Source organism: Candoia aspera, chromosome 1 (genome assembly GCF_035149785.1).
Source record: "Candoia aspera isolate rCanAsp1 chromosome 1, rCanAsp1.hap2, whole genome shotgun sequence".
NCBI lineage: Eukaryota > Metazoa > Chordata > Lepidosauria > Squamata > Boidae > Candoia > Candoia aspera.
This window is the reverse complement of record NC_086153.1, coordinates 140,666,267-140,810,445: the sequence shown is the minus strand read 5'-3', so window position 1 is coordinate 140,810,445 and position 144,179 is coordinate 140,666,267. Positions and strand designations below refer to the sequence as shown.

General features: G+C 41.0%; 1 protein-coding gene across 1 annotated transcript; it reads right to left on the bottom strand.

The window, feature by feature from the left end:
* Positions 1 to 39,459: 39,459 nt before the first annotated feature.
* On the bottom strand, positions 39,460 to 106,286 carry GREB1 (growth regulating estrogen receptor binding 1). Its single transcript, XM_063314607.1, is given in 32 exon segments — positions 39,460 to 40,599; positions 41,647 to 41,785; positions 43,419 to 43,619; positions 46,225 to 46,360; positions 47,860 to 48,078; positions 48,159 to 48,333; positions 49,243 to 49,447; positions 51,384 to 51,545; positions 52,578 to 52,720; positions 53,503 to 53,661; positions 56,987 to 57,089; positions 60,965 to 61,518; positions 64,198 to 64,287; positions 65,822 to 66,024; positions 69,157 to 69,272; positions 71,106 to 71,445; positions 72,519 to 72,655; positions 73,989 to 74,181; positions 74,743 to 74,923; positions 75,005 to 75,202; positions 75,380 to 75,505; positions 76,413 to 76,541; positions 78,446 to 78,796; positions 81,361 to 81,546; positions 81,674 to 81,814; positions 82,604 to 82,759; positions 85,488 to 85,601; positions 88,381 to 88,524; positions 89,053 to 89,235; positions 98,412 to 98,588; positions 102,014 to 102,142; positions 106,130 to 106,286. Coding segments are annotated over 32 exon segments (5,811 nt in total). The 3' UTR covers positions 39,460 to 40,435.
* Positions 106,287 to 144,179: the final 37,893 nt, after the last annotated feature.

Here is a 144,179-nt window from a genome sequence, read left to right as displayed (position 1 = left end):
CTGTTGAACATTTGTCCAAGATTTCCTGGAAATAGTCCTAAGTGGGGAGGGATATGAAAATCCACTGTAGGAAAAAGAGGAACACCTTGGGACAAATCTACCCAATGCAGATGTCTATTATGGAAAGCTGAAGAAGACAAGAGTGGAATGAGCTTGTTCAGCTGGCTAGCTAGCAAAGGAGAGTGAGAACCTGCCTGCCAGGGCACTAATTTGTAAAGGAAAGAGGGAGAGGATATAGAATTGGCAATTCTCATATGTAGTCAACACTCTAAAATGCAAACATAACAAGTAGACATTACCAAGAGTGGGGAGCTTTGTTGTACTAAAAAGTGCTTGACAAACACTGTAAAATAGTTTACTCTCTGTTGATTTTATTTTGATTTATAGGTGTATTGCCACTTCTGGGCAGGAAAGCAGGAAGAAAGGAATTTGTCTTGCCTGGCTAAGGCTGCTGTAGGGAACCATAGACTGAAACTGAAACTGAGATTGAAACTTGCTCTGTTAATTTTTTTAAAAAAGAGAGAGAAAAGTATCTCAAGAGGAAAGTTGTGCTGTGCTGATCCTCCGTCCTGTGCCTTGGATCAAATCCTGTGAACCCCCCAAGTTATCATAACAGTTGCCAAGATGCCCAAAAGGGAACCAGGCAGCTGACTGGATGATCATATTTGACAATTGTTTTCTTACTTTGTCCTTTACTGAATTTTGTTAAACTGCATGCATACCTGTTCACAAGGAGGATAAAGGGGGGCATATGGTGAAATGTGCTCCATGAATCATATTGCCACCCATAATTTACATACTTGCATTGGAAGGTAAGTGAAAAAGACTGGGGTTTGTGTTGTGATGTTGCCACACATGTCATTTCCTCATCATGGTTTGTAATAGATGCATATGACTACGTACATCTGAATAAAGCAAGTAAAACCAACAAAGCCAATGTGGCTTAGTATTTTTTTAAAAAAATAGGGTGGATGTTGTATAGAAGACTATTGAAGACCCAGGGGTGGGGGTGTGGAGTTAAAGCCTTAAACTTTAGACTTAAAAAAAGAAAGAAAGTTGTTCCTCAGTTTGAAGTTACAACACATCTGACTGAAGATGTTATTCCTTTAGGGTATTGTCCTGTTTTTGTTTTACTTTAGTACCTGAAGATTCATAAGTTTCGGAGCATATAAACACAATCATAAATATATTGATCAGTGAATGCCCTGAGAATCTTCTGCTTAGTCTTGATTAAAAGTTTGGTCTAGTGGTTAAGGTGCTGGGCTAGAAACCGGGAGACTGAGAGTTCTAGTCCCGCCTTAGGCAGGAAAGCAGCTGGGTGACCTTGGGCCAGTCCCTCTCTCTCAGCCCAACTCACCTCACAGGGTTGTTGTTGTGGGGAAAATAGGAGGAGGAAGGAGTAGTAGGTATGTTTGCGGCCTTGAGTTATTTATAAAAATAAAAAAGGCGGGATAGAAAATAAATTAAATAAATAAATAAAAAATACATAAAAGTAATGTGGATTATTGATTTATGGGAACTACAGCCTCTAGCCCAGCATTACATGCTTATACACAGATGCAGACACTATGCTGCACTGTGCAGTTTTCTTCTCCATATGGTACCCTTCTTTTGCTGCTATTAATACCATGAATTTATTTATATGGAGCAATGCTTAGTGTAAATCTGTTCTTACACCATGTAAGATTGTGCACTGAATAAGATATATATCATCTAGCTTAGGCACATACATGCCAGGAAGCCAAGCCCAACAGCTGAGCTCATCCCAGGCCAGTTTTCATGTTTACAAGCTTTGAAGAATGGATTTTGGATGTGAAACTAGACATACAAGTGCTCCAGGCATCAAGCAAAGGCTCAAAACAAATGCGTGTATCATGGCAGTGTCAATGCTCAACATGTCCTGTTCTAGGAACATACACAGTAAGCTGTTTCTGTCCATATATGCTTGGCAATAAATTTGGCACTAAGCAAAGTAATAAAACCTTGCAGAAGCTTATGGCAGGGAAAAGTACTTATCTGGGCCTTTCTGGTTTCCTCTTAAAGTCATAGTTAATGGCTTTGCAATTATGTCTGCCAGAGAATGTGTAGTGGTGATGACAAACATAATTATTGTTTACATTTTTAATTTGTCTAATCATCAAATTTCTCTGGATAACTTGCGCTGTTATTTAAAAAGCAGTGTTTCTAAAAACATTTTAAAAGAACAAGTAAAATAGTAAAAGAAATTAAAACAGTGAAATACAGCTGGTAAACAGCACAGGTAAAAATTCATCTTTCCAATATCAGATGGGCACTGGAAAAAACACACACACACACAAAGCTACAGCAGGGCCTGGGAGAAGAAGAACGTCCTTGTCTGATGCCAAGAAAACCTGAGCAGAGCTTAATGCCCCTAGAGAAGGTGTTGGATAACTACCTCACTTCACTTGACAGGGGTGCCACTGAAGGGGCTGGGAATGGCCATGAAGGAAGAGGGGCTGATTGAAATAGCCAACACAGACTCCAAGCCATTCAACCCCAATTAGGCAACAAGTAGACAAGGAAGTAAGGAAAGGAAAAATAAAGAGGAAAAGCACTTTGAGACTTCAGATTCAGAGCTGAAACCCACATACTCTATAGTCTTCAACCTCTTGGCAAGGCTATTGGTAGAATTTTCATTTCATGACCTCTTGCTTAACTGCATAGTTGTAAGCATCATAGAGATAATAATGTCCCATCCATCCACTAATTTCTGAACATCTGAAATCATCCTTGTTCTACACACAACGTAGCTTCGTGAGATCTGACAGCATCCCTCAGAGTCTCTGGAAAGGACTCCAGAATGAGTTGAGCACTTAGTCCAGCAAAAGCCTAAAGTTTTATTGATGACAAATTTAGATAGTTAATCCAGAATAGCTCCTAGCAAGATGAGCGTAATGTGGGACAGCATCTCTTCAAATCTCCTTTTTTTGACTACACATCTGTGTTGCCACAACTCAATTAACCAGGCCCTAATTCTCCCTCAAAAATTAGACAAATCACACTGTAGCTTAGTGCAATGTAATAATAATAATGACAATTGATTAAACCTGTATGCCACCCAATTCTCAACAGCTCTGGGCAGCTTACAATAAATCAAAAAAAGAAATTACAATAAAATCAATAAAAAATAAAAAAATAAAGATACTATAAAAGATAGCAAGCACGATGAAGTAAGGGGTTTCACTCTCCCCCGCTGAAGGCCTGGGTGAAGAGCCAGGTGTTCATGGCTTTTCTAAACAACAGCAGAGTTCGGGACATCCAGATCTCAGGGGGAACCTTGTTCCAGAAAGTAGGATGAACCTAGTCTTATAAATATAGGAAATTTTAAATGCTTTACTATTTCTAAATAATCAGGTTATAATGGTCCAAAGTTTTAGAAGATCCTGTGCCACTTAAAATTGAACTGATATATGGCAAAAATATGACTAGCTTATTTACAGTTGCACATCTTTCACCAGCTGGCATCCAAAAGCAGAACCTACTTTGGGAGGAGTTTCCAGGAATGTTGAGAAATGAATTGAATGCCTTAAGGATCTACAAGCTTAAGGTATACCTTTTGCTCCTTAAACTCCACTCAGACATCAAAAACTACACAAAGCCACACGCTGGCTCAACCCCATCTGAAGAAGGTCTCAGAAGGGGTGCTTGGAACACATCTGGCTCCAGGCCATACTTTTTGAAGCCCTGCCCTCAATAATTAAGAGTCCATTTAGCCATGAAGGTCATTATGGAGATTGCTTCCCCAATAGCCTGGAACTGTTGATCTTGATTCTGTACTTTTTTATTGTCTCTTTTTGTCTTCTGCCCTCCCTTCTTTTTTGTGGTAATTTTCCTTCCTCTTAAAACCCAATTACAGCTCCAAGTAAATAGGCGAAATGAAGTTTAGAGTTTTTCTGGGCTAATATAGCTTTAATATGCTGTTTTTCCTTACAGCTTCTGACTCTGCCTGTTTTCTGTTCAGAAGTGGTTGGTTCCAAAATGACCAACTGACCATTCCTAGGGTCATGCTCTAAAGGAACAGAGTTCAAAGTAAGGATTGATTTTTTTTAAACGTGTGATTACCTGCTCTGAACCTGGAGTTTCTCTTACAGTCCTAAACCAGTTCTGTGGACATTTTCTTGCAAAATCTCTGGCAACCTTTGCTCTATCAATGGCAATTGAAGCCGGTTTTCTTACAGTCTGCCAATAGCTATCTTTCCTGGTCCTTTTGAGGTTTTAAATATGACTCACTTTTTTTTTACCCTGGCACCTGAGGTGCCATTACCAGAATGCAATAGCAATTGAGCCTGAAGTTCCATAAATGGTAATTTTAACATGGGCTGATGGTGTCCAAAATGATGCCAAATTCTGAATAGCTTTATTTTATTCTAATTCTAGAATTGCTTTATTTAATATATATTTTGAGAGGTATTTATATACATGCATGTATGTATGTATTTTGGTGCTGAGTCAGTTTTTGACTCCTGGAAACTCTAGTGCCTAAGGTGAGACTAGAACTCACAGGCTCCTGGTTTCTAGCCTGGGGCCTTAACCACTACACCATCCTGGCTCTCTTCTTTCCATATTGCTCATAGCAAAATAATATAAAAGAACAGGAACAAAGTGATTCCTACCATGGGAAACCTAGTGATCTCACCCATTTTTCACATAGGAAAGCATTCCTTATGTAAGCAATCTTCCATAGTTCGAAACCTGAATACAGTTTTACAGCCACAGTGAGAAAGTAATCACGGTAGTTTAGGTAGAGCCCCTTCCTGTTTTTCTGAATAAAATTGTCATGAGTAAGGATGGCGAGCAGCATTTCTTGGTTTTCTGAAGACATTTCCAAATGTCTCTCCTTAATTTCTTGTTCCTCCCTCTTTCGATGGGAGTAGGAGTTTGTTAGGATTGATGTCCTAACTGCCAGGAAACATGCTGAGACAAGGAACTGGTCTCTAATGTTTTATTGCTTGTACATAACAGGAATCCTAACAAACTGAAGAAGTGTGGGAAAAACCCAGCCATATAAACCCCAAAGGTTAAGGCGGTCCCGATCTGTGTCTCTTTGAATGGCTACCTAATTCCTCAGTGCTACGCATGCACTTAACAGTCTGGATGGGAGCCCCCTGCTCGCCATCCTTACTCATGACAAAAATGTTATAGGGAACAACTGAAAGCAGAAGAAACAAGATATTTTCTACCAGATCTATCCTAAGGATTAAGCTATGATGTGGTTTGTTTAATATTAGTGTATGAAATGATTCACCACTGTGACTTGTCACAGTTGTAAGTTTTAGAGTTCCCCCAAATGTGTGAAAATCACTCTTATATGTCTCATGAATATAGACATCCCAAATGATAATTAGAAAAGGACTTATGTTCGGTATATAAAACAGCATCATTGCCAGTTGTTCGCCTCAATTACCTTTATTTCAGTCACTGATCAAAATTATATATACCATAATTTCATAAGAAATATTGACAATGCTCAGCAAGAAATAAAAGAGGAATTTCTATGATGAAAGAAACTAAAATACATTACACATTAAAATGCCAGGGTACTGTATGTTTAAAATACTTGGGACTAAATTATTAGGTTACTAAGATAGTAAAGATAGTAAGCTACTAAGATGGTAAAATGCTAATTTATTAAACTACTTTGGAAGGCTGAATAAAGGTATTGGGCTGTGAGAGGACTGTACAGCCGGCTCCCTGCTCCCACACTTCCAGAGATTCTGCCCTAAGCTTCCTGTACACTCCTAGCTGTGTATCTGTACTTCGGCATGTTTCTCACCCACATTGCAGCAATATTCACCCTAACTTCTGTTTCCAAGGAGAATGGAAAAAGTCCACCAGTGTCTTTAATCAGGACTTACTCTTAAACTTTCTTACACCCATCTCTAACTGCATTGTTAGAGGGGTGCTGCACTGAACTCTAACATGCCACCTGGAATACTCTCCTTAGAAATTTGGACTGAGTGGGGACAATTAGAGCTATTTGATTTCCTAATTCTACTCCGTAAAGGAATTGGGTCGGGGCTTAGCCGGAGAAAGCTTAAGGCTCAACGCTGCTTGTGTAGGGGACAATAATTCATGCTTCAACAATAGGCTGTGCTATTGTAAGATAGATCTCAAACCATGTCACTTGATTAAAACAAACTCTAACCTCAGTGACCTTATTGCAACTTTACTTTCCTCCAAGCCACCGATGAGCAGACATACCATACCCACTTATAGATGAGTGATACAAAGGAAATGTAACTTGTAAGCCTATACTGGTTTGCAAAAATTTTGCAAATATTGCAAAATCGTATGAAGCCATGAGAAGCTGAAAGAAGAAAAAATGCAATTGCTCAGTTTTGAAGCTAACCAAGGTGCCAAGAATCATGTGGTATTTGTCAAATCACCAGCAATGAAAACAGTATCATTGCTGGCTTTACATCTGATAGAAGTGATGGCATTTGGGAACTACAACAGTGCTATAGAGCTATCAGTGCAATAAATCCCAGATAGAAGACCTTAAATGACTTATCATTTACTGGTTCATTCTTTAAGAATTAGTCATATTCAGATGCAGATGTTCTGTGCTTGTAATATTTTGCATTAATATTAATCAGCTGAATAGTAATAGGCTTCTCAGAGCCTTGGCAAGAGGATGATGCTATGCAAAATATTACAAGCGCAGAACATCTGCATGTTCAAAATGGGTAATAATCACCTCCCTGGTACATCACAAGAGAACCAAGAAACTTCTACCTAAACAATGTAAAGATAATTTGGCTGCCAAAGGAAGCACACCATTTGCCAATATTTCTGTAACCTGATCCCTTTCTCCTTTCAATAAATCTGGTTAAAGAAGATTCTGTGAAAATCTTGCTTTGGTGAAATGAAATAAGATGAAATTACTTTACTTTGGTCATTGACCAGCCTTAAGTAGCATAACATCAGTTAGAAATAAAATAGAAAGAAATAAAACAAAACAAACACAACCAGCATTATAAATTGTAGCATGAAACAGGTAAATGGGGAGTTTAACAATGATTATTAGAGCCTCGTGTGGCGCAGAGTGGTAGGCGGCAGTATTGCAGCCGAAACTCTCCCCACGACCTGAGTCGATCGCAGCGGAAGCTGGATTCTCTCTCGGGTAGCCGGCTCAGGTCAACTCAGCCTTCCATCCTTTCGAGGTCAGTAAAATGAGTACCCAGCTTGCTGGGGAAGGTGACGACCGGGGAAGGCAATGGCAAACCACCCCACTATAGTCTGCCAAGAAAACATCACAAAAGCGGCGTCCCCCCGAAGGATCAGACAAGACTCGGTGCTTGCACAGGGGACCTTTCACCACAACAATTATTATTACTCAACTTTGAGCCATTTTGATCAGACTGTTCCCCTTGAGGTCCTGCCAAGCCTTCCTAGCTATTAAACAGAACTTGGTGACATTATAGGAGAGCACATCACCCTGATTGGCTAAAAAGATAGTTAAGATAAAGAGTGAGTATGGCCTTGATATTAAGGTGGTAAAGAAGATTTCAATTTTAAGTACTCCAGCTTCCATTTAAGTAACAGCACTAGGAACACCTCAAGGCATTTGAAGAATATTTCTCAGAAATTTCAGCTGGACAGACTCATCTTTTAAGAAGCTGGAGTAAATACCAAGTTCCATTCCATAAAGGACCTATACACAAGCCTTTGCTGAAAAGAGTTTTATTGCAGCAGGCATAAACAGGGCATCCTAGATGCAGATTTAGATGCATTTGTGTCACATAATTTCTATGCGCGTGCCTTCTCCCTGAAGCATGGAAGATTATTCCATCATATTTAAAATAGTTTACTTGTTCTAAACTGTGCCCATTTGGTGACCAGTTTTTAAAAAAAACAAGCAAGAAGATCATATTCTCATTCCCCCAAAGTACCCTCAGGTTCAAGGCTCAGTGACTTTATTGCAACTTCATTTTCCTCCAAGCCACCTATGATCAGATATACTCAATCACCTTAAGTTCCATGTCTTTGGCCTTTGTAAATCCCTTTTTTGTTGTTGTTTGTATTGTAATTTATCTCTAAAGATTTATTGTCCCAATAGGAAACAAGACAACATGGCTTTCTTCTTAAATTGTTGGGGTTTTGATAGAGAATTACAGTATCATTCCCATAAAAGAATATGACAGGATGCATGTTTGCCAGTTTGGGTGGATAATAGTGTACATTGTCTAGGTGAGTGACAAGTGAGTTAATATAAAAACTGAAGGAGAGCAGACCCAGAATGCAAACCTGCCTAATTTGGAATTTCTTTGGTGGGATGCCCCTGGGCATTGCAGCAGACTTTTTGATTTAATTTTTCATATAATTTAGATATTAAGTCAAGGAAACAGCAATCAGTTCTACTGATAATAATTTGCATCATAGTTTCGCTCTTGACATTAAATTGAATGTGGAACTGAAATCCACAAATATTAAAGAAAAATATACATCTAGATTGGCTTTAAAAGTATATTTTTCTTCCAGATGGCATAATATAAAGGCTGAATGTGTAACAATGAGGCCTGGGCAGGAACCAAATGGTTGGTCCACCAGAATGGTTTTAGAATCCATCCCTTCTACTTATCATCCATACAGGTGTTGGGTATTTAATCTACTAATTGTACTTAACAGACTGACAGGTCTGTACTTTGGGGTCAGCTTTCTTTCACCCTTTTTAGATATTGGTAGTATTATTGCCACACCCGCAGAGAATTGGGGCCAACTGTTTCAGATTCTTCCAGATTACCTCTGATGCAAATGATATCCAGGAAGTTTGCCAAGTTTAAGTTGGTTCATCAGGGAGTCTCTGCAGATGTTGGATTATAACACCCATCATCTCTGATTATTACTTTAGTTGCTTGGGCAGTTAGGAGTTGGAGCCTAACAACATTCAAAGGGCCGTAAGTTGTACTCTCCTATTGCACATCCTTAGAGATAGTTTGGTGTAGTGACTAAGGTTTGTTTGTTTTTTTCTGCCATTCAGTCATGTCTGATTCTTGGTGACTGCTTGGACTCATCTCTGCAGTTTTCTTGGCAAGGTTTTAGAAGTGGCTTGCCATTGCCTGCTTCCTACGGCTGAGAGAGAGTGACTGGCCCAAGGTCACCCAGCTGGCTTTGTGCCTAAGGTGGGACTAGAACTCCCGGTCTTGCGGTTTCTAGCCTGGCGCCTTAACCACCAGCCTGGCTCTAGTGGTTAAGACGCCAGGCTAGAAACTGCAAGACCGGGAGTTCTAGTCCCACCTTAGGCACAAAGCCAGCTGGGTGACCTTGGGCCAGTCATTCTCTCTCAGCCCCAGGACGGAGGCAAGTGCAGGGGTGCAAGTGGGGGGGGGCAAGCGGGGCATGTGCCCTGGGCGCCACATGGGGGGGTGCCAAAATAAGCACTGGGAGGTGCCAAAATGGGCGTGGAATCCATGTTTGCCCCGGGTGACAGAGACCCTAGTTGCGGCCCTGGGCAAGTGCAAACCAAGTCTGAAAAGCCTTGCCAAAAAAACTGCAGAGACTTTTCTAGGTAGTCACCAGAATCACGACTGACTCGAAGACACCAAACAAAAAACAAAAAAACAACAACAACCCAGCACTTTCTTAAAGCTGGAAGAAAGGAGGCCATAGGCGAGAGGGGCTCAGCAATGAGCCACTTTTGAATAACGGCATTTTTTCTCCCTACCTTCCCTTTGTACCCCAAACATCCTCCCTGCAAGAGTGCCAGTGTAGTGCCCTCAGTGTGGGGGCATTGCTCTCTTCCTTCAGATCTCATTTCAGAATCTTCCAAGTTCCAGGTTTTCATCCTCCCTGAAACAAAGCCACGCTTTCACTTTTCACATTCAGTGGGGACTGTCCTTCTCTGCTCTCCATATATTCCTTCTCTGCAGATTTGCTATTCTGTTACTCTTGCTTCCCCAATTCCCTTCCATTTCCGCTGCCAGGTCCAAGTGTAGACTGAAGGTGATGAGTGATAGGGTGGACCTTTCTGCATAAATAGGGTGGTGTTGAGGATAATCCCATGAACGGGCCCCCATTCCGATCTGCCAGATCTCCTTGAGGAATCTATTGCTTATGTCACTCTGCAGGGGACAAATACACTGCTTCCCCAATCATTATTTTTGTAATACTGAAGTGTTATCAGCCTAAATTGTCCCTTTAGCATTCCATTCACTGTCCATCTTTATATATATATATATATATGCCATTTGTTAAGATACGTCCCAGAAATACCATGAGAGCTAAAACACACACACACTTCATTCACCCTCCAGTTAGGCAAAATGAGGTGGCTGCCTTTGGCAATTCATTCTGAGTGGCATGATGGGACAACCAATTGGGGCGGGGGGGTATTTATTTATTTAAAGTACAAATGGAGAAGTCTTTGCAGGATTTCCTGCTTCAAATGCCAAAATAATTTGGCTGCTCTTGGGCATGCCGAACCTTGGAGCATGATTTGTTGCTGCATCTTGGGCTATCCCTGACTGTCATAAAGACGCTTTTCATAACCTTGGTGGTTGCAGTTCTGTTCTTGATGAAGTCATGTTTTAAAAAGTTAGATTTTAACAGAGCAAGAAAGAGAACAGAGAATCTTGGCTGCTTTCAAATAATCTGTAAATAACAAGGGCATGGTTCTGAAAGAGTGCTGTTTTTCCTGCCACTTAAATAGATAGATGTTTTTATGAGCTCCAAAGATGCAGTTATTGTCTGTTGGCACCCTCTCCTTTCACACCCAGTTCCTGATGAAAACAAAGGCTCTCCCCTTGACACCCTCCAAGCACATTTTGCATTTCTTTTCCACGTATCTGCAAACTGTTCAGATCAGCTTCTGAGAAGTGGGAGGTGGCCCACGTGAACCAATGAAAACACATCACAGCTTTGCTAAGCCATTTAAAATAGAATAACAAAGCAGTGCAGTCCCTCTGCACTATATATTTTCTGCACTGTCCGCTTACACACACACGCTGACGCTGCCTGTTTTCAAAACACTTGGGAAGAAAGCATGCACACACACACACACACACACACACAGACAGACATGCAGAAGGTTGGATATACAGTACCTGGGACAAAATCCACTGACCTGGGGCGCAGGGGGGGGGGGGGAGCTGAAGTAAACATGGCTGAGACTGCATCCAACGTCATTCAATTTGTAGTTGTTCCCTAGCAAATATTTTCAGGTTTCTGATTTGATGATGATGTCCTGAAATTATTCCAGTAGAGCTTAGTTTTGGATAGAGTATCTTTGAGATGCAGGAACATTCACACAGCTAGCTTGTATGGTTCTTTTTCTGTACTTTGGTTCCTGGGGTCTAATGGACTTTCCCCACTGCTGAGTTGAAGAACCCTCTGTGAATCTTTCAGCTGGTAGAAAGCTATACCAGGATAAAATTGATTTACTGATAGACCATTGCTCTTCCCTCTCGTCCTTCCCTCTCTTTCCTCTGTTCCCAGTCCCTGCAGTCACCTCCAAAGGAATGGTGACAAAACCTAACAAATTACTGTAAACATTCTGAAGTTCCCCTTGGATGGTGATGGAATAAGGAGGAAAATGCTACTTTAATGCTACTTTAACAGTGGTACAGATGAGGATAACTTAAGGATGATTCACTTAGGAGATGAGATGAAGGGAGCTTCATGGGGACACAGCAGTAAAAAGAGGTTGCCAGGATATGTTTGTGCCATGATTAGATGCAGACGGGAAAACACGGTGAGAGAAAATGCTTGAGGCTCAGACACTGAGGATACATAAGCAAGTTGAACTGGAAAGAGCAATACTAAGTTTTTACCGGCTTTTATAAAGCAAACACTTGAAGAACAGCACCCAGCACTGAGCTATAAAATTTACAAGCACAACATTGACTCGGTGAGATGCCAGACAACCATTCAGCGACTTGCTTTTTTCATTACAAGGAATCTTAGGGCATCTTAAAAGCTGACAAACTGGGCTGTGATCTGCAAAAGCTTATTATTAGTCAATGTATTAGTTCTTATGTGCCACCGAGGTGCTGTTTTTACTGCAGAAATAAACACAGATCCCCTCTGAACACCTGGAATTAACCTCTGGCTGGGCTAATGCAAAGACAGTCAGGTTTCTCCTACTCCTGCTTCCCACAAGGCCAAGAGTCGCAACATCAAAGGCAGCCTGCTCTTGTGTTTCAGAATGGGGAAGGGCCTTCAGGGATGCTATTTCGTATATTACTCAGAATGCTAGGAGGAATCTGAAGCCTGGGATATATTTTAGTGACTAACATATTCAGTCTGCGATTAACTGCAGCTATCGTGGCTGCAACGGTTGGCCAATTTTTTCACTGTTTTGCTTCTTTTCCGTCATCATGCAGGGTGCTGGAGAACTTGTAAGTGCCTACAGTACATATGCATTTGTGATGTTTGGGTTTATTCAACTAAAGGTACTGCCCAACTCCAGATTTCGATTTTGTAATCCTAAAGCTAAGGCCAAAGTCCTAGCTTAAGAATAGATTGCTCTGAATTCAGCAAGACTTAGTCCCTAGGAATACATTAAGGCCAAAATCCTAAATGTATTTCCTAGGGACTAAGTCTTGCTGAATTCAGAGCAATCTATTTCTACATAAATCTACTTATGGACTTCCGGTGGGGACAGTGGCGGCTTGAGCTGGTTTTTTCCGCTGTCTGCGGACTGACCTGTCAGAGTGGCTTTTTCTGGGGCTCAGGCAGGCTTCCTTGGAGCCCAGAAGCATTCTCCGGATTAAGGAGAACCCCAGGAATCACTCCATGTGTTCTCCAGACAGCTGGTGACATGAAAGGAAAATTCTAGAGGAATGGAGGAACTCTTAAATGTTGACACTTTTAAAAAAAAAATTACACAGTCTTACTCAAGTTTATTCAGGAGCTAGCCACAGAGACTTCAGCAAAGGATCATTACCTTGTTGTGGTGCTGGAGCTTGAGCACCTCAATGATGCCATGAGCTAAACCGTGAAGGGCCACCCAAGACGGGAAGGTCATGACAGAGAGGTCAGACTAAATGCAATCCCTGGGGAAGGTAATGGCAACCCACCCCAGTATTTTTGCCATGAAAACTAAATGGATCAGTACAACCAGAGATATGTCGGTATACCATCGGAAGATGAGACCCCCAGGTCGGAAGGTGGTCAAAATGCTACTGGGGAGGAACAGAGGATGAGTTCAACTAGCCCCAGACGTGATGACGCAGCTAGCTCGAAGCCAGAAGGACGGCTAGCGGCCGACGGTGCTGGTGGTGAATGGCGAATCCGATGTTCTAAGGATCAACACACCATTGGAACCTGGAATGTAAGATCTATGAGCCAGGGCAAATTGGATGTGGTTCTTGGTGAGATGTCAAGATTAAAGATAGACATTTTGGGCATCAGTGAACTGAAATGGACTGGAATGGGCCACTTCACATCAGATGACCACCAGATCTACTACTGTGGACAAGAGGACCACAGAAGAAATGGAGTAGCCTTCATAATTAATAGTCAAGTGGCTAAAGCAGTGCTTGGATACAATACAAAAAATGATAGAATGATCTCAATTCGAATTCAGGGCAAGCCATCTAACATCACAGTGATCCAAATATACGCCCCAACCACAGATGCTGAAGAAGCTGAAGTAGAGCAGTTCTATGAGGATCTGCAGCACCTACTGGATAACACGCCTAAAAGAGATGTTATTTTCATCACGGGAGACTGGAATGCTAAGGTGGGCAGTCAGTTGACACCTGGAATTACAGGTAAGCATGGTCTGGGAGAACAAAACGAAGCAGGACATAGGCTGATAGAATTTTGCCAAGACAACTCACTCTGCATAACAAACACTCTCTTCCAACAACCTAAGAGACGGCTTTATATATGGACTTCCCCAGATGGACAACACCGAAATCAGATTGACTACATCCTTTGCAGCCAAAGGTGGCGGACATCTATACAGTCAGAAAAAACAAGACCTGGAGCTGACTGTAGTTCAGATCACGAACTTCTTCTTGCACAATTTAGGATCAGACTAAAGAGATTAGGGAAGACCCACAGATCAGCTAGATATGAGCTCACTAATATTCCTAAGGAATATGCAGTGGAGGTGAAGAATCGTTTTAAGGGACTGGACTTAGTAGATAGGGTCCCAGAAGAACTATGGACAGAAGTTCGCAACATTGTTCAGGAGGCGGCAACAAAATACATCCCAAAGAAAGAGAAAACCAAGAAGGCAAAATGGCTGTCTGCTGAGACACTAGAAGTAGCCCAAGAAAGAAGGAAAGCAAAAGGCAACAGTGATAGGGGGAGATATGCCCAATTAAATGCAAAATTCCAGAGGTTAGCCAGAAGAGATAAGGAATTATGTTTAAACAAGCAATGCGCGGAAGTGGAAGAAGACAATAGAATAAGAAGGACAAGAGACCTCTTCCAGAAAATTAGAAACATTGGAGGTAAATTCCAGGCAAAAATGGGTATGATCAAAAACAAAGATGGCAAGGACCTAACAGAAGAAGAAGAGATCAAGAAAAGGTGGCAAGAATATACAGAAGACCTGTATAGGAAGGATAACAATATCGGGGATAGCTTTGACGGTGTGGTCAGTGAGCTAGAGCCAGACATCCTGAAGAGTGAGGTTGAATGGGCCTTAAGAAGCATTGCTAATAACAAGGCAGCAGGAGACAACGGCATCCCAGCTGAACTGTTCAAAATCTTGCAAGATGATGCTGTCAAGGTAATGCATGCTATATGCCAGCAAATTTGGAAAACACAAGAATGGCCATCAGACTGGAAAAAATCAACTTATATCCCCATACCAAAAAAGGAAAACACTAAAGAATGTTCAAACTATCGAACAGTGGCACTCATTTCACATGCCAGTAAGGTAATGCTCAAGATCCTGGAAGGTAGACTTCAGCAATTCATGGAGCGAGAATTGCCAGATGTGCAAGCTGGGTTTAGAAAAGGCAGAGGAACTAGGGCCCAAATTGCCAATATCCGATGGATAATGGAAAAAGCCAGGGAGTTTCAGAAAAACATCTATTTCTGTTTTATTGACTATTCTAAAGCCTTTGACTGTGTGGACCATAACAAATTGTGGCAAGTTCTTAGTGGTATGGGGATACCAAGTCATCTTGTATGCCTCCTGAAGAATCTGTATAACAACCAAGTAGCAACAGTAAGAACAGACCACGGAACAACAGACTGGTTTAAGATTGGGAAAGGAGTACAGCAGGGCTGTATACTCTCACCCTACCTATTCAACTTGTACGCAGAACACATCATGCAACATGCTGGGCTTGAGGAATCCAAGGCTGGAGTTAGAATCACTGGAAGAAACATTAACAATCTCAGATATGCAGATGATACCACTTTGATGGCTGAAAGTGAAGAGGAACTGAGGAGCCTTATGATGAAGGTGAAAGAAGAAAGTGCAAAGCTGGCTTGCAGCTAAACCTCAAAAAAACCAAGATTATGGCAACCAGCTTGATTGATAACTGGCAGATAGAGAGAGAAAATGTAGAAGCAATGAAAGACTTTGTATTTCTAGGTGCAAAGATTACTGCAGATGCTGACTGCAGTCAGGAAATCAGAAGACGCTTAATCCTTGGGAGAAGAGCAATGACAAATCTCGATAAAATAGTTAAGAGCAGAGACATCACACTGACAACAAAGGTCTGCATAGTTAAAGCAATGGTGTTCCCCGTAGTAACATATGGCTGCGAGAGCTGGACCATAAGGAAGGCTGAGAGAAGGAAGATCGATGCTTTTGAACTGTGGTGTTGGAGGAAAATTCTGAGAGTGCCTTGGACTGCACGAAGATCAAACCAGTCCATCCTCCAGGAAATAAAGCCAGACTGCTCACTAGAGGGAATGATATTAAAGGCCAAACTGAGGCCACATAATGAGAAGACAGGACACCCTGGAGAAGATGCTGATGCTAGGGAGAGTAGAGGGCAAAAGGAAGAGGGGCCGACCAAGGGCAAGATGGATGGATGATATTCTAGAGGTGACGGACTCGTCCCTGGGGGAGCTGGGGGTGTTGATGACTGACAGGAAGCTCTGGCGTGGGCTGGTCCATGAAGTCACGAAGAGTCGGAAGCGACTAAATGAATAAACAACAAAGCCACAGAGAGGAGCTGAGGGTGGGAAAAATTCATGCTATCTCATTTACTAGTTCATGTTAACAGCACTGCAGAGCACTAGATGGCAGATGCCATGTAACACATCAAACTCCCCTGTGTATATTCAATGGTTCTCCTGGGTTTGTGTAATGCTGTATATGCTTCTGCTCTTTCATTGCAATGCCAGCTGTGGAGTAAGTAAGTAAGTGCTGGTAAAATGGCAAGATGCCTCTTTCAGGAGGAATGAACCATTGCAACCCCCAATTCTGCCCTACTAACGAGGCCAGTGACTAGTGCTGCTCCTCCTGTTCTGAGGTGTATTAAGTTAAGGAAAGCAATTGGCAGATTCAAAAAGCATCAAAATTATTATAGCCCGACCTATAATATATTGATGGTACAAAGTAAAAATGAAGTGAGTTCCTCTGAGTCAGGATATATATATACACATACATACACACACACACACATATATACACACACATACACATAAACACACACAGTAAGTATATATACTGTATATGAATATTATTGTCATGAGTAAGGATGGCGAGCAGGGGGCTCCCACCCAGATTGTCAAGCGCATGCGTAGCACTGAGGAATTAGGTAGCCATTCAAAGAGACACAGATCGGAACCGCCTTAACCTTTGGGGTTTATATGGCTGGGTTTTCCCACGCCTTCTCAGTTTGTTAGGATTCTTGTTAAGTACTACTAATAAATATTAGAGACCAAGTCCTCGTCTCAGTGTGTTTCCTGGTAATCAGGACATCAATCCTAACAAACTCCTACTCCCATCGAAAGAGGGAGGAACAAGCAATTAAACAGATACGTTTAGAAATGTCTTCAGAAAACCAAGAAATGCGGCTCGCCATCCAGCAATTGGCAGCAGCCTTACAGCAACACCAGCAACAAGTAGATCTCCAGATCAACACATTACAAGCTGCCATGCTACAGCAGTTGCAACAACCAGCTCCGATTAACCCACAACCGGCACCACCAGCAGCAGCAGCAGCAGCCCCACCGGTAATGTTGAGATCACAGGGCAGTCTACCAGAGAAATTTGGAGGAGAAGCAGGACAGCTGAGAATCTTTCTCACACAGTGTACTATGTTCTTCGACAGCAGACCCGCAGAGTTTCCCACAGACAGAACCAGAGTCACCTTCATCCTAGGCCTGCTGAAGGGACCAGCGGCCAAATGGGCTATTCCCATGGTGGAGAACAACGATCCAATTCTCAACGACTACCAGAACTTTTTGGCAGGCTTCCGAGCACATTTTGACGACCCCATCAGAGAGGCCACGGCCAGCCGGGAGATTCGGAGGCTCAAGCAAGGTAACAAGAGGGTGGGACTCTACATTGCTGATTTCAAGTTGTTAGCAGGAGATCTGGACTGGAATGAGAGTGCATTAAAAGACCAATTCAAACAGGGGCTGGATGAGGAGATTAAGAATGAACTGGTGCGCCAGGGAACACCAGCCACGTTAGAAGCCCTATATCAGCTATCGGTGGTCATAGATGCCAGGCTAGAGGAGCTTAGGCAGATGCAGCCGGGGAGAAGCAAGACCCTCCGAGCGTTTTCAGGATTCCCAACTCCCCTTGTAGCAGCCTCTCACTCAGCACGAGAGGAGCCAATGCAGATTGGGGCAAGCAGGAGACTGATTTCCGAGACTGAGAGGCAGAGAAGGAGAGAGAGAGCCCTGTGTTTCTACTGCGGAGCCCAGGGGCACATGGTGAGAACTTGCCCCGCGAGAGGCCAAACTGCTCCAGTAAGACCCCCAGGGCAAGCAGCTGAAACAGGACCCATCCCCGCCTCTGTTTCCAATCAGGGAAACTCCGTTGGTCTCCCTCCCAAGAGCTCAGCAGGAAGACCGTAAATCAATTAAGGAGAGCTCATTCCGAAGATTCCAGGCAAGACTTTTACTACTTACCCGTAAAAGTCCAAGTCAACCCAGAGCACCAGGTCAAGCTAGAGGCCCTCGTGGATTCTGGAGCTTCAACTAATTTTGTTGATGCACAGACCGTACAAGACTGCAACATACCGACCAGGGAATTGCCATGCCCCATAGAAGTAGAGACCATTGACGGCCAGCCCCTCAAGGCAGGGCCGATTAGAAGGCTCACAGAACCGGTGCAGCTCACAGTGGGAGACCACACTGAATGGATCCAGCTTTATGTTACTGCAGCGCTAAATGTGCCGGTAATCCTAGGCACGCCTTGGCTGAGGATCCACAACCCGTTGATGAACTGGACTACAGGAGCAATCTCCTTCCCAGCTAAGGAATGCCAGCACCACAAGAGTCAAGCCGCTCCACACTCTCCAGCAACCAACGCAGTCACAGTAGCAGGGGGGGTCCACTTGCCAGCCAAGTATGCAGATTTTGCAGATGTTTTCAGCGAGCAAGAGGCCACAGCACTACCCCCCCATAGGGACTGTGACTGCACCATTGAGTTGTTACCAGGAGCCAAGATCCCAGCAAGGAAACAATATCCCATGTCCCCCAAGGAGTTAGCCACCTTAAAGGATTACTTGGACTCCAATCTCCAGAAGGGCTTCATCCGACCATCTACGTCCCCAGCGTCTGCTCCTACCTTCTTCTTACCAAAGAAGCCCGACCCGTTGGCACCTGCAACCCAGGAGACACCCTTGAGAGTGGTCCACGACTTCAGTTTCTTAAATAAACAAGCAAAGAGAGAATCCTATCCTCTGCCCTTAATCTCGGAGCTGCTAGATCGCTTGCAGAAGGCACGCATGTTTACCAGGTTGGATCTCAGGAGTGCATACAATCTGATCCGGGTGAAAGAGGGGCACGAATACCTGACTGCCTTCGACACCAGGTTTGGCAAATTTGAGTACCTTGTTATGCCCTTTGGCTTGTCTAATGCAGGAGCCATATTTTCCAGATTTATGAATCACGTTTTTGCTGATTTACTAGACAAATACATGGTCGTTTATCTAGATGACATATTAATTTTCTCTGAGGATGCCACAACTCACGTAACCCATGTACGTAATGTTTTGCAAAGACTGAGAGAGAACAGGCTGTTCGCCAAGCTAGAGAAGTGTGCCTTTGATTTAACTGAAGTACATTTCCTGGGCTATATAGTATCCACAGAAGGCATATCCATGGATCCTGCTAAGGTCCAGGCAATTCTCTCTTGGCCACCTCCCCGAAATGTTAAAGATGTACAAAAATGGTTAGGATTCTGTAATTTTTATCGCCGTTTTGCCCCGGCCTATAGCCATCGGACCAGACCATTCACACAGCTCTTGAAGAAAGGCTCAAGATTCGTATGGGGGGAGAGGGAGCAAGCAGCGTTCCAGGAGTTGAAGCAGCTTTTTGCTTCCCAACCGCTCTTAAGGCACCCTGACCCCACGAAGCCATTCATAATGTACTCAGATGCTTCAGACGTTGCCATTGGGGCAGTGTTATTGCAATATACAAACAGGGCAGAGAATACATTGCTTCCTTGTGCCTTTTTCTCACGCCTACTCTCACCAGCAGAGAGAAACTATGATGTGTTTAACAGAGAGTTGCTGGCAATTAAAGCAGCATTCCAAGAGTGGAGGCACTGGCTAGAAGGGGCAACCTTTCCGGTGAAAGTTTGCACCGATCACAAGAATTTACAGCTTCTACAAGACACCAGATCCCTCACCCCACGCCAGATCAGATGGAGCCAGTTTTTCTCCCGTTTCAATTTTGTCATTTCTTATGTGCCCGGGGCGCAAAACTGCTTGGCAGACGCCCTGTCTCGATCCTTTCGGGCAGACCCCCCCACTCACCAGGAAGTACAGGCTGCTATATTACAACCTCACAACTTTGATCAGCCGATGAGGGGGAGCCAAACGGAGAGTTTAGCAGCAGGCAGCCAAGTAGAGGACCTATTTGCAAGAGCCAGAGCTCAGCAGCAACAGGACCCGTATGCCAGGGCCAGGATGGATGACCTCCAGAGGGCCCCGCAAGACACTGCCTCCCCTTTCAATGTGGAGGCAGGAATCCTCTGGCATAGTGGGCGATTGTATATTCCCCCTTCATTGAGGGAAGAAGTACTGAGACTGTGTCATGACCACCAAACAGCAGGCCACGGAGGCGTTTTCAAAACTCTCCATAGAGCTCTGAGAGACTACTGGTGGCCTAAGATGGTTGCAGACATTAAGGGCTACGTTGCTTCTTGTCACACCTGCAGACGAGCCAAGCCTCTCCCAGGGAAGCCCACAGGACTCTTGCAGCCCCTACCCACCCCCAGTAGGCCTTGGGATACGATCTCCATGGATTTCATCACTGATTTACCCCCGGTCCAGGGCCTGACTTCCATACTGGTGGTGGTGGACCTTTTCACAAAGATGGCACATTTTATTCCTTGCAAGGGCCTCCCATCTGCACCAGCCACCGCGCAGTTGTTCATAGACCACGTTTTTAGGTATAGAGGCATGGTGAATCACTTGGTGAGTGACAGAGGCCCTCAGTTCACTTCCAGGTTCTGGAGGGCCCTTTTCCAGTCATTAGGGGTCCAGATCCACCTGTCATCAGCGCATCACCCTGCCAGTAATGGGCAGGCCGAAAAAATTAACCAGTGGTTACAGCAGTATCTCAGGTGTTACACCACGTATCGGCAAGACAATTGGCCAGCCCTGTTGCCCATGGCAGAATTCACTTATAACAACTCTGTGCAGTCATCTACCCAGATGTCTCCGTTCCAAGCGCTCTACGGGGTTAACCCTCAGGTGTTGCCCACCTCCTCCCAGCAGGGAACTGTTCCAGCCGCAGCTGATTTTCTTAAAGAGCAACAAGCCGCACAGGAGTTGTTAAAGGAGCAGCTGAACAGGGCAAAGAGTGCTTACAAAAGGGCGGCAGACGCTCACAGGCAGGAGGGGCCAGCGATCGCAGTAGGAGACAAAGTGTGGCTCTCTACCAAGTTCTTGATCTCTACCAGACCCTCCAAGAAATTGGACTCTAAGTTCGTCGGCCCTTTCACTGTGGTGCAGCAGATAAATCCAGTAGCTTATCGTTTACAGCTCCCACCATCCATGAAGATCCATCCAGTGTTTCACAGAGCCTTGCTAGCCAAAGACCCTCCCCCAAGTAACTTGCGATCGCACCTACCCCCACCACCTCCAGTAATTGTGGAGGGAGAGGAGGAGTACGAAGTGGAAGAGATTCTGGACTCTAGGAGGAGGGGAAGGGGCATCCAATATTTCATACACTGGAAAGGGTACCCTGAGGAGGAGCGCACGTGGGAGAATGCCAGAGATGTACATGCTCCAGCACTGGTTCATCGATTCCATCAGCTTTTCCCTCACAAACCCAAGCCTCGCATTTTACCCGAGATTCCTCTTTCGCCTGAGCAGGCCGAAGAAGGCCAAGCTGAGGAGTTCGTGAGTGTGTATTTCCCCCCGCCCCTGCCTGAAGCCTCGACTCCAGTTACAGAGGAGGTGGGGGAACCACAGCCCTCAACCTCGGGCTTGCATTTCCCAGGGGGGAGGGGGGCTGACCCTGCTAACTCTCTAGATGTTTTTCAGCAGCAGCCACCTGGCTCGGAGGCGTTATCGGATTGGGAGGGCAGCACCGCTTCGTCCGTGGAGGAGTTGTCCTTTGAAGAATTGCCTTCTTTGCCAAGTTCTCATGGGACCTTACAAGCAGACAACATATCTTATCAAGACTCTGGAGGGGAGGGGGCTGAAATGGAATATCAATCTGGAGGGGAGGGTGATGTCATGAGTAAGGATGGCGAGCAGGGGGCTCCCACCCAGATTGTCAAGCGCATGCGTAGCACTGAGGAACTGTTCAGCCATTCAAAGAGACACAGATCGGGACCGCCTTAACCTTTGGGGTTTATATGGCTGGGTTTTCCCACGCCTTCTCAGTTTGTTAGGATTCTTGTTAAGTACTACTAATAAATATTAGAGACCAAGTCCTCGTCTCAGTGTGTTTCCTGGTAATCAGGACAATTATAATATAATAATATAATATAATATATAATGGTTTGCCATTGCCTTCTTCCCAGCCTAGCTTGTAACCCTGGGATTTCCTGATCACCTCCCATCCAAATGATCTCCTTAAAAAAGGAAACCCAGAAATAAATCATTCGTTCCTGCTTCAACTCTAGAAAATGGAGGATGCTGGAACCAGGCTAATACCTTTGCTCCATTTTTTACTTTTGTGCATAAGGTTTCTTGATGTTCACAAGTTGATAAAAGCATTTGGTGCCTGACTAATAGGCAAAAATATTTGTCTTATGAAGATGGCTTAGAGACAGGATGAGCTAAATGATATCTGTAAGGCTAGTTTAAATTGGTACAGCTAAAAGTCTCAACAGCTGTCAAATACTGCATGCCAGGAATGGAATAATATCACATATCAAATACCAGGATCTGTCAACCATCCAAATACTGTCATATTGAGTTGTGAAATAAAATACCCCAAATCAAATACTCAAGAGAATGATTTGGGGCAAATTAATTAGATATTAGCTGTCAAGTTTCATTGATCCATTTAAGAAACTCGTGATAACACTAAATTTTCTATTTTATAACCTAAGTGGCAACAGAATTTTAACCTTAGAAGATCTTTGTCTCCCTCCCTCCTTTCTTAATCATTCTCCCAATTCCTTCCTTCTTTCCTTCCTTCTTCCTTCCTCTTACATGTCACTTCAATCACAACTGACTCTCAAGCAATGGACACTTATGCTAGGAAAAGTATATAATTAATTAAATATGAATACCCAATGTTTCTTTACAGAAACTCCTGTCCTATAAAAGTTCCAAGCGGAGAATTTTCTTCAGGAAGACTTTGGGGAAGGCACACAGTATTTGAATGTTCAACCCAGATTATGTGGATCATCTCACTGCAACCATCACAACATCCCTGTAAGGTGGGTACATATTGTTATTTCCTGTTGCAGCTGAGCACTGATAGAAGCAGAAGAATTAGAAATAATAAATCAAATGAGGTAGAGAGTGATTTGTTAAGCTAACCTCTTGGTTTGGGGATAGAGATAATATTTGAACCAAAAGTTGTTTGGTCTTGAACTCACTGTCTCATGCTGCTGAACTAGCCTGTCTTGGTCTGGTGCCCTCCAGATGTCTTAGACTATAACTCTCAGAATTTCCAGCCTTGATGGGAAAGCTGCATATCACCACTTACCACCTCTCAAACACAGTGGCATTCTCACACCTCTAGAAGGTTTTCAGCATACTCAACTGCTGGGCTGCTTTTGGACCAGTTGAGTTGTCAACATTATAGTCAGGCCTATCCTAAGATTGCAGTCTGCCAGCCAGCTCTTTGGAACAGGGACGGCCCCGCTCCACAGTGCCCAGTAGGAAATTGGACTGAAATTGAATAGTTTAGTCAGCAGGCTTGATCCTCAGGGATTATGTGCAGTATAGCTAGTCTTCTTGCAGAGCATCAAAGAAGCATGAACTAAGCATGCTTATACTAGAACCTCATGGAGAACATCTATCGATGTGGTCGCTAGGAGCTGACAACAACTTGATAGTGCATAAGTAAGCAGTGCTAGAACCAGGCAGACACGGTTTAGAGCTCCCATATCTGGGCTGAGAAGCCTGAGAGGACCATTTGATTGCAGCAGAGAAAGACCCGTTGCTCTTCCCTGGCACAGAGTAGTTGTTTGGAGTTGTGCAACCCAGATCTGGCACCTTAATATAGTTACAACCTGATATTGTTTGTTTTCTTTTCAGAAGGATTTTTTTAAATGTAAGCCCCTGCAGAGTTAATAAGATTTTATTGTTGTATTTTTCACTGTACTCAGTCCAGTAGCTGTAAAGTGCTATGTATTGTATTGTAGCATTGTATCTAGCAATGCTTCCAAATGTCTTAGGACAGGCTCATTTTTCAAGAAATAGTCCCAGAGCAGAATCCTGCCAAGGGAAAATCACTAAAGGATAAAAATCACTGCAATGATATACTTTTGTATTTAACAGACATACTTGAACAACAGACACTGCCTCCCCCAAATGGTCCGTTAAATCAAGGTTTCTTTGCATTCTACAAAAACAAAATAGCTTCCATAAATGATTTTATATTAGCCAAGGAGAAAAAAAGGAAGGGGTTAGAAGGAATTGCTGTGGGGGTGAGTTTACTGTTAAAGTCTCTGTACAGAAGATGCACTTTTATAAAGGCTTTCCTGGCAATAAGCCACAAGAAGTTGAGTGAGTTTCACTTTTGAGTAGGCATAAGAAGAACTTCAGCTGAGGCCCTTGCTTACCTGTGAGTAGGCACACAGAGGAAAGATGCATGTGCAGTGGCCTCTGCAAGGGAAGCAAGGAGGGCAGATGATGAAAGCTGATTTCTCAGACCCATGATAGATTCTCAAAAACAGCTGCCTTTGACTGGGTCAGTCATGAGTTATATGAAAATCTCTCTCGGGTGAGTTTCAGAACAGTAGTCTTTACATAGTAGTCTCTTATCTGAACTGGGAAGATAAAATTAGTTTTCCCAGTAGTAAATATTGGGATCCTACAAACTCAGTTTTGGCAGGAAGATGAGCAATGTGCACTCAGGTAAATCCTGACCTCCAGCTTTGACCAATCAAACAATGAGAATTTAAGGTAAGAGTAAAAGGCATTATAGTTTTAATGCTGCAGAGGCAGTATCAGAAGTAAATGTCCAATGTATTACAGGGAAGAGCATAACCCAAGCACTGATTTAGTGAGGGGGAAGATGGACAGCACAGCTGTTCTTTGCATTGCCTTAGGTACTCTTTGTATTATCACAGCTTCCTGCCTTAAAATATCATTTGCTTTAGGTAGATCTAATTAAATGCGATTAGGCAGTATTTTTGCAAGATGCCTATGCTGTTCCTATGGGAATCCTTCTTCTGGGTTTTGCTTTGGTGCAAAAACTATAAACAAAGCACATTAAATATTAAGGAGGTGGTCTTGTGTACCCTTCCTTAGGAATAAAGCCACTGAACCCAGTGCAGTTTATTTCTGAGTAGAAACACAGGGATGCATTGAAGGTTACAGTCTCAAACAGTTGAAATGAAAGGATTTCTGCTTTAAATATTCGAGTCTGAAATTCAGATTTGTCAATAAACTTCATTTCGTGCCTATCACTGATTGCCTCCTATTTGACCTTTCTACTTAGTTGGGATTAAGGCTTGGAACTGTGCTCTAGGATTATTCCCTTGCAAAGAGTGACAGTGTTGACTATGTAGGACAAATTGTTCCCTCCTGCCCCTTCTGACCTATTACCCCTTGAGCATGTGTCACTGGAACTCAGTTAGAAACTTGATCTGGCATTGCTTCTGAGCCTCATGAAATATTGGTACAGCAAAATCTGCCTTCTATTATTAAACAACCCTTTGCGTTCTTCCACAGTTCAATGCTACAATTGCTCCCAGTTCCATCCAGGCCCTTGTCACTCCTCCTTTCAATCCACTGCACACCATTATGGGTCTTAAACTAGGATCAGTCAGCCACCTAGTGACTAAGGAGGGGTATAGCAATCAGGCAGCAATGTTTCAGGTCTTGGCCTGATTCTCATTGGCTTTGCCCTGCATGGTCATGGAACTCATCAAGTTTTCATCAGCTGCAGCAGTCCCTTAGCATGCCAAAGCTGAAGTCTATGGTTTTAAATACATACTAGGTCTTCATCAACCATACAGTTGTGCTTTTTTAGTGCTATTGAGAACTTAAGGCCTTCAAACATACAGGTAGTCCTTCTTTAGTGACTGCCTCGTTTAGCGACCATTCACAGTTACAACATTGATGAAAAAGTAAGTTTGCAACCAGTCTGCATTTACAACCTTTGCAAGTCTGTAAAGCAAAGGAAAGCTCAAGTAAGATCATAAGCACATTGTGGTTTCACTTAGTGACCGCTTTGCTTAATGACTGAGTTGCTGGTTCTAATTGTGGTTGCTAAATGAGGACTACTGTACATAGTGGGAATTATGCTCCCTACATATGCTTAAAGCTCATCAGGTTTGGTATAATAAGTGTTATTCTGAAGCCCCTCTTAATTTCAATTAAATATGTTAGTATTGAAGCAGATGGAACCATATCTTAGTGATACTATTATAAGACCTGATCTTCTGTCACTTTATTTGCCAAGTTACAGCACAGGTCTTTAAATGCTAATTATCAGTGTTATGTACAGTATATTACTATGATTCTCTGTATACTGATAGATATTTGATTCATTAATTTGGCTGAGTAAATTACAAACAACCTTGCACAGATGTTCATTCTAACTGACTTATTCAAAATTCTATCTTCTTTAATACTCAGCAATCCTCCTCTCTAAATCACATGATATTCAGAATTACCTTGATAAATGTTGGGCTCAGTATTTTTTTGGCATCGTTTATCTTCTTTCCTTATTATTTTTCTAACTCTCTAAAATGCCGTATCTTTCTGATAAAAGGGCAGGAAATGTGACTACCCAGCTTAAAGCTGCATTTGCTTGCCATGGCATCCTAAGGTTTCAAAGGTTTGCTCGTTGCTGGGAAATTGAATATTTTAGTAGCAAAGGGTATCCACAAGCAAGCGGAATGGCTGAAAAAAACAGGTTCTGAAAAGGCTGAGGACACTGGAATGGCTGATTCATCGTGTACTTCAGAGAAATCGGGATATATAAAGAAGGATTTGATGGTAGAAGGGCTAGGCCACATGACCCCTTGAAAGAAAGAGCATATATGGATGTATTCATGCTGTATGATCTGATCTGCTTAATAATAATACAAGAAGGCTGGCATCCTGTTCTTGTGATGACAAATGTGAGCAGCCTCATTCATAGCAAATAATGAATGCTGACGGTAGTTGGTATCAATGTAATAGCTGCCACTGAAGACAACTTGGGCCAAGAAAGTAAACATACGTCCTTTGAGCAAGATGACTCTTACTATTCTAGGACAGAACACACAGCAAGCTGATCATATTTATCTATCTATCTATCTATCTATCTATCTATCTATCTATCTATCTATCTATCATCTATTTATTTAACAAATTTATATGGCCACCGAACTCACATACGGTGACTCCGGGCAGGTTACAGAATACAAACACCCATCCACCCCCCACCCCCCATGGCGGCTACAAACACAATCAAATCAGCCACTTGATCAGCTCCGTATCAACCTGGGGTCCCCTGGCCCACTGACAGAACCACATCTTCAGGGCCTTCTGGGAAAGTATCAAGGTGGGGGCCAATCTTATCTCCAGGGGAATTATATTCCATAGGGAGGGAGCCACCATGGAGAAGGCCCTTTTCATGGTCCCATTAGATGTACTTCCCTCATAGATAGGACCTGCAATATACCCTGCCTCCCTGCTCTGGTGGGCTGGGTACTTGCAACTGGGGAAAGGTGGTCCTTCAAATAACCAGGCCCCAAGCCATGTAGGGCTTTAAAGGTGATAACCAGCACCTTGAATTGGACCTGGAAGCAAATCAGCAACCAATGCAGCTTCTGCAAAAGAAGTGACACATGTGCAAATCTAGACTTGTGCAAAACCATGTGGGCCACTGCATTTTGAACCAACTGAAGCTTCTGGATACTCTTCAAGGGCAGTCCCTTGTAGAGCACATTACAATAGTCCATACAGGAGGTGACTAGGGCATGGGTGTCTGTGAGAAGGGCACGCTGGTCCAGGAATGGGCGCAACTGGTGCACAACCTGCAGTTGTGCAAAGGCCCTCCTGGCCACGACTGCTACCTGCTCCTCGAGCAGGAGTCACAAGTCCAGGAGAACCCACGGATTATGCACTGGGTCCTGGTGGTGATACTAATGAGAACGAGGCTGCAATTTTAATGTTTTAATCGATTATTGTAAACTGCCCAGAGTCCCCCAATGGGAGGAGATGGGTGGGGACAAATTAAATAAATAAATAAATTTTGGAAAAGAAAAATTTACTTCTTACAGCAGATATTTCCATTTTGGGACATCCTGTGGGAGATTTACTGTACTTCTTTGCCAGCACAATTCAGGGGTGAATGGAAGGAGGTAACGTCCATCCACAAATTAAATTCTGGTGACCTCTGGCTCCTTTCTGGTGGTAATTTCTATGTTTTCTTTTATTGTAAACTTTATTAACTGTATGTGATATATTTATTACAATTTATGTATTTATGTGATTATGCAGAAGGGAAATATAGTGTATTGTCTCTTTGGGAGAATTGTGAGAGTAATCTTGACTCAGCAAAGTATCAATTAACTACTTGGCTAGCTGTCAAGCACTGAGTCCTTTTGTTTGCTTGCATCTTCCTAATAATAAATCTTTCCTCTTTAAAAGATTTGAATGCTTCCGAACTAGATAATGAATGTTACATGTCTAACTGCAAGACTACTGAGATGGTATCATTTCACATCCATGATTCACAGAGCTTTTAAATGCAACAGAAAAAGGGCTACAAGATGACTAAGAAACCTTTGGAGGATTTCAGTACTTTTGTTTACATATTTTTACAAGGGACCTTTTCATTATAGCCACTGCTCCAGTTTTGGAGTTCTTCTGGTTTTTTTCATAACCACTACACAAATGCATGCAGGTAGTCCTTGCAATTACAACCATTGAGGCAACCCCATGGTCACATGATCACAATTTGGGCACTTGGCAACCGGTTTGCATTTATGACCGTTACAGTGTCCTGTGGTCATGTGATCGCCATTTTTGACCTTCCCAGCTGGCTTCTGGCAAGCAAAATCAATGTGGAACCCCATGATTCGCTTAATGACCACGTGGCTCGCTTAATGTCCATGGTGATTCACTTAATGACCACCACAAAAAAGGTCATAAAATCAGGTCGGATTCACTTAGCAACCAAAATTCTGGTCCCAATTGTGGTTGTTAAGCGAGGATTACCTGTAATTGAAAAACATGGCAGAGTGGAGCAGTCAGATTTTATTTTACTGTGAAGTGGGTGGGAGGGAAGTTTCGTTACTCTACGGTTGATAGCAGCTCAGGTAGCAGACCACTGATTGGATTATTGATAAGGGGGAAGAAAAGATATTCTCTGCCTTTTGCAGTTGGCAGAAAGGAAGAGGAGTTTCAAATTGCTTTGTGAAGGACTGTAGATGCAAACATTTGCTCTGTATAAAACTAGCATATACAAGGGAACAGCAAATTTGGCTTAATTTCGTATTATTCACTTTCACATATATGAACAAAGGCGCAATAGTCCCATACCTAAAAACTGCCAAACATGGCAATAATAAAGCGTCTGCTTATAGGAGAGTCTCAGAATGTGAGCTGAGGACGTCTTGTGTCCTGACTGAAAATCTAGATGAGCAAGTCCTAGTATGAACTATGGTGAACAGATTGGGGCCATTCAGAAAGGATTGCAGACCTCCCCTGCTTCGGTTACCTAGAGAGCTGCTTATTGATGCTGCTGCATCTGCACTTCCAGTAACAGCTGGAACACCCTTTATCCCATACCTCTTGCTTAAGTGGTCTTCTTTGGTGGGAGGTATGGTGGGTGAAGTGATTAAATGTAAAGTTATTTTTTGTTAAGCATTAATTACCATGGGTGGCTGTGGCAGCCAAGATGACAGAAGAGCAGGCCAGTCTCTGAAGCCATCACCCTCAGGGTGCCTTTTGCTGAATTGTGACATGGCCCCAGGAACCATTACAACAGAGCACCAACAGACAAAATAAAAGATGAGGCATAAGAAGAGGAGGGTCTGCCCCTTCTCTTGACCAAGGGTGGGCAATCTGGGCCACATATGATCCTCAAGGGCCTTTGATGTGGCCATCCATGACAGTCCAAAACTTTCTTCCTCCTCTGCCCTGTTTACTGATGTTTTGACTGGTTTCAAGTTTTCGTCCCCAGTAAATTTAGCTGCAGTGAGAAAAAATTGTGTGTGTGTGAGAGAGCGAGCGAGCATTTGTTCCTTGAGCCATCATTTAGTACTACATGCATTGCTTGGTGATCAAAACGTTGTTCCTCACTGTTTGAAACCAAGAAACCCAAGGTTTCATAGTATATTTTAAAAGTGTTTTATTAGAAAAACACAACATAGTCAGCTATGCATCCATACCCTTGAGTCCTAGTGGGTGGCTTTCAAAATCTAATCGCTGGGAATATGTTGGTTTACCTAGGGTTAAACTCTAAAAATACTGGCTTTTTTAAACACAGTGATAAATCACAGCAGATAAAATGAATTTGGAAGGACATCTGTAAACCCACCTGTTTGGCCTTTATAGCCTTAGGATCATATTCAACATGGCACATTACTTAAGCAGTTACTGTAGATAGAAAAGCAATGTGGGGAATGGATATAGAGATGCAAGATGTGTAATTATACCTTTATTTGTTGTAGTTTATGGTAGTAAATGTTATAATATATAAATATGAGAATGACTGATAGTATGTGTGTGTGTGTATATATATATAGACATATGAATCACTATTGCTAGGTGGGTAAACAGAGTTTTGTCTTTTAGCAAGAACTATGTATGGAAAATTATCAGTTCAAGCTAATCCCACTGAATTATTGTCATAAGAAACAAACTTGAGTAAATAGTATTGGTACTTTTTAAATAATAATTACAACTAGTACAACTATGTAATGAATTATTGATTGATTCATAACAAATTAACAAATTGCTTTTTACTTTGAAGACATCTAGCAGCAGAATCTTGAGTGTTGCTGTGATGGAGACCCCAACCCAAACCACTTTTTCTTAGACCTGCTAAGCTGTGAAATGACACCTGTTTGTCATTGTCCCATCCAGCGACTCCATCCCACTTCAACTGAGATTTCATTCATGTGCGTGCACAGATGCAGAAAGAATTAGACGTTGTTTCACCTTGTCTCTTACCAGTATTGCTCTGCCTTTAGTTGTCCTGTCCTAACAGGGTTATTGATGGAGTAGAGGAAAATCTGCTTCTACAAATTCTTCCAGGGGATTTACTGATCTGTATAAAGGTTGCAAAGTCAAGGCAGCAGAAATCCAACACTCCATCATGTGCCACTGAGTCAACTGATAAGGGACAAGCCTGAAGGAACAATTTAATTCCCCTATCGCACTAATTCAAGACTAGCAGATTTCTGAAGGATGTTACTTGAGCTTTTCAGCGGAAGGATTTACTGTCCTTCCCAAGGAAAATAAAAGTTTTCCTTACTCATATTTTTTAAAAAAATGTTTTGCAAACTGCATTTTAGTGTGCTAATATTGTACATTGTCTGTAATTTTTCTATTTTGAAATTGTTCTAGGCTTTGTTTTTCAAAAAGGTGGAAAGGTAAAGGAAAACTCAAAGCAAACATGTGATGACCATATCTAACAATATGGCACTCACATTCTTAACTATCACTAAACGTAGGGCAACAGATGCTACCATGATCACCACTGCTGACTTTGGGGATAAAACACAAAGGGGAGATGGTAGGTCAAATCCAGGCTTTCAGTGAAAAGCAAGTGAATGGGTTAATACACAGCTCAGTTTGAGACACCAAAGACAGCAAGTTACTTAGGTTATGATTATAAAGTTTAATGTCATGAGAGCATCATTTGAATTTTCTTTCTGTTTGCCATTCTGGCAAATACACTAAAATGACTAAGACCATCTAAGGTGGAAAATCTTGTCATGGTTACCTATTCCCTATGATTATTGAAAATATCAACTGCCTGCCATAAGATAGGATTCAGCTGACTCGTCAACGCCATGTTGGCAAAATTTTCAAACCCCAAGCATTATTTGCATTACTGTTTTATATTTACCTTTATAGTGCCAAATCCAAAGAACATCTGAAGCACTGTGCTTCAAGTACTTGTATGTGGAGTCCTTGGTGCTCTCTGGGCTTGTTGTTTGCTTGCAGACATTTCATTACCCAACTAGATAACATCATCAGTGCTGCTGAGTGTGGGGTTTGCTCCCTACCCTTATCAAAAAGTGCTCAAGCACTTATCAAAAAGCGCCTGACCACTCAACTCACTGCAGTACAATCAACACAAGCTATGAAAAGGATAACACTATCATACATCAGAAACATCTCAGAAACAACCAACAGACTGTTACAACCACTTGGCATCACCATAGCACACAAACCAACTAAAGCCCCCAAAACATCTTAAGTAACCCAAAAGACCCAGTAGCCAAGAAAAAAATAGGAGTCATCTACAACATACAGTGTTAAGGACTGTAACAGCTACTATGTGGGACAGACAGGCAAAAGACTAGCAGAGTGTATCCATGAACAACAACTAACAATCAGAAGACAAGATGAAAACTCTTCAATCTCACAACACATGGACTGACTCAATCATAGTTTCAACCAGAAAACAGCATCCTAGACCAAGCCAAATCCAAAAATGCTAGGGAGTTCCTGGAAGCTTGGCATTCAGACAAATCAGCCATCAATAGACACATAGAAATAAACTACATTTACACACCAAAAGAGACAATAAAAAAGCTAAGAAGGAAACAAAAAGACAAGAGCACATCCTTTCCAGCAGCCAACACCCAGATAAAATGGGATTAACACCAGACAGACAATCAGGCAGAAAACTATACCCTAATCAAAGACCTGCCAAGGAGAAAACTACACCCCCACCAACACTGGTGGGCAAACTACTGTATATAAACAGGGAGCAAACCCCACACGCACCAGCACTGATGATGTTACCTAGTCGGGTAATGAAACGTCTGCAAGCAGCCAACCAAGTTCAGAGAGCACCAAGGACTCCACAGTTCAACCCTGAGCTACAGATATTCTCTTCTATCGGAAGTACTTATATCTTCTTCCTGTGTACTTGGAAGGTGTCTCCTTCTTTTTCCTGCATTTCATTCCTATCAATCATGTTCCTATGATATATCTTTATCTAGACAGACAGACAGAGAGACTTGTATCACTGTTTTACCTACCACACCAGAAAAATGAAAAATGTTAATCTTATATCCACAGCATATCCTTATTGCTCTTCTTTACATGTAAGTCCATCCAACATTAAGCAAGATTAACTCCAGCAGAAAACTCAGATGATTTTTGTTCTGAATCACTTATCTACCCACTGAAAATGAGGATTACAGAACTTGGCCATCCTTATTCATATTCCACACATATTGTGTCAAATTCACATCACTATGTACAGAACAAGCTTCAGTGTCTATCACATATTGTACTGGTCAAGTCAGACACATGAAGGAACACTGAAAAAGCATTTCCCAAAGAGGAGAAATATTCCTACATGCATCTACTTCCCCTTTCTAAATCACAGCAGAAGCATAGAACTGGGAAACACTTTCGGTTTGCAAAACCTACTTCATTTATCAGAGGCTTAATCAACCAGAGTTGGTGGAAAACTGTGGCTCAGACAGGTAAAAGTACAGGAGGAATTAAGGATCAGGGTGCTTTTGAACAGGGAGATTTTGCTTGGCTATTGTAAGCCTTATTTCTGCATCACTCCTATAAACCTTTATATTAGGGGGTGGTAGAAGGTTGGACATTTGAAAGGTTTGCAAAACCTTGCAATTAGCAAGGTTTTCTGTCTCCTGGTGGTCTAATAATAGCAACTACTAAAAAAGACTTGCCTCACTCCTATATACAATTGCTGGGGGGGGGGGGGAGTTGTGATGAGTCCAGAAATTTGTGATGAGTCCAAAAAGCAAACTTGCAAGTCTTCTCATACAAAAATCCAATCCTACTAGTCTGTCCCACCCCAGCCCCCCACAATTGTATATAGGAGTGAGGCAACAGCAGTGCACATTTATCAGAAAGCAAGGTCCACATCAGGGCAGTGTTTAAGGAATTGCTGTGTTTTAGATATACAGTAAAACAACTGCAAAACAGAGTATGAAATTAGACTTTAGCTAGCCATACACACACACACAGCTATGTCCTTCCACAGTCTAACCCATGTTAAAATGGGGAAAATGTCTTTTTAAGAGACAGGCTTGTCCAGTAAAACAGCACCCTATAACAATTTGAAAGAAAAAAAAATAGATTTTTAAACTGCATGCAGCATCGAAGATGCACCTTTTCCCCATTCTCTGCTGCATTTCCATTCTCTTCCCAGGCTGAAAACTAAAGGAACCAAAGAAACTTCTTTGCCCATTTGCTTGGAAACATGCACCAACTCAAGAGAGCTTTGCCCTGAATCCATATTATCAGGATTGTGCTCTGAGTATATAACCTGCATATGAAAAGCCAAGCTGAAAAGAAAATCAAACTGTCCTCTTAACTCCAACATCTAGACCAGGAGGTCTTACCCAAGACCAAGGGGACTCAGTATCTTCAGATGGCATCTTGAGAAGATTCCTTTCCTCCATTGCCAGAGAGTTATGCTGCCAAGGACGTTAACGCTGATTTAAATTTCAGCCAGAAACAAAAATCCTGCCTTAAATAATGTGTCATTGACAACAAAGATGCAGAGAAAATAATTTCCCAGCGATTCTGTTTGCCTGCTAATTTAGCCGGGTCATGTTCTTGGAACATTAGCCTGAACAAGAAACATGAGCTCCGTAATCTGGTACCCCCCCTTGCTTGGCAGCTGACTCCTTGAGTAGCCCTGTTAAGTCATAAGCCTCCCAGAAAAGGTGTTTACATGCCCAGAGAAAAATAGCTACCAGCATTTTGCATTGGGACGAACAATTCAGTTACTCTTCCATTAAGGACGAGGAAGGGGATGTGGTGAAAGGCAGAGGTTTATAACTGTGGTGTTGTTCTAAAACCACTGGAGTTCTACTAGAGTATGATAGATCTTCTGATTGTTTTAAAAAAAATATTATTATTCATCCAAGATGCACATTATAGACTAGCAGGCAGCAGAAGCCATTTGGGAGTAATGTGAATCTGGTTGTAGAAATTGGCAAAAATACCCTGTTCAGCATGGCATATCCAGATGTATTTTCGATAGCACAGAGCCACCAAAGGATGAAGTAGGCTGGGTTTACACATCACAGTAAGTCATGGATTGTTTACATGAGTAACTGCATTCACACATTTTAATAATTATAAACCATAATGGCCAAGTTCATACAATGCATTCAGTTGAAACCAAACCAACCAAACATTATGGTTGTGCAATGTGTAGGTCCAATCCTAGGTTTGATCTATCAGATCAAAGGTTGGGTTGCCACTAAAAGCAGTAACAACAGAAGCAAAACAAGCTTTCTTGTTTAACAAGTTGTTGTTTCAGACATGATACTATCACCTCAGTTTTATGGTTGTACAATTGTAGCTCTCTGCAACAGGTTTATTCTTTAACACTGTACAAAACTCTCATGGTTTTGTTACTGAAAGAAATAATTTGATTCTCCAAATTATCAAAGATAAGAGTTGCAGCTGGATTATTTTATTTCACTGGGGGGGGAAAACTACCCATTTCTGCTGAGCAAGATTTCCTAAGTACATCTTGAAGTCATGGGGCATAATCGGTGTGGGCCTATAATAAAACACTGATGACCAGATTCCTTAATTTCAGTATTGCAGGCATAGTCATAGAACACAGCCAGTATAGATGGCATGCTTAATACTTTTTGCACTGAAAAATCTGAATTTCAAGCAATGTCATGTTTCTTTACAGGAATGTTCCAGAAAATTAGACTGTTTAATTTTAATTAAAGAAACAAAGAACTGGATGCCCATCAAGGAGCTAGATAGGACCATCAGTTTGCCCTCCTCTAGTTGTGATTCATCCCCAAGTCCCTTGATGGATGAGGTTTTCCAGCATTTTAACCATCTGACCATGTTTTATCCCCATTCCAGTGCTGATATTGTAAACATTCTTACAAGCAGAAAAAGAATTGTTCATCAAATGGGGTTGCTGAAGGAGGCCTCTGGTCCTGGGATACAATTCCCCACTGCTGGTTTAACCCAGTGAAAACATCCCCATTTGCAATATAAAAGGATGCTACTTGATTCAAACAGGGCTAAGAGAAAACTTGATTAGCATGTCCAGCTTCAACCTGAATCCTTTAAATTGGAAAAGGTCAGGTCTCCTTTGAGTCCTGACTTAATTATATTCATGAATGTAATGTGTTTTTGGGATGGTTCATTTCATCCCTAACCCAAGAGAGTGAAAACCATAAGTTGTCCTTGGCTGTGCAGTGTTTAAATAGTATTTTGCCCTTTACAAGTAGTTCTTGGTTAACAACTGCCCTGTTTAGTGACTGCTCGAACTTACAATGGCACTGAAAAAGTAGTTTTATGACTGATCCTTGAACTTATGATGGTTGGAGTGTCCCATGGTCACATGATCACCATTTGTGACCTTCGCAGCCGGCTTCCAACAAGCAGAGTCAACGGAGAAGCTGGCAGTCACATGATGTTGCACTTAACAACAAGCACAGGTGATTTGCTTAATGACCACAGCGGAACTGACATCATAAGTCTGGCACAGTCACATGTTTCACTTAACAACTGTGTCGCTTAGCAACAAAGTTGCCACCCAGCCCCAATTGCAATTGTTAAATGTAGATTACCTGTATTCCAACACCAATGAAGAGCAGCTTCCAAGTTTGTAAAATCTATTAAGTCTTTGTTACCATTACCTTGGAGGGAAGTCAGATGACTGCAGTAACTGGGAATAAAGGCAGGGAAGGAGTTGGCAAATGGGGACTATTTCATGCTGATACAGGATAACTAAAGAACTTGGCAATGGGAAAGGCCTGTTTTTTTTTTTTTCAAATTCTGATTAAATCTGCTATTTTCTTCTGGTTCACATCTCTCTAGTTCTTTATAACTCAGGGAAATAAAATCTAGATCGGTGCACTAATCCTTTTGGATATATGTGGTTCCATGTGTAAAGGATGCAAAATCATTCCACTGAGTTATATAACTACGCTTACTATTTATAGCAACCTGTAGAAGCTGAGTGTTAAATCAATGTGTGAGCAGGCACAGAGCAGGTCTTCCTGCCAGGGCAAAGAACTCCATTGTTGAAGCCTTCAAGACTTCCAAAGCCGTGTTGGGGTCCTAGAGATAAGATGACAATAGAAGAGAAAAGGTGTTTGTTCATCAGAGAGGGAAGCAAGATGGATTATTCTCCACATAATATTCAGTAAAATTTACCCTACACATTCATTAAACCTTAAAAGGATAAAGCAGTACAGGTCAGCTTTGAATTTCTGCTACAAATGAAATAAATCTGCAGGGTTAGAGAAACCCTCCCTCCTCTGGTGGGAGGAGATGGGCGGTGACAAATTTGATAGATAAATAGTTTAATCTCATACTTGCTTCCAAAATTATGTTGTCCTAATTTGGCAAGTAAATGGGACGCGGTGGCGCTGCGGGTTAAATTGCTGAGCTGTCGATCGGAAGGTCAGCGGTTCGAAACCGCGCGGTGGGGTGAGCTCCCGTTGCTAGTCCCAGCTCCTGCTCACCTAGCAGTTCGAAAACATGCAAATGTGAGTAGATCAATAGGTACTGCTTTGGCGGGAAGGTAACGGCGTTCCGTTCAGTCATGCTGGCCACGACCCGGAAGTGTCTACGGACAACGCCGGCTCTAAGGCTTAGAAACGGAGATGAGCACCGCCCCCTAGAGTCGGACACGACTGGACCTTACGTCAAGGGAAACCTTTACCTTTTTAATTTGGCAAGTACCTAATTATTGGAGTTACAATTAGATCTAAAGATTCAGGATAGGAGAAGTACATTGTTAAGCCATGTAAATCAATAATCCCATGTAGTTATGGCCACCAATTTCATTATCCAATAATATAATATACACCTATTATTCCTTCCTTATTTTCTGTATCAGAGACCATGTGCTGCCTCAAGTAGAAGGGTCCTGTCGTACTCATGTCCTTTTTCTGAGCTTTATTTATTTATTTGTTTGTTTTTCAAATTTCTATCACCGCCCATCTCTCCCGAAAAGGGGACTCTGGGTCTTATAATTAAGTCTTAATTTTAAGACCAATTAAGACCCACTGGTCTTAAAATTCAAGAACATTTTAGACTAAGAGAATGAGAAAGTTATGTTAAAAACATTCTGTGTTTTGTTTCAAAAGCAAAAATCCCAAAGTGTTCCAAATTCAGATAGCCAAACTTGTCAGGCACATCCAGACAAACTATATCCCAGTGACAGCTGTACAAGGCAAGCACGTGTGTGTGTGTGTATAAAGCAGCTCGTATTTCAAACCTCTTTCTCTGAACAGAATGGCCTACTTCTCCTTCAGCTGTGACAGAGTGCCAGGTCTGGTTTAAGACTCAGGTGGAAGCATCCCATTGGACTTCTGAGGAGGAAAGGTGATCTCCCAGAAGATTAAGGTGAGTAAAAGTTTCACTGACTATGGTGAGCTTTAAGCAGCCAACATCCCCCAGCATTCTTAATAAATACATAAGGAAGGCACTTCTTTTGTGTATAGCTATAGAAACAGTAGAAAGTAGGAACAGGCCCATCCTAAATCCCCCAGCCAAGTGAAAGCCAACAGGTACTACAGCTTTGGGGCATCAGGAGAAGAGGCATGTACTTCCTTTTTCACAACAGCTCTTACAGCTCTTTCCATTCTTACAAAAAGAATCAGAACCCTGGTAATATTCTATGAAGACTGTGATTCTGAGGTAATTGTGGTAGGAAAAGAGCCAGATTCAAACTTTGATATCTGAATAAGGCAATGGAGCACAAGCACAGTCACATAATTTTATGAAGGATGATGGATGATAGCTATCTAGCCCTAATGTACATTACATCTTCCTATGGATAGGCACCACCTAAAATAGATCCCACTTTTATTATAAGGTAAAACTACAATTTTTTCTTCCCATGTCTATCTTACAAAGAATTTGCATTTTCTATATGTAGAAAATGCAAATACTATATTCTATAGTAGTGGAGGGTGATGTGAATAATTGTCCTTTTTTTATATTTTCAGAGTTGGAATAGTCACTGTTTTCCAAGAACTATCTGTTCTGCACTCAATACCATCCAAAACAATAAGGGTGGCACTTCCTTTTCCTATTTTAACATCTAACAGAATTAGTATTCCAGGACATTCAAAGCCTATTACAGTGTATGTTATGACATGCTATTTGACCATTATTAAGATAGTACCCTTTTCTGGTTCTGCATTCTTATTCTAATGGACCAATATGGCTACCTACAATTTGGAATGTCCCAGAAGAAGAAAGCCTGGTTTTTCTTGGTTATCCAGAACACAAAACAAGGTAGTGACTTGCAAGCTTTCCAAAGACTTCTGGATGACCACTGCAGTAACAATACAGTAAAGCAGATAGGCTTTAAGTCTGATCCAGGCATAGCTTTTCATAACTTTATGGAGAAAGCGCTGAAGTCAAAAAATTCAATGCACCTAAGACGTGTTGATATTTTATTTTTATTTGCACATCAAACCTAAAAGTCCTAGGTTGTGCAAAAAACCAGCTGGTTTCTGAAGTGTTCTTATAGGCGTTATCACCAGGTTTAGTTAATCATTAATTTGTTCAGGCTCCTTTTTTTTGATTATTAGAATTTTAAAATTCGTATGTTTTCATTTTCAAATATTCTCAGTGAATCAGTAAACATCCTTATGGCAGCATTTCTGTGTCTTATAAACGCCTCCATTGTAAAAGTTATGTAGAACAGACAACAATTCTGAGACTAGAATGAGGGAAATCACCACTAGTGGCTTGTTCAGTATATATACTTATACAGTGGCATCTTCTAGAATCATCCACCCAGTCTTGTGCCTATACAACAGTAATGAGGACAGGCTTTATATCACCTGAGCAACGGCAAGGGGTGATCCTGGAAGATGCTTGAAGTTACTAATAGGGTAAAGGCCTAAAAGTCCGTTTTCATTATAATGGAAATATAGTATAAGGCACAATCCCTTGGACAGTTCTTTTCTGCAATTCCCGCTGAGTCTGGTAAGCACTGCCATGCTCTTCACATCTCCCATTCACTTCATTGGGGCTTGCATGGGACAACTGCCCAGTTCATTTTTGCCTCTAGCACTCTACCCAAAACTTTTCACATAGCTGTTCACTTATCAGCTGCATTATATACTAAGAATGTAGCATTTTTGTATAGTGACTTCTAATTCAACAAAAGGTTAAGAGGATCTACTTCTAAGAATTGAACTATATCATCACTACTATTTCATGACAAAATAATCTCTATAATTTATACAACCAAAACAAAGACAAGGAGAACCTATAAACAACTCAGCTAGACAAGCAGTAATTCTACTCCACTCCCAATACAGCAAGAGCAGTTTAAACACCTTAAATTATAAAAGATACAGACAGAGTTTGAAAGTATAAACACAAATGTGTCAAATAAAATAGAACTATAATACAAATATTTCAGAGTTGCCTACATTTTGTGTCTACGTTGTGGGTCTTTTTGAAACTTCAGCGGAACATGTCAGCCCCCACCCACGCCCCATTTTCACAACCTATTTTTGGTTGGAAGAGGCCACTTGAAGATGTTGGATAAAGTCTTATCAAATATGCCGTCCTGTCAAAAAGAAGAGGGGTTTGTCTTCTTTGGCGTTGGCAGTTTGAAACTCATCTCTTAGCCGGAATTGCCACTCATCTTCCAGTTCCAGCCTGACAACCGTTTGGCGTAGGGAATTCCTGTCTTGGCAAATGACACATAAGGTGGCCCCTGTGGGAATTATTGTTATTAGCATTGGTGTTATGTTTCCATAACTCCCTGAACTAAAAAAAAAATCACAGACAACATCCTGGACCCAAATCCCAGCTCTCAATTATGGAATGATTTAAAACACAACATCAGTCAAAAGGGGAAACCCTGAAAGGATGATCCTTTTAGCAATCAAGATGCACCAAGCAATCTCTTAAAAATGTCCCAGTGGCCCATCTTCTTTCCCTCGCTGCATCATAGGACATCTTCCATAGGTGGCAAAATAATTCATATCTCCCTCCCTTTGCTGAATATAGATGAGTGGGTGTTAGAGCAGTCAATCAACGCATGATGATGCAGGGCACCTCCTCCCAGTTTATATTCTGGGGGAGGGGGTAGGTGTGTGAAACTGAGGAGAAAAATATTTGGGAGGTGTGGGTAGAAAAACAGGGCTGAGGGAAGCTCATGGTCTTAGCCCTAAGAAAACCTCTGTCAGAAACAGGTTACATTTTTAACACCAAGGAAGTAGGGATTGACAATCCATAGATATGTTATAATATTAAGGGAACCTGGTTCCAACCTATTTTACATTATTTGATAAATATTAATTCAACTTCTTGATTAAAAAAAGAAGAGGAGAAAAACAAAATAATTCCCAATACAAGAAAGATTTTTTGGGTGGTAGCAAAGCCAATAGATCATTTGGAGATATTTCTGGGGTAATAGGGTTAACCTTTAAGAGGGAGGGAGGGAGGGAGGGAAGAAGGAAAGGACTACCAGAACAGTTAGGATATACTGTATGACAGTATTCCCTATAGAACATTTACTTTCCTTGATGGGAATCAGACTGGTCAAAAAGCCATTTTAGAAACAGAACAGGTTCCTTGTTTCCAGGAAATCAATCTATCCCTGCACTGAACAGATGTTTCTTCCTGGAAGATTGATTTTCTCCCATGAAAATGGTTTTTAAGACAGGAAAGCTCAGGTACCAGAGACTCAGATGCTTTTGTCCCTCCTCCCTCCCTCCAAGATGTCAAGTTACTTCACGTGTCAGCAGCAATCTCTTACCTTTCAAAAAGTGAAACTTCTTCAAGAAGCTGGCTACAACAAAGGAATCACAGAGATATAGCAAGAGTCCACTGAATATCATCTCAGAGCAGCTAACATTCAGGGAATGAGGTCGGGAACTAACATAGCAAACTGCAATCTGTTTGCAAGAGGAACAAAAAGGCAAGAAAGGTTTACTCTCCATCCAGAGACAATTCAATTTACCATATTAAACAGTTATGGCCACAGAAACATCTGCAACAGTTTCAAATTTCACTGGATATTATGAAACCATTTATAGTAGATAAATGGATAAATCCATTTATTCAGATATAGCAAATATGTAGCAAATTCTTGTTCTCAGAATTTTCCTATAGCCAACATCTATCTTTTTAATTTTACAGATCATAATTTGGCATGCTATGCTTACTGGTAAGTTCTTTTTTCTTAGGTTTATATAGTCATTTCATGACTTAATAGTCTTGAAAGAGAAGCCATATAAATCTCCCCGCATTTAATTTAATAACACATTAAGTAAAGGTAAAGGTTTCCCTTGACGTAAAGTCCAGTCAAATCCGACTCTAGGGGGCGGTGCTCATCTCCGTTTCTAAGCCTTGGAGCCGGCGTTGTCATAGACACTTCCGGGTCATGTGGCCAGCATGACGACTCGGAACACCGTTACCTTCCTGCTGAAGCGGTACCTATTGATCTACTCACACTTGCATGTTTTCGAACTGCTAGGTGAGCAGGAGCTGGGACGAGCAACGGGAGCTCACCCCGCCGCGCGGTTTCAAACCGCTGACCTTCCGATTGACAGCTCAGCGGTTTAACCCGCAGCACCACCGCGTCCCTTTTAATAACACATTAGATAGAGTTAAATAAACTGCAGAGGCTGGCTCACATAGGAGCCTGGCACCGTTCCTGATCACGTGTAATTGAAACAATAGCATCTCCTTTTCCTTTTTGCCCCACCATTTCCTTTCTCTTATTTTACTGTTTCCTCTGCATCAAACGTTTGTATCTGTCCTAGTGCACCCTATTGAGCATCATACATGCTGATGGCGCTAATAGCTACATTGCTCCACAATCAGTCCCCATGCTTGTAGAGACATCCAGCTGCTGCCTCATTCTGGCAAAGCTGGAAAAACCATCATAGCAAGTAGCTGCACTGGTGTTGCCACTCAGCTATTCTCTTTGGCACGGCACACTTGCATTTTTGAAGAAAGGGAGAATGTCCAACCACTGCAATCATGCCAGGAAAAACAGCTGGTTGTTCCCCATTTCTGGGAGGTCAGGGAGCCCAAAGCGCAGAAGCATTGTTGGTTGGTGATGGGACCAACCCTTTGGAATGGCCTCCTGCTGGAAGTTTATTTGTCTCCACCATTATCTGCCTTCTGGAAAACACTGAAAACAGGGCATTTCCAGAAGGCTTTGGGGGCCCAACAGCATGTATTGTTTGGGAGTGTGGGGTGGGAATTGTATTTATAAGATGTTATGTGTTGTTATGGTGTTTGCTTATCTTTGTGAGCTGCCAACATGCTTTTGTGACTATGGCAGGATATAAATTTGATAAATAAATAGAGAAAGAAAGTGATAGCTCAGATAATAAGAAGCAGGTAGAGTCTACTTCCCAGATTCCACATCAGCACGTAGCCTATAGCCCTCCAAGTGTTGCTAAATTACAATCCCAGAGGCAGTATGAGCAATGAGGAGAAATGCTGGGAGTTGTGGTCCAGCATCCTTTGAAGGGCATGCACGCGCACACACACTTATTTATTAATTAAGTTGATTACCTGTGGTCCCAAATTAAGGTAACAATCCACAGATAGCACTGGGTGGCTATAATTCTTCAGTGAAAGAGGGAAGAAGCGATGGCTGTGATACTGGAGATACCTTTCAAGCAACAACTGAGCAGGAGCCGCCAAGAACGTATGCTTGCTGTCGGGGGCACATATATATTGAGCTGGACCAATACTAATTAAATTATCTGACACCTGAAAAGAAGATAATGACTGTGATAGTGATTAACTTTTTTATCACTGAATTTCCTTTTGAAATAAAGTTAAAATACATGTAACTGAACAAAAATCATATACAACAGTACAATAATATAACTGATAGAGGGGGGAAAAGAAATTTGGATGTCTCACAGGTTTGAGGGTATGTGTCTAAGCATGCACACACACACACATAGAAACATACACACATATTCAGAAGCATGTTGAGAGCTTAGATGTCACTCTGACACATTGACATTATTGTGCTTCTCTGGGCCTTTTGACTGCTCACTTCCAAAATAAACACAAAAATCTTTCCAAAGGTGACATTTATTTATTTATCAATTTTTGTGGCCACCCATCTCACAAATGCGACTCAATAAAAAACAGTATTAGCAAAGAATAAAAACCTACAATGGTCAAACCATTGAGGATAAACCAAACCAAACCAATAACAAAACCTCTCAACAGGCCATCTAACCTTCTGGCCTCCAGGCCCTGGAGCCCATCTAGGTCTCCAAAGCTTTACAAAAGTCTTTCAGGGTTGAGGCCAATTTGATCTCAAGGGTGTGGTGTTCCAAAGTGCAGGCACCCTTTAACAGATTTATAGGGCTGCCCAGCTCAAACAGTGTGGCTCTCAGTGGCATACAACAATTAGCTAGTCGAGCAGGAGCTGTGAGTCCAGGAGGATCCCCAGATTGTGCACTAAGTCTGAATGGGGCAATGCAACTCTTCCAGAACAAAAGATGGAAAAACTCCAGTTTCCAAATCTGGGGAACTCAGAACCCATAACTACTCAGTCTTGGCAGGTTGAACTGCAACCTGTTCTTCCCCATCAAGACCCTCCCAGTCTCCAGACACTGGGACAGAATCTCGACTGCTTTGCTTGGACAGCTGGGGAGCAGAGATGTACAACTACGTATCATCAGCATATTGATGATAGCTCACCCATAGCAACAACTGATCTCATCCAGCAGCTTCATGTAGATATTGAAAAGGAGGATGGAGAGGTTTGAGCCCACAAGGCAGGGGCCTAGGGCTTGACTGTTCCCCTCCCACCAAAACAGACTGGAACTGGCCTCAGAGGAGAGGAACAATTGCAAAACAGTGCCACCCACTCCCAGAACCCTCAGCCAGTCCAGAAGGATATCATGGTTGATGGTATTGAAGACCGCCAAGGAGAGCCAGGATGGATGCCTCATCCCCATCCGGACCTCACCACAGGTCATCAACAAACATGACTAAAGCCATTTCAGTATTTTACCCAACTCTGAATCCTGACTGGAAAGGGCCCAGATAATCTGCCTCTTCCAGGGCCCTCTGAAGCTGGAGGCCAACCACCTTCTTAACAACCTTCCCTACAAAGGGAAGGTTGGAGACTTGATGAAAACTGTCCAGATTGGCTGGTGTTTTGAAGAAAGGCCATACCAACACCTCTTTCAGAACCAGTGGAACCACCCCCCTCTTTCAAAGAGGCATGAAATGAAATGAAAATAAAGAATTCTTGGTTCACACAGTTTACTGTCATGATGTAATGGTTGCCTATTCTAAAACACCATCAGACTCATGAACAGGAATTCAAAGATATCTGATTTATTAAAGAATAGTATGCAGAATCACAGAGAAAGCTGAGAATGATGAAAGCGCACCAAATTCAAACTAAAAACCCTCGGTGCAAATGAAATCCCTCCCCCTGTAGAATCTTCTCAAGTTCACAATCCCAGGTGCTCCTAACGGTTTCTGATGGTCTGCGGGAAAAGGCCTTGAACAGATAACATAACCCAAACACATTCCATTGTACTGATTTCACATACAGAGCTTGGTACAAGGTCTCACAGCAGCTCCCTCCCAAACAGAAACGCGCTTCAGCGCCATGGCATGGGAAATGTTACGATGTATAAACTACATTGAATCAGTGAACATGACACATGAATCTTTATCATGAACTGTTTCTAAGCTCCCTCTCAAATATTCTTATATTGTTTGAATTCCATTGCTTTGAGAGAACTAAGCACTTACCCAAGTCAGTCTTTCATGTCCTTGCACATTATGTCAATAGCATATTTCTGGAAGAATGTAGAATTAGCAGAACCACTTTTGTTATTTAAACTTCTACAAAAAACAAGGGACGCTTTTCCCACAATTTTTCTGAGGACTGATAGACTACTTGAAATACTTGATTCCCAACGTGATCAGGGTGGCATTTTTCTCTGAAAGAAGCAGGCCTTTGTAACTTCTAAGACTTTCCCTTCAGGTTCATAGACTCAGTGTTAAATTTCTCATTATGTTATCACCCTCACTTAATACAATTGGTTGTTAACAGGAATGGGAAAAAAGGAAGGTTAATTTGACTAAATTATGCAGAAAGAGGAACAAGAACTTGATACCGAGTGGCCGTTTTGATAGCATGCTTTTTTCTATGATCCCATGTCTTAACCCACCTCCAGTAAATAACAATTCAAGGACAAATATCAAGTAGTTTTGGAGGCCCAACCTGATCCTAAAATCAGAACTCAAACTAGATCATCTCACTGCTTAACCTCAGAATCTACTGAACGTATCTATGTGTAGTTAGTAGGCAGCTCTGTTCCTGAAGTCTCACCTTTGATTTGATATGAAAGGACCTTTGCCCACCCACTGCTATTTGTTTCTTCATGACACTAAATCGATTGAACCGGCAGATCCTCAAGCCGGCACTGTGGGCGCGTAGATTGAAATCCACATCATCACACACAAATCTGTTGGGAAAAGCAGGAGGTTCAGCACTTAAGGAATAGTGCAGATTCCTCAAATTTGGATAGAATCCCCCTTTGAATACACTAGAAATATGGGCCAGACATTTGCACAAAGGATAACTGGATCTGTTTTAGAAAGCATGAAATTAACATTTGTCAAAGGGAAGTGATGGTCTGACATCACAGGTATAAGTCTAAGGAAAAAACCAGTCATGATATTAAATGGTTTGCACAATTTCTTAGAAATCCAAACTGCTGTTTCAATAGAGCTCTTTTTAGCAGGTCACAGCAAGGAAGGAATGTGCTAATTGATTTTTTTCAGTTTTTCTATGACTTGTTATTTTTATTTCTTTAAGAATGCATATCATAAACAAAGATGTCTTTAGTACCATATATGATTTGACACTAAAATAAAGAAGAATCCTAAAATACAGAATCATCATCATCATTTGGAAGCAGTAAGCATAATGGAATGAGCTATCACAATATAACTCAGTTTCTTCCAATCTGTTGTCCTCTGGATGTGTTAAAACTGCCCTTAGAATTGCCCAGCCATCACGACTGGCTGCAAATGCTAGAAACTGTAATCCCAACAAATCAATATGGCACCTGGTTGGAAAAATTAATTTGGTCAATTAATTTGGTTGGTTGATTAAGTCCCTTAATCAGACTTGGCTCACCTACAATATTATGTTGGAGCAATGGGAGAATATGTAGAATAAATATTTGAAATTTACTTTGAATTACAATTTAAAAGAGAATTTTTACAAAACAATGTATTGTTGGTATTTAACTCCCAATAAGTTGTCAAAAATGTATAACGGGGTAACAAATGTTTGTTGGAAATGTTCTCTTGGTGAAGGAACTTTTTATCATCTTTAGTGGACTTGTGAGAAGACCAAAAACATTTGGGGATCAAATATGCTTTAATATTCAAAAGATTTTTAAAGTGGCCTTACAGAAGAAACCAGAACTGTTTCTCTTGGGATTGATGGAGAAACAGCTCGAGAAACAACATGGGACCTTCCTTTTATACATGATAACAGCAGCAAGACTTTTATATGCACAAAGATGGAAAGACCCACAAATCCCTACAGTGGAGGAATGGGTGGCGAAATTAATGGAATTGGCTCAAATGGCGAAATTAACAGCGCTGATAAGAGAAAATACCATGTCTGGATTTCTTTCTATTTGGAAAACACTTTCGGATTATTTGCTTGTGTCTGAAAAAAACAAGGTTTTGATGATTAAATGGTTTGATTTTATACACATGATGTTACTAAGGTTTAATTAATGGCAAGAGATTACATTTGTATAATATGCATTTATATCTGTGTTGGAGAAGGTCAGAAGTCATTTTCCTTCTCTGTTTTCTATCTAATTCTGCGCTTTTATCGTTTCTCTTTTTCCTTTAGTTCTGTACTCTTCTGTATTCTATATTTTGTATTTTAACTATACTTTGAAAATTAATAAAGTTCTATATAAAAAAAGACTTGGCTCACCTATTCTGGTTATATTGGACATTCTGGGTCAGGTCCACATTCAGCAGGATGAAATCATGTACATGGCAACATGAGAATGGCTCCTTGATATCTCCACACCTAGTTTTACTGGACCACTTCCTCATCCCAATCAAGGCATAGTGGGTGACACTGGGAGTTGATTCAATGTGCTGAAGAATTTGCTTTAAAGAAATATTCTTTTCTGTCCATGTGTATTCACTGCAAGAGGTCAGAAAGTAGTTTCAAATCAGACGAGTTTAAAAAAAAGTCTTTGCCGCCCTCAAGAAGCAGCCATTTACCTTTTTCTGTCGCCAGAACAATCAATTTCAACAGCGTTCCACATCACACAGGAGTCATCAGAGATGACAATGAAAGGCCAGATATCTTGAGGCTTAATGCCAAGCTCTTCTTGCCGGTTTCGTTCCAGCTCCAAATTATGGTAAGAGAGTTCTTTTATTAGAAAGTGAGCAGCTCCTGCAACCAAACCAAAGAAACAAAGTGAGATGTCGGTAAGGAAAAGTGGGAATTTCACTTTTATCTCAATGTCTTTGGCTATAAGAAAAGATTTTTCTCCCACCATCAAAATTTTCTTCATGTTTAGATGTTTGTTCATCTGACTTGTAGCAGATAAATTGATGGGATCTGCTACAAATGACTACATTTGTAAAATAACCAAAGCTCGTAATAGTCTTCTGCATGTAGTGCAGGATAAATTACAACTTAAGTCATAAAATCATTCAAGGTCATAATTAAAAAAAACCAATATTTATAATATTTTTTCATTCAGTGTGTTATACTATCTTGGCCAGCAAGCCTACAAATAAAAAGTGTTTGGCTTCATTTGTTATTGGCCACTCTAAACTAAAGCTTGGAAGGAAAGAGAAGAAGAGGACAATCAGCAGCAAGATGGATGGATTCAATTACAGCAGCAATGGCTACACCACTGGAAGACCTAAAGGACAAGGTCGGGGATAGATCATCCTGGAGAAAATCTATCTACTGTATGTGGTTGCTAAGAGTCAACACTGATTTGATGGCACATAATCAAAGTTGTCCCTCGCCAATTAATCAACTGTTTATACAAGGAGTAGGAGTAGTTTATGCGAAGAGCTGTACTTTACTGATTTATTGATGTCAGTGGCCAAGGGCTGCAGTGGAGGATAAGTTGAAATTACATCATTGAAAGGAGCCAATTTTTTGCTACTTTATAAAAATCAGCAGCATAATCTTTGGATGTTTTTGGAGGTCACAAAAAAGGGGCTCACACAAGGTTACATTTTCCCCAGTGCTGCCCTTCCTGCTTTAAGTATTCTACCAGTGCTGCCAACTACAGTTTTCAGCCTTATTTTATTCACACAAGTAGCTATTTCAATATGTACCTACCCACTCCAGCACTGTTGAAAATACTTGGCAGAACAAGCATGATGTGATTGGGCCAGTATTTTTTATATATTGCCATTTCATATTCTTTGACAACTAAAACATGCAAATGGCTGGCTCCATCCATTGCATGGTAAAGATTAAAAAGTCCATGTTCATGGCGTCCTGTGGTAGGAGTAAAAGTAGGGCTCTTTATGTAGTCCTGGCTCTGTAAAATTAGGAATCTGTATATTATTATATGGATTAATATCATATAATATAATAACATATTTTAAATCTAATATTTACAAAAGCCTGTCAATACTGTAGGAAGATGACTAGGAAGGAGAGGAGGAAAAGGAAGGGTAAGTGCTACTACTCTTCTACTCGAAGACAAAGAACCATGTGAACACGTAGAGGAAGAAAGCGACACAGCTCCGTACTTCCAGCAATCTCTACCAAACCAAATGGCTTGCCTATCTAAAGTTTACAGTTAAAACATTAGAAATATTTTAGAAAAGGAAAAAAATGTCTTGTTTGATTAATTATTCAATTTCAAAGTGGTAGCTGCAACTAATTCTCCTTTGTGGGAATGAGAACTGAAAGAAAGAATAAAGAGAATCGTTAAAACTACTACTGAATTAGTTGCTGCTAGCCAACAGCCACTATAATACAAACATACAAGATATGGGTGCAGGGACCTATAAGTGAACATACTAGCATCTTCATTTATTTGCATGAAAACAAATAACAACTATATAACCATCCTCACATTCATCTCTTTTCCAATTAACTGCAGACCTAGATAGAAGCTGTCCCCTAGCTTTCTGGCAGCAACAGCAAACTCTGCAACTTGTTCTAAGAGTGTCAATAATTTTAACATGTTTTCAGCATCCGTAAGACCATTCCATTGCTGAACAGAGTTGAGTTCCTTCTATGATTAGCCTGTATTTGACAAAAAAAGTAAATATATAGCAAAGCATTTCCAGTCGCTCCTGAGGAAATTGAAGTTTCCAAGAGATGCCCTCCCAGTAAAAACAGTTATTACTTGTTGGACTATAAAAGTTAATAATGGTAAACTTAAGGATGGAAAAGGGCTCAATCACACAGCACGTGCTTTTCATGTTGAAGGCACCAGGATCTTCGGATACAGGAAAAGCAGAAAACCTCTGCCTAAAACCCTGGAGAGCTGCTGGCAATCAACGTCTATAATACTGAGCTCAATAAACCAAGTGTCTCATTTGACAAAAGGCAGCTCAGCTGTATGTTTCTATGTTTAACTAAATAAATTCAGATGTGATTTCTCTGTCAGGGGATACAATTTCATTCAATTTGATAAAAGAGAATTTGCTTTAAGAATTATTTCAAAGGAAAAATGAATTTCAAAGCCATTTTAATGGATGGATTATAGGGTTCTTGCATTTCTTTAAGAGAGACCCAGGGTGTATGTGAAGGTCTTGACTTTTGTTATAACCTCTTCTCTCCAGTGGTCCATATCCTTCTTGGCTAACTTACCAAGGAAGCTGCCAGGAGTGCCTTACAGAAAGAAGATGGAATATAAATAGAAATAATAAAAAGGGCTCTTTTAGTAAGGGCATAGCTATCACTGCTAAGCAGTATCCTGTCCAAGTGTAATGGTATGTGGGAATGACTTTGGGAGATGGGAGGAAGAGATGCTGCCTAGGGAGTGATCAGACAAGGGCGGGGGAGCCTGCAGCTGCATAACAGACAGAGAAAGAAACTCAGAAAGGAACCTCCCTGACTTATCAGGTTGTAAAAAGAGATGGTGGGAGATCTGTACTTTCAGACTTGCAAGATTCTGTTAATGTAGCCTTATAATAAAATAGAATTAGTTCATCTGGTCATGTTTCCTATCTAGTCTACCTGGGAAGGCTGACATCAGTCTTTCCATTCCCACGTACCTTTACACCAAGAGAAATTGTTGGAGAACAATTCACCCAATTTCTCCATTCACAAACATGGCAGAAAATTTTGAAAGGCCATTTTAAAACTCTGTTCAACTCTGGTTTTCTTACTGGATAGCTCAGTGGCTATCTTCTATAATATGAAGATCAATCGATCCATCTATACTATCATCTGGAAGCAGAGTCCAATCAATTGAAATCCTAATCCTGTAAGAGTTTTGCATATTGGTCTTTATCTACCTGATCTGTGACAAGAGGCAATCTCATACTTTCCAGCTGCCTTCCTGGATGGCTAAAGACAAAATGGTGCTCCTTAGATTTAGGGATGATGAAGTGTAGCTGAATCTCCTCTCCAAGCATTGAATAGGAAAAGGCAAAAGCATGCAAGGTGGATTCATAAAGCTGATAAAAGAAAATGACACAAGTGTAACATACCACATTTGCTCCCTTTTGATAGCTCTGATATTGATATATGTCTAGTGACTATTAAAACAGTGGCAGAAAAGCAGACCACATCTTAATAACAGGTTGCATTAATTAATAGATTTTTATGCTCCAACCTAAACAATCTTTAACAGATCCATTTTTTTTAGTCTGTTTAATCGTGTCCGATTATTAGAGACTGCCTGGACGAGTCCTTGCAGTTTTCTTGGCAAGGTTTTTCAGAAGTGGTTTGCCCTTGCCTCCTTCCCAGGGCCGAGAGAGAGTGACTGGCCCAAGGTCGCCCAGCTGGCTTTGTGCCTAAGGTAGAATTAGAACTCCTGGTCTGCCAGGTTCTAGCCTCATACCTTAACCACTACACCAAACTGGCTCTCAATAGATCCGTAGGGGAACACTTATTTAAAGACTGGTGATTATTTGAAGTATAAAATGGAACATCAAGCTTAGCTTCAGGTAGTGTCATACTGGATACATTTCTGAATCTGCTGCAGATCTACAATACTACATTTTAAAATTTATGCAGTGAGTTGAGCAATGATTTTAAAAAATCTAGCAGTATATCTAGGCATTTATTTAGAAATGCTTTCTGTTTCATGAGTCCAATAGATGGCAGCACCAAGCCAATCTTGGTAGATCTCTAAAAAAGCTAAGCAAGGTTGAATTGAGTTAGTACTGTACTTGAATGGGAAACCAGCAGGAAATCTGGTGTCTCATTCTAGGCTACACTGGGAAGTTGAAAAAAAACCCTTCCATTTCCATATTATTGCTAAGCAATTTAGTTTAGTGAGGCTGACTCCTAGATTCCTAACAAAGTGGGTATAATATTGTGTCCTAAACAAAAGGACACGGACCCAGCCTATTCTATATACGTTGCATAGAACAGACAATCCATGTTCTGCCCTTTCCCAGTATTTTAATCTGATGAATACTTCCATAGTTTCTGCTGACCCTGAAATCTAATGGATTTTCTTTTACAGGCTCTATAAATCTTACCTGATACCTGGGATTAAAGCCCATATACTGATGGCACTGTTCACAATGATGGTAAGTGTTGTAAGCAGCATATTTGGATAATCTCATCCGAGTTGTCTGACGGCGCATATACAAATCCTCTGATTTTCTCTTTGTTGATCTATCTGCACAAATGCATTTTGACTGTATCGGTTAAAAGGTGTACCTGCTACTACAAAGGGATAAGAACATCTCTGCTCATTATCCTCGTGCAAAACTATACTAGTTCACAAGCAAAACAGGATTAAAAATGGATTTTCTTTATGGGAATAGAGGGATGTCAATCATTCCGTCAAACTATTGCCTTCTCTCTAATGCTATTACTAAGCCCTTTTCAGAATATAATTCTAAATAGTTACTGGATCAGTGTTATCCAATCTGATGTCTTTCAGATGTGTTGAAAACATCACTTCCAAGCTTCCAAGCCAGCATGTCCAAATACTAGACACTATTGCCTCAGACAGGAGGAAGCTGAATGAGAATAATGCAGTTTTATTCAGATTAGTGTCAGCTTCAGCTAATACATGCTGGTTGCAAAAAGTTCAGTAGTAACTATGGACAGAAACTTGCTATTTCTCTTTTCTTTCTTAGTCCCAGTCTCTCACACACTTGAGAGAAGATGCCTGGGTAAAATCATCTATCAGTTGTGTGAATACAATGCTCAAGGTCAGATTGGGAAAGGAGCTAGCTAAAGATGAGTTATGTCAATAATCATTATTTAATCCAAAATACAAATAATTGTCTGCCTTCCAAAGTGAGTGGTGTTTCCTACACCCCCACCCAAAAAATTCTTCCTGAGACTGAAATGTAAAACAAGATTCTGAGCATCATATTCTCACTGCAATGCTTTATTCTATGAAAGATTGTACAAAATAAGTTATCAAATAAAGAAAATAAGTATCCCGACCTTCACTCTTTGTCTTCTGTACTGCTGAACAAATGAGACTTGCATCTTCATATTTTGGATCATGGATTGTATAATCAAACGGCATCTTTTTAAATGTTTCTAAGTCAGGCCATGTGTCTCCTGGCTGATGATAATATTGTTCTGATTTTATTTTCAGATCTGTGGTATTATCAACAAAAAGGAAGTCCACAAATATAAACACAGACAGATGGCAAGCTGGATTTCAAAAGAAACTCACACTATGCAGCCAATTTAATTCTTTCCCATATTTAATGAATGTGATGTTTGTGATCAGTAATTCAATGTAGAAGGAAGGAGGGGACTAAAACCCTTTCTGCACGAACACCTCCAAGCACTATCCAGCCTAGTTAGAACAACTTAAAAATCAAATGTTTCATGGATGACCAATCTGCACCATTTTTAACATTCTGAGCTATATATCACTATGATGCCTTGATATCACAGGGCAGCTCCTGATGAAACTCAAATATTGATTAGTTCAAAACTGATAACCATGGAATTTTTTTACCCTCTGTCTGCAGCTCACCACCCTTGCCATTTAAGGAAGAGGATCCATCTGTTTGATGGCTGTAAACAAAACACAAACTTTTGTCATCAGAGGAATCAAGCTAGATGGAAACTGGCTTCGTGCTTTGCATCTTATATTTGAAAGGGGGGAAGTAATGGATTTTGAGCCCTTCAGAACTTTACCAGTGAATTAACTCAAAGTTCAGCTGAAATAAAGCTGATGATGGAGAAAGTTGGAAGGTCAGGGAGTGTTCTGAAAAATGACCTCACTGGATCTCACTTCAGAAGGATTGCTCTCTAGAAAAGGAAACGCATTTTAAGATTTCTGGGTTTTTTAAATGATGCTGCAAGTGAACAGCTTTTGTTAAGAAAAACTGGAGTTTTGGGGGAAAGTGCAAAAGTGAAATCTTTATCATGGGTGAGGCATGGCTTAGAAATTGGATTATGCAGACAGCGTGCAAACTGGGGTAAAAAGAAGGCTTTGTTAATTATTAGAAATTTTTATTTGTCCACTAATATCTGAAAGATCTTTCCAGACGCTTTATGTTCAGGGAATGATATTATTAGGGCTCTTGCAGCCAGGCTTGCTTTCACCCTCACTGTCCTCCTTCTTTGGAACAGCACTTCCTCTGATACCTGATAGACTCTGATTCTTCTAGCCTTCTGCAAAGCTGCTAAGACCTGGCTTTCTCACTGGGCCTTTGGGATTTAAGGAGCTGTATCTCTCTTGTTCCCCCCAGTGGTAAATATTTATGTGTGGGACAACCCTTAGTTTTGGGGAATTTTATCATAATGATATAACTAGTAAGCAAACAAGCACTCCAGAGCTATGGCAAACCACTTTCGGTTTGACTCTACTCAGTAGGTCCTTGTTACCTTTGAATGGTAGCTTAATAGTAAGTATGAGTTTCAGGAAGATGATTAAACTCAACCCTAATCCAGATAAAATGGAGTTGATTATACTGGTGCCAAAAACAAGGGAATGGTGGCCCTTCTTATATTTGGGTGGGAAAAGGGCCACCACTCCGGACTGTTCTTGAATCTTATGTTTGGATACCAAAGGGCCACAGCTCCAGACAGCTCCTAAATCTTGGTTTCCTTCTAGATTCTCAGTTGGAAATTGTACCCTGGAGTACATTCTATCAAGCTGATAAAAGTTTGAGTTTCCTTATCCTTATAAAAATGACCTTACTACTGTTGTATATATCCTGGTAACTTTCAAATTGAATAATGTCCCTTGTGCAGATAACATATCTTGTTTTTTAGCTAACTGAAATTTCTGGGAGTGGTAATCTTAAGACATTTAGAGGGCACAAGTTGGGAAAAGTTTAGTCTAGTGGAGAGCTAGTTTGGTCTAGTGGTTAAGGCTTCAGGCTACGATCCAGGAGTCTGTGAGTTCTAGTCCCGCCTTATTCATAAAAACCGGCTCAGTGACTTCGGGCCAGTCCCTCTCTGTCAGCCCAACTCACCTCACAGAGCTGTTGTTGTAGGGAAAATAAGTAGAGGAAGGAGTATTAGGTATGTCTGCCACTTTGAGTTATTTATAAAAATAATAAAGGCAGGATAAAAAATGTAAAAAAAATTGCTGTGAACCTAAGAAGGCAGTCTGGAAATTTCAGCTGGCCCAAACCTATCTTCCAGATTGCTAAGTATTAGCTACAAGAGTTTTTAACTCTCATATTACGTGGCTTGTCTGTCTACCACTTTGGGTCTGTACTAAATACAAGATGCTGAGTACTGCTTTCGAAGTCCAATATAGCCAAAGCCAGATAATACAGTAAAGCAACACCTATTTCCATAGGAATCTTCCTGATAATTACGGCCCACTAATATGCACTGTGTTACCCCATTCGGGGAATACAATGATAAGTATCCTCTATATATGCAGAGAAGAGCCTACTCACTTGGGGTAGTCTACTAGATGCTTTTCCCTTAGACAAGCATTCCTTCTTGAATGCCATTCCATACCATTTTTCTATGGATAAACAAAAGTATAAATCTATAAATGAATCATGAAGGAAGACCTTAATATTATGTTGAGGGAATACGGGATGCTTTGTATGTGTGAGAAAGCCCATGGCATCCCACAGATGTCACCTAGGTCACAGCTGGCCCTCCAGCCACTGATGACCCCTTCTTAAAAAAAAGGCTGGTTTCATCCTTCCAGATTATGTTTTTCCTCTCTCTGATTATCCTAGTAGCTATAATTTAAATGATAGCCTGAAGTTTTAGTATACAGGTAATCCTCATTTAGTGACCACAATTGGGACCAGCAACTTGGTTAAGAAAAGTGGTCACCAAGTGAAACCACCACTGTGCTTATCATCTTACTTCAGCTTTCCTTTGCTTTACAGACCTGCGAAGGTCATAAGTGCAAGGACTAGTCACAAATTTACTTTTTAATCACCATTGTAACTGCAAACAGTCACTAAATGAGGCAGTCGCTAAACAAGAACTACCTGATACATGTCATTTCTACAGTATCCCACGAAGAGTAGTAGAAATTAGGACACACCCAGGTGGGAATCTCCAAAATAGTGTACAGGTATGATGGAAAGCTTTCCAAGCACTGGAGAGCCTTTTAAGTAGTTGAAAAGCATGTTTGAACTCTCAGCTTCCAAACAACATGAAAAAGTTCAGGTCTAGATTAATGTTTCAAAATTATATTCCCACAAGTAATATTTTTATTGAGGTATTTCCAACTCTACCACTTAATCAGCAAAGAAAGCAAAGGAAAAATCTAATAGTTATTAAGGTCAGTAAAAACAAAGCAAACAGTAAATATGAAATAAGTCTTTAAAAAAAAATAAAAAGGGGGGGTTGTAAAAGAACTCCATTAATGACATACAGAAAAAAAATGAACACAAGGCTTGAGAATACAAGAATAAACAAGTCAGCTGTCAAATAACAAGGGAATTAAATATCGTTCCCCAAAGAAAAGGTATGGGAGACATACCGATATTGATCTCCTCTTCATCATAAACATCCACTTCTGTCAGCCGAATCAACATTCGAGATAAAATGCTAAGAAACTGTAGATAAGCACCTGTCTTTCCTATCTGGAAACACACAGATCAGAAATGCAAACAATATTTGATTTAAATACTGTATTTTAGACACCTCCAATATAAATGATGAATAACACTTAATTTGAAGTTAACCTGAAACCTCTGATTCTACAGATGCTGCACTACTCTAACTCACAGCCTTATAGTGTTGGGAGTTGTAGTTTGGCAACATGGGAAGGGGCACCGCTTCCCCATTGATTTTCGGTTTCTGTTTCTCACAGTTGACTTATTACTGTACTGAGAATATTACCCTGGGAATATGTAAGGCCATACCGAGTTGAAGATACTGACTAGACTGTATGATGGTGGCAATGGTGATCATGATGATTGCTATTATTACTATTATTCCAAGACTCAGTCACATAGAAACTGAGAAGGCGGCAATGGATAGGGACAGGGGGACAAGGAGGAGAAACAATAAATTATTTTGATTAACTGCATATTAATTTAGTTACAGTAAATTATAAACCTGGATTGGTCCACTGGGACCATGAAACAGGAACTCCCAGGCCATTTGAGGGGAAAAAAATGAGGGAAACAGATTATTTCAAAAGGACTGCAGAGATTGGAGTATGTTTAACACCATCTTGATGTTGGGTTTGATGTTTGACCTATGGGTTGATGTTGGAGCTATGAGAGGAGTGCTTGGTTGTTGCTTATGGTGTGGCTGATGGAGATTTTTCAGTATTTTTATATTTTAATCTACAATAGATTAAATAGATTATCAACATTCCTGGTATCCTTTGGGGCCATTTTTTGCAGGGGTTCCCATCCCTCCTCTCAAGATGCCACAGAAGATAGTGCTGAGGGACTTCTGTTCAACGTCTAAGTCATTGATCTATGGGGTCTCTCTCTTGCCCCTATGCTGGTGTTTAACATCCACACAAATCCACAGGGCATTCGGAGCATTAGAGTGGGATGCTATCAATATGTTAATGACACCAAGCAATGTTGCTCCTTACCTAACTCCAAAGCTAACAGAACCTGATTAGTACTTTGATGGGAGAGATCTCAGGGAATACCAGGGTACAGGCTAGGCTGAGAGGGTAGAAAAGCATCCCAGAAAAAGGTAAGACATTAGTATTAAGAAAACATGTTCATATGCCTATCAAACTCCACTTGAAGGAAACTTCAATTTGATTATATAGTTGTGCTTATTAAATAAAAAAAAACAATGGGGCTATTCTCTTTGAGACCAGAGAGCCTGAGGAAGAAAAAATATTACAGGGAAAGTAATCAAGAACAGTTTAGAGAAATAACAGCATCAGAAGGATACCAGAAGCCAACTGGGTGCCTTGGGCCAGTCCCTCTCTCTCACCCCAACTCACCTCACAGGGGTGTTGTTGTGGGGAAAAGAGGAGGAAGAAGGAGTGTTAGGTATGTTCCTGCCTTGAGTTATTTATAAAGATAATAAAGGCAGGATAATATATACATTAAAAAAAACATTTTAAAATGTATAAGCAAAACAGCAAAAAAAATATAAGAAAATAGAAATAGGGGGAAAAAAAGAAAATTCTAACAGAATATAGCATTCAATGATTTGTTTTATATGAAACTGGTTTTGACATGGAAATCATATATTAAATTATATCAGGGTTTCTCAACCAGGTTTCCATGGAACCCTAAGGTTCCATGAGAGGTCACTAGGGGTTCCCTGGGAGATCACAATTAATTTAAAGAATTATTTCAAATTTGGGCAACTTCACATTAAAGAAGTAAGTTTCATTCTTTATTTTCCATTTAAGAACACCGTTAATGCATATATACAGGCCTACCCATGAAACGAATATAATTTTGTAACTTCTGGCCTATATTTGAGCCTGAATGAACATGGGTTCCCCAAGGCCTAAAAAATATTTCAAGGGTTCCTCCAAGGTCAAAAGGTTGAGAAATGCTGAATTATATGATGCATAAGATGAACTGGGGTTATAATTTATATGTCAAAATATAGGGTTATCCTGCCAATCTAGAGAAATCTATGCTTATTTGAAATGACCCCTATATAACTAGGTATCCCAAATGATGGTTACTATATGAGATGGCATTGTTGGAGTAGGAAGAGGATTAGGCTAATTCACAGAGTATAGTTTGTGAATGGAATTTTCCTATTCAGTTGTTTATTCATTCAGTCGCTTTCGACTCTTCGTGACTTCATGGACCAGCCCACGCCAGTGCTTCCTGTCGGTCATCGCCACCCCCAGCTCCCCCAGGGATGAGTTGGTCACCTCTAGAATATCATCTATCCATCTTGCCCTGGGTCGGCCCCTCTTTCTTTTGCCCTCCACTCTCCCTAGCATCAGCATCTTCTCCAGGGTGTCCTGTCTGCTCATTATGTGGCCAAAGTATTTCAGTTTTGCCTTTAATATCATTCCCTCAAGTGAGCAGTCTGGCTTTATTTCCTGGAGGATGGATTGGTTTGATCTTCTTGCAGTCCAAGGCACTCTCAGAATTTTCCTCCAACACCACAGTTCCAAAGCATCTATCTTCCTTCTCTCAGCCTTCCTTATGGTCCAGCTCTCGCAGCCATATGTTACTACTGGGAACACCATTGCTTTAACTGTGCGGACCTTTGTTGTCAGTGTGATGTTTCTGCTCTTAACTATTTTATTGAGATTTGTCATTGCTCTTCTCCCAAGGATTAAGCGTCTTCTGATTTCCTGACTGCAGTCAGCATCTGCAGTAATCTTTGCACCTAGAAATACGAAGTCTTTCACTGCCTCTACATTTTTTCCCTCTATTTGCCAGTTATCAATCAAGCTGGTTGCCATAATCTTGGTTTTTTTGAGGTTTAGCTGCAAGCCAGCTTTTGCACTTTCTTCTTTCACCTTCATCATAAGGCTCCTCAGTTCCTCTTCGCTTTCAGCCATCAAAGTGGTATCATCTGCATATCTGAGACTGATGATGTTTCCTCCAGCGATTTTAACTCCAGCCTTGGATTCATCAAGCCCAGCACGTCGCATGATGTGTTCTGCCTACAAGTTGAATAGGTAGGGTGAGAGTATACAGCCCTGCCGTACTCCTTTCCCAATCTTAAACCAGTCCGTTGTTCCGTGGTCTATTCTTACCGTTGCTACTTGGTCTTTATACAGAATATTCCAATTCAGATGGACCCCTAAATACTAGATCCATGCAATAATTGAAAGGATAATTGCCAATAGTAGACACAGTTATTGATTTCCCTGGTTCATTCTTTGGCATCAGCAGATAATGCTGGAGACCCTGTCTGAAAGCTTAGGGATGCTGTTGTCTGTCCCTGAAGATCAGTCTCCTCTAATATGCTGTCTGTCAGATGTACTGGAATTACAATTCCCAGAATTCCAAGCCAGCATGGCCAGACACAAATGATGGCTAGTCTCAACCCAACTCGTTCGGGAAAGCAGACTGATAGAAGCATCAAGGTCGGGAAAGAAGAGTGATGGAAGCTCCCAGGTACTAGCATAACTAGAATGTAAAATAGAAGACTGCTCTACAGGAGGAGAGTCAGCTCAAATATGGAAATCAACTCCACATTAAGACTAAAACTACTTTTATTAATACTGGCTATAGTAACAGAATCTTGCAAGTCCTCCCTTTCTTATACTCATGGTAATTACAGCAGTGTCTGTCTAAGACATTTATGTATATCTTCTTCATTGTTAGGATTTAAACAGTGTTTCCTCCCTTATTGCTTAGGTAACGGATCTCCCCTCTCTCCGTCAAGGCCATCCTCCTTGATTATGCCCATAATAAATAGGGTGATGATAATAATGATGGTAATCATGTTAGCTTTATACTGTAAGGCAATTCTTGCTTTCATTTTTTAAAGGGTGAAGAGGAAATGATAAACACAGCTAATTAGGAATAATTACTCTGGTCTTTTTACATACCTGGGGTGGCCCATTCAGCAGCAGCCTCCTTGGGTGAAAAGCATCCATCCTCCCTTCATTCCTATTGTTGTAGTCCATGTGGATTGGCTTGGGAACTGTCCACTGGCGATAATAGAGGGACTGCTCTGTGCAGGTCATCATTTTATTCATGAGAGGGCGAAAAGAACTTGCCCACATTACTGAATGATAAGGCAAGAGGGAGGAGGACTTGGGAAGACCTGTGCTGTCTGCAGAGGTCACAATGTCATACATCAGTTTGGGAAGGTATACTATGGGAGGTTGCTGGGAAACCTTGGTCATGGAACACTGAGAGCCCTGCAGAGGCAAGGAAGCATGGGTAGGGGCAGAAGAGGCCAAGGAAGATGAGAAAGGAGAGGGTGATGATGAAGAGATAGAAGCCTGAGCAGCTTTTGTGGTCTGTTTGGACTCTTTGTCCACTTTTGGTCTTGGCTTTTCAGCGTTGTTCACACTCTCTTCATTACTGCTGCTTAGCATCTGATGGGGTGATCTTTTTCCTACCTCCCCTGCAGATGCTTCACTGCAAAATGGTGTGCCTGTGAACAAAATCTATATTTTAGCAGTGAAATGTCCAATGATTAGTGGCAGCTCCAGACTTTCATAACGCTTCCTCCCACACACACATAAGAATGTCACCACAGATCATTCCTGGACTACAATAAATTAAGCAGAAATAGACATGCAAGGCTGTGAGTTTGAAATGACCATGTTAATGCAGTGGGAGGTGAGCATGAATTTAGCTGTATCAGTTTGCTTGAAATATATTTAAACGCCAGCTTATCACATGCCCAGAAACAACTCTTAAACTTGATTGAGTTTGTGCAGTAATGAATAACACTTGTTTCATGTGAGCAGAAAACACCAATTGCCTCAGCACAAACTTAACATGCAACTCTTGTTCCACAACCCACAAACCGTGTCCCTAAAATTGTAGTGCAAATCAGTCCTGAAAAAACCCAAATGTGAATGAATCAGTTATGTCTTACATAACTAAGAGGCAAGGGATATATAAAAGAGCTATGGTTTATTTTAAACTCCTAATAGGAAGCTGTTGATGAACAAAGATGAAGGGCCACCTCCAGATCTTTCTTATAAAAAAAGTATTTGTGTATTAGGATGATTAATCTGTGTGCTATCACTTTTGAAATGTGACACAAATGTTTCTTTTCCCATGAGTATATGGGTTGGGAAGCTGGGCAAGCATTATGACTTCCTAATCCAAGTTCTTCTGACCAAATTTGTATTTCCACTGCACCTCCCAAATGACAACATATTTGTTTCTAATCGAAGTGAAAATCTGTACCTCAGGGTTGAACTGTGGAGTCCTTGGTGCTCTCCGAGCCTTGTTGTTTTCTTGCAAACATTTCATTGCCAGGCTAGGCAACATCTTCAGTGCAAACAGGGAGTGGGCCTTGCTCTCTGTTATATGCTGTCAAGTTTGTGTTGGTGGAGGTGTTGCTCTCTCCTTGGGAGTTCCTTAATTGGGCTGTTATTTGCTGCTGGGTTGATTGACTGAGTTAATAGTTCCTTGATTAGGGTGTATTGTGCTGTTTGATTGTTCATCTGGTGTTACTCCTAGTGTTAATCTTTGCATATGGGGGGGTTGATTGCTGGCAAGGAGGTGTTCTGGTCTTTTGGCTTTTCTATTGTCTCTTTCGAATGGTATGTAAATGTTGTTTACCTCTATGTGTCTGTTGATGGCTGCTTGGTCTGAATGCCAGGCTTCCAGGAGTTCTCTGGCGTTTTTGGATTTGGCTTGGTTTAGGATGCTCAGAGTTTCCCAGTTGAAACTATGGTTGAGTCTGTCCATGTGTTGTGAGATTAAGGAGTTTTCATCGTGTCTTCTGACTGCTAGTTGGTGTTTGTGGATGTGCTCTGCTAGTTTTTCGCCTGTCTGTCCTACATAGTGGCTGTTACAGTCTTTGCACTGTATGTTGTAAATAACTCCTGTTTTTTCTTCTTGGGCTACTGGGTCTTTTGGGTTACTTAAGATATTTTGAAGGCACTCAGACAAAACAGCCATCAACAGACACATAGAGGTAAACGATATTTACACACCATTCAAAAGAGACAATAGAAAAGCCAAAAGACCAGAACACCTCCTTGCCAGCAATCAACTCCCCCATATGCAAAGATTAACACTAGGAGTAACACCAGATGAACAATCAAACAGCACAATACACCATAATCAAGAAACTATTAACTCAGTCAGCCAACCCAGCAGCAAACAACAGCCCAATCAAAGAACTCCCAAGGAGAGAGCAACACCTCCACCAACACAAACTGGACAGTATATAAACAGAGAGCAAGGCCCACTCCCTGTTCGCACTGAAGATGTTGCCTAGCCTGGCAATGAAACATCTGCAATAAAACAAGGCTCAGAGAGCACCAAGGACTCCACACACTTGTTTCTCTGTGTGATGCTTATCTCTATTCCAGAAAAGATGAATATATTTATTATGGCAATGAATACTATTGCAACACTTTTAAGGATGACAGTCAAAATTTAAATTCCTTTGACACATATTATTATCAGACAAGATTTCTACTTTACATAGTAGACTGAAACACTGCTGTATAATAACATGTAAAAAAACCTATATGGTAACATAAGTTACTACATTTTCTCACTTCTAACAGCATATAACAACATTTTCTAACAATAACTGACTAGTAGCTGGTAAAGAGGGGAACTCCAAGATAAAAAGATAAACGAATCCATCAAGAATATGCACTAAGCTTCTGTCTATGTACATCCTTAGGGGTCCATGCCCAAATGTACTTCCAAATTACAAATGACTAATTCGAACAAACTGAATTGCAGAAACTCTACTCTTAACAGCACTGGTTGAAAGAATTTTCCTAACAGCAATTTTAAAAACATACCTAATCCTATAAATACAGGTTTAAAAGTTTAGATGGACTGTTTTGCTCCTTTCCCCCTGAACAGCAGCAGCATGGATTAAAACATGAATTAAAACTCTAGAGCGGTGTTTGTCAACCTCAGGAACTTTAAGATGCTGGACTTCAACTCCCAGAATTCCCAAGCCACCTGGCTGGGGAATTCTGGGAACTGAAGTCCATGCATCACAAAGTTGCTGAGGCTGAGGAACACTGCACTAAAGGACAGAAGGGATATAAATGGTTTCAAGAAATAGAACAAATTTTCAACATTCGAAGAAAACACTGAAAGATGCTGAACTGGGAAGTCTTACTTGACGCTTTCGAAGAGACAGAGGAATCGGCAGAATCACGGGAGCCAGATCTCTCCCTTTTCACAGGGCTTCTTTTTTCTGAAGCTGAGCCTGCTCCATATTTGAAGGAAAATTCTTATTTAACATTTTCCTGGGCATGATCTGATCTAACTTAAAATGCAAAGTGGGTAAAGAAATGGAAGCTTATTTTGCTATCAGTGTTCCCCTCAGGAGTGTGAGTCCCACATAATAAATAATAAATACATGATAAAATGACAGGTATTATATTTTTATAGTTTCTGATCAATCGGTGTAAGCCATGGGCCATCCTATTTCCTTATATATATTTTAAACTCTGAAATTGATACGATAAGGCATGATTCTGAAAAAGAACCTCAACCCTGTACCCCCTTGTCACTTCCTTCCCCAGACAGGACCTGCTTGTCTTTCCCTTTGGGTTACCTACTGCAGCACCCGCATCCATCCCATGATGGCATGGTGTTCTAATTTGAAGCAGAACAGTTCCGTTGCTTTAATTTGGAACAGTGCCCATCACAGGTTTTAATGCTTCCTGACCAACTTCTTCCTCCCCCAGAAAAGCAAAAAAAGCATAGGAATATGTATTTGGAATGCCATGAACTGGGGGAGGGGCACAGATTTGTGGCAAGGAAAAGTGCTATGAACATTTTTGTCATGTATTTAGATCCCATTCTTCCTCCCAAAGAGTCCCAGAAGTATATTACAATATAAAAAATGTTTAAAAGAAAAAAAAATGTCTGAAACATATTAACATTACATTGATTTGAAGGAACCTCTGCCCTTGTCAGCTCTTGATCCTACTCACAGGAAGCATGATTATTGAATGAAAATGGGGGTTCTGGCCATATCATATGGGCTTATTGGGGAAGGGATGAGAAGTCCAAACCAGCACCAAATCAAGAGAAAGGAATTAGCTAGCACTTAAAACACTGGCTGGGCTCACGTATCTCATTAAGCCATAGTATGCCTAATGATGGCTTATTGAGTAAATAACGTTTGGCTGGGTTCACCCAATGTACCAAACCATAAAACATGGTTTAGAAAGCATTATGGTGGGGATTACATGCTACAAGAAACAATAATGTGGTTTCTTTGATTTGGCCTAGTGTGTTGTTTGAATTCAGCTGCTGAATGGAAGGATCTTTTCAGGTCCCATAATACTATCCAAGCAATACTTGGATAGTATTGCTATCCAGTTCTCACCAGCACAGGAAACTTTTGGGTCCATCTTTCCCAACCTAGTAATCTCCAGAAGAATGAACCCAGGATCATGTTTATTATTAGCACAGTGTGACAGTAACTTCAGTTAGCAGATATACTTATTTAGTCAAACTTACAGGCTACCTCACTTGACAAAAAGAATAGCTATGCCCCCTATGGCTGATCCTGCACCTTCTCACAGCCTCCTGTCTTCAGGTGCAATACACTCTATTTTTTTGTTGTGAGATGGTTTTGAGTTGTGAGGTGGCCATCTTGTTCTTTGCCCAAGGCAGCAGCATCTCTTGGGCAGACCCCCAATTCTCACTAGGGATTGTACTCAATACATCAGAAGGCCATGGGTGGGGAAGGCTGGTTTAATGCTGTGGTCCAAAGGATGTTCCTTTACCTTCCGTTACTATTTCTTCATCTTCATTATCAGTACTGCTCAGCTTTTCTGGGTCACTCTCCAGGACATCATTTGTGGCTCCTACTTTTTCTACTGTACTTTCAGAATTGACAAAATAGGCTGCCAAGCCAAGCTCTTGCTCCAAGGCTGTTCTCACCAGGCAAGAGGAGTTTATCAACCGTAGGTCACAGTATCTCAAGGATCTTGGAGAGGCAGAGGGAAAAAGAACGAACAAATCAAACATTCCAGTAATATTAACTGAAGAAATGCCATTTACCACCCTACTCCTACCCCTTCTATTTTTTGTCTACAAGGTGCATTAATGGAGAATTGCATTTCAACTAACTGCATTTCAACTACTTTGTGGGTGTTGTGATTAACATGCACTGCAAACTAGTAAGACAAACAGTGTGTATGGAACAGTATTATATGTGGCTCTCAGTTTACAACCAGTGCTATGAACTGCATAAATGCTTTCAAACACTGAGTCAGGACTGTGTGCTTACTGCTCATTATTTACTTAGACAGTGGAAGTTAGATTTCTTCCTTTTCTGCTCATGAAATAGAGTTGACGGGAATTTAGACTTCCTCCTCTATCTGTTCAATGCAGCAACTAAGTGCCTGCAGCAATTCACACTGACTTGTATGCACAGATCTCCTATACTAGTGTTCTCCCACACTGCTGGATTCAGGGGATCATCCAACATCACTTCTTGGACCATTCAAGTTGCATATCTGTAGATGTTTCTTTTCTACAATTTGTAACAGACCAAGGAAAAAAGAAACAGAGTATGTCTCAATTGTGATTATCCATGTGGTTAAAATAATGTCAAGCTGGAGAAGATGCTGTGAAACAGGAAATGGATGGAAAAACCCAAATGTAACTTCTAGCAGGCATGATATGTGAATATCACACTCTTGTTTCTAGCCCCTACTCTCTTTGTACATCAAGAGGTTAATCAGGCGAGATTTTGTGTTGATGGCAGGTTATGATAGAGTCATTAGCGTGAAAGGTGAAAGGTCCCCTGTGTAAGCACCGAGTCATGTCTGACCCTTTGGGGGGGACGCCGCTTTCGCAACATTTTTTTGGCAAACTATAGCGGGGTGGTTTGCCATTTGCCATTGCCTTCCCCAGTCGTCACCTTCCCCAGCAAGCTGGGTACTCATTTTACCGACCTCGGAAGGATGGCAGGCTAAGTCTACCTGAGCCGGCTACCCAAGAGAGAATCCAGCTTCCGCTGGGATTGAACCCGGGTCATGGGAAGAGTTTCAGTTGCAACACTGCCACCTACCACTCTGCGCCACACGAGGCATAGAGTCATTGGTACAATCTGTTTAATGTGAGTAAAATGAAAACTTAATTGCTTGGATGTGTCTATTAAGCTTACATTGTTTTGATGTGAAATAATAAAGGGTATAATGTCCCCATCCCCCAATTCAGTCCTAGTAGAAGAAAGTACAACATAGCTTCAAATGTGGGGCCTGTGACAATTTTTAAAAAATTTTTCCTTCAGGGTATTCCAGCTAGAATGATCCACGCTCAACACTTCTGCACATAGGTTGTCAAAAACGATCAAGCATGTTTAGCAAATAATAAAAAGTAAGTAACAGGAAGGGTGCTAATTCAAGAGCTTAGGCAATCAAAAAAGATGCCACCACCCTATTTTTACTCAGATGCTAGCCTAACATTTATTTATTAGAGAGAATATTTGTAACATAAAATCAAAAATAAAACTGAGATAATAGAACAACTAAAAGCAACTAAAAGCAATTTCAATAATTAATCAACGATTAGAAATGTAAAAGATGTGCAGTAATATCAACAAAGAGGTCAGTTCCCCTGAAGTCAACAGGGAGTGCAATCCAGACAGCCCCAGAAAAGACAAAACCTCAAGTGGATGAGAGAAACCTGCATCAACAGCAGGCGAATCTGAAATAATCTCAGTGAGCAGGTGGGATCATAAAGAAAAAGGTATTCTTTCAAGAATGTTATGCCCAAACTGTGTAGTAGCTTAAAGGTAATAATCAGAACTTTGTTTTTTGCTCAGAAACTAATTGATAGCCAGTGCAATGCTTTTAGCGCAGGTGTACATCATATGGCCTCTTTGCATTCTCTCTGAAAGCCACCTAGTTGCTGAGTTCTACAGAAATCACTGCAGGACAAACCAGGTCAGTAGTAACCCCCCTCCCTCAATCTGAGACCACATGGGGCCTTGGATCCACTCTTCAGTTATTTTGATTGATGCAGACTTGTCATAAGCCAGTTCTGGAACAGTGGCTCGGCAGAGGTTATTTTCTGTGATCTAGGAGAACTTTGGCACATGTATGCTGTAAAACAGAGTAACAGCATATTATACCTCAGCTTTATCCTCCAGCACTCTGTTTCTCAACCCTGGCAACATTTAAGATGTGTGGACTTCAACTCCCAGAATTCCTCAGCCAGCATGCTGGTTGGGGAATTCTGGGAGTTGAAGTCCACACATCTTAAAGTTGCCAGGGTTGAGAAACACTGTCTAGACTTACGCATTGCCTTTCCTAGATACAGTATATGGTATACAAGCGGGGCTTAACCTGTGCCAAAATTCAGCCTGGGATATATAATCAAGACCAGCTCTCAAATGTGAAAGTTAACGAACAGGAAGGTATTCCTGACCCAATGTACAGTGCAACTCTTTTGCTGGTAGATAATAATAGGGAATTCTCATATTCATTTCTAGATAATACCAGGTTCTAGAAAGAAAGGTAGTTCCCAACATTTTTTTTCCTAATAGGGATATGCAATATTTGGCCCAAAACAGGAAAGGTGGTTCAGATCCAGCATGAGCCTACTTGCTGTACCTATTAGAGATTGCATAGAGCACGCACACCCACATCAGATCCAAAACACCAACCCGGTTCAGATCCCTATTTTCTAGGAACATTCCTCCTTCCAATGATCCTTCAGAGGGCTCCTGGAAATTTTTGATGCCATCAAGTAGGATATTCTGCTGAGTTATTTGACTGAACAGAGGTACTATACTTCAATCCTTCTGCTCCTATTGGTCAGTGGGCTACATTCTTGTGCCACTGAATATGCTGAACAAAACCAACAAAGCAAATAAGGTTTTGGGCCTTGACTTCCCAAGAATTAAATATAAAACACTGAAATGGTTTAGTGAAACTCTAAAGTTCACATCCAGCACTTAGAATACAAGCATGAGCTGTTGAAAAAGGGTTGCAAAGTGCAGTAATTTTCATACTACTATTAAGAAAACAAGAAAAGATTGTTGACACAAATTACTAGGCTTTATTTCATGTTTTTTGTCTGTTTGTTTGTTTTGAGTAACACTCATTACCTTGGGAGGGATTCTCCTTGAGGATCCATTCCACTGAAAATCAAAATGCAAGGCAGACCCTCCAGTTCCAAATATGTCTGGGGCCTCCAATCAGCATCTTCAATTTTCTGCCAGTTCTGTCAGTCATATTTAAAACAACCAATTAGAACATACCCAGCCAATCAAGAGGGGAAAAAAGTGTTGAACTGGGATGGACGGCAAATCTCTACTCCAGATCTCAGCTCAACTGAGGGCATGTAGAGTATTCTTGTCATGCTCCTGTCATTCAGCTTTGGCCTTCATTTATAATACAGTAAAGAGCAGAGTGTAAAGTGGTGGCCTAATTTAAGCAGTTGTTGAGGTCATCTGGTACATGGACTTGTTGCTGTTGTTATTATTTTATCCCGCCTTGTATGTATGTCAAGGCGGCAAACATACGTAATATTCCTGCCTCTTATTTTCCCCACAACAGCAACCCCATGAGGTGGGTTGGGCTGAGAGAGAGCAACTGGCCCAAGGTTACCCAGTGGCTTTCATGCCTAAGGCGTCACTACAACCCACCATCTCCTGGTTTCTAGCCCAGCACCTTCACCACCACATCATCCAGCTTCAAATCTGCCTGCAGTCAGCCTAAGAGCTCAGGGGAAGCTTGGCCAGGGAGTTAGCAGAAATACAACCTAACTTACAAAGCTGTTGTAAATAAAATGATGGGAAGGAATGCACATAACAGAAAATTCTGTGTGTCTCATCCTTGAAAAATGCTAGGTACAATTTGTAATTCTAGAACAGTTAAATATTGATTAAGGTCAGTTTTGTTTAATAATCTGCTGTTTAACCAATTGATAACTGGATGCTTTATCTGAATCAATTTGCATGTTATCAAAATCTCAACGTGATTATCCTTTCTTTTTTAAAACATGGATAGACTGATGATAAAACTTACAATTTATGTTTTAAAAGCCCCCATTAAACTTCACATCTAACCAAACCAAAACATCCTAAAAAATAAAAACATAGTGTTGTGTTATTTGGTCTAGTGGTTAAGGTGCTGGGCTAGAAACCAGGAGACTGAGAGTTCTAGTCCCGTCTTAGGCATGAAAGCTGGCTGGGTGACCTTGGGCCAGTCACTCTCTCTCAGCCCAAATCACATCACAGCGTTGTCGTTGTGGGGAAAATAGGAGGAGGAAGGAGTAGTAGGTATGTTCGCTGCCTTGAGTTATTTGTAAAAATAATAAAGGTGGGATAAAAATAAATAAATAAATAAATATCTCCATCATTATTTCTGTGCTTCTTAAATAGTTCAGAATGATTTACCTTAAAAGTTACAGCAATTAATTTGAATATTGTAAAATAAAATGGATTTAAATCCTCATAAAACTCACAAACCATTTAAATTACCAACAAATTATTAAAAGCTGGGCTGAAAAGATGTGTCTTTAAGGTTCTGTTGAAGGCCTTTAAAGATGGTAAGCCTTACTTTTTAACTTTAACTCAAATTAGTAAAATTTGCACTGATTAAATAATTTTATTGGCGAAAGCCTGTCATTCAAATTAAAATGAATGGAATTTTCTCTCAAGTAAAAAGGAGATTTTGCATTATTGACATCAGTAGCAAAAGGCCAAAGCACTGGCAAATCTATTTTTGGTGGCAAAATAAAGACATAGGCCTCAAATATCTTTAATACGCCTAGAAAAAGAATGAAAGGGGAGAAAGTCCTACCCCCTATCTTGTACAGCTGTCGTTTTAAAACCACCCAGTCACTTGCAGTTATCACCCATCACAATTTTTTTTAAAGAAGGTGCTCTACTGGTTCCCAAAAAGTTGCCCTTGCCCACTTAATGAACACAACCACTGTAGTGAATGCAATGTCTTAGCCACAATTAATCTTAAATATTTTTTTTCCTGCAAACTGCAATAACCAAATGTCAGCTGCCCAGGCTACTGCAGCTGCGATTTTATCACAAGGTACCTTGAGTTGTTCCACAAAGTGCTTCCCTATGTTGATTCCAGAGTTGGGGTTCCCCAAGATGATTTCAAAATGGCCTTCCAAAGCCAGCCTTTCCCTCACATGGTTGAGGCGTTCATAAGCCACAGCTGCCAATGGCATGCAAGGGATCCTTAAGACGACCATCAGCCCATGTCCACTGGGACACTGCCGGGAAGAATTGATGAGGTTCTGGGTGATCTCTAGAGTTTCAACAGTTGTGTAATTTTTCATCTGGGATAAGCCACATATTGCCATCATGGCTGCAGAGTAGTGCTGGACAAGAACAAACGTCCTTATCACTGCACTATGCAGCCGAGGAAACCTGAAATGAAACAAAAAGCAGGATGAGCTTATAAAAATCCTTTAGATCATACTGAATGTTCTCCCTAAATATCCCCAATGGGTACACAGCAGATGTTTCAGTGAGGAAACGGTTTTTAAGAATTAATTATTTATTTTAAATACTTACATATTGCCATGTATTAAGAGCACTGTACAACAACGAAATACCCTCAAGTCCAACAGTGTTGTTGTTATGGCCCTTTGAGTCTGTCTTAACTCCTGGTGACTACATGGACAGATCTATGTATTTTTCTTGGCAACTTTTTCAGAAGTGGTTTGTCAGTACCTTCTTCTGGGATATTTTTCAATTCCCGGTCTAGGGAAAAGGGTGATTAGACCAAAGTCGCCCAGCTGGCTGCCAAGCCTAAGGAGAACTAGAAATCAGGTCTCCCCAAGCCTTTAACACTACACCAAACTGGTTCTCTTAAGTCCAACAAAAAATACAGTAAAACATGTGAAATAATGGCTGATTAATATATGTTTGTGTGTGTGAGAAAGAGAGAATTATCAACACACAACACACAAACACACAGAGTTGCTCAGAATGGCCAGGACGAACAGGATTGGGAACTTTCTTTGAAATGGCACTCTATGTTTACAATACATTGTACCACCACCACCACCACTATATAATTCAAGAGTTCACCTATGATTTAGCTGCACTGTGGGAATCTTTCTTTACATAAGTTTCTTTAAAAGCAGAAAGGAAAATCCTCAGACACCACCCCTTCCTCAAAAGTCAAATGATTTCCTCCCACCATCTATGGATGTTGCTCAATTCTGTCATCACTTGTGGGAAAGAAAGGCCTGATACCAATGGAGCATGGAATCTTTCTGCAGTTATCATCATGATCCAGAGAGAAAATAATGTTTTTATGTACTTGAGGGAGGCTCCAGGTACATGGAAATAGGTAAGCCTATGAAGAATGTTCCTCTTTAAAAAAAAAAGCCAAAAACAACAAAAACAACAAAAACCCAATCTTCCGTTTTAAAGAACACTACACTTCCAAACTCTGTTTAACATTAAACATTATTAAACAGCATTCACTCTACCTTTTCCCCAAAGCCATGACCATTGCTTCAAAAGAGCTGTCATAACGAAGCAATGGAAGACTGTGTCCAGAAAGTGTGGATTCAATGAATTCATGCAATCCGTAGTACTTCTTGTTTTCATGGTATAAGTCCATACCCTAGAATAAATGAGATGGATTATATTATTGAAAGAGTCATCTGTGATCATTACTTAACAATTCAAGCAATTGGTTAATTGTTCAACAGTTTTAGAAACAAATGATCACATTAACACAAATATATTTGCGACTGCACAAACACAAGTTCCTTCTCAGTTCAAATGCGGACACTGGGCTCTTCCTGTCAACAGATGGGGCTCATTAGGGCTGTGCAGTCTCCTGAAAGAGGTGCTTTGAAATGCACAGGAGCACGTATAAAGCAGTTCTTTTCAAATAGTTAAAGCACCCACCTCTTTCTCCAGGCTCACCCAGCTGCTTCAAAATTGCTTTGAGTGGTCTCTGCATGTGTGCGCCTCTACAGCGACTTTGCTTTGCATTTTTCCAATCTGGTGCAAAGTATCTCTTCAGAAGGATTTGCACAGCCCTAGTATTCATAGATATCTCTCAAACCCATTTAAGTCCCACCTTCACTATTTACTTTCTTGGTAGGAAGAAAAGACAAAAAGAATCAAGGCATAAAAGGCTCTCTCAAACAGATGTGTACAGTCTCCATGCACCCTGCAAAAGTTTTGGGCTCAGCTTCCAGAGGTTCTCCAAAAGTTGCAACTGAATTATAAATGTTAATGTAATAAATGGAAATATTTATTAAAGTAGTGATCGTATTATCTGTGTTCAATGAAATAAATCAACTGAATTGAATTTATATCATGAAATGAAGCACAGACTGTGCCTTTACCGCATCCATTTGATTCCTCCTAAAATAAAGGCACCAATAAACAACTGAATGGTAAGGTGTTGTCTTTGGTCTGGAAATTCCTTGTTCATTAGGCTGCTCCGAAAGCACATGAAGGAGAGCTCTGCAAACCATGTTGTTACAAGTAATGCATCCCTCCTCAAAGCGTTAAAGCAGCCACGGCTTCTGGAAGGCTCAGTGCGGTAAGTGCAAGAGCTTTCCCAGATGGTTTGCATGTAGATATGCATGCAAAGACAACACTTTCACTGTGACAAACTGAAGCAGCTGTGCCTGCATGTGTCAGTGACAACCTGGAAAGTTTTTTGAAGCAGTTAACAGAGCCTTTTGCCTCAACATTTGGTGTTTGCTCACATCAACACAATTTCAGCAGCTTTACTCTTAATGCTTTGCATAGCCCTATTGCACACCCTTGATGCAAAGCAGTAAGGAAAATATGGTAGAAGTATCTAAGGCTGGATCAACCAAGAAGAAACTCTATTTTGTTAAACAGCTTTAGCAGTCACAATTGCAATCATTACAGCCATACTAATTGTTTTTTTTAAAAAAAAACTCATGTTGATCCTGAAAGTATCTTCTTACATTGTTGTATAACGAAGGCCAGTGAATTTCATTATAAGGGCTAATGCGGGTGTATTGTGTCTGCAATGCATAAGGAAAGGAAGTCACATGAAGTGTTACAATATTGGGAGCTTCCTTCACCTCTCTACAGTTCAGCAGTCTATCCACAAGTCCCACAGCTGGATCTGACTGAGGATGCAGGCTATGAACTGTGCTGTAAAACAGAAAAAGTGCAGTCAAGGGTTGACATTATATATATAAATACAGAGTAAATAATATGTATAAACGCAAAGTAAAATAGATGCATGTCCATCTGTTATTTACACGTTTAAAAATACTTTACTCGTGATACTGGAATCAAACAATGGAATGGATTTGACAGTATCACTGACAAAAAAGTAAATCTAAGGACAGGCAGTGCTGGATCAGTCCAATCCAATATTTGGTGCCCTGTGGTAGATTACCAAGCACATCCAGAAAGCTACCGAATTGTACGTGAGGTGATAGCCCTATTCTATGCTTGTTCTCTAGCAACTGATACTTAACCCTGATGCCTTCAATTCTCAAGGTATCATGTAGGTATCAAGGCTAGGCGAGTCCCTTATTTTTTTAATATTATATACTGATATAGGTGAACTGGCTGACACTAGATAAGCTAACACAAACAGTGAGGAAAGAATATTTACAGATATATTTAAGATGCTTGCGCAGCACAGTAGTTCTGTATTGCTCAACAACAGCACTATGCTTCACTGAAAAATGAAACCATTCTTACCTTACAAGGTCCCGGTGAGCATGGTCATGGATGAGTACAAACAGTGTGTGTGGATTCTGCAAAGAGTTTTGCAAAAAAGCTTTAAACTTTAACTGGGCATCAATGTCAAGTTTTACAACATATTGTTCCACTCTCTCTTTTGTAAGATGTTCCTTCTCCAAGCCAAGCTCTAATAAAACACCTAAAGAAAGATATTGCATGTCAGCTAGCTGAAATGAATTGGCATTACTGTTCTTTTCTGCCTATTGACACCAATCAGTACCTGAATGCCAGAGGTGGAAAAGGGTTTGCTGATATGTCACTTCTGAAGGAGGCACACATATCAGGAAATCTACTTTCTCAAAGGAGCCCAAGTCAAGGTTTTGGGTGCTGGAATCTGCAATGGAGCAAACGTGAGAGAGCAATTTCTGGGCCACAGTGAGCTGGAAAGGGCGGATCTGATGTCGCTCAAGGTTATAACCTAGGGAAAAAATGCAGAAAGATGTGAGAAAAATGGGCTTTGATATAATTCATTACTTATTTAGGCTCCTAAATTGTGAGATGGACATTCAGTGTCAAGCCCCTTGCAAAAAAGGGTAGGAAGGACACAAATATTTTAAAAAGATATCCTTATAGGTTACATATATACAACACATACTTGTACACACAGCTGCTCCAGTTACATCCAGGGCTGCTGGTTTATTTGCAGAAGCAGAGAGAGATGATGATATGTGGGCTCTATTTTCTTGATAAAATTTATCCAACAAAACATCGATGTCACCATCTAGCAAAATAAAAAATTATCTTAATCTTTTGTGTTAAGGTACAGAACCATGATATCACTTTAGGAATAGCAGAGTTGCATTAAAGCGGTAGGATATTCATGAACATTCTAACTCTTGAGGAAGAAAGTTGTGACAGATTACAATTACAGAAAGGTGCTTCTGTGTGATAATATTTGCAATTCAGATATTATGATAAAACCCTCACCATATCTTAGGATGTTGCATGAACCAAGTCATTTTATGCTAATTTTTAATTTTATGCTTTCAAATTGGTTCTAACAATTGTCTTTTTCAACACAAGTTACAGCTAAGGACTGGGCATTTTCAACTGAAGCACATCATGAAGGGAATAAGATTCTGGGAGGGAGGGAGGGAGGGAGGGAGGGAGGGAGGAAGGAAGACACACCATGGAATTCTCAGAGGATACAGATCCATATAAGATAGACATTTAATCTAACAGACAACTTGGCCTTTAGTCTAATGCGCTGTATCAATAGCAACTAAATATGAAAGGTATTTCAGACTTTACTATCACCTGTCCTGGCATCAGTTGGTAAATAATATTGTCTGAAAGTTAAGTGGAAGATTCATATGAACAGAACGACAACAACAAAAAAGCCCACACAGGGATTATAAGCAAAGGGCTGAAGAGGGATCCTCACAGGGGGTACTTCCCACCACTGGCTTTACACTTGCAATTCTTGGCAACCTTTTTCTGCCACAGTACCGATGTTCCACTGCTGTACTTTGCTTGGCCAGTGTTCCCTGCAGCCAGCTAATGGGAAGTGGGGGAAAATGCCAGCCAATTAGTGACCCAGCCCTACTTTTGTCCTTCCCTTGTCATATTTGCTTTTTACCATGAAAAAAATAAACTGTAAAACACTCTTTAAAGGTCCCATGGCATACCTGGGCAGAGAGAACCGAAGAATGCTCCAAGAACTTCTGCTTTCCCAGTAACTAGCTCATAACTAACTTCTTTCTCATATTCTGCTGGAGAAAGTATGCTTTCAGAGAGTATTCTTGCTTGGTATTTCCCTAAAAGATAGAAAAAGGGAAGAAGAGGCTGTTAAATGCAATGTCACTCCTACGCAAATATACGTAATATAACTGAATCAAAGAATGGGTTTTTTTTTCCCCAGATCCAAGAGACAAGTCTGAAACCCTCCAGATTTGAGAACAACTTCAATATTCTCCATATATAAGCATCAATTTGTAGTCGAAAGCATTTGAGGAGTACAGTTTGGGGAATAAAGACCTAATGGAATGTGAAAAACCAATTTTGCTGATGTTAAGTAGATCTGGATCTGGTTGATATCTGGATAGAGACTGCCTAGAACCCAGAAATATTTAAGTTCCAAGAAGGAAAGGGAGAATACATTATAAATAATGATTCAGCTCTTTTTCTCACTACCTTTGGATCAGCAGAATCGATGTGTGCATTAAGGCCCAAGAGTATTCAGAGAATCAAAAAGAATCTTTAGATCTGCAATTTAATTTTGTAACACTGTATTTACAAAAATGTTTTACTTCATAATGTTACTCAGTTTTCTCTGCTCTTGAACCAATTTTGGTGCTCCTAAAAATAAGCCTCGAATTTAATTTCTTTAGAGGCTGTCTTAAAGTGAATCTAAAGAATAAGAAATGCCACTAAGTGTTGTGTTGTAAAGGACCATTCATTGTTAAGTCTAAATAACTGCTTTTGCCCTATGAGTTACCTAACCACATACAACTAGATGGAGGATATTAGTATACAGCATCTTGCAACAATGATTTATTTACACGTTGATTGTATTTATACCGTTCTTCAGAAAAATCACATTAAAAAAATCTACAGAATACTACAAATAATGTTATTAAAGCCAAACACATTCAAATCAACAAGCAGCCAATCATATAATGATCCAAAAGCCTGGATGAGAAGGTGTAGCTTTCCTTCTTTAAGAGATCTTTCCCAAGAAAGAAAAAAAGACAGAAGAAGTACAGAGAAAAACAAGGAAGGATTATAAATGGGAAGTGACATTGTCTGGAATCTCAGAAATGAGTGCAGCAAGAGGATAACATGATAAATTTCTGGTTTGGAAGAACTCCAATATTCAGGTATGTGTGTAGCATGACCTTCCAGCCATTCTAATCTTGCAAAGTGAATATGCAGTCAATAATTCATTTTATGACAGAGCCACACAATAATATGTCACATTTATTAGCATGCATCTTAATGAGATTTCACAACATGACAAATAATTCATATAAGAAAAATCAGTAAGGGCCTTGTTATGGTTCTTTTAATAAAAAGTCAGTGGAATGTAGTTGATGTATTTTGCCTGTAAATGTTGGAAATTTACATTCTGCACCTCTTCTGAAATGAATCACAGATCAAACTGATACTTCTTTCAGAGATGGTCTGCCAAGCTGAAATGCTTCCATGATCTTTTTTTATGGGAGAGCAGCAGTGTCTGGGAGATGAGGTGGGCAAGAGGGAACTGTGATGCAAGCATGTTATAATACAGGCCCTGCCCAATTTCTGTGTACAATCTAAAATAGAAAGATTTGATATTGTGTGCAGATCAGCCTGTGTATCCATAACCAAGGTAATGTGGATGGAATCCCTCCGCAAATACTGTTCAAAGGTCATACCTATTTTTATCTAGAGAACAAACACTAAAATTCAAGGCAAGAAAACAGAACACACTTGAAGCAGACTGCTTTGTATAACTTCGTGAGAAAGCAGATGAAGTTCTCTGTATGGAGAGGAGATCTAAGGCTGTATGTAAAGTAAAAGAAAGAAGGGATGATAGGAACAATTTCTATATATGTGCCTTATTCGTTGCTAAGCAGGAAATACAAGTAAAACGTTTTCTGGTCTCAGGAGGGACAAAATGCTGTAAGAGTCGCGACAACAAAAATGCAAGCACGTATCATACTCTTCCTACACTGCTCACCTGTTATCACAATGCAAGAGTCTATGGTTCTGTTTCTACAAGCACATATGATCACCACATAGTTGGTCTTTGCCAGCTTTCCCTCGAGGAGCATCTTGAACATTTCTGAAAGCCCCTCAGCTAACGAACAGTTGCACTCAATGATGTGGACACTGTCGTTGCAGGAGCTGGCTGCCAGTCCTGCTAGCCAGGGGAGCTGAGCTGATGTGACTGGGGCAATGGGGCCAGGAACGTGAGGAAAAGCCCGTGGAATGGCCTGTTGATATTGACGGATTTCAGAGGGATGCGTCTCCCGCCATGAACGCATGAAGATCTGTTCCAAATCCTCAATCAAAGGTACCTGGTCTGGAGCTAGGGAAACATCAGAAGGGCAAAAAAGAGGATGAACAGGAGAGCTTCATCTGCTGTCCAAGTTACTCACTTCTGCTCTGATATCATAGTTCCCTTAAACTCACTATAAATATCAGATTGCTTTGGTGTTTATATATGGTCAAGCTACTGACATCTACATCCAACGTAGATGAATTAATGAGATGTACAAATATTGTAAAACGAAAAAGAAGATAATGCTCATGCAAGAGGCTAGTATCAAAAAAAGAAAATTTATGTGCAATATAAATACATTACTGCATTTTTAATTAGGATGTTTGCCCTTAGAGAGAATGCTTCTTGTTTATCTCCAAAAGTTACAGGAGCAACTATTTCAAGTCCAACATTAGATACTATTGTCATAAAAGTTTATTTTTATTATTTATTATTATTTTATTTATCAGATTTGTCACCATCCATCTCCTCTGAATGGAGGGACTCTGGGCGGTTTACAGCATAAAACAGTAACTATACAATAAAATTCCAATCTAAAATATAGACCAAAAACAATTTCAAAAACTACCAAGTATAATAAAATCCCGATGGCTATGGTCTCATTCAGTCCTTGCGTAGGAGGGGCACTTCAAGGCACCAGCCAACCCCACGTATGACTATTCTCCTCCCTGCCCCAAGCCCAATGGCAGAGCCAGGTCTTCAATTCCCTCCAGAAGGCTAGGAGCGATGGGGCTAATCTCACCTCCGGGGGCAAGATGTTCCAAAGGGCGGGTGCCACTGCAGAGAAGGCCCGCCTCCTGGACCCCACCAGATGGAATTCTCTTACAGACGGGGTCTGTAACGTGCCCTCTCTGGATGATTGGGTGGGGCGGGCTGATGAAGTGGGGAAGAGGCGGTCCCTCAGGTAGCCTGGCCCCATGCCATGTAGGGCTTTAAAGATGATAACCAACACCTTGAATGAGACCCGGAAGCAAACTGGTATCCAGTGCAGCTCGCAAAGCAAAGGTGTTATATGCTCCCTTCTAGTGGCACCAAAAATAGCCCGCGTGGCCGCATTCTGGACCAGCTGAAGCTTCTGGATACTCTTCAAGGGTAGCCCCATGTAGAGCGCATTGCAATAGTCTATATGGGAGATAACAAGGGCATGAGTGACTGTCCAAAGGGCCTCCCGATCCAGGAAAGGGCGTAACTGGTGCACAACACGCAGTTGTGCAAAGGCCCGTCTGGCCACAGCTGCCACCTGCTCTTTGAGCAGGAGCCGTGAGTCCACGAGGACCCCCAAGTTACGCACCGGCTCTGTCTGGGGCAGTGCAACTCCATCTAGAACCAAAGATGACAAAATCCCGGATATGGCAGAGCCCTTAACCCACAGCCACTCCGTCTTACCAGGTTTCAGCCGAAGCCTGTTGTTCCCCATCCAGACCTGCACAGCCCCCAGACACTCAGAGCGGGTGGTCGCAGCATCACTTACTTCACCCGGGATGGAGATATACAGTTGAGTATCATCAGCATACTGATGATACCTCATCCCATGGTGACGGATGATCTCACCCAGCAGTTTCATGTAGATGTTAAATAGGAGAGGAGAGAGAACCGAACCCTGCAGCACCGCACAAAGGAGGGGTCGAGGGTCGGATCTCTCACTCCCTATCACCACCGATTGGGACTGGCCCTGGAGGAAGAAGGTGAACCAGCGCAGCACCATGCCACCCACCCCCAATTCCCTGAGCCGACCCAAAAGGATACCATGGTCGATGGTATCAAAAGCCGCTGAGAGGTCAAGAAGAGCAAGGATGGATGCACCACCCCCATCCTGCTCCTGCCAGAGATCATCCATAAGTGCAACCAATGTCGTTTCCATCCCATATCTGGGCCTGAAACCTGACTGAAAGGGGTCTAGATAATCCATTTCCTCCAGAACCCTCTGGAGCTGCAGTGCCACCACTTTCTCAACCACCTTCCCCAAAAAGGGGAGGTTGGAGACTGGGCGAAAATTATCCAGTACAGTAGGGTCCAGCGATGTTTTCTTGAAGAGCGGATGTACCAGCGCCTCCTTAAAGGCAGTTGGGATTATTCTATCCTTACCATGAAATGGTATTTATTATATAATGCACAATAAATAAACACATATTATTTGTGTGCAAATTAGAAGTAGGTTACTAACATATGAACTATGCAAATGGTCCTTCAAGCTGATGAAATAGCTCAGGCTGGGGTTATTTTTTCCCACATTTTTCTAGAATTTTTTCCTTCTCAGAAGTAAGGAAATCCTGCTAAATTTATGCAATATGGGATAGCATCCCATAAATTGCACCCTTTATGTTAATTTCCAACTCTTTCACAACACCTTTAAACCAAAATATTATATATGCAGGAAATCAGTGGAAATGATAAGGGTATCGGTTCCATCAGTGTACATGCACCAGATGGCTGTCTCTTTTACTGGGGCTACCCACTCCATGTACACCCGATTCAAATGAATAAAAAAAAGTTTTCTATGTCAGTTTATGAAATCACTTTTTCAATCACAATTTGCAGAACTGACCATTCATAACAATATCTGAAATGTGATATTGATTGAAGAAACTCACCAAGCTGAACAAGGTAATACACCGTTAATAAGAGCTGCATTTCCTCTGAAATTGGCTGTACAGTGGAGGCTCCATATGGTTCATAAGACCTAGACAGAGACTGTGCATTCTTATAACATGTATACAAAAGGGGGCTCACTATGACATCATTAAGGTTCCCACAAAGGTAAGGGAAGTTCCCATGCCCTGTTGAAGCAAAACATAACATAGTGGATCCCAAGTGCACAATATAAAAAGACATAAATTTATGTGTTACAAGGTTAAAAAAAAGTTACACTTGTATTAAAGCTGTTGTTCCTATATAATTTTATACCTTTAAATATGACTGGCTTCACTTTATATATTTTAAGCAAATTTTCAGGAACTGAAACTGGCTCCCCAGAAGCCACTATCGAAGAAGATGCTGGTCCTACCAAAGTAGCATGAGGTAAACAGGAGAGCCCACCTCCTCCATCTGCAAATCAGTTTAGAAAGTTTAAATTAATTGTTTTGTTTAAACTTTGACATAAAGGAACAGGCAAAAACCAAAACCATACAGCAAGGACAGGAAAGATATAGTCTATCAATTTGCCCAGAATTCCTAGACTAGAGTCATTAGAGTTCCCACATATCTTGAGGACACAGCATTGAGGCCTTTTTAAGTATCACTAGCTTTCACCATGCAATCACTCTATTCTCTCCCTTCTTCCCTCCTGCCATTACTACATTCCTCCTGTTCTTACAACTCAGTCAACCAATTCTATATTGCCTCCATCCAGCCTCCAGTCCCAACTCTCTGGTCCTCCTAACGTAGCACACTTTCATCTTCATTCCTCCTATCCTAGTAGAAGATGAGGAACACCAACAAGAAGCAGACAATGTTGAGGTATTTTAACTATAATTACATTAGTTTACTAAGTAATTAATGATAAGAATTTCTTAATAACTTCTTAAAAATTGCATATGATAGTGCCTGGGACAGTCTGATAACCACCTGAGGTATCATTTAGTAAAGTCTGACATTTGCTCAGCATTAAGAAGTAACAGATACATAATGCATCTTTACAGCTGAATAGCTAAGGACTGCAGAGTGAATCCAGTGAACTTCAACTCCAAAGCATGGGTGCACATATCTTTATTCATTCACATTCGGAGACTATATAGTAGACACAGCCCATTATATAAGAAAGGGTTTGCAAGGAAGTTAGAGAGAACATTTTGGTCTGCTAACTTTCAAACTAGCATCCAGTCAGAGCCTATGTACTAGAACCCCACCCCTAAAAAAATCTTTGCTTACCATTTTTATTTCTGGTTGGGATTTGTGAGTTGGGCTGCAAATTCCAGGCTTCGTTAGAGGAGGGAGACTCTGGTGACCATCCTTTGTGGCGTTTTTTTGGAGGCCCTGGATTTGTTAAAGTGCCTAAATAACAATAAGAATCCCAGAACTACTTTTTTGTTTCCTTGGTGAAAGTACATACGTGAAAATGTGCATGTCATACTTTAAAACTCACTGGACTCCTTTTCAACAAGCACAAGATGGTGTACAAAAACCAATAGCATATTAAAGACTAAATCAGTATCAATTCAACAGACTATTAAGCAATTTTTAAACAGTTTAAATGGTAGAGATAAAACACTAACTACAGACATATATTAGGTGAGAACTAGATGTTACTGTACAAATTCTGTGCAGCAATTGTATCACGCTATTTTTAATAGGAGGGTCTTTTTTATAGATATGGTTTTATGGTAGGGAGTCCACGTAAAATCAGCAGTAAAGAAGTGCCGTAATAAATAACCAAATAACAGATGCTGTAATACATCTTAAACGTGTCCTGTTTCATGCATACCGTCCACTTCTACCTCAGACTGAGAATAAGGGTTTAATTGTCCAGTTTCATTCCTGTAATATTAGCTGGACACCAAAGGGCATCACTTTCAATCTCTAATCACCTTTTATTTTCTCACTGCTTCTTCTATCTTTCCTTAATAGAAAAACATCTGCACTGGTAATAATAGGGGTGCTTGTTTCAGAACTGTGCTAGGACAGTGGCAGCCAGTGCCTTATTGACTATCAGGTGTCCAGCCTAGCTTTTTCTGTTTTGATGTCTGCTTTGCAAGCACACGATAGCTATGAAATCTCAAGGAAGGGCAGCCGAAAAGATTTTGTGTAGCCATGCTTTTTAATTTTGCAAATAATTTCACCTTTACTACATGCCATTTAAACTTGCAACCTTCCCAGACTTTTTTTAAAATGCTTCGGCACATCTTGTTTGACCCAGAACTTCTCAAGTTACCACTTTTTGGATTGGAAGTATCACTTTGGGTTCTCCCCTGCCTAGGACCCACAGGAGGCAGAGCCATCATCATCAGAACAGTTGAGGCTGAAACTTTAAGCCCAAAGTTTGCAGGGGCAGGTTTCCAAAACTTTTGACCATGTCCATTCAAGGGGCCTTCAGGCCACAAATAGGATGCTGGGCAGGTCATTTAGTTTGCCAGCCTCTGGTTTAAATGGAAAAAAAGGGAGTACACCTTCCATAACAAGCATGGGTTAACAGACATAGGTTTTCCCTGTTGTTTTGCTCCCTGAATTACCAAAAGAAATCCCTTTTATTTATTTCACAACTCTTCCGCATGAGGGCAGCATACACTGCTTGTACTGTAGCTGACCCTTCATTTGCCTTTCCCTAGCAAATTCACAGAGAAAAGCCAGAGAAGTCCGTGTCATATTTCAGAATCAGTTTTATAAAAGCAATACATTTCCATAAATCCTAATACCTTACAAGGGAAAATGATCTGAGATGAGTTTTCAAGTAAATAAAAGTTCTGGTTCTACCTATTGCTGAGCAGGCAAAGAAATGAAATAGAGCTTTCTGGTAGAAACAGTCCTGCTATGTATTGTCCTAATCTGTACAGGACTTTTATTTAGTTGGATCTGTTGGATCTGGAAGACACAAGGAAATCCCAGGACTGTAGGCTAGATTGAGAAGCTAACCGCCTCCCAAAGCAAACAAACGAACTCTCATAAGAAGGCAGTGGCAAACAATTTTATGGCAGAGTGGCAAGGTTTAAAAAATTCTGAGTAACACAGTATTAACTCCTTGGCAATTTGAACCATACTGCCAGCATGAATATAGGATTAGCAGTTTTGATATTTGTATTTCATATTTAAATATATTGACCTTACATTGTCTATTGTCTTGTTTTTACAGTATACAGCACTTTTTTTCTATTTATTTATTGGACTTATATGGCCACCTATCTCATACAATGATTCTAGGCGGCTCGTAACAATCCATAAAACACAGTTAAGAACAAAGGTACCCTTCCCACCCAGCACCAGACCAAATATCCTCACAGCTCAGCCCCCATCCTAGCCCAATGCCTGGGAGAAGAGCCAGGTCTTCATAGCCCTCTGGAAGGCTAAAAGGGTGGGGGTCCCTCGGATCTTAGGCAGGGGGCTGTTCCAAAGGGCTGGGGTGGCCACTGAGAAGGCACATCTCCAAGGTCCCATCAGATGATATTTAAGGGAGGGGACCTGGAGTGCACCCATCATAGTAGGATGGGCAAATACCCTCAGAGAAGTGGTCCCGCAAATACACACATGCATAGACATATGTACATTATGTGGAGGGAAGGAGAGAGAAAGTGCATCAAGAAAAAGGTTTTGCTTTGTTGCCAAAGGGCATAAAAGCTGGTGCGAGATAAACTTCTTGGAAGCCACAGTATTTCATAGGTGGGCTGTTTTTACCAGGAAGCTCCCTGTCTCACATCACCACTTGCCTCTCTTCGTGTGGCAGGCAGACCCAGAGGAGAACTTTTCCATGTGCTGGCAGGCTTATATTGCAAAGGCAATACTTCAAGACGCCTGACTTCAATTTAAAAGGGCTTTAAAAGCAAGCTCCCACATGTTGAACTGTGCTTGAAAACAGATGGCTAGCAGAACCATTTTCATATACTTATATACTATATCCAGTGATGTTTGTCTGCTGGTGAAAAAGACTCTGGTGAAGAAACAGTTTTTCCTCTTCTTCCAATAGCAAGGGAAATTTCCATTGTGTTAATGCAAGTCCCCACTTGGTTTAGCCCTGAACACAAGCCAGAGCCTGGAATACATAAACATATATTACACAAACAAAATAAGATACCTAATGCTGATGGTTTAGTCATGGAAGGTAAATTGCTTTTTAGTGAGTGTTGATGGGAAGAATCTTTCCCATTGTAGGCTGGATGGCAAGCTGCTGATGGGAGGTGATCAGGAGCTGTGTCAATGTGAAGGGAAGAAAACAGTCAGCAGTGTAAAGCTTTTTCATACATAACGTTATACAGCCGAGTGGATGGAACAAGTGTTTAATTCTTTAGCTTACCCCTTTAAATATGCAATGGTGCCCTTGTATTAAATTCACTAGAGTTACATCTGTTAAACAGACATTCAGAGTTCTAGATTATTAGCTAGGGGTATCAAAGAAATGTGAGATGGCTGAAAGAACCACTATTATATGCTCACATAGCTAAAGAACTTGAGTACGTAAATAAGTTTTCAAGGTACTGTATGGTACTTTCTCCTTCATGTTTTAGAGCTTCTAGAGATGTACATTGCTCCAGTCAACTCTGAAAAGTAGTAAAAGCTAAGATCTTTCTTATTAGCAATAACAATCTGCTAGTTAATAATGATAGTGATAATTTATTAAACTTGTATGCCACCTGACTCCCAACAACTCTGGGCAGCTCACAACAAACAAAGAAATCACAATAAAACTGATAAGAGATTAAAAAATGGGAAGAACAACAGACAGGAAATGATTTTATCTTGTAAGAGTAGTGTTAGTTTGGTTGATTTTAGCCATCTTTAATATTCTAACTCTGATTTAGCTATATTTCTCTTCCCTTTCTAAGATGTAAGAGAAAGGGAAGAGAAATATAGCTAAATCTATATTTCACCATTCACTGTACCTGCCTATACCTTTCTAATCTCAAAAAACGTATTTGTTTCCATCATGCTGTTACATGATTCACACATTGCCTCTTGTTCTTTAAATTTCTCATCCCTCTCTTTTTTGGGATGATTCAGTCATAGTTTTTTCCAGGTTCCCCATTCCCCTCAACCCAATCACTCTTCCTCCATATTTGTTTTCTGATTCAATCTTAATTCATTCTATGACCAAATCATCTCAATGTATTTCTTCCATGTCAGTGATTCACTTTGGTATTCAGCCCACAGTAATGCAGCCTCGTTCATTGGTCCCCTCTACAACATACGCTTCTTAGTAATCCATTCATACTGCATTTAACTCATTTTTATGGTTATTTTGATTCAGATTCAGATTCATACTCCTCCCAGCATTATACAATTTCCTTTCATTGAAAATCATTAAGTTTCTCAGCCAATGTATGCAGCATCTGCATACAAAAGTATATAAACATGCAAGTACCCAGCCAATACTTTTAACATCACCACACTTTATCCATAAATACATTAAACAACTAAGAAAACATTCTACATTCTTGTTCATTTTCTGTCCAATGTTAATCATTCACTAAGCAACCAATTTACTCTCACACATTTTTATTTCCAACATATGCTGTTTTTATTGCATTTAGTACCAAACCTGTAATTCCAAAGTGATGCAGAATATTCCATATTTTAATATCATACACTTTCTCTAAATCAAAAAATGTACAATGCACTTTTTCACATTTGTAAATTTCTCAAACTACTAAATGGGAAAAGAGTTATGTTAATTAATCCACTCACTGACCTCTGAATGAACATGGATTATTTTTAGTCATCTAAGAAAGCACATCCTACTACGGCAGGAGACCTTTTCCAAGGATTGAATAAATACCTAAATGTTACTTTGAGAAGTGAGCTAACTATCTAGAAAAGGTCCCATCAACCAAAATGAGTGCAGTAAAAAGGCTTACGTTGTTCTCACCATTATTATTCCCATTGTCAGCCCAGCAACCAAGGGGCCTCTATCAACTTCTGCCATGTAAATTTGATAACAACTTTTTCTAGCCTGGTAACAGCGGGACTGAAATTTCCAGAATTCCTAGCCAGGTAGTCCTGTGATTAGCAATTCACAGTACAGATCCAGAAAGCCTTAGCACTGGTAGAAGCTAAGGGCACTTATGCTCCACCACCATTATCATTCCTCAAATCAAAGAACCCACTAGCCAAGATTTTGTAAAGGTGATCCTGATAAAAAATGGACACAATTCTTTTGCATTTATGTATAATTAGTTCCTATCTCTTCAGTAGGGGACCAGCCCTGCAAAGCCTTGCCTTGGCTTGGCTTTTTCTGCCTGCCTGCCTGCCTGCCAGCCAGCCTGCCAACTCTGTGAGGTGAGAGTTCTCTCCAATGGAAACACTGAGTCACAGCATCTCCAAACTTAAGACATATGTCAAAAGCCCTGACCTCACAGCAGTTTCACAATACTACAGCTTAGCTCAGCTCTCTCACTTTGTTAGTATTGTGGGACCAAAAAGATCAAGAGCTGCTTTCAAACTGGCAAATAATTGTTGTGTGGAGGTGTTTTACATTTCAAAGAAGTTATCGTGTATCAGACTATTCTTGGCAGTAAATACGATCTGAAACAGAAATCTGGGAACTATGCATCCAGGGTGCACCACATGTGTTTGACACTCTTAACACTTCTAGTTTGTGTTCAGATAACATGCTAAACCAGGTCAGTTTAAGAACTGTCAACTGCATATACATAGTACACTAACCTTGGTTAATCTTGGCTAGTTTTAGTTATACATTTGTGCCCTTGCCTATAGTGCAAATCCAGCCAGTTTGATTAGTTTATGATTTAGTATGTTTTGCAAAGCTGCCAAAATGGATTGATTCAGGTATCAGATTAAGTTTATTCCACAGTGGTGATAAATAACAGGCAAGGTTCATATATTGCCCCAAGCAATTTGGGTTCATACAAAATGATAAAGCCATGCTGTTGTTTTGATCCATCCCAGTTGTTCTGACATACAAGCAAAGGAAAATGCAGAAAGCAACATTTGAGAGAAAACTTAATACTTACCTGTTTGATGCATTCCAGCTTGACTCACTGGATGTGCTGCTAGAAACGGTTCATTCATAACAGTTGCTGCGGAGCCTGTACTCTCTGGAGGCTGAAACAATGTGTTGGAACAAGTGCTGGATGAGGATTGTTGATTTCTGAATTCTAAAAAAAAAATGAGATTTTTTTATCCAGTGAGAATGCTCACTCTTGTTTTTGCAAATCTTTTCTACAACAGCTGAATTTTACATGTTAACACAAGCAGATTCACATACATTATTACTTCAAAGAAGGGACTCATCAGCTATTATTCATTTCTGAGAAGTGTTCTTTGTATCATTCATTTCATTCGTCTTCATATTAATAAATATTTTGCCCAATCCTGTCTCCTCCAGGAATGGGGGAAGACTGAACGTGCCATCTGTCCATATAGTCTGGTCCAGTCTTACTTTGAAAGCATACTGGGAGTCTATAAGTGTTGATGCCTCCCCCACCCCATCTACTAAGGGGCTGTTTAAATAAGAGACTTTATAGTAGATACTTATACTTTTTTTGAAGTGTTTTATTGGTCTTTTAACAAAATGTCAAGGATCTTTGGCATCTTAGATTTATTTCTAAGGAGTTCTATGTCAGTAACCTCTAAACTTTCCCGAGACATTCCAGAACTTTAAAAGGACAGCTACATTATCTCACCTGCCCCCTTCCAGCAGATTGCAGAGCCTTTGGTAAGTGTGCCCTGTGCATTCCTGACCAGATAATACTTTAAGTGTTTCTGTTTCTTGGGCTGAGTGGTCAGCTTTAGATTGATATGATTAGAAAACTCAGTAAAGTAGCAGAACCCTTTCTTGCCACAGCCAACACAATTGCCAGAGAAACCTGATGAAATAAACAGTACACAGAGATGAGGTGAGATAAGTCTGTTAGTCCAGATAATGCACTTCAGTCTGTTTGGAATGGCTTTAACAAAATGAGTGCCAGCTCTGAATACAAAAAGAGACATATATGGACACCAGATAAAATAAAAATTAAAAACCTGTCTTTAATACCTATCTTATTTCTTTCATTTAGGGTTCAATGAAAACTCGGGTGGAAACACCACGCATCTTGGACGGCTAGCCAGGCAGATCAATGGATAATGGGAATGGGGGGAAAAGGAAAGAAATTAGTATCACCGAATAGCCGTAAGTTTGATTACACTTTTTAGATGTTTATGACCTAGATGATTTGAGAACTATCCATTATTAAACTTTGGCACACAGCTAACACACAGCTAGCTCCCATGACAGAAGGGTAGCAATGTATCTTCTTCCATATTGAGAACAGGCTCTAATGCTACAGGTCTACAAAACTAAAAGATAATACTGTGGATTGAGGCATTACGCTTGCTATAGGAACTACTACAGAACAAAACATTTGAAAGAGTCTTTTAATACTTGGATTTGAAACTGATTTATTTGACTCTTCTACACCCTTTCTTAAAGACATCCAATTGCACCCAAAAATTAGAAATAATTTTCTTGCCAGCAATGGTCTATATTCATCTACCAAACAGAGTTTGAGTTCAGGAACCATTTAAAATTATTTCCATGATAGATTCTATGTTTAATTCCAGGTACTGTATCTGTTTACCACCTGACCACACAATACAGGCTGAGAGATTCTGAAAGCAAGTTTGCAGCAGAGGGCAGGCTGTGCATAAAGCTGACTGGCTGGTGTTCTAGTGATGCCACAAAGAACCTAGGTTTTTTTTTTAATTAATGAGAACAAATGGATAAACCTGTAAAAATGTTCACCTAAAAGAATCCTTAAAAGGCAAAACTAACTGGAATTATGCTGTTCCTTTCCAAAATTGCTACAATGACACAATGTTTTTTCCCATATTTGGACTGTTGTTTTGCAAACCTGCATATGGAATAAAAATGCTTCGGAAAAATTGCAGGCCCATTTTCCACATTTAGGAGAGGCTTTCTAAAATTATTCTACAGCCAAATTGTACTGGCATGACATTTTTTAGCAATTCACTAAGTAAATGTTAATCATATGTCATGCCCAGCTATACACAAGCATCTGGACCTAGCACATGATAGGAAGAGTAGCTTCATTTTGTAAGCAAACTAAATGACAAGATTTTCCATATGCATTGTAGATAAAGCAGAGGTCACAGAAGCCAAACCAACCAGAAGGTACTCCAATTTATCTCTGTCATATGGCTGAGACCTCGAGATGACTAGAAATCAATATTTGTAGTCCAACTGATAAAGGCCTTTCACCCCTAGGTCACCAGTTCAAAACCAGCCCATATCAACAGTGACCAAAGGTTGACTGTTCACTGGTCTATGTTAATTTTATTTGGCCAATTCTGCCAGACCACATCTGAGGCACTATCATTCTTCTTGGTGCTGTGACCTTTCAAGGCAGGGCCAAGGACCTGAATAAGTCTTTCATTTTTAGTTGTACTCCACTTGTGCCCAGGCTGTTTTCATTAGTTCACTGCCCTGACAAGTTTTACTGAAAATATCTGAAAATAGTGGGTTCCTATGATGCTGTCATGCACTATAAGGGCCTTCCTTTTGGACAAAAGGTAGATGCTTATGCTCTTCTGAAATGAATAGGAAACCAATAGAAGAAATTAAAACTATGTTGTTATGATCTAAACAGATAGTTCAACCGTGGACAATTGTAAGTAACATGAAGAAATCAGCTCTCTGTATATGTGAACAAGCGTAAGTGTTATCTGGAGAACTATTTCAAAATTTGGACTGCATTTATCAGTCAATATGCTTAATGTCCCACTCCCCCAACACCACTGTCAAGTAAACTGACTTAAGTATTAGCAATTCAATTGTGCAACGTGACATGAATATGTTTGCAAGACCAGTTCCGTCCAGTACCTCAGAGATATATGCTTTTGTGGGCTTTTTTTTCTTCTTGCATATAATAAAAACATATTATTAAAAATAAACCTGAAATGATCATGCTAGAATGTGGTAATAAGCAACAACCTAGAAAAGGTCCCTTCTATGGATACATTTATTGTGTAATCAACTAAGTAGCTAAATGGAACCTCCAGGACCAGAGGCAGCATACCTGTGAATACCAGTTGCTATAAGCAAAGAATATGCAGGAAGCAACTGATGCCCTTGTAACCTACCTTGTGACTCTTCTTAAACAAAATTAGGCTAGCCACCGGGGAAAAACAGATCCTGGACTAGAGAGAATCCTTATTTTTTTAACTATTATATTCCAAGAATGGATGAATTCTATTTCATACCTGCACTATAATTTTTGGATGTTCCAAAGAAATGTGTAACTTTAGCCAATTTTTAGATATTTAACATGACACAGAAGAGTCATACTAGTAAGATTGTCAACTTCTGTGCATCTGTATTTTGCACAGAGATTTGTCTACAGCCTGTGCATCTATTTGTCCAATAGATAGTAATGGGTATCTTCATGCTCTGAAAGCTGACCATTGTGCAACATGCACAGAAATAAGCCATACCATTTTTTTTCTGCGTGACAACTATCACTGCTCTCGAGTGTCCAAGTAGTGGCTTCAACTTGACAGACTCTTTCAGCTTTGGTTGCTATCTCAGATGTATTTTTTTGACACATCTGGTATATTAGCAACTGCTTATGTATCTTTGAAATTAGATCATTTAAATGTGTTCCATATGAGCTTAAGTCTGAGAAGACAGTTGATCCAAAACATGGTTGCATGATTCTAAATTACCACTAGCTATAATAATTCATATTGCACTTGTACTGATTATCAATTTCTTCCCAGACTAAATTTAAAATTATGACCTTTAAAGTCAGAGAATGCATATACTGTACCTTAGCAATCTCCGTAGGCATTTTGATCATCTCTTAGGATCTCATAGAAACATTTTCTATTACCTGCCTTAGCTGAAGCAAAATGACATCCAGAAAGGAATTCTGGAATTTTCATCCTCTCACACAACTACTTTTTCTGGGGGGGTTTTCCACACAGATTGGAGGGAATTAAGTTTTAATCTTCTGCTACTTTATCTTATGTTGTAATCCTAAATTATTTTTATTATTAAATAGTCATTCTTGCTTTACTGAAATTTCATATGAAATGTTACAGATGTTAAGGACCCTGTGGGCCCAGGATTGAGAAGAAAGGTGAGGTAAAAATACGTGTTATTGTTGTTGTTAACAAGATCAAGTAACATGGCCCACTTCTACCTTCACTGAGACAGGTAAAAGATCAACAGAATATAAAGTTGCCATGATATGAAACCTTCATAGGACAGACAGAATCTCTGTTTTTCCTTAAGAATCTTCAACTACTTTTCACTTAATGGAAAAGCACTGGTTACTGTGTGGCCATGTCCAGTATTGGAGTAGTTTACTATTGTCTCCTTTGAGGGTGTTTTTAGATTTGCCAGTTTAGTCTACAGTTCCAGTACTTCTTGACCCTGTCCAAACCTGCTTAGCTTTTTCAAGACCAACCAAGGTCAGCTAGGTAGGGCTACCTGCTATGACTTTTAATGGAAACAGCAGTGCAAAGAAATCGACTAAAAATGATACATGATTTGCATGAGCCTATGGTAGCTCCATGCACAATGTGAAGGTACCCCAGAGTGCTTAATTTTGCCCTGAGAATTTTGCCTTCATAAGAATGGAGATAAACTGTCCAAATGAAGCTTTCTGGATTGGGAGAAAAAGCTTGGCTGTTTGCACCCAAAAAGGAGAAGAGATGAGAAGTGAAGAAAAAAACAGTGGAGGAAGTCTTCCACAGGAAAAGCTCCAGAAAACTATTCTACTACTAGGGCATCATCACTGACAGCAGAGGTGAGAGAACTGCCTGTATCAGCTTTATTCAGGCAGCTGTTTAAGACCATTATTCCTATTAATGCTTTTTTTAATGCTTCAGTTGGTCTTCACAGCAAATTTCATACACTATTGACTTTACTATTTTACCCTGCTTCTTTTATTACTGTTTTTATTATATTGAAGAGCTTTAAATGTCTGAGTCACAGCAACAAAATTAACTAATTAATTAAACTGTAAAGTGATACATGAAGAAAACAAGTACATATGATGATGTCTTAGTGCTTCAAGCAGAGCTCCAAAACTTTATTTCTGTTAATGGTTCTGAGTTTAAGAGGTACAAAGGCCATTTGACAGCTTCCAGGTTCACGTACAATACTTTTCCTACTTCATTCCATTGATTCAGAGTCAAAAAAAAATGCAGGACATGGTTTACAGAACAGGAGAGCCAACTCCAGAATAGTCATTTGAAACACACACACACTGATATGACCAATGCATGTCACAGAGGCAGCGAGCTGGAACCCAAAGCAATCTTTTTAAACAAAAGCATAAATGAACCTTATTTATGCCCTTCAGGCACATCACTGGCTTGTCATGAATAGGAACTAGAAGACAAAAAAGGCTGCTCAGGAAATTACTTAATGCACAGATATGTTGCCTTGCAAGCTCCTGGATGCCTCCAGGCACATCCACCATCAAACATGCAGTCAATTAACAAATGCTCCAAAGACCTTTTTTGGCTAGTGTTATGTGTTTCCTACTACAAATACCTTCCTTCGAAGTTTTCAGCCAGAGCAAATAAGTAGAATGATCCCCTCAGGAAACATGCAAGTTGAACTACTGAAAATAAGAATTCAGATGAGATAGGAAAATGTGACTCCATCCCAGCATAATTCAAGATAACTTACTTATAAAAGGTCTTAGCCAGATCATTTTTAAGCTGGCTGTGAAGCTGCCCTAGACATGTCCTTAGGATTACTCAGATGCAGAGCTAAACTATGTTCAGGGATGTGGATATGGATGCATCCCTGGCTTGTGAAAAAAAGATACCTTCACTGACAGAGCTTGAAAGTTTCTATGTGGGCAATCCCACACAAGCTCTATACAAAGAACTGTTATACAGAAGTGACCATGAAGCTCTGTTATTGAACAGAGTCACACATTTTCCAAACTGCAAGCCTAGCTCCAGGGAATGAAGCAAACCAAAAGACACCTAGCATGCTGCTGGTATAAGATGAGGAGAGATTCTGACCAAGCTTGGGTTAAGAGCCCATATTTTGCCTCCATCCTCCCTTCCAATGAAGCCAAATCTCTCTTGAGAGATTCAGCCACACTTTCCCCCCATGTCCTTGAACATCTTTTGCAGTATCTCTGGAGTAACTCCCTTTTCTGTCATTTGCTCTGTCGAAGATCCTCTCCTCCCTTCTGCAAGTTTTGCTGCTTTCCTAGTAGTAGCTATTTCTTTTCTTTAATTTATAACCTGGAAAGGAGAAGTAAAAATAAGAGAGAGGCTTCCCCCCTTTCTCTGTATCCTTAACTCTTTGGTCCCATTCAGCACTCTGTAGTCCTATGGCAAGATGATCTTTTGCAACTTTCCCTTATCTCTTATCTCTTTGTTTGACAAAGCCAGCCAGTTGTTTTCTTTGGCAAATCTAAACAGTTCTCTTTCCCAGGGAGGTATGAATTATTTATTTGTTTCAAAAGTACTTTAAGTAATTTCAAATTCAACTGTCTCCTTAGTTGGTTTTAAACTTTCTTAATTCAAACTCTTACTAAAAGCTTTCTGCTTTTAATTATTTTTAAGTCCTTATATTTCTTTCTTTGCTTTTAGCTTTAATCTTTAATCCTGGTTGAAGGATCAGTCACTGCAGTGGTATAGTTACTCTGCTGCTCGGAAGACCTCTGTAGTTTTTAAAGTTGTTATATTCCAAATGTCCTTTAGAAAGTGGAGATTTGGGCAAACCTAGTATTCTTAAACAGGCTCCGCTGAGGCTGTGAGCATGATATTTCTTCCACAACCCCCGATGCTCTTACTCACAAGTCATCTGCAGAGTTCTGCAAGTCTCCTCACGAGAAGCCACCTTTTGGAGCACATGTGGGTGATCTCCTGGCTTCTTTTTATCTGGAGAGGCTCTACTGCCTTGGGCTTTCCATTCAGTCACCGGTCTCTGCCTCAGACGCATGTCTGCTGTTCGGAGTCACATCAGTCTTCCATTTTTCCCCACCCAGAAGTCTAAATCAGCCAACTTTATATCTCAACCCCTGGCTCAGTAAGTGATGCTATGAAAGTGCTGTCCAGGTGCCTGGAGGCTGCCTGGGACTGGATGGGGAGGAACAAGCTAAAACTCAATCTCAGCAAGACAAAGCAACTACCAATACCAGTCAGATTCTACTTTCAGCGCTGGAAGGGGCTGCACTCCCCCAAACAGAGATGGTTCTCAACTCAGAGGTCCTCTCAGACTCACAGCTCCTGCTCAAGGAGCAGGTGGGAGCTGTGGCCAAGAGAGCTTTTGCACAGCTCCATCCTGTGTGCTAACTGCAACCCTGCTGGGAACTGGAGGTGCTGCTGACTGCTGCTTGTTCTTTAGTTGCCTCTTGACCAGACTACTGCAAGGCACACTAAATGGGGCTGCCCTTGAAGAGCATTCAGAAGCTACAAATGCTCCAGAAGGCAGCAGCTTGCATAGCTTTGGGTGCGCCTCGCGGCACCCATGTAACACCTCTACTCTGAGAGTTGCACCGGTTGCCAGTTGGTTTTTGGGTGTGGTTCAAGATGCCGGCTGACACATTTAAAGTGCTCCATGGTTCAGGGCTTAGGTTTCTACAGAGCCAATGTCTCCCAGTAACAACTGCCCACTCAGTAAAGAGGGGAGGGACTCTGGGTGTCTCCTCATTCAGAGACTGCCATCTTCATGGGCCACAGAAGCAGTTGGCAATCCCCTGTATGGAACAGTATTACCCCAACAATTGCACAGTCCTCTCACTCCTGGCTTTCAAGAGATTAGTAAAACTTTGGCTGTTCCATCAAGCTGTGGAGGCCAATTTGCTATACCTACCAATCTTGAGAAGAAACTGGTTTTATTCTTCTGAGTATGACTTCCAGTTTTATGTTATTATTTATTATAAGATATGACTTATTTTTTAAATTGGATTTTGTAGTGTTTTTAACCCCAGTTATGGATTGGATGTTGCTCAGAGAAGGTAATTGGAGTGGCCCATGGCCTTGTAAGTAAATAAACAAACTTCTGCTTCAGTTCTTTAAATCACGCCCATCCACAGAGCTAGCAGAGAAATGATGAAACACATGTGACGTCATCATCATGCAAATGGTACAGTTTGCATTAGACATCAGGATGCAGGGCAACACTGGTATAATAACATCACGGGGTGCACGTTGCCATTTTGTTGTCGTCATGATTTGCTGCAGATGTCACAGATTTAAAAGTTTAGAAAGAAACTGAAGAGAATTATAAATGGTCACTGAGTAAATAATGTAAAGAAGAATGTTGGTATGTATAGTTCCTGGGACACCAGAGTTCAATAAAACATGCTCACAAGTGTACATACAAATGTAGCTTTAGTTATTATTACCAAATGTTTCATATTATCTTTTTCTCCTGTAGTTTAGCATGCAATTAACACATATACTACTTCCTCTGATTTAACAACCGTAGGAACTTTAAACTGTTAATAGCAGGAGCAATGAATGGGCTGAGTGGTTCAACACTACTCCCTGTATCTTTAAAATGACAACACACTGCTAATTTATAGCCCCTTTAATTCCTTTACTATTGCTGCCCAATTGTATTGTAACCCATCAAAGACAGCAAGATCTTACAGCAAAACATATTATTGCTAGACAAAGTTATCTACTCTGTCCCTTCCCACAGAGCTGGCAATAAACTGAAATGTCAAATTTATTTATATGGGTTCACATGGCTTTCCTTTGATTTTTATTGGCAGGCCTCTGAAGATCTTTGTTGCCTTGTAATACTACTAACAGCGACTCAAACATCAAACACTTTTACTGTCCAGTAAGAGGATGAGCTGAATACAGTATGGAAAATAATGTGTGAGTCTTCTAATAAAAGTTTCAAAATATACTTCAGCAAATTCACTTGAGAAGTAATTGTGTTTTCTTTGAAGTTAAATACTAAATCTGAGTTGTAGCTTTTAAAATTCTTTTAATGGATTTGTTGAGCACCACCTAGTTTCTTTCAGAGTTCACTCTGGATCGACATCTTCTTCCACTCACAAAACTAATTTGGCTAACATCTATCTATCCACCACATCTTTATTTTGCATTCCTTCAGGATAGATTTATCCCATTTTTTTTCTTGCCACTCAGCAGGTCTGTAACTTAGGCAAGCTAGAAGAGAGAAAGAAAGTGACAGACTAGCCCTAAATCATCCTCCTTTTCCCTGTCCAAGGCCAAGTCCAAATTCAAGATCTACAGATACTGGCTCCTATCAGATTTCCAAGGTCAGATGCACAAATGGCAACCTGCAGGTTAAATTTGTGTGACAAGGACTAGATTTATCAATCTATCGTAAAATAATCATAAACAAATAGACTTTTGGTTTCAATTCTGTACAGTCTGATTTGGAAATAGTATCTCTTGGTACATTTCACATCTGGGTATAAATAACTATATTTGCTTATTTACTTATATGAAGTAATAGTTAAGGATAAGGCTACCTGGCAGGAGACTTATATTCCAAACTTGAAAGATTTACTGAAATTAAAGAGATTTAGTTTCAGATAAAAGTATTAGGTCAGGCCAAATTTAGAGTAACCTACAGGAGTTGTTAATAAACATATTGATGAACAATATAAATATTGTAATGAAAATTAAGCCTGAAGTGATATTCAGAAAGTAGAATGACGTCTGGGTTCCTAAGAACTACACCTCAGACAATAAGTAGTTTGCACACATCACATCTTAGAAGAAAAGAATTCCAAAGCAGCAGAAAGGAAAATTAAAAAAAGGGAGGGGCAGTGGAAATGTGTAGAAATAACTCAGTAATTCAAGGTGTAGTTCAGGCGTCGGTAAGACGACATGACCTGACAATGATTTTAACCTTGGACTGGAGTCAAGACATTCTTACAGGGTAGGAGGGCGTTCACAGCACAAGGGCTCATACTGTACTTTTTCAAGGATAAGATAGCAAATTGCAGAAGGTGAAGTTGTTCACCCATCCTAGTAATGTAGCTGAATGATGACCCTGGGAGTTACCAATCCTACTTACCTAGTAAGGCATTGTGCCCGTAGTCATCGGGTAAGAATCGCTTATCCACAGCGCACACCAAAAGGTGATCAGGTAAGCTTGGTGACTTTGCACCAACAAGTAGAAATCCTGAAGGCACTTCGATTGGTTCATTTAAAATAGAGGCTAGCCTCAAGTCTTTACCAGTCTGACAGAAACCTGCAGAGGGAGAAAAAGGACAACATTCTTCATCAAGCTTGCGAGTAAAATAAAACAAAAGCTGTGGAGTATGAAAATTGCACTCATCTACCTATAAGACCCGCCTACTTAGATTGATGTAAAAGGGGATGGGGAGGGGATATTACAGTGGAAGATATGGCAGCATCTATTGTAAAGAAGCATTAATTTAAAAGAGCAAAAGAAACTAGCAGAGTGGAAAATATTTGAATGGCAAGTTTACAAAAAAATGTAAACAGAAAAATGGCCAAATTATGAAGGAAAATATGACTAATAGCTGATTATGATAAAATCTGCTTTAAAATGGGAAGATAAAAGGGTAATTCAGCTTGAAAACTTTCCCTCAAATCATCAACAGTTCTGCTTATCTTTTTTTTAAATTGCACAAATAAAAAAGTGATGTAAAATTAAGATTTAAAAAAGAGAAAGGGAGGGGAAGCCTTAGAATTTATATTATAATCAACCGCTCCCTCCCAGTTCACTTACTTGCTCCTCTTCCTTACTCTAAATCAAATGTTGATAGGCAGCATATATCTGCAAACCACTACACTACATCTTAGGTGTAGATTTGCCATTCCAATATAGCAGAGTTCAATTTCCTTTTTTAGTATAATAATCCTATTAAGCATTACAATCAAAAAGATAAAAACTAATACAAACTAAGAAAAATAAAAGAAAAAGAAAAAATAGAAAGTGCAGAAAAAAGAAAACAGAGAAAGAGAAAGAGAAAAGAAAAAATAAGAATATAGTGAAAAAAAAGAAAAGAAATATATAAAGAAATGACTTCCCCTTCATCACAAGTATAAATAATTTTAGTAACTTATCACCTTCTCTTAAAATACAACAAATGATCTCTTCTTCCCATATCTCATCTCTTATCTATAAACAAATCCTTAAAGCCCCATTGTTCAGTCCTGGTCAGCAAAAGTCCATTAAGGGTTATCAGAGATAACAACATATCTATTTTAACCTTCATTAAATAAACCAACTTTATATTCCTTCCTTTTAACAATCTTGATCTTTAATCCCTTCAAATAATGTGTTAGAACTTGATTTCTTTTCATTTTTTTTGTCCCTTCTCACAAAATTCTTCAAAGCTTTAACAAGCCTCTTTTGTTGATCCAATATAGGAAAGTTATCCAGGTGTCTCTTTCGGTTTGTTATTTGTATATCCCTTTTAATTATTAAGACATCAGCCAGCTTCATTTGTACACCCGGTGTAGCATCTTTTCCCATACCCTTCTTGTAGCCTGTCATTTTTAAATGCACTTTCAGATCAGTCTCAGTCTTGTCTGGTAAAGCTTGTTCCTCTTCCATAACATCTTTTAAAGACAGTCTATCTATAATGGCAGACACTCTTAAAATTAACTTCTGGGTCCATTTTCACAAATATCCTTCAATACGTTCAGTGTTAAAAGTATTTTGCTCCATTGTGTGTTAAGAAGTCAAATTTAAGTGTTCTTCTCCGTTAATTGTAATCTTTAGTTCCTTCTGGTTCCCTCTAGTGTCCAACCTTCAAATTCCCATCCTATCATTTTTTTTTTTTTAAGAATTCAGCATTTTCCTATGGGAAGGATTCTTATAATCAAAATCTTATTTCAAATCCATCTGGACCCTAAGTCCATTTGTAACTTTCCAAAATAAACATTCTAATCACCCTTTTGCTGTTTATTCCAAAAAAAAAAAAAAGTTTTTTTTAAAGTCCTTAAACTTGTATTTAAAACTTCTTTTGCTATGGATTGAAGGAAACTCATCCGCTGCTATAAAACTTGTCGATCCAGAGGTTCCTAATAGTTGAAAAAACAGTTAAAAAGCAATTTCCAAAAGTGATTAACTTCCTGAGAAAATCATCCCTTGCATGTTTTATAGATTCTTTGCAGCAACTAGCAGCACCAGAGCAAGGTGGGACAACAGGCTCCAATACACAGAATTTTAAAATATCTATTATTTGGAACACATAGATATGGCATTTAAGTCTTCATTGATTAGGCAGATAATACAAATCTGACAACAATCTTCTGTTCCTCAATAAGGGATGATCGCCTGATTCTGTCACGATCACATTTAGCATACATAAAACCTTCATAGGCTCCTTCTTTTGCAAAGTCTCATATGTACTTTAGGGCAAATAGCGTGAACACCACAAAGTCTTCCTGGGTATACACCACATGTAGACTCTGGTGCCTTGCCAACTTTCTTAGTATCAAGGAAAACATTCCTGTTACCCAGTGTCCTAGACAGCCTGGTCTTGTCAGAGGCTGTAACTGTAGGACAGACTACAACAGAATGTGAGATGTAGGATCACTTTTAATACTTAAAGCTGGTGCTGACCCCAGAAGAGCCGACATGGTATTTCCAAACAGAAAACAAAGCTTTATATGAAAAATGCATCTTCAGTGTGGCAGCATATACAAATACAAAGAATTAGCTATTTCCAAATAATTTTCAGGTAAAAAATAACAATGTGATCAATATAAACAGCTTCATATCAAATAATACTGGCACACAATCATTCGCTAAAATTGATCTTAAAATCTACCATGGAAACTGGCTCAATTTTTAATCTTTGATGTATGTTTTCTATGAGTGGCATCATTTACACATGATCTGGAATATATTCTGCTAGTGTACATTCTTCATTCCTTACAGTTATACCTCAGTATTTTTAATTTACAATTAAAAGAATCTTGACTGTAATTAATGATTTAACAAAACGTTTTTATAACAAGCATTATATAACACAACAAATGTGTGGGAGTAGGGGAGGGATTATAAATTAAATTTGATCCAAACCCTACTTTTAGAATCCCTTTACTTTTTAATATATGCGGATATTTTCACATACTGTTTGTATAAATATAAGATACAGATATGAGGACACAACCTATAAAAGGTTTTCATTAAGGACAGGTTTTTACTGAAGTGGTAAATTTCAGTCTGGGCTCTTTAACTGAATAGCCCACCATTTAAAAAAGCACATACTCTGCTATGTGAAAACAGAGATAGTAATTAAAAACACATTCCCTCAAAATAGAAAAAGTGGAATGTAGGAAAAAGATCAGCTTAGAACCAGTCTCCATTATCTATTTTGCTGTATATTTTTAAAAATAATATAATTGATGTACAGCAAAGCATATGAGCCTCCCAGAATGCTGCCATACACAATTTTACCAGCAGCATAATTAGACCTTAAAACCAGACTCACATTTTATGGAAGCAGTGAAAGGGACTTGCTCCTGATTAATTTTACATATTTTTAATTTTAAAATCAAGCTCTGATTGAATTTTACAATTTGATTCCATTTTATGCTAAAGAAATAACTCCCTGCTGTTTATATAAAAAAATAAGTCTTAGGTGTCTATAGCATATCTATAAATTAGCTACCCAAACAACATTAATTTCTTACCATCAGTGGTGCAACAACCTTCAGGTGGTGATTTCATCTGGTAAGTGACAGGAGGACTACTTGACTCTGAACCTTCCTCATCTTCTTCCTCTTCCTCCTCCTCTTCCTCATTATCTACCCTATTGCCTGCTAAAGAGATCACAAGCACTGTCACCAGAACTCAGATAAACTGCACTTCAGGATAAGCAAATATGATAGCTTCATTAGTAACAGCTGTTCCATACTTACAGCTGTTGGTTATCTGAAACATATCTAGGTGTATTTGCATTCATTTCATGAGCAAACGCAGCATTTTCCAATCTGATGCCTTCCAGACATGTACAAGTATACATACTGGCTAGAACCAATGGAAACTGCAGACCTACATATTTTGAAGGCACCTGATTATGAAAGATCAAACTAAATGGTAGTTTTAGATGATACAGCACAGTGGGAATCTTAATAAAATGCACAACATGCATACATGGAATGTACATTTTGGGAGCAATCTGTACAAGGTTTAGAGACAGGATCAATGTGCAGCAGTCATATCACCTGATTCACACATCACTCAAAACACCACAGAGCCTCCACTTAGCTACACAGACCACAGGGGCAACTTTCAGACCCTGGCAGCTGCTCCACACATGGAAGGAATCTCTTAAAGCTTCAGTGATTGAATAACAAATATGCATGGGTGAGCTTTCTCCAGGAAAAACCCAGGAAAAAAATGGTCAATCATTATAAATCAAATCAAATCAATAAATAAATCTTCCAAGAATTGTATGTGTTGTCTCTCTAATTATGGACAAGCCACAAGTGCAAAGGATCGAAATTGAATACAAACTTGAGCAGTAGAGAATAAAATCAGCATAGTCAACACTCAGGTTAACAAGGGGAAATATTGAAACAAATGTATTTTTATTAATTAGCCTACCTAGGTAAAGTTTGCACAACTGCTATGTGAAGATCCTTTACCCAGTAATCTTACTGGGATTTATGAAGGCATCTGAAAAAGGGCCTCTGAGAATGATTTTAAGATCCAGATAGTTATTTGTAGGAGGAACATATCTTCACGTCATAGCCTCCAAAAACTAAGGGCTTTCACTATCAAAGCCAGCACTTTGAACTGGGCACATAAATAGACTGAAAGTCATGGTAGTTATAAAATGATCAAGTGGTAAAATCCCAGTTAATGTTTAGTATTTCCTCTATTGCATATTTAGCATGATAATTCAAAAATGGCCACTTAAGAAAAATTGTACCTGAATCAGTAGACAAAGAATCTTCATTTTCCCAACAGACCATGAAAGAAAGTCATGTCCCCTAATGATTTAATTGTTTGGACTTTTTCCAGATATTTGATTTATCCAACAAGAACTTGACACCTTATTTCCGCATCTGGGTTTGCAACCTAAGTAGGGTTAGGCCTAGTAAGTACTTGGATGGAAGACCTCAAGGAAATTCCAAGGAAACAAGCTAGACTGGAAAATCTAAACAACTTCCTGAAGAAAGCAGTAACAAACCACTTCCATACTGCTGCCAAGGTTTTTTTCCTGTAGATTTTTAGAAGTTATGAAACTTTGACACGAACAGGTTTGTGACTCCATTTATTTTTTATATAATTTTAATTTTAGTTATATGTACTGTGGATATTTTTATGAATGTTTTATTGTTGCCTGTTTTGTAAACTGCCCTGAGTCTGTATTGATTCAATGATATATAAACTGAAAGAATAAAATGAATGGATGGATGGGTATCACACACATATGAAAAGAGACAGCCCACTCATCTTGGAACAATGGCAGCACATGGCCTTTTCCCAGCTGACATCATAATTCACTTTATGACATCTGATTCTGTTGCTGGGGCAAAGTTCCAAAATCACAGGTATTCCACACCGAGAATACACAGCACAAGTAGCTGGATGCTAAAACAAGGGTAATACTTTGCTTGAAAATGTCTTTATGCAGCAGCAAAGAAGAGAATTCAACATAAGCATGCACAAGAGATTTCCCCCCCGCAACATTCTGTTTGGGAACACACATGGTGCAAATGGCTGTATTATTCAACATCATTTTAAATAAGATTTGTATATACTGTGTGTGTATGTGTATGTGTGTGTGTATATACTGTATATACATATTTCATATAATTTTTCACTGTCATAAGTCAATAATTTATTTCAGTGTCATAATTTGAAAGATCACGTGCACATGCAAAACAGGTGTATACAAAATACTGTACTCCCTAAGTTGGTAAAGGAAAACAGAAATGAATTGAAGGAAACGTTTGCATGGTGATGGTCACAACTGCAGGGGATTCTAAAGCTTACCAAGAAATGGGTTTGTTCTGGAAAAAAATCAATTTTCTTGGGAAAAGAAACATGCCTTAAGATCTTCACCTTCCAGGAAGCAATATAGGAAAATACAGGACAAAAAATATACAAATGCTGTCAAGACAAAATAAAATAGTATATTTTCTGATACTTCAAGCTCTTCTAATATATTTGAAGTTCACAGGCAGGACTTTAAAGCGAACCCAATATTGTTGTTCAAAATGAGGAAGTATAAGACTACTGTGTAGTGCTTAAGGCTCTGGGCTAGAAACCAGGAGTCTGTGAGTTCTAGTCCTGCCTTAGGCATGGAAGCCGGCTGGGTGACCCTGGGCCAGTCCCTCTCTCTCAGCCCAACCCACCTCACAGGGTTGCTGTTGTGGGGAAAATAGGAGGAGGAAGGAGTAGTAGGTATGTTCCCTGCCTTTAGTTATTTATAAAAAATAATTAAGGCAGGGTAAAAATCAATCAAACAAACAAACAAACAAAGTCAGCTTTCAATCAATATTATTCACTGCCAAAATCATTATTGTTTGAAATAGTAATTGGCTAGCTTTGCAATTCGAAATGTTAAATCCTGTCTGTTCCAATTATGCTCATTTTTACCAAAACTTGGCTAGGATCCCGATAGAAGAATGTTGCATTTCTTTCCAGTTTACCAAGATAAATCAAATGTACAAACTTCAAAAAACTGTGACATGATACACACTCAGTAGAGCATAAACCCCAGTTAAATCTGTGGGAGTTATTTTTAAATAAAAGTGGAAGTTGAGGAGGTTTTCATTTAGAAATGCAACCCTTTCTCCCTGACATATTTCAAATACCCTGAACAATATTTGCAGGCTTAATACAGATGAGGACTTTGAATCTGAGAGCCAGTTTGGTCTAGTGGTTAAGGTGCTGGGCTAGAAACCAGGAGTCTGTGAGTTCTAGTCCCACCTTAGGCATGAAAGCCGGCTGGGTGACTCTGGGCCAGTCTCTCTCAGCCCAACTCACCTCACAGGGTTGCTGTTGTGGGGAAAACAGGAGGAGGAAGGAGTATTAGATATGTTCGCTGCCTTGAGCTATTTATAAAAATAATAAAGGTGGGATAAAAATAAATAAATAAAATCTAATATCAATCTATTTCTATACAGTGAACTAATGAACAATTCTGATGAGACCAAATGAGATTGGCTAGACTCCAGTCACTGATTCCCAAGGATTCAGTGACCACAAAAAGCCAGGACATTTGGAAACCGCCCAGAGTCCCCTTTTCGGGAGAGATGGGCGGTGACAGAAATTTGAAATATAAATAAATAAATAAAGAGAGGTCCAGCTTCCTTTTGTTTTTCTGATGGGTCATGTAAACTTTTCCCTCTCTTATTTATTATAATTTTTGCTGGCTCCCACTGGTTGAAAACAAAGCTCAGTATAGGTTTATGCCTATGTATCAGGACAGGGAGGACTTCGCAACATTCTAATCCTAAACAGCCATCTGATCAGAGAAGTAGCAATACACTCATTATTTCCGAAAGAATACAGTAGATCTTGATAAGCTTTATCCCTGTAGGCCAACCTTCTATGTGCAAGCAAGAGTGATTTTTCATGAATCAATATTCACTTGGAGGCCCATTTTGCACCTTTATCCATATCTAAATCTATTTTGGAGGGTTAGGACACATTCCATAAAGTGGAAGGATGAACAGAGCAAGGGAAAATTCCATTTGGTGAGTGGAAGTCCACTGACATAATGTTGGATGAAGCCTATCACCTTGAGAAGTTTTTTTTTTTTCCCCAAGTAGCAAAGGAGCACTTCTTACCTTCTAGAGATGAAAGCTGCTGCTCGGCTTCTAAATACAGCTGTGAAAAAATGGGCCTCGGGACTAAATTACTGGATCGGAGAGAAGCTTCAATAGAATTATGTAGCACTTCTTCAAAACGTGTTGTGTTAAGCTGCCCCGCATAAGAATTTCCCATCTTCTTGAAGAAAGAATCAGGAGGAGTGGATTATAATTATTCCACATAAACAGGAAAAGAGAAAGAGATAGAGATCAACATTTGTTTTAATAAAATTTGGAAACACAAGAGATTTCAAAAGATGTATTTCTTCTCAGAAAACAGTGAATTGACCCACTAAAAATAATGCAAGGCTGACAGCTTGAATTACACAGATCCTCTGGGTACATGACAGGAAGTTATGGTAATAAGTTTCTATAATTCATCAGAAAGGCATTCTTAATATTGATAAAAACAAACTGTTGGTCTACCTTTGGGCTCTGGGGAAAGCACTCCTTAAAGCTGGGTTTTTTTTTAGCATTATACAATTTTGTTGCTTATTATCAATCAGATTAAATGACTAGGTTCATTATCTCTTGGCAAATTATGACCTCCATAATACACATTTAATTTTAAATACTGCCCTCCAAACACATTTCTAGGGTAGTTCCCATAAAGCAACAACAGTAATAACAACAGGGCAATATATTAAAAATACAAAATGAACGAGGTTATACAACTAAAAGGCTATATAAGGGCAAAACAACAGAAACTAAAACAGGTGACTTCGGAAAAGTTTGTTTAAAATAAATTCTTCCCTGGCACCAGAAAGGTAACTCCATAAATATGAGGCAAATTTCTATGTAGGACTGTTTCCACAGAGTACCATGAAGAGGGCTATCTCTCTGGTTATCACCTGCCTATCCTCAGCTGATGGGGACATTTGACAGAAATTCTTAAAATATCACCTTAGGCACTGGACCTTCTATTTAACTCGGGGTTCTTCCATGCTGAGGATCAGCATCATCTTTGTGCATCAGCACAACACAGGCAGGTTTCCGGTGGACTTCACACCCTTCACCAACAATCTTCAGAAGATCATCAGCTCAAAGGAACCACTGCAAAGTCAGTTTCCACTGGTGGGAATCCCAGTGGCTCCCTTCCCCTCCCCTCTTGGGCGTTCCCCTTCCCTCCTGAAGCAATGGCATTGTGGTGCCTTGCCACCATTCCCCCATTTGTTTTCTGGCTACTGAGAGAGGCATCTTTGCCACGCTTTGTGGCTTTTTTTCCTCTTGCAGTGACTAATAAGCACAGTGAGAGAATAAAAAAGGGGCATGGCAACAGCTAGCTCATGCTTTGGCCAGTTGGAACGAGCCCTGGCCAAGCTCCTCATAGCAGCACAACAACATTGCTTCTTGTTGAGGGGACAAAGGTGTATTCAAGTGGAAGGAGCCTCTGGAAAGACTTGCTTTCAAGGCAACCGGCTTAACACAGAGGTGGTGTTCATCAGGTCTCAAGTGCACAGGCATCATTTCTTTAAGTACGGAGCCAGGGTGGTTAAGGTGCTGGACTAGGACTGAGCAGACACAGGTTCAAGCCCAGCCACAGCCTTGGAAGTTCACCTCACAACAGTCACTTTCATCCCAACCATCTCACAGGATTATTGTTATAGGAAGGAAGGCTAAGCATGCCACTTTGAACTCCTAGAGGAAAAAAAGATTATTTCTTAGATTGATATCCCACCTTCTAAAAAAATCTCAAGGCAGCCTGCATAGTACTTCCTCCTCATATTTCCCCAAACCACCACCTGATGAGGTGGGTTGGACTAAGAGAATGTGATTGACCCCTGAGCTTTTAAGGGAGGACTAGAACTCATGGTCTCCCAGTTTCTAGTTTTACACCTTAATCAATACACCAAACTGGTTAGATACAAATCTAACCAAGTGAGCAAACAAAAGTATTTCTGGAATTTGTATCTCTCTTCCCTCCCTCAAGGCATTTGGTAACCTTTCCCCAAACCTGTTTGTCAGTGAGACCAGTTTACCACAATCAAGTTCATAATCCATAAATGAGATATTGGAAGACAATTAAACAACTGATATGTGCAGAGCAGCCCTTAGATATGATGAGCACACTGGATTCACTTCACCTTTTACCATTTTCAGGCTTGGAGAACTCCTAATAAAAATAAATTGCCAGACACAGTAATTATCCAACATGGTCTACATCTACTTCAGACCCAGGAAGCAGCCAGCCGGAGCACAAACCGTGTTAATGACAACATCAAAGCACTTGCCTGAACTTACATGATATAAAAATTTGGGACAGCTCTTGTTTTAACAGTCTGAGGGGCAGAAAGATATATGTTGGTGGCCATGAATGTGCCAGCTAAGTAATAAAATGGCACCCAGAAGTTTGGCAGGCTGTTGGGCCTCATTTTCTTGTGCTATTGAACTCTGTATCTGCTGCCCCCCAGATTGATGTCTTTTAGGAGCTCTCAGACACAAATGGAGGTGGAGGAGGCTGTTTCAAATGTCTGTGAAATTCCAGACAATGATCAGAAGCTCCCATCTCTATTCCAAAAGCTTCCACCGAGCAGGAAGTGGGGAAGAGAGAAAGGCTGGCCCTCTCCCCATAGCAACGGATGAAAGGCATCTAGCATTTTACTACTTGCTGCAGAACAAATATGGAGGAATTATATAATGTAGGGCAAAGGAGAACAGAGAGTATATTTAAATACTTTGTGATAATGAAAGGGGAAGGAAAAGAGAGCCACGCTAGAGCTGATCACTGCTGAATGTGGTGAGGATGCTATGTTGAAGAATATACCAGGATTACAGGATGGCAATTTACAAGCATGTAGTTCAGCTTTTACCAACTTGATGGTATTCAGATGAATTGGGCTACAGCCCGTTCACAGGAAATTACCAAGCTGTAGTCCAACTTATTGGGAAAACACCAAATATTGTGCTTTCTTTTTCTTTCATTCCCAAATAAGAATTATGTAGGGTAGAGAGAGGCAGACGTACAGTATATACTCCAGCAAATTTAGTCTATTGTAAGTCCATGTTTATGATCTGCAAGGTGAAAAGAGAGATGATAAAGAGAAGTGGGTCACCGTGTGCTGCTGCTGCTTCTACTGAGGCACGGAAGTCAAATTCAAGTTCAGTCACCATCAATCTTAGCCACTCAGTATGGTTTTTGAAGGAAACTACGTGGATCCCAGCTTTGTTCAGCCTCATAAAACTGCCACAGCCTGTGGAAAAGGAATCCTAAGAAAAACACACAGCACCCTGCTCATTTTTTATTCAAGTCAGGAAACATTTCATGTGGGCGTGAGCAGTCCAGTTTCTCTGCATTTGATCCCTGCAGTTTAAAATTTGATGGCTTCCCTGTGTAACCTAAATTAACTAAACTGGGAGTGAAAATCAAGTTTGTTCTTCTCAACTCCTCTAAGATAAGTGGGTTAAAAAATCTTCATGTGATTAAAAACTTGTTTAAAGAAAACCGCAGCTGCATTCCTGTTCAATATAAAAGCATCCCAAATACATGTTAACATCAGATGAGGGGGAGAACTACCCTTATGGTTTGTTCCAGAGATGCTGTTAGATCTCTTTCCTGCTTTGCTCCAATAGACAAACATTCACCAAACATGAGAGAGAGCAGGACTGAGCTCACATCTCCAGCAACTTCACATAAGTGAACAAGAATGGTCACTGCAAGCATGCAGCTATCTGCATACAGGACTGGAAGCTTTCAATTCCTGATGGGTTGAAGAAACTCAAAATACATATGTCCATTTCATATTCCTAGAGGGAGCAAGGCCAGTGGACATATCAGTGTTAGTGACATGGCTGATGGACCTGATCCCATTCCTCCTGAATGGATGATGGAGCCACCGTGGGGAGAGGAAAGAGTGCCATAGGCAATTCCATTCCTTCTCTTTCAAATGTTTAAGTGACTTACGCTATTCCTTACTCAGCCCAAACAACCAGCACCACCCACTGACATGAGGGAAACATTGGCAGGCTTGGGGGTAAATCCCCAAATTGGCAAAAATACAGATTATTTAGGGAATATTGCCAAGAGGGGAACGTCAAAGCACACCAATGTACATGCAGTTAGGAATGCTGACAGATCACTGGAGGAAAAAAAAAGTAGCAACAACCAGGGAACCACACAAGGAAATGGAAGCTACAACCACAGATGTAAGGGAATGGAATGGAGTTCCTGAATGTTGGAACTCCACACTGAAGAACATTTTTTAAATATCAATATTATCAATATTGATATATTGATAAAGTGGGTTCTTTGGTGTTGTTTTCTGAGGTATCTATTTATCTAACTTACACACACACACACACATATATATGTGAATAATTATCAATCAATCCAAGCCTCTTTGTTGAAGGTTATGGACTGTAAATGTAATCTACCATGCTGGTCTGAGCAGGTTGGCAGACAGATTTTTTTTCCCTCAGTCTAGGGTTGTGAGAGAATGACAGAGCCAAAGTCACTCATCTGGCTTCTATGCCTAAAGGATGACTACAACCTGGCTCTTGCTGCTCCTGGTCCAGCACCTGAATTACGACGACACACTGGCTTTCGGAGAGAGAGAGAAGTTTCCTTTAGCGGAACTTGACTTCTGCACATGTCCATATTGCTCCCTTGGCAACAGTGCAGAAGTGGTTTGCCAGTGCTTTCTTCTACAACATTTTTTTCAACTTCCCAGTCTAGTTTAGAGGACTGTTATTTCCTGAGATCAGCCACCCATGTACTAACCAGGTCCAATTCTGCTTAGTTTTTGAGATCAGCCAAGGTTGGCTAGGTGCAGACATCTAACTGAGCTGTGCAAGATTAGTTTGTTCAAATTCACAGAATATTGTTTTAAAATGTCCTTAAAATATTCACCAGGATGAATTTCAACTTTGCAAAAATCTATATATTGAGGGTTTGGGGTTTTTAAAAAGAAGCTTTGGATGATTAGACCACAGCTCAATTACTATAAAGGTAATATAGTATGCATCTGCAATCACATAAATTGTCTACTCATGGCTTTCTCATAGTTATACTTGTACAAAATGCCGCAGATATTAGATGAGTTCTGATCTGTTCATATTTCAGAGAGGGCATGACATGAGAAATATACATGAAATATACAAATCAAGGGACAGCTTGAAATCTATTAAATACTAGGGACATTCTTATAATCCTATGCAAAGAACTACAGAATTTTAAGGTTGAAATCCTAGTCACCCTGGCCTGGGAACAGACAGGCATAAGATTCTGTTGAAAAGTATTTATGATATTTAAACTACCCAAAACTGCCCTTCCATAATGGGAATCAAACCTCTAATAGTCTGAGGTTCCAGTACAATACTGACATCAAACATTTGAACATATAAAATAGAATTACTATTATATGAAAGAGGCTTCGTATTTAAGACACTGCAACTTTAAATGCTTACTTTCGCCACAAATAAAAATAAGGGATCATCTACATTGTGCATTGCTTATCATTTACATTTGACATTAAGATGTTACAACAGCATTTTCAATACCAATACATAATAAACAGCTTGTATAAGACATATACATAGGTAAGTACTCAAAATATGTCTTATTATCACCATAATATTTATGGCGACATTGTAATATAGGTGAGCACTAATTCTCCCATGTTACAAATGGGGATAAAAGTTGAGGCTGAAGGTTGCTTGTCTATGGACACTTAGCAAGTCTGTGGCTGATGTGAGATTTCTGCCAGGAACTTTCTAATTTATATTCTCTGGCTACATTCACACACTGTGTTAATCTATAATATTATTTATTTAGTTTGGGGCTAGAATGTTATTGTCATGAGTGCCGTTGAGCTGAAGTCATCAGCGCAATGGCACACATGACAATAGCAAGGAAACAGGGGAAGGGGCTCAAGATAAGTAGCCATCAACTCACAACGACTGTAGGTCAAGAAACAATAGCTAAACGGATCGCGGAGCACACCCAAGCCATTAGCGCTAATACAACGGAGATCGCCCAGCTGACAGCAATCACCGGAGGAATAGAGAAACCGATGATGGGCGATCCCGGAACGCCAGCAGGGCCTCGCAACCCCTCGCCCACCGGCAGATCAACATGTTGGACAAAGGGGGGTGACGTGACCGCGAGTGAGGGGGCGCTGACCGGCGCGGGGTATTTAAACCCCGCACCGGTGCGCTCCTGTCACTCTCAGCTTTTTTCCGATGCTGTACCTGCGCTGTGAATAAACCAGAGCCTGTTCCACCGAACCAGTGTCTGAGCATTATTCAGAGGTAGGCAGCGCATGACATAAAGCTGAGAGTCATAAACTCAGCCTCGCCGAGCCCCACCGGACGACAACGAGCCGCGGGAGGAATAGACGGCGAGAAGACCAGAAAAATGAAGCCGGAGTGACGCGGACAAGGAGGGCGAGCCGCACGGCAAGAAACAGAGGAGGACCGACCAAGGCCAGAGGCACCGCGGACTCCCGGAGCCATGGACGCCCACCCGACCCGACCCGAGCCTCAGCTCCAACCCCAAGGGGAGATGGCGACGGAGGCAACCCGACCGCGGTAGGGAGCAACATACCTTCCGAAACCAGCGGAGGACCCCGCGCCCCACATCGCACCCCAGCAACGGGCGTGGAGCGACAGCCCAACGGCGGTCAGCACGGAGGAGGACGATGGAGACACCCAGCAGACGGCGGAGGAAGCGGACCAACGGCAGAGGGAGATTGAACCCCGCCGGCAACCCACCCCCGCCGACACACTGACGGAACCGGCCCCAGCGGCGGCGCGGACCGTGGACGAGGAAGCACGAGCTGAACTCGCGGCCATGCGGACCCAACTGAAGGAACTCCGGACCATGCTTCAGTCGCTCATGCCCCCTGCGCCGCCCAACGACGTCCCCGCACAGGCCCACACCCCGAGCGAAGCACCGAACCCCCACGGGCCAAATGAAGGTCAGCAGACGGCCCAGGCGGACGACACCACAGGCCGGGAAGCGAGAGGAAGGGCCGTGCAAAACGCCCGGGCCCCAAAGGACTTCCCCATCTTCTTTGATGGGAACCCCACGAAACTGTCGTTCTTTATAACGAACGCCAGGGAGTTCATGGGGAGGCACGGACACTCCTATGACTCCGAAGCGGGCAAAATCGCCGCCGTGGCGATCAAATTACAAGACAGACGGCGGACTGGTACGTCCAACTGTACGAGTCCAGCTCCCCCGCCCTCACCAACTTCCCCGCCTTCATCAATGAGATGAAAAACTACTTCGAAGACCCACTAGCCAAAGTGAGGGCGAAAAGCGCACTCCAAAGACTTAAACAGGGCACACGCACTGTCCCAGACTACGCCCTTGAGTTCAAAGCCCTCACGGGGAAGGTCAGCGACTGGTCCGAGACCACCCTGCTGGAAATGTTCAAAAGGGGGCTCAACCGCGACGTACTCCAATGGGCCCTCTACCGCGACGACCCAGAAACGCTACACGGGTGGATCCACCTCGCGGGGAAAGCCGAACACGCGCACCGCACCTTCCTCATGACAACCACGGAAGACACGAACTATACCTGCAAAAAGGTACCCGCACCACACGTGGGGACGGCCGGCCCCACATACCCAAAGAAGAAATTCAATCGGGAGCCCTGCGGGAGGTGTGGCAAACTAGGGCACAAGACGGCGGATTGCTTCGCCAACCGACTGCCGACCAGTGCGCCTAAACCCACCCCGAAAATTAGCCCCAAACCACCTAACCCGGTGCCGCCCCCTCACCGCCGAATGACCGTAGCCACAGCGACACCAGAGGAAGGCTGGGACGCCTACTGGGGGGAAGAGGACAACGTAGACCCAGACCAGCCGGCGGGAAAAGCTCCCCGCCTGCCCTGAAACGCGTTGCGAGGCAGGCGGTGGGACAGCAGCGCGGACCACCTCGACGGAACGGCGAAAGCTCCGTAATAATGGCGGCAATAAAACTCTCTGGCGGCAACGGAGCCACCACGGCCGCGGCACTAGTGGACTCGGGGTGCTCAAAAAACCTCATTCACCCCGACTTAGTCGCCAAACTCGATCTCCGCTGCTTCCCCCTCCCCACGCCGTTGGCATTCCACCAGCTGGACGGCTCTACAGCGGGAGGGAAACCAGCTACGATGCAAACCGAGCCGGTCACCCTGCAAATGGGCACTCACACCGAACGCACATCGTTCGTCGTCACTCACATCGGACGGCCCATTGCAGTCCTGGGAATGCCATGGCTCGCGACAAACAACCCGCGCATCAACTGGGAGACCCGCACCTTCACATTTGGCGACGGCGAGTATCGGGCACCAGTTCCAGCGGGCAGAACCAACCCCACTGTGGGACGAGCGGAGGCGACTACACAGGACAACGCCGCTACCATAGCAGACCTACCGGAACAATACGCTGACTTCTCCGAGGTCTTCGGAGAGGCGGAAGCTGACCAACTACCCCCCCACCGCAAGATGGATTGCCGGATCGACCTGCTGCCTGACGTCCCCTTACCTAGACCGAAGATCTACTCGATGACCCCGAAGGAGATGGCAACCCTCCGGGAGTTCATCGATAAAAATCTAGAGAGGGGATTCATAGAGCCAGCATGCTCACCGGTCGGAGCCCCCGTCTTATTCCGGGAGAAGAAAGACGGCACCCTACGGCTCTGCACCGACTACCGGGGCCTAAACGCGGCTTCCCTGTCCAACAAATACCCCTTACCCCTGGTGAAGGACATGCTCGCCCACCTGTCCACGGGCAAAGTCTTTTCCAAATTGGACCTTCGCGAGGCGTACTATCGCATCCGAATCAGGGAGGGGGACGAATGGAAGACTGCGTTCAACTGCCCCCTAGGTGCCTTCCAGTACAAAGTGCTGCCGTTCGGACTCGCGGGGGCCCCTGGGGTGTTTATGCAGCTCATCAATGAGGTACTGCATGAACACCTGTTCAAAGGGGTCCTTGTCTACATAGACGACATCCTTATCTAAACTAAAACGCACGAGGAACATGTGACCCTAGTCAGGCAAGTCCTCGACAAGCTCAGAAGGGCGCAGCTCTATGCCAAACCTACAAAGTGCGAATTTCATAAAGCGCGCCTAGACTACCTGGGGTACCGAATCTCCGGGGACGGCATAGAAATGGACCCCGCAAAAGTCGAGGCGGTGCTAAACTGGGAGCGCCCCCGCAACAGACGCCAACTCCAGAGCTTCCTCGGCTTCGCGAATTTTTACAGGTCATTCGCCCGGGGGTTCGCAGAGATAGCCCTCCCCCTAATGGACCTCCTCAAAACCAAAGGGGTGGGGGACACCCGACGCGCCAAGAACCCGGGCACAGTATTGAATTGGACTCCCGCGTGCCAGACCGCATTCAACAAGCTGAAAGCGCTGTTCACCACGGAGCCAATCCTCGCGCACCCGGACCCAGAACGGCCGTTCGTGGTCCAAGCCGACGCCTCAGACTTCTCCCTGGGGGCCATCCTACTCCAAAAGGACCCCACGGGACTCCTGAAACCATGCGCCTACCTGTCGAGGAAGTTTTCCGAGACTGAAAGGCGATGGCACGTCTGGGAGAAAGAAGCCTTCACGGTAAAATCGGCGCTAGAAACATGGCGACACCTACTCGAGGGAGCCACCCAGCCATTCGAGGTCTGGACCGACCACCGGAACCTCGAGGCCCTCCGAACGCCCAGACGCCTTAGCCCAAAACAGGTCCGATGGGCCCAATTCTTCAGCCGCTTTAATTTCCAGCTGAAGTTCATGCTGGGCAAAAAGAACTTCCTGGCCGACGCCCTCTCCCGACTGCCCCAAGACGAAGAGCCCGCCCCAGACACCATTGGGACGGTCCTATCCGCCTCGCAACTGGGGATGGCCGTGACCACCCGAAGCGGCGCTCGGAGACAGCTCGACAACCTGCGACCAGACGAAGCCAACCGCAACTACCAGGGGGAATACGCACGGACATCGCCGCTGCCATCAAAACCGACCCCTGGTTCCTGGCAAACCCCGACAAGGTAACGATGGCACAGGACCTGGCATGGGGGGAAGGCAGAATCTATGTCCCGGACTTGCAACGCCAAGCGATCTTGCATAGGTCACACGACGCCAAGCAAGCGGGACACTTTGGGTTCCTCAAGACCCTACACCTAACACGGCGTCAATTCTGGTGGCCCGCGCTCAGGCGAGACGTGAAAGCATACGTAGCGTCCTGCCCAACGTGCGCTAGGGCCAAACGGGCACCAGGCAAACCCGCGGGGCTATTACAACGGGTGGCAGAACCCTCCCGTCCATGGGAGGAAATCTCTATGGATTTTATAGTGGACCTCCCACCCAGCCAGAAGAAAACGGCCATTTGGGTGGTGAAGGATTACTTCTCAAAACAGGCCCACTTCATCCCCTGCACGTCGGTCCCGTCCGCACAACAACTAGCCAAACTCTTCCTCATCCACGTGTACAGGCTACACGGATGTCCCGCACGTGTGGTGACCGACAGGGGCACACAGTTCACCTCTAAATTCTGGCGGGCCTTCCTAAAGCTGACGGGGACCCAACAGGCCCTATCCACTGCCTGGCACCCCCAGACGGACGGAGCCACAGAGGTCCTCAATGCCACCCTAGAGCAATTCATACGCTCATATACCAACTATCACCAAGACGACTGGGCTGAACTGCTCCCGTTCGCCGAAGTCGCATACAACGCCGCCCACACGAGCACGGGGAAAACTCCGTTCGAGGTAGTCTCGGGGCGCGACTTCGTCCCCATACCGGAGCTACCTCAACCCCCGGAACCCCAGGTGGACGCTAGCGACTGGGGACGGAAGATCGCGGAATCATGGCCCATAATCACGGCGGCGCTGAAGGATGCACAGGCAGCCTACAAAGAGCAGGCCGACAAGCACCAGCGCCAACAACCAACGTTCCAGGCGGGGGATATGGTCTACCTATCCACCAAATTCCTAAAGTCACCCCAACCCTCGAAAAAACTGGGGCCTAAGTACATCGGGCCGTTCCGAGTCACGCAAATAGTGAACCCGGTGGCAATACGCTTGGACCTGCCACACAACCTACGGAGACTCCACCCGGTGTTCCACACCAGCCTCCTGAAACCGGCAACCACCTCTCGATGGCACCCAAGCACGCCACAGCCCTCACCGGTGATGATCGACGGGCAACATCACTTTGACGTAAGGGACATACTCGACTCCCGCAAGCAACGAGGAACTCTACACTATTTGGTCAGGTGGAAACACTTCCCCCACCCGGAATGGGTGGCGGCGCACAACGTTAACGCGCCTGACCTGACCCGGGCTTTTCACCGGGCATACCCCGACAAGCCAAAACCAAGGTTAGCAAGCCGTCCCCTGCAAAACCCCTCCCCCCGCAGGCCCCCCCGCCTACCGTGCCCCAAGGGAAAGGGCCCCCCCAAGCCCGCGACTTGGGTGGACCTCCCCCCCCGGGACTCACTCCCCCCGCCCCGGGCCCACGAGGCAGTAACAAGCGTTCGCCAGCACCCTCCCCCCGCCCCGGGCCCACGGGGGAGTAGCAAGCAAGTCAACAGGGCAACCTGGGGGCAACGCCCAGGAGCACAAATAACAAAGGCGACGCACTTTGAATAAAAAAGAAGGGTCCTACCTGGAGCTGATAAGCACCCGACCAGCCATGCCTCTCTCCTCGCCGAACTGAGCCACACAAACAGGGTGTGGCCGAAGCATGCGCACGCCAGGGCGTGACCTGGGCATGCGTACTAAGGACACACCCTGGGAAGGCACGTGGTAGAGGGAGGAGCAAAGGGAGGGGCGAAAACTACTCCGGCGGGAATTTAAAAAAAAAAAAAAGTTCCGTTTGACAGCTCAAAAAAAAAAAAAAAAAAACCAGAAAACCGGGGGGGGAGCACTATTCGGACAGGGGGCAGTATGTCATGAGTGCCGTTGAGCTGAAGTCATCAGCGCAATGGCACACATGACAATAGCAAGGAAACAGGGGAAGGGGCTCAAGATAAGTAGCCATCAACTCACAACGACTGTAGGTCAAGAAACAATAGCTAAACGGATCGCGGAGCACACCCAAGCCATTAGCGCTAATACAACGGAGATCGCCCAGCTGACAGCAATCACCGGAGGAATAGAGAAACCGATGATGGGCGATCCCGGAACGCCAGCGGGGCCTCGCAACCCCTCGCCCACCGGCAGGTCAACGTGTTGGACAAAGGGGGGTGACGTGACCGCGAGTGAGGGGGCGCTGACCGGCGCGGGGTATTTAAACCTCGCACCGGTGCGCTCCTGTCACTCTCAGCTTTTTTCCGATGCTGTACCTGCACTGTGAATAAACCAGAGCCTGTTCCACTGAACCAGTGTCTGAGCATTATTCAGAGGTAGGCAGCGCATGACAGTTATGTTTGCAAGACACTGTTTTTCGTGGTCATATTGTGCAAATCTTGTCAATTGTGCTTTATTTGGTGACCTAAGTTAAAGAAACTGGCAATTCACTGCCATTCTCATAATCACAAACATGCTTGGACAAAAATCCCTCAACTGCCAGATGTGGTTTAACTTAATTATTTGTTTCAGCAGATCGATGCAATTAGAGCAAGAGGCAGGAATAAATTTATTAGGCATTAGAGTGCCTCTCAATGACTGGGGGAGGGAACAGAAAACCAAATAGCCCTCAATAGCTCGGGATTCTGCTCTACGTGGAGATGGAGCAGTAAACATCAACTGGGGGGCAAAAGAAAAAAAATGTATTTGTTATTCTGCTGGGAAGCTTCAGTAGCATTAAATTTATCTTTGCTTTCCTTTGCAGAAAAGGAAAAAAAATGTCCAGAAACGTTTTTTTCTTCAAAAGTATCCCATTCTCTAAATTCTAGCATTACATTTTCAATAAGAAACATTACTGAACTAGGTTGATCCATTAATTTTGTTGGGAAATGAGCACTGTCACTTCCCAGACTTATAACATTAGCATTTGTTCTTTATTTTATCCCTTGAGCTCTGGAGAACAATTCTCAAATCAATTGGCCATTAAGTAGTGAAACACCACTATGGGCCACTGTGTAATATACGATGTGGCAATAAATACATTAGGCAGTAGAATTACATCCTGTAAGTGCCTTGTCATTCCACCCATACAGGAAACACTGTATTTTAATGCAGATTTCTAGGGTTGTCTTACAGGATCTCATAAATGCTGCAGGTGTAACTTCAGAAACACAATTACTATGGTTCTTGGTTTGCTGTTCATTAGTCAATGGTATCTACTTAGCCCAGATTCCACAACCTAGATTTTCTACCCTGGATATTATTTTGCCCTTCCCCATCCTCCTCTTTTGTACCAATCTGGGGAGAATAAATGACTTCTGATTTAAATAAAACCATCCTCAAACTATATTTAAAAGTCTCAATGCACTTTAAAACACTAAGAACAATGAAGCAGTATGGAAATCTCAAGCAGGTTAGAAGACAATAGCCAATAAAGGCAATGAGAAAATATCTGAAGTCATAACCTTTAAATCTATTTTAGAAAATGAAAAATACTTTGGCTTCCTCAGTCATCTCCTGTGTGTTCTAACAGAGGACTACATTCCATCTGAATTTACATCCAAGACTCTTTTCATTAGCACAGCTTAAACTACTTCTTTTTTTTTTTGCTGCACATGAAAGATGAATGAATCTCTATATTAATCAGCAGTCTTTCCTAAACTGTTGCCTTTCCAGATGTGTTGGACGACAATTCCCATTACCCCTAAATGAGCACTGCTGTCTAAAATTATGGGAGAGTAACATCTGGAAAACAAACACTTGAGGAAGTTACAACATATATATCTGATTTATAACCACTTCTCTTCCCATCACTGTCTCCTCTATACTGACAAGATTTAGTATCACTTTGCAAAGCGGCCAGTCTACTTTTGAAGAACGGGGCAATTCAATTTCAAGTGTTAACACATTCAAAGTTGATCCATAGAATCTAATGCAACCTCTGTATCCTTAGCTTTAACTGGACTGTCAGGTAGCTGTTTAGATTTAAGTTTAAATACAAGTCTTCATGGCAGAACTTTTAAAACATTCCCTATTAAAGGACCCTGGCATATTTCGAGCCCTATATGACAAAAAGCAATCAATATAAGAAAAGCAAGCGTCAGTGATCTCTAAAGCAGCATTTCCAATTCCTCTCTCCTGAATGATGGTGCTCTTCTGCACTAAAAGATACAGTAGTACAATGACTTTAACTCAAGAGCTGTCAGGTTTGTTTACGGAGACTTCAACATGCCTTCAAATATTGCCTTCCCTCTATATAAACAGTTGTGGGTTTTTTAGACCCCTCTCAATCTGAATCCCTTAAACTGATTTTCAAAAGAAGCAGGAGAATGCTGATGACCTGCCTTATGGAGGTGTTGCACCAATGCACTTTATACCCAGGAGTGCACTATTGCGATTATAATTCTGCAAACCATTTTAGAATGAGCCCATCAGAATTGTGTTCAATTTATAAAAAAGTTCAACGGGTTGGGGAAAAATGAGGCTACAATCCTACATTCAATTACCCAGCAGTAAGTTCTGTTTAACTCAAGTCAGTTAAAACTAAACAAGAGACATTATGATCAGACAAATTTCACACATCACACTAAGGCACGGTTTATTAAATAAAGCACAATTAGTTGGGTTAACATAAAATGCAAAGCAATAAACCAAATTAAGCATGTTGTAGCTTAACATGTTATACTACTCAGAAAAAGTGGCTCAAAAAGAAAATTATCAGTACAAGCTAGCAAGCCATATTCATAAAGTATGAATTATTCTTACAGTTACAACAAGCTACCATGATATTGTTTTAAATACTGAAATACTGAATTTGGGAATTTTTAATTATCTTGTTGAGTTTCTAAATTTTTGAGGCAAATAAAACTGACTTACAACCATTCATCTCTTAATATGTAGATTAGAACTGTAATGCAGTTATGGGAAGCAAGACTCAAATGCAGTTGCAGCAGGCAAGATTGTCTGAATAAACAACAATGATCTAATAAAAAATTATTAAAATCAAATACAACATCCTTAAGATGCTTCATTTGGTATATTCCAGACTTTACTCTGATTTGTGTGCTTGTCTTTTTTTCTTATATTTACCTAATCATTACAACCCCTTTCATACAGACAAAACATAACTCAAAATGAGAAACATGCTAGCATTAACTTAATTTGCATGAAAGGCTTCTAGGCTGCTTTTATTACTTTTATTTTAGCACAAAACAAGTGTGCTGAAAATCCAGCTAGCACACAGACTTCTCCATAAAACAAATTTGACCTTGGTGCATTAGCTTGTCTGTTGAGTTTTTCACACATACGCTCAAAGAGCCCACAGAAATTATAAACATGTCAGTTGAAATTACCTATCACACTTTCCCATGAACACACATTTTACATGGGAATTGTAGTTTTGTGACTCCAAAGGCCCAAGAGATTTCAGTTTTAAGCAAGGATATATGTGAAGTGAAGACCCATGAAAACTAAACTTAATTCTGTAGGAGAGACATGTTCTCAAATTCTACCGTGTTCTGGGAGCAGAAAGACAAATTAGCAACTGAAAAAATAAATTATCAGGACCAGGGAGGTATAAAGTGTGTGAATTTCTCTGAAAGCAAAGTTTTAAATGTGAAAAGAATTTTAAACATTAAGTCTGCACCCAAATTCAATCATATTTAATACAGACAACCTGCAAATAAATTGTATAAAGACTAAGATGGTAAGGGGAGCCTCAGGAAAATATATTCCTTAATCGTCTTTCATCTGCTTTTAAATAGATCTAAATCCACTAAATCACAGGATGAAAGAAGAGGATGAGATTTTTAAAAAGGCAAAACATTACTTTCTGACTACAATGGAGTCCTGTCACTTAAAGCATTGGGATTTTTTCATACTATGCGTAGCCAAGCAAGAGACTAAGGTTTTTGTGAGCAATTGTGAAAGGGATACTATTGGAAAACAGATCTTTGGAATAAATCTTTGTGGAACCAAACTGTATGCTGTTTCTTGTGCCATTATAACAATGCATCTGCATTATGAACTATTATAGTCCTTATTGTAAAGTCCAGGTGAGGAGAAACAGATCCTGATCCATTTGTAGGTCACTGGAAAATTTCCAGTACACCTCCTGAAACCTGCTGATAGCTGAAATTCTTGCAAAGTACAATGAGCTGGATAGACCTTGGTCTTTTCCTTCCAAATATTTACTTTCTCAAATGAGAGAGCATGCTTAAGGCCTCTAAATACATAATAACAAGCACGCACACTTAAAAAAAAAAGTGGGCTGGTGGATGGAATTCTAGTGAAGATTAATGCTGGCAATAGTACCTTGACTTTAGTCCACTTCTGGGCCTGGTAACTTTATTCTTTGCTAGATCTGAAAATACCAGTGACACCTGAAGAACCATTAATGGATTCATGTTGCACAGAGCAAAAATCTACTATACCTTATAACGATGAAGCTTCCAATTTACCCCTTGCAAGTCAATCCTGTGCTTGAAGCATCACAAGCAAAGCCTTGCCGGATAGCCTTTTTGCAAAGGGGGCTAATCCCAGCTGCTGCTGCTGCTGCTGCTCTAGGTGCCAATATTAGCTTCACTGAGTTTGTCTTTCTTTGATTCAGAGAAGAGAGGCTGTCAGCCTGACTGAGCAAGCCTCTGGAAACAGCACAGCATTGGTCAGGTCACCCTGACACAAACATTCTTCTGTGACAGCACAACAGAGGAAGGATTCAAAGTTATCTGTTACAAGCCGTGGCCGCAACGGAAACAAATTAAGGCCCGTGCCACAACCCAGCAATCTGTTCTACAATAATTTCTGTGCAAGATGGGTTGGATAATAAAGAGCAATGGGTTCCCCTCACCCCCATCCCAGCTTATGCCTTATTAACTCTGAAGTGTTGCACTAGGTCATCTTGCTCCTACAGTCTGTCAGCCTAAAGCACAGTTAAGGTCAACAGCTCCCCGCTTCCTGCAGCCTTTCGGATGGAAGAGGGCTACACTTTGCACTGAGCAGCTTTTGCTAAAGGTCCTCCTAGCTGGACGTGTGTGCTTGTTTTAAAGAGCTCTTTTTGATGACAAAGAAGGAAAGGCTGGCAGGCAAACTAAACAGAATGGAACCAAGTGGAAGAGTTGCTTGTCTGCTCTTTGAATGGCATCTCTGGGGCTGTCCACCAAAAAGCAAATCCAGGCCTTTATTTCAATTAATTAAAAAGGATCACAGAAGGGTCCACTTAGGCCTTCAAAGTCAGCCTCCTGCTTAGTGCAGGCACCCACATGAAGCCTTCCCTGAGAGACGGCTGTCCCCTTTCTGCTTGAGCACATCCAGGGAAGGTGACCTCACCGCCAACTTTTGGCGATATTCCTGTATATTTAATCGTTTGAGAGAGAAAGAGAGAGAGAGACTCGGCAGTTATAATTAAGATTAATTCATGTTATAAAGGTATTCTAACAAATGTTTGTTTGTTTGTTGAAGGATTTAAGGCCACTCTATACCGTAATCTAAAAGGCTACCAGAACAGCTTACACAATAATAACCATACCGCTGATGTTTCTAAATCAGTGTTGCGACACTTTGGCCTCTATTTTCTCTGCAGCATAAGGGCTCTTCCTCACAGCATGTTAAAGTGCTTCCCTCCAGTCCTTGAACTGGCAGAGCAGGATGTCCTCCAGAGGCGTCCACAGTAAAGAAGGACAAGGATGGCAAGCCCCACCCTGCGGTGCCAGCACTGTGCAAGGCCCTCCTTTATATGCTTGTACCAGAATGCTGTTGTGGGGCGGTCCTGCTTAGTGATGTCATTGCATGCTCAGATCCCACAAAAGCACAGCTGGTTCTTTGCTTGCTAGAAAAACACAGGCCAACCAGCCCAGCCAGTCAAGCTCCATGCCCTTCCTTCCATGTAACTAACAGGGAGGGCAAGTGGGAATTATAAGCATGGAGACACAGACCACCAATCCTGACCAGTCTAACCTCATGGGGCATTAAATGAAACAGAAGATCCACTACTTGCCTATGGCCCTCTGCCACCCACCCACTCCATTTCACTTAGGATTGCACTGTAGTTACTTCAAGTTATCTAGTAAAGCATACTGTAGAAATGCCTAGCTCTAGTGGCACTGCAAAATCAGGGAAAGAGATACCTGGAAAAAATAATACAGGCTACTGCATACTTCTCAGAAACGTAAATATTAAGTTTGTTTGTTAAATTCATTTTTAAAACTCTCAGCAGAGCATTTGAGTACTAATGTAAAAACAAAAATACAAGGTCACTTTGACCGAGAAACAAGAAAAAATTATAATTATGGTAGCTGATCATGATGAATAATACTTAAGCAAGCTCTCCCATTCTTTTCCAATAACATGCATTATTAATTAGACAGATTATTTAACAAATGAAGTGGGCCTTGGCCAAAAAAACAGAGAATGGTTTCATATGAAAACATATTGGATGTATTAGGCAAAGGCAAAGGTTCCCTTGAGTTAAATTCAACTTCTGGTGATTACAGGGACCCACCCAGGCTTGGCAACAAATTGGAAATGGTTTGCCATGGCCTTCTTCCAGAATGATTTCCCAATTTGCCCATTTAACCTCCAGCCCTGGAATTCCCTGATGGTCTCCCATCCAAGTATTACCCAGCCAGCCCTGCTTAGCTTCTGACCCTTGATAAAGTTGGTCAAGTGCTGTCCCCACCTGTCAAGCTGTGTTGGGTAGAACTGATGGAAGTGGTATAGGTGGAGCCTATGCCCACACCATCACTATTGTGTGTCTAATTTGGAAAATCCAGTGGGAATATGGAGGCCAAGAACAGAGACAGTGAATGAGAGCTTGTCCTCCCCATCCATGCATTCATTACAGAACCAGTAACTTGCTGAAAGATGCTCACTTTTATATTAAGCAGTATTATACCAAAGGGAAGATACTACTATGAAAGTCTAATGTCACATGTAGGAGTAAGGCCAAGCTGGGGCCAAGCAAATGTGCTGGACTTCAGTAATTCCCAGCTAGCAGAGCCAGTTGCCTTCATTAGGCTGTCTGAAAGTTCCCAGGTTCCTCCTGTCCTTTTCTACTCAAATCCTGTCTTTTCCTCTGCTCCCAGAAATCTGAAACAGGCTCCACTGTGCCTGCATCAAATCCAGGGGTTTCTTTTGCTTGCATTCAGCTGACAGACCTAAAGTGGGTTATTTAAGACTGCCAAGATATTTTCCATATCTGGCCTTCTTTTCTTTTTCTCCCCCAGGTGTAAATTGTGTCTCAATTGATCTGGGGATGGACCCAGATGGCTTTTGTTAATAAAAAAGCTGCCCAAAGATAGCACTAAACAACCTAATTTGCAATAGGTTCTGGTTTCAATCACAGATTCCTTAAACCTAAGAACTACCTGGAGAGATGGCTGCCAAAGGGGGGAAAATAGACAAAAAGGAAGATCAAAAATGGAAAACCCTCAAAACTACTTGGAGCTTATATAGTATTAGTATTCCTACTTAACTTAGTATAAGGTCATTCTTTAAATTGTACCAGAAGGAATGACCCTGAAAGCAATTTATGTGCATATATCCTTTCTCTCTCCCCCTTTCCCTCTCTCTGTTTATTCCTCCCTTGAAAAAATCCTTTATTTGCTTTTCTGTTCTTGCTTCTGTGTAACATGAACTCTTTCACACATGGCAAAGTGCAGCCTAATTGATTTGTCTGCAAGGACTTCCTCAGATATTATCTTGAGGGGGAAGAAGCCACAGAATGCCTTACACAATATAGCATTAACATTTTTCCTGGTTCTCTTTTCTTTTTGCCTCTTGTTTTACGAATTCTGTATATAAGTCATAAGCTCGTGCTTGTCTTCGTGAACCTTACGTACTGATAGTCCAAATACAGATATAATTTTACCATTTATTTAGCATTTTCAAAGGAATGGGATTGTTTGTGCTATTGTGACAAACGATAAGGCTAGAAACCAAAAGGCGCTATGCTCCTTTAGACTTTATCTCTGTAACAGATTTTCTCCCTCAAACTGCCCGAGATATTTCAGCACCTGCAAAAGAAAATCCCACAAGCTATTCAGCTAAAGAGCAGAAATATAACTGAATAGAAATATGACAATAATAAATTAAAGAAGTAACTGTGATCTGCTCTTCCAGAATAACTTTCAGTCAACACCTCATTTTGCTTCAAGGCAGAGCCTGCTCTACTTTTTCTGAAAAAAAAGATGGTAAAAGAAGTGCTGGATAAATATTGGAAAATTACCAGTGGAAGAACAGTATTATTTGGAAATTCCATGAAACCAGCAGGGAAACTATATAATTCTTCATCTGGAAGCATTAGTAGGATTGCAAGGCTCAAATGAGAGATGAAGTTTATTTAAATCTACTCCTAACAGTGAAGCACAATACCAACACTGGCTGTTGCCAAGGCCATCCTTTATCTGTTTAATGTTATTGTTTTAAAGTTAACCATATATTAAAATATTAATAAGTGGGATATAAGTATTTCAATACAATCTGATGTCTCTTATAAACGCAAATAAATGGATGTATACCTCAACATACACCAGAAGCAGCAAAGGCTCAAAGATTTCAGGACATACAGAAAAGAAAATTAACTGAAACATAAACAAAAATTATACAGTATATTCCACAACTAAGCATAATTATCTAAAATGTAGAGGGATCCTGGACATAAAATTCTCTGAAAACTGTTAACTTCAAGATAGAATGATCGTACCGCCAATTCAATATACAGTAATCTCATGTGCAAATTTGAATATCTACAGTATGAAAGCTGGTTCTCAGGTTGATCAGACGTCTCTACTGGCCATTTCCAGCACAATCAACATGTGCAGAACTGCCCCTCTTTCCCAAAAGAAATATGTCTCCTTCCTTTTACATAAAAAGCACATATTAAAAGAAACAGAATTTCCCCTTCCTATTTTTCCCATATATAGGTTTTGCATTTGAGGTAGGGTAATCCCTAAAACTCTGCAGTTACTTTAACCTTCTTCTTAATAAAACTCACTGTTTGAACTTCCAAGAGAATTATTCTTGGGATTAACTATTTCCAGTTTAGGTGGCTACAAGAAAAGGTTGACATGTAGGAAATGTTCGGTATCCATTATGCCTTGTGCAAACTGCAAAGTCTGAGCGTCAAGGAGGTCATGTGGTGGCACACTGATTGTTCTTCTCATAAGAGTTGGAGAACCACATGGTCTGATCTCCCTGGAGTTAAGATGCCCCTAGCCACGTTGTTAGGAGTGAATAACTTCACAATAAGAAGGTCTTCCCTCCCCCTTCATTATCATCATTGCTGTTGTAATCTTTTTTGTCATAGGGTAGTAAAATAATATTATTTCAAAATGGACATTGTGGTTTTCTTTACTCTTATTTCTTGATTTTTGTTTCTTCACTCTGATAATATTCTTCACTCCAATAATATTGTTTGATTTTATTAAAGATTAAAAAAAATAATGTGGGAATTTACTACATTGAATAATTCTGCTAGCACTCAAGAATAAAGTTCAAACTTTTATGGACGAGTTTTTTGCCTTCCCCATAAATAACACAGAAGCAAAATAAATTGTGAAAAGGGAAGGGAAGGGAAGGGAAGGGAAGGAAAAGAAAGGAAAAGAAAGGAAAGGAAAGGAAAGGAAAGGAAAGGAGTTTTAAAATTATGTATATTTGAAACCAATTGGAATTTCTTCAAGACATACGTAACATTTCCTGCATGCCAGGTCAATACTGTCTCCTTACTGCTCAAATATATATTGTTTTCTAAGACTGAAGCTGGGTGTGATGTTATGAACCACTTGCACAATCATTCAATTTTTCATGGATGTTTAGGCAACAGACAGGAACCCTGTAAGTGACTGTTTCCCAGGTCCAGGTCTGGTTTTCAAAGGTATACAAATATTTGTGAAAAACTCTTTGTACTTTTATTTATACACACTTTTATTCATCTGTTTTTCCAGATGGAACCAGGAAGATTATCTCCCTTACCAAAGCAATATCTCTATCTAGACTCAGGGATGAACATATCAACAAAAACAAAGCAAAGGCTACCATTCACATTTAGATGTCATTTGTCTGCAATACATTACTCTTAGTGAGCGGCACACCTTGGATATAGGTCTCAATTAAAGGAACTAATCGGCTTGCCCTAGATTTATGGCCAAGTTCCCTCTCATATCTCACACATTCTTTCTTTGTAAACAATCTACTTGCCTTCTTTGAAAAGCAAGCTAACTTTATGGGGGTTAAAAATTGTGTGCCCCAAATATGCATCCAGTTATTGAAATGCAATGACTCCACACTTTTCTGCACTCAAGAGGCCATTTGCATCCCCAAGCTCCTTGTGGAATTATGGTTTCTAGGTAAGAACATCAGAGAGAGATGTAGAGGGCTGTCATAGACATTTACACCCAATGGTTCACAAGTTACACTTAAGGTCAGTCTAGAACAGTGGATAATCAGTATTTGTGCTTTTACTTACGTACACGATAATCAATGGGAAAGCAGTCTCCAACCAGCAGGGACAAGGAAAATGATCCTTGTCCTACCAACTTTCCTAACCCTATGGCACCATGTCTGTTTTGTCTGTTATATGGTACATAAGAAATTCTTCTCCTTCCTCCTCCCTTTTCCTTGTTGGTATTTAATAAAAAATGTACAGGAAAGCTTTTGGAGAAACCATTTTAAAACAAAATTTTCACTGTAGTCTCAGCACTCATATGAACTGTTGTTTGTTTGTCTGTTTCTTTACCCTGCTTATTGCTCCTTACTATGAACATGAAAATGAGATCATGGCTAACCAATGCCCTTGGCACCATTCTGCTTACAAAAAGACACTGTGATTGCTGCTCCAAGCCAATTTCATTGCTCCTGGCATGTGCTGCCAGCAACATCACGCTCCTGAAGCATCTGCAGCAAGCTGAGATTTTGTGAAAATGATGAAGTTGTAGCATCACAACACAAGCTCCATTCATAACATACTTGCGTGCAGCTCTGCAATATAAGTGTAAAAGAAGTGTGCACTGCAACATTGTGATGCTGTTTTGCCGCCTTCCCTCCTTGCTTCCCCACAGACACCCATGTTGCACTCATGTAGTTTGCATCACTACCAACAATCAAAAAATACAGTGCCATTTCAATCACAAGATTCAGAATAGACCCCCTCATAAATTTGCTACATGGCTAAACATTAGTGGGAATGTGGTCCAGCAAAGGAGCAAAGCAGAAATAACGTATGTATACCAGTCCCCTGGGAAGAATCCCAGAACCTGTTTTCAGGACCAGAACACATATTTATTCCACATTTTGAATTAAGTGAATATTTTCCCCTACAAAGGCAAGTTGGTTTTGACATCTGCAAATTGCCTTCCCCACTACTACCAAATAACCATTTCAACATATGTTGAATCTGATCTGTAATTCAGAGAGTGCTATTTCCTTTCTGGTTTAAGTTTCATTTGTATATACACAAGTATTCCTCATAAGCATTGGAACCGACCCGAAGCCGCAGAACAGCATTAGTACAAGATAGCACAGCAATATATTGTGATAGGCTTTTAGAGTAGGATTTCAGCTAATAGGCAGATCCGTAGCAAATGCCACAGATCACATAATCCTTCGTTCAATTTGCTTTAACACTTTGGTGCTATTCCTACTATATAAATCAGAAGTGAGCAACCAGCAGCTCTCTGCCTGCATGGGATTCCCAAAACCCTTCTCTGTGACATTTCTATCAATTCCCTCCTACCTTCCTTTCAACACCAGTTATCTCGATGTGCCCAAGATTTCTGGGAAGGAAAACCTAAAGCGCCCACTCTCAGCTGTACTGAAATTGGAGGGGTAGCAGGATGGTGAGGGTTTAATCTCCATTCTCCAGCATTACTGATGTAGCTCAGATCAATGGCGAGGGAAAGTTAAAGCAGTGTGGGTCAGCTGCATTTAAACTCTCAGCTGCATTAAGATCAGTAGAAGAGGAAAGGCTGGTTTGCCCACAGATATGCAGCTCCTCATAAGTGTGCAGCCTGTGAGACAAGAAAGTTGACCACCCCTTGTACAGATGAAGAATTGGGATCTTTCTCTCATTTTTCGAACCGCTGTACTCAGATGCTCCGGTTGCATGTTATATGTCCTCATGACATTGCCTTAATGTCACCCCCAGCCCAGAGATGAGGCTGCTTTAAGTTCATCTTTAGCTGTTCCAAAGTAACATTTCCATGCTTCTCCCAACTCAATTCTTGCTATGGACCTCATCTGGCACTCTTCGTCAACAATGGGGTTGATGATGCAATCAGGGGTTGGGGTCTGCCCAGCTCCTAATGACCACTGTAGACTGCATGTCTCCACCCCTTTGGTCACTGGGATCTGCTTTCCATAGCCATTTTGGTTTAGTGACAGGAGAGACCACCCACCTTCCTGCAGAGCGCCTGACCAGCATTTTCTGAAGTGCTTTTCAGATCTTAGGCAGGTTCCTTATATGTGAGAGTCTAGCACTCTTTTGAAAGTGTTCTTAGACCTGTGGTTTTAAAAAAAATCAGAACACAGATTTAACACATTTTGAAAGAGCACTTTGCTTAAAGAGCAGCACTCCACAGAGCACCAGTTTTATGGTACACAGAAGGTCCTTTCAGAGCAGGCAAGAGAGGCAGATCCTGCCAGCTGCGTGCTGCTGGTTCTGTCACTAATCAGCGCATTACAAGTTTTCATGTGGCTATACGTTTTTAGTGTTTTTATTACTTTGATTGCAGGTGATGGTAACATTTTGTCTTCCCTATGCCATTTTCCTTAGTCCTTGAGCTACTTCCAGATGCTGTTAGCCATTCTTTGTCAACATTGCCATTCTCTAGTAGCACAGGTCAAAGACAGAGCTGGCTCCTTACCAATTGCTGAGTCCTGCTTCACCCCACACCCCTCCTCCATGCCTGTGAGATTTCAACTGGGCTATTTCTGGACACAGGTTTAGCAGTCTTTCAGAAGAGTGCTAAATCCTCATTGAGAGGCAGTCTGACTGATGGGAAGCAAGCATGGGGCACCTCTGTGACTGTGATTGGTTAGCTGCCCAGTGGCTAAACACTTCTTTTCAAGTATCTACCTACACTCAGCCAACCCCTAGCCCCACCCCACATTAAGAAGAGCAATTGGCAGTTGTTGTTGTTTTCCCCACCGGCAGGTGACACTTGCTTTGTCTGCCTCCCATCCTACAACTGCATTAGCTAGCAGTCATTTTTTAAAAAAAAATCTATTCAATTGTGTCTGATTCTCAGAGATGGCCTAGACAAGTCCCTGCAGTATTTCTTGGCAAGGTTTTTCAGAAGTGGTTTGCCATGGCCTCCTTCCCAGGGCTGACAGGGAGTGACTGGCCCAAGGTCACCCAGCTGGCTTTGTGCCTAAGGCAGGACTAGAACTCACAGTCTCCCAGTTTCTAGCCTGATGCCTTAACCACTACATCAAACTGGCTCTACACCAAACTGGCTCTCTAGCTATCAGTCATAGAAAAAAAAAAAACAATAGTTTGATTGTGAACCTGCAGGTAATAATATGTAAGTTTAATTGTATCCTATGATAAAATCTCTGCAAACCATTTGTATATATGTTTGCTTAGAAATAAGTCCATTTATACTCTCTGGGCTAACACTTATTTAAATATACAAAAGATTAATCACTTTAAAAAAAAGCTAGAAAAGCAAATACGGTGTGCCTTTTTCATTCCCATTTTACCATTTTTGTTGACATATAAATGTCTTATTTAATTTATATAATTAAATATACCAGGCATCATTATCTTCATGCCAACTCTGATTGTACAACTTGCTGATAAGGAATGAGATGGCTTTTTTAAAGTGTATCAGTATGCCAACTGTATTTATTATTTTAGTAGTTAGGGTTTTTTCTCTAAAATGTGAGGGCTGTCTTAGATTTGCTGAGAATACAATTATGAGAAGGGATGTAGTTGTTTTTTTAAGTCTACTTTTCACTTTTTTGAGGTGGGATGGTCTTAAATTCCTTTTTTTTTTCAGTTAAGTACCGGTATGGCATGGTTGTTATAATAACATGTGACTATAGTATCCTGGATAAGTAAGATACAAAAGTTTCACAAGGAACTTTGATTAATCACTTCAACTGGGTTTCCTAAATTCCAGGCCTAAATCCCAAATTTGTGGTTCTTGCCCCATCTTTCTGTCATATATTTTCAGAATTGTCTAACTGACATTTCTGCATTCTCAAGTAACCAGAGACCTCAAGACCTGGGCTTCTGTTAATGAAGGAACAGCTTTATTGTTACTGAACAGTTACTTGAAGAAAAACTTCCAGTTCACCAGAGCATTTTTCAAATAGAAACTTCTTGTGCCCGAGAAACAAATTAGGGAAGAACAGTCTCTTGGGAACAAGAAAGCAGTATAAACGGAGGGAAGAACAAAACTGTTTTGGAGAGACAGCATGTACAGCACAGCATGTTGCCTTGTACATCAAAGCTTAGCACCTCATCCTGTCCATTAGGAAGAGGTCGGGCTACAGAGTTTCAGGTTTCAACACCAAAAAGGAGAAAATGCTGTTCTGAATGAAGGGATCTCACTGAGCGTGTGCTGAAAGAAAATCACCCCACAAGCATGGGCCTGAGCTGGCCATACTCTGAGATGGAAAAGTCAAAACACTTCCTCTATCTCCTTGCTGTCGTCTCAGGGTCATCTGAATTTTGGTAGCCTTGCCCACCTGTGGAGAATGCCCAGTATGGAGGGAACAGAAGATCTCCAGAACTCAGATGGGGTAATTATCTATCATTCTGGAATATTCCAAGGATGGCAAGAGATTCTTTTTCCCCACTGCTGAGTGTTTCCTAGCTCAGGAAAGCCCAGACATTCCTCTGATCTTACGGTGGCCCTCCCAGCGCTGGACCTTGGGACTAAAGCCCAGCGCCCTACAGGCCAGGGGGCAAATAAACCCCCAGGGAGTGACAGATGACAGGATCCAATAGGGTCACCGTCAATGTTTGGATCTGTCTAATGGGCTGTAAGAGTAAACTGGAGAAACTAGAGGAAGAAAGAGCCACAACCAAGACAATGGCCAGATAAAAGAAATTCAAGTCCAAGGCAGAAACGTGATTTGAGAAAGCGTCTTAGACATGACTCCCCCTAGTTCTCATGAAGGAGGAAGTGGGGAGGCACATTCAGACTTGCAAGATTCTGCTACTGCAACCTTAATAATAAAAGTAGTATTAGCATTCATAAGTTTGGTTTCCTAGTCTGGTCTACCTTGAAGGGCTGACATTCTGACACGGCACGATGCTGGCCTGACATTGCTGATCATAGTATCTTTTTTTTTCTTACTATTGTAAAAATGTTTTATAGTCAGGTAGCGGGCAGTGAGTATGGACACAATTGCATGTGCGTTTATTGTTGTTGTTGTTGTTATTTCATTACAATATATATTGGTTTCCTACCCACCCTTTCCAAGTAACTGAATAATGCATATTCTCAGGTAATACAAATCCATCTAAAAAGAGGCCCCCGTTAACCCATTAGGATTGCAAATTGCATAGCTGTATCACTAAATACTTACGGGAAGGGTTAGGCTGACCTCCTTATATATAATAAGAATCTACCACGGTAGCCAAAATGTGGAGACTGTAAAAAGGAAAGCACACACATTTTAGAAGAAGACAAGTGTCGATCTTCATAATGACAGCATAGGCTTGTTTCAGCCAACCTGAAAGGAAAATGTCACCTATGCAGAAAACTTGAGTGTCCTAGATCACAGGAATGGGATGGACAGAATACATGCTCTTTGTGGTCGGCCACCTTCGGTTTCACGATGCTAGCTAGTTTTATGGATAGCAAGTAATGCAACTTAGGAGTCGCACATTGTCAGTGTGGTTTTCAGTCCTGAGGCAGAAAAGTCTGGCAGAGGATTTCCAGGGTAAGCTCCTGGTTTTTATATTTGACCTGAAAGAAGGTGGTGAATGAATATAAGGAGATGTAGCCAGAGCCATCAAATCACCCTCTTGGGCCAACTCCACTATTAAACACAGAGAGGCAGCCAACCAGTCCTGCACTGGTGCCAATGCTGGAAGTAACATTTGATTGCTTTTCAGTCATGACTGAAGCCAGATTATTAGTTTTTGGATGTGTCTGGGGGAAGATGACAACTTGCCCCATTCCTCAAGCAGCAGAATAGCATGGGACAACCATCCTTGTATCTAGAGCTACCAGACTTGGGTTGCAAAAACCAGGACAAGCATGAGGCAGCAGTAAAAAATTACACTTTTATCAATCATCTTGGTGCCATCTAGTGACATCTGGGTTTTTGCAGTTCGGATAGGGTAATCCTACTGTATTGCAGCACCTGTGGGGCGCGGTGGGGGGCAAGGGAGGCAGACTGATGAACGCAACATTGCAGCATAAACCCTGTGCCCTTTGTACATGCCACACCACACATGCAAAAAAGGTGGAACTTGCAGTGCTATGCTTGGAGATGCCCAGGCTGCTGGATCTCCATTCATGTCAAATGTAGAAGTGTTTAAAACTACCAGATTAAATGGGAAGAAGAACCTAACTGGATGAGAATTATTCTTTCTAGCCCACCTGCTACCCTTACCTGCCACTTCAGGTGGAGTGGAGGAAATCTATATTAAATAATTTGCAAACGGAAACTTTCACATTGTTGGAGAATACAGTAGAATAGAATCATTATCCATAGTAACTATATTGTCTATATGTTTCTTTGCACAGAGAGACTCCCTTGATTTTATGGTTTCACAAGAACAGAGATTATTTTATTGGGGAGCCAAAATGCTATTATCTGCTCCCTTATAAAAATTAAGAGGACAATACCACACTCTAAGCAACTTTCTTAGCTTTCCCCCATGTTGTTGTTGTTGTTGTTTTTTCCCATCTCCTGAAAAGAGACCAATTACATGGCAGGGGGCAAAGGATGAGGATGAGATAACAGCATTTAGCTGTTACTTTGATGTCCACAGGCATCATCCTCTGCAACTGACCAATGAAAACAAAAGAGGCTCTTGGGTTGCTGGGAATCCTGTCATTCTTCTCACCACCTTTTGATACCCCAAAGCGTTCTATGCCCTGACCTCTGCTCTTAGGCACAAAGATCTCATTGAAGAATCATCAGCCATGTCAAAAATTCTTTCCAAATCTAGCTACTCAGCAAAGGATTTCTTTACTTTTCTCACACTGCTATTCTTTTTTAAGACGCCACTTGGATTCAAAATGTGTTCTTTATTTCTCTTTTCTTTTTCTCTTTCTTTCTTTCGCACTGCCTTCTTTCCATATGCAATCAACACCTGCATCTTTTCTTTAGTTTCTAATCATGTAGGATTTCCTTCCTTACGCATCAGTGGCACATTATGCAATCAAACATTCTAGTGTAAATATGTTATGCACATACAAAATTCTGCTCCATCTTTCTAGTGCATATGCATCACTCAACCTGGACTTTGTACCATTTTCTTTTTTAATCTGCATACCCAAACATTTCCCACAGACAGGAATCAATTTTGTACCTTATTAAACTTACATTCAATAACATTTATTTTAAAAAATGCCAGAGTAGGAGCAGGAGGACAGGAACGCTGGCCATGTGGGAAGGATTCAGGTTCTTAATGCTTTCCCAGCTATGACAACTGACTACTCCTAGTTGTAAAAGTTGCAGCTGCGAAAGAACAAAGCTGCCTTTGGAGGAGAGTTGGGGAAGGAGGAATGTTCCCAGGGCCCTCCCTTAGAGCAGCCAAAGATGTCTCACAGGGAGACAAAAGGAAAGGAAGGTCAAATTAACCTTGACTTTGGGAACTCATGTGCTGCAGGTGGAGGAGGTGATCTTTTGATCTCTCAGCTCATCTGATGAGCTCAGATGAGTTGCTACTGTTCCACACCTATTTCATAAAACGGATGAAGAAAAAATGGGTTGATCGCATGTACACTGAGCTTCTTGTAGGAAGGAACAGCTATAAACGGCCTTTCTTTTCAACACAAGGTGTCAGTCGCTGAAACAACTGAGACCCCAAGCAAAGAGCATCCATGGTGGGGGTGGGATATTCAGTACACACCTACATACGAAGATGTCTATCACACTATGCTCTTTTATGTAAATAACACAATGCAAAGCACAGAAAAGGAGTGGACCAAATGAACTGAAGACCAAACATGAGAAATTAAAAAGTGAACTAAATCAAGTTTCTACCACCAGCATTCGCTATTCCTCTCCATAACTTTCTATCCTTGTAAAACCATCCTTTCTTTTACTACTTCTTTATGGTGCTTCATATACAGCATGTAAGTTCTCATCCTCTTTGAGGATCTCATTAACTCCATCCAGCCCCTCAACCATCTAATTTTCTCAGTCTTCCACTTCCTCTCAATACATTCACTCTCCCTTCACATATTGGCTTTGCAGCTTGATTTTCATTTGTTCTCTCTACATGACCCTACAAAACAGTGTACTTTTTTTGTACTGGTAAAAAAAAATAGCACTGAATCCATATTAGTTCTTGACCCTCTCTTTGTTTCTTCACATGAACTCCATTCCCACTGCATTCAACTTACGTTTATGTTTCTCCTGACCTACCCAACTCTCACTTCTACATAACAAAGTGGGCAGAATCTCACTATATACATAGCCATTTTCACTTCTTTGGACAAACCTTCATTCCTTACAACAGACCACATACTACCTGCCATTTTTCTACCAACAGCTCTATTTTTTAATCATTTTACAGGTGAGGAGGGAATGGGAACAAACCTCATGTTCCACTGTTAGCACTCCTGTGCTCCCACTCCTTTTACTGCAGAAAATCGGTTAAGGGGGAAAAGACTGAAGAGCTGCCCAGGGTCTCCTGATTCAACGTATTAGGGTTCCTTTATCTGGAAATGTCCAGAGTCTACCACTGAGTTCCTCAGTTTTGCATTTGCTTGCCTCCATAGCTTATGCTTTAACTCTATAATTTGTGGAGTTTTGTCTTTACATTTCTGTATCCATTTAAATAAATCATTGTTTTTGACAAGATAAAATCATGACAGTGGACCAGTTCCCTATAATACAACAACAGTTTCATCAACTGGACTAAGCGGTAAGATTTGAAAATTATATATGAACTCAAGATACCAAAAATTAGAGTTGAGTGAGAATAAACATCTACCTCACTTTTGTGTGTCTCATCTGAGTCACAATATTTAACCCTAACCTGGATTTAAAAATAAACATTTGGAGCTACAAAAAGGATGTTTAGAATTTCCAACTCACATAAAGTAACACTTTGCCTAAGCTTCATTAGACAGCTAAGGGATATACGCCAAAGTGGTCTCTACAATTTAGCCATTAATTTAGATAAAAATGCTGCTCCTGATGTTTCTTCAAAATAATCTCATTTCATCAAAACGAACTCAGCTGTAATTTTCCATTCTTTAATTAAGCAATTTTGGCAGTACTGACCCACCCAGTAAGAGCTTCCAATAAATAAGTATTTATTAAAGTATTAAATAAGTATTTATTGGAAAAAATTACAGCTGAGCTGTTTTTAAATGTAGATACCATTTCAATGTATATCCCTCAGCTGAGGCCCAGAGCATCATTGAACATACTAGCTTTTCTCGGGATGGCAATGAGTAAGTGGTATTTCATGGCCACCTTGATCCTTCCCCTGGTTCAGCTGACCTAATAGAGAAAGCAGGGTAGTAGATAACCAGCAGAAGAACGGGAAAGGATCACAGATCAATGTGATATGGGTGCAGTGGCCACAGAGATTGCTTTCAGATCTGCTTCTTTGAAAGGTTGTAAAGCAGATTGGTTGGACTGCTAGGCATCTAATGAATCCACCACAATTTGGGATCACACTTCATCTAGGTAAGATCAACCAATTTTGACTTAAGGCGTTGTGAGAGCCCAGCCAGAGTGGTTTGTAACTGATGATTTGTGACCTAACATAACAAATTAATTTGCTGATTTTGGCTAGCAACACTAACCATAGTTTAGGTTTACATGTGAACCCAGCCACTGCAAGGAGGCAGAGCGTGGAAGCCAAGGGATAGAAAACAGAAGCTAACAATGTTTGAGGGGATGCAGGATATAATCTGGAAGGTTGGCAGCAGAGCCTGCTTACGATTTACAGCTCATAAATGAAATCTGGAGAATATGCAGGTACAGTTTATTAAAAAAAAGCTCTCAAAGGAATTAAAGTAAAATCTCAACTCCTTTGCTTATTATCCTAAGGAAAAGCTCAAGGTCACGGCCTTGCAACATTTGTTGATTCATAGAGGCCAAGTACTATCGTGTTCATCAACAGCTCCAGCAGCTGAAGTGCAGGTCCTTCCCATCCTTGAATCTGAACTCCTTTTCAGCAGGAAGAGTGAAAGTTGAACCCATTCAGTGCACATGCATCAGTGGGCTCTCCCCAAGCAGCTACAGAAAAAGAACTAATCAGAAAGTGATCTTTGCTTATTTCTGTTAGTAATGCACTAGGAGAGTAGTCTCTTGAAGGCATTTCTTACAATCCATTCCAGCTATACACATTTTACCCGCAAGAATTAAACATATATAACTTTGCACCAACTTGCTACCTCTTTTCTCATAGCCTCACAGCTAGGACAGTCCTTTGTCCCTTTAGTTTAGCCCCACAAGCACTTTCAGTCGCTGACACTGTTGGTTAGAAAGCATTTTAAAGTCTCACTTTTCAGAGATGTGAATTCTTGAAAAGCAGCCCCTTTAATCTACTGGAGCAAAAGCAACACAAAGGGTTATGGTGCCTTGAAGACAAATGCATACAAATAAAGCAATCCCTTTGCTTCCAAATCTTCTGCCTGCTATATTAATAGTGTTACAAGTTTCTTTTCCTTGCGGTTGCTTTTTGTTTTCAAGGGGATCTTGCGAAATGCCACGCATAAATATAGTCCAGGGCCATAATACCAGATACTGGAGAGTATGCATCACTATATGCATGGTTTCACCTGAACTTAGAATTGTGATTTAGCTTCTTTTGTTTTACTATGATCTCTGCTTTCATTGGCATTTCACATTATGTTTGGCTGCTTTTTATTTTATTACTTTAGGAATTTGAAATATTCACAGTGGAGAGCAGGTATTAAGAAGCTGAAGACAGTAACTGAAAACATACCAATGGAAATGAATATAGATTTACATAGTTTGGATTCAAAAAGCATGTTTTCTGTAGCATTCAAATTAATGAGAATTCAGAAGAGCCAGCCATGGAATTTAAAAAAGAAAAAAGGAACAAAACTAATGACTAACAAAAGAGGAAGGGCAAGATCCACTATAAAAGTTGTTTATGACTCTTCAAGCAACACTGAAACGAACTAAAGATGTCTCATGTTTTTGTTCCCTTCCTTTCATGCAAAGGGGCTTACATTGGGCAACTTCCTGGTAAAAGCAATAAATAAATGTATTTAATTTTTTGACATGACAACCCAGATTAAGAGCACTAAAACAAAAAGACTGATTATTGGTGATTCTAAAATCCATGTAATGTTCCTGGCTCTATTTAACAGGGAGCACCCAATTTAAGATGGGTTGCCTAGAGCATATCAATTTAAATCTTTATCAACTAGCCTTCTGTATAGCAGCTTCTAAGGCCAATAAAGTGCTATTTACTACTTATCAAAGCATAGGCAAAAGCCACAGTAAGACACAATAAAATGGAATAAAGTAAGATACAATAAAATGAGGTAAAATAGGCTACAGTGAGATAAGATAGATAAAATATAAAATAAGATAAAGTTAAGTAAGATAAAGTAAGGATAAAAAGTAAGATAAAATAGAATAAGGTAAAATACAGTGCAGAGATGTATAATAAAATGAATATTAAACTCGTAGTATGTGTTTAGGTGAATTCATCACCTTTGCATGCAATCCCAGTGTGTTCTATAAAGCGTGTTCTCTGTTGGACAGCCCTGACTATAAACTTAACAGTTCGAGTAACGACATATGTATTTGTGCCCTGAAGGAAATAAGATAATTTTTTGTTGGAGTCCCAATATATGGTTTTGTCAAGTAGTGTCTGCAAATACTGAGCCCTTACTGAGGCATATAACTGACAGTTAACAGGACATGTACAATGTCTTCTATTTTTGATGCTCCACAAACACACGTTCTCTCAGAATACGGCACCTGATGGAATCGTCCATATTTGACCATAGAATCCAATTGCTCAAATCTTGCTCTGGTAAGATTTACTGTATCTTACTTTATTTCATTTTATTGTATCTTGCTGTGGCTTATGCCTATGCTTTCATATGGTCAAGTGACTAATTAATAAAGTATACTACTACTACTACTTAACTGGACTCTGAGTATTTTAAGAAGTTCTTAAGTTCTGTAGATGCACCTTTGTTTCATGTTTCCCACTTAACAGAAGTAAAATGAAATTATCTCTAGAGGACCCTTTCTATGGTGACATCTCTATTACGGAAGCAATCACTAGAGAGATGTATTAGTCTCCCTCTCTTAGTGCTTTTTGCCATCAAGGGAAGAGATTTTCATCTTCCAGAGTTTTAAGAACTGAAGCATCTCAGGCAAAATTGTGCTGCTATGTGTTTTTATAACTTCAGAGACCATATTTGTGATGACTTTGAATATTATTGTTCTTATGTTTTTCCCTACTGGGTGGGCCCCTGTGCAAAATTATACAGTTATATCCCAAATTCTTAGAGTAACTGTAATCTCAGAAATGGTACCCTTTTATGTAAACTAGGGAGGGAGAATCTTTTACATAGATTTTTTGAGGCCTCAAAGGAGGTTTTTGGTAAATTCCAAACAGAATTGTACAAGGAAAAGAGCACACCAAGAAGAAATTGTGCCCATCTTGCTTTAAAAGTACTACTTCCATATTTAATCACAGCCTGCCATACAAGCCAGACTTGTAACAAGACTTCAGCTGAGATAAAAACAATTCCCAGGCCGAAATTCACTTCACAAAAGAGCCAGTACCGTATAACCAATATTAGAGTATTAGAGTTGGGCGGAAGTGATCTGATTTCAGATTTCAGCTTGCAATATTTCTCAGTATAGCTTGGCTTAACTTCTTCAGAGTCTTGCTATGAAGTTCATCTGTCACACAGAAACTTTCTATATGATTGATGGAATAAATGGATGTAATAAATCATAAGTATACAACATGGATCTCTATGGGTAAAGAGATACTTTACTTGCACCAGAATGTGTTTAGGATGAGAGTATTATCCTGCGTTAATAAAATACTTGTCAAAGCTTTCTTGGGAATCATGCTAGCCGTCCAATAAAGTAAAGCAGCAGACCAGGTTATTTTTTAGTAGGGTAAGTTGGGCAGGTTATCTCAGTGTTCAAATTAACAATACAAAGGAAAACCAAATGCAGATAGCTGTTAACTGCCACTCCTTCCCTCCCTTATTTTCACTCTATGTAAAATATAATATATACGCTTCCATGAAGAATAAGTTAAAGCAGGAATCAGGAAAATAAAATAAGGATCCAAGAATGTCTTTGAATTTCTTGTAATTAGAAAAGTAAAATGTAAAATAATGCGACAGAGTGAGTCACTTATTAATGCTGAGTAAGCAAGAAGCCAGTGTTTCAGCTTGATTTTAGGACTTGTTCTTAAATAGAATGAACTCAAAACTCTCACTGGTTTCAGAAAAATGAGACAAAGCCCTTAATCCTGCCACAACTAATGCAAGAAAAAAAGAAGGAAAAAAAGAGTGGGGAGGAAAAACTTCTGTATTTCTTTAAGGATGTTCACAGAGGACTGGAAAAGATTGATAATGAAATAAACCAATGCACATTCTGACAAGAATTATATGCATGCATTAAGTAGTAGATTTGCTTTGCATTTTTTTCTTCTCTAAAAAAAGAAGGAAAAAAAGAAAAGATCCCAGGCTTTTTATCTCAAAGGTCCACAAAGCTGCTGAAATCCTAAACTCTAAAACCTTGCCTGCTACTGCCTTCTACCACTTGACTTGCTGAATTCCCCTGGAAATTTGAAATCACCACCCCTTCTCCCCCACCTGATGGAAGTTCCCATCTTTTTCAAAGTTTGGTTTTGAGAAAAACTATTCTGAGCTATGAGATATGAGTTCTGCTCACTGCAACCATATCTTTGTTCCAAAGGGAACAAAGACCACTGTGTGATTCATTTCACTTGCAGATTCTTCCCTGTTTTCTCTACCCAAATCCCCTTATGGCTGTTCAGGCTTTTCACCAAGTAATGTTTGGACAGTGGTAGCTCCGGAGGCTGCTGAAAACCCATCCTCTGGGTCCCTAAGAGTTTACATTTACTATGACAAAGTAAGGGGAGCAAGCCAACTCTCTTACAAAAGAAGAAGGTCAGCCCCACAGCCATGAGGCTAATTATTTCTTCTTCTGGAGCTGCCAAATCATCGGGTGGCGATGCTACTTTCTGCTAGGAACTTATTTGGGACCCTAACTTCCCTTCCTTTTCTATACAGTACTTTTTCCTGACCTAGACTCCTTTCTTGCTGCTCCTGGACTAATGGTGCTCACACCCCTCCTCTTTCTGTTCGGAGGAAGGCAACTAAAGCTTCCCTGCTTCCTGGATGTTCTGATTTCTTTCTCCTTTGTGGCCCTCGCTTGTCCTTCGCATCCTTCGAATTTCCAAAGGGAATCGGGATTTCCATAAAGGGAAGGGGAGGGAGAAAAATCTTACCTCGGAGGCTGCCTTTGTTGCCAGAAGGGATGACAATTAGTTAGGGAAGCATTCGCCCCCTTTCCCTAAAAGCAGCGTGCTCTAAAGAAAAGGAGAGGGATGCTACTCCGCCTCTCCTCCCTCCTGTCCCTCTCCGACTCTCCTCCTCCTCCTCCGCAGCTCCCTCCCACCCATCCTCGGAAAGAGAGCGCAGACTGACCTTCTGCTCTAAGTCACTACCAGCGATCTGCTTTCAAGTCTGCTCTTGCCCGTGCAACTTGCAGGCTCTCGTTTTCTCCACGCTGCGGCTTCTCGAGAAACCGAGACATGCGCGCATGGGCGCGCGCAAACCTCACTCACCCCTCTGGCCGCTTCACACCACAATTTGAACTGTTATGTCCCGACGTTTATTTCCTCCTTATCTTTCCCCTGAAGAATCCACGGCAAGACGCTCATTTGAATCCACTCCTGGGAGGGTAAAATGTCAGTCTGGCCCTCTGGGCCACGTGATCAAATTCCCACGAGGCATCCGGTGCCTGCTCCTGTCGCAGCAGCTCTCCGTATACCCTTTTCAGTCCACTTCGAGTGTGTCCGAAAGCCCCGTTTCAGAATCATTTCCTGCCAGTGCATTCCAGTCGAATGGGCTTGGGGATCGCAGGAGACAGGATGAGGGCTGATCGACTGAAGCGTAATGCAGATGAAGTGAAGGCTGGGTTGGTGGAAAGTCCAGGATTCTGACCAAGTGGGCAGGATGAGATGTTTCGCCTTGAAAGCCTTCCTCTCTTAGGGATTATAATTTATGTTTGGGAGTCCTGCTGGATCTGATCCTTATTTTGGACCATCCAAGTGGCATTATTTGCATTCAGCAATTTTGTCGGCTTAGGCTAGTCAGGGGTTATTCAGAATCTAGAAATAGGCTAGAAAAATATAGTGCATTTTCTGGAAAGTCCATGAGAGGATAGGGGCTCCCCTTGAAAACCACAGAGAAATAAGAATCCAGTACCTAGACTTTGCCCTGCCATGGGAATATGGCTTGCATTTCCTCAGTCTTAGGTGTAAGCAAGTTGGTTTCAGATCCACTCAAGAAGCTGTATTAACTATCAGTGGCATTGCTGGGCACTCACTGCTGCACAAGATCCTAACTACCTTCTGCTGTGATGGCACAAAGCCTCAGTATCACAGTAATAGGCATGGTGGTAGAAAGAGCCAATTTCTATGCCAATTTTCTTATGCCATTTTTCCTAGGGCTAAGCAGCCAGCTTTGCTTGTGAATAAACATGGATATGAGTGCCATCTGTATTATTTTTGAATAAACATGCATATGAGGGCACTACACATTTTCTCCAAGAATGAATTTAACGGTGTATTTCCTGTGATAACTGTGGACAATGTCCAGCCCTGAGTCCTGCGGTTTTTAAAATGCTATA